This window comes from Corvus hawaiiensis, chromosome Z, assembly GCF_020740725.1.
Source record: "Corvus hawaiiensis isolate bCorHaw1 chromosome Z, bCorHaw1.pri.cur, whole genome shotgun sequence".
NCBI classification, from domain to species: Eukaryota; Metazoa; Chordata; class Aves; order Passeriformes; family Corvidae; genus Corvus; species Corvus hawaiiensis.
Window position 1 is genome coordinate 10,092,930 of NC_063255.1, and position 144,179 is coordinate 10,237,108.

Here is a 144,179-nt window from a genome sequence, read left to right on the forward strand (position 1 = left end):
ATGCATCAAGCTGTAGCTTCTTCTAGGGGAACCAAGCATCTGATACTTAGGGACTGTGATGACGAACATGACAAGTGCTGAAACCCTTTACTATGAACAGATGCTCCAAGTAGCTGCATTGCACAGAAACAGAGCTCCCTCTTGACATGAAGGTGCCTCCAGATACCATGTAATTTTCGGCAGTTCTTGCAGTGTTTCAGCTCAGATTCCAACTTTGTAGTTCATACATTTTCTCATAAAATGAATGTTTTATGTATCTTACACTTACCAGTAAGAAATGACATTCTGACAGTCAAGTTATAATCCACAACTAATCTGAGTCAAACATTGTATGTGTCTAGTTCAGGTCCTTAGTACCTTAATCTGCTGTCACACTTATTACAGCTAATTCCTAGAAAGTTGCAAAAAGCTACTGCTAGGAGGGGTGGGGAGTGAGGGTGTATGTATGCACAAACACTCCTGAAGAGTTTGATTCAGTATAAATTGCAGCTTCCTGAGCTTTTATTATTGAATTATTTGTTTAAATGCTGGATATCTGATTATGCGATCCTTGGTGTAATTCTCTGTTTCTCATATCCATTATCTTCATAGAAAATAGCACAAAATCTGGCTCAATACCATTAGCACGGTCAAATTTTTGACACAGTTCAAACCCGCAGAGGTTCTATGAGCAAAGAGGCTTCAGAACTGGTCTTGGATGATTTACAGGACCTGAATTGGTAATGTGCCTTCAGTAAGAGTGGCAAATAAACAGCATCATGACATGAGAAGCCACTCCGAGTAAGATAGCATGTTGATATCTTGGAGATAGTGACTAACTATCCCCTTTCTATGAAGGCTAATAATATCACCAGCAAAAGATTCCTCCTCTAGCTCAGTACTAGGGGAGTTAAAGGAACTTAGGCTACCTACTATTATCTGCTACCACCACCCCCAGCTAAATACCTTGGTGCATCACACACAGCTCAACTTAGGCTGTCACAGCAGACCCATGCCCAAGACAGCAGAACAAGAGTAGTTGATGAGGTTCTCTTTTTCTCAGCTCTAAGGATGCATTCTTCAGACTAATTGGTTACAAATGTTCACTTAACAAGCAAAGTTATTCATACGATACAGTAATGCAATAGTTAGTCTTGAGGACTTTAAATGTTGTTCACTTGTCTTTCTAAATCAAAATCACACAGAAAGTATTATGGAAAAAAACCAGTACTTAAAGCAAATGTCATTTTTAATCTAGGGGAAATTCATGTCCTAGAATTTAATGGATTGTTAGCATTCTTTCCTTTTTTTTTTTTTTTACCAGAGAGCAAACCCTTACTTAGCTAGAAAAAACCCCAAGGATTAGAAATAAAAAATAGAAGCCTTTTCCTGTTACAGTATTGATCTTTTTCACTAAGATGTGATCAAACACTCATACTGTCTCACAAGTATTCAGCGTACTGTGTAAAACAAAATGCTAAATCAAATTCTTAGTGGATGTGCACACGACACAATTATACGACACTGGAAAAAATGCAATTCCAGTGAAAAAAAGAATCAGCATACATTGAATGAGCAATAGTTACTGTCTTCCTTAGTCAGTACTGGGAATTTCCAGGGAATTTCTAGAATTGCCACACACTGATGTATCTTCTGCAGTTTGGTCAGTGCAGGAAAACCACACAGAATCTGTTGAAGTCATCTGCCCAGCATCAACTGAAATTTGAGTCCTGTTTATTCTCCAAGTTTAGCAGAATTAAGAGTTTTAGAGAGAGGATCCTAATGAGAAGAAATGGAAAATAAATTATTGTGAAAGGATGAGAGAGCTTGTTCGGTTCTTCCTTGGGCTGTAGTTTTGCAGGAGCTGTCACTTAGTAATGCAAGCATTTTGTTAAGCTTTTAACTGAAACCTATTTGTTTTCTTCAAAATCGGAAAAACTATAGATAAAGAATCCAGCAATCATTTAAACAGGTCCTTACACCAGATCAGGTCAACCTAGAACAACCCAACAAATTCCTTTCTAACTTCCTTTTGAAACTTCCTATGAAAATGATCATACAACCTACTAGTTCTTTCCAATGCTCTCCAAAATAATTGAACACTGAGCACGTAATAATGAATTTCTCCTGAGAGGATACATATAATGGCTAATTTGATACCATTCTTTCCAGTTATGAAAATGTTAGTGTCTTTCAGACTTGAAAAAGTGCTTCTCAAAAAAAAATTTTCTGAGTCTTTCATTTTGGGTAATTTTTGCTATCTTAAAAGTCTTTATCATCTCACTCCTGATACCCAGACTTCTGGAAAAAGAATTCAGCATCTGAGAAACTTTTTACAGGCTAGCTGAAAGTATGAGTAGGAAATTATGAATAAATCTGCCCTAAGAGTACTTAACTGCACATGTAGCTTTGAAAATGGGTGCTATCATGTTGAAATTTACTGGAATATGCAGCTGCTTAAGGACAGGCATAAGAACCACAAAGAATCTCAGAATGAGTAAGGTTGCAAGGGACCATGGTGGGTCACCTGGTCCAACCTCCCTGCTATACTTACAACATGTTACTCAGGGTTTTGTCCAGAGGGTTCTTGAGTATCTCCAATGAGGGAGACTCCAGAACCTCTACAGGCAACCTGTTCCAGTGTGTGGTCACCTGCACAGTAAAGAAGTTCTTCCTCATGTTCAGGTGGAACTTCCTGTGCATCAGTTTCTGCCATTGTATCTTGTGCCCTCAGACACTGCTGAGCAGAGCCTGGTCCCTCCTCTGGCCCCTCCCTGCAGACACTGACAGACATTGATGAGGTCCCTTCTCTGTCACCTCTTTTCGAGGCTGAACAGGCCCAGCTCCCGCACCTTTTTCTCATAAGAGAGATGCTCCAGGCCCTTGATCATCTTTGCAGCTCTCTCCCGGACTCACTCCAGGAGTTTCAAGTCTCTCTCATTCTGAGGAGCCTAGAGCTGGACACAGCACTCCAGACATGGCCTCACAAGGGCGGAACAGAGCAGCAGGATCACCTTCTTTGAGCTGCTGTCAATGTTCTTCCTAATGCACCCCAGGATCCCACTGGTCTTCTTGGCCGCAAGGACACACTGCTGGCTCAGGGACAGCTTGTTGTCCACCAGGACCCCCAAGTCCTTCTCTGAAGACCTTTCCAGCAGGTCAGCCCCCAGCCTGTACTGGTGCATGGGGTTATTCCTTGCCCATGTGCAGGACCCTGCATTTGCCTCTGTTCAGATAGTTCTCTGCCCCTGTCTCCAACCTGCTGAGGTCCTTCTGAAGGGCTGCACAGCTCTCCAGGGTACCAGCCACTCCTCCCAGTTTTGTATCATCTAAGAAATTTTCTAGAAGGCTAGCAAAGATCTCAAAGTTTTGCAGGGCCAAGCCCAGTTTTGGCTAAAGATTTCTAACAGATTAGAGGACCTTATTTATATCTTCTATGTCATGATTTCATGAGTTGACTTGTATTTACTTTTCTGACATCAGTCCCAATAGTGACCTCTTCATAGATATGGCTTGTATACAACACTTGCTCCTGTTGTAGAGGACAATACGTTTTACACATTAGCTGATGTTGACTGATTTGCTTTTGTGAGAAGTCTAGTCTGGATGTAGTCATTCTAGGTGGCAGGCCACTCTGTGCTCCTGGCTCTATTCAGTGTTCTGAAATGGCATCTACATGTGTCATTCATCAATCAAAATATTGGGAGACAACATCCCAGCCTCCATTTCTCTGCCAACATTTCATGACAGGAATAGGATAGGCTGTTTTCAGGGTCCACAATACTGTGAGTTTCTAAACATGTCTTCAAAGACAATTTTGGAGGATGCATGGCTACTCCCTAGCTCCCATCTGATGATATTAAACAATTGCAAGACATTTCTTCTGAAGGCCACCAGGGAACACTACAGTTATGCACAAGCTACCTGTCTTAGACTTCTGGAGGAGCACAATTTACTGCAAACCACAGAGAAACAAAGAGCTTTAGTTCCCTCTTGTCCTTTTCCTCAGAAAGATGACTTCTGGTGGTTTATCTGATGACATGATTTCTTGACAAAATCATATGCATGTCCATAGGAGGCCATGATTAGAAAGATTTTTTGGTAATCAAATTTTAGGGTTTGAATCAACACATTATTTGTAAATGCTTTTAATTTTTTTTAATTGCCATTTAATAACCTTGAACCTAGCTAGTTCTCTCTCATGCCTAGAGTTTTTAGTAGGAAATTAATCTGTCACTTTACTAGCTAACTAACTAAGTAACTAATAGAATTGTTAATTAGCTGAAGTGTTTTCTGCCTTTTGATGTATATCTGACACAAGCACCAACAAGCAAAGCCAAGCTGAGGCAGTCTGAAGCAAGGGTCACCACTGTTTTGTTAAACTGTTTGTACAACAGACTCACAGAAGTTCAGAACACATTAAAAGCACTGGTCTTAGATGCCTCAGAAGCTAAGCAAATCTTTTTACCCATATTTAATCTGTGGATGTTGTAAATTAGCCTACCTATTCAGTCCTTCCATATGCTCTCTGCTTAGAAAGGATTTTGAATGTAAGTAGTGCTTTTTGTAATCAACAGTGAACATTTGCCACAACTAAATAACTTGCCCTTTTCTGTTTATATCATTTAGGTAGATAGAAATGGCTCCAAGATTACATTCTTTTCATAGCAATCACATGAGTAGGAGAACTTGATGATTCAGAGCTGGAAGGAATATGAGAGGCAAGGCAGCATCACAAGCAGAGAAGAGAAAGAATGAATGTAAACCCTCCTTCTTTGACGTTCTCGGTTCTCTGGGTGCATTAAGTTCTCGCACACTTTTGAAAGCTACTCAGAATGAGTTTATACTCTATATACAGGTTTCTATTGCTTGTTATGATTATTAATGTCTCTTGGTATTACACATCCCAGTCTGCTTTAGGGGATACATATCTCTGAGATGTACCGAAAATGAAAAAAAAAACCAAAAACCAAACCAAACCACCAAAACCAACCCAACCAACCAAACAACAAAAGACCAAAAAACCAACCAAGCAAACAAAAAAACACCAAAAGAGAAAAACTGCAGCAGTATTGTTTGTATTTAGAAATATCCAGGGAAGGTATTTTACCAATTATTGGCATGCAAAAAAAAAAGTGTGTCATTTTCAAAGTTCCTTGCTTTGAACTACAAGTAGGATACATGATATATTATGTCAATTTTACTGAACCTGGGATTTAGGAGCAAATCATTATCATCAGTAACTGGCAACATGGTAAGATCTGCAATGATTTGGATCTGTGTGGCCAGTTGTTACCCATATGCCATAAAGAAAAATAATCTCCTTAAGCCTTGAAGAATGGATGACTGCTCTTCAGAGAGTTGCTTAAATCTTTAACATGCTGCAAACATTTTAAATAATGCTAGAAAGAAGATACCATATTGTCATCCTCTGTCTCTATGTTTGATCTTAATAAAAAGTTAAACAATCTGCTAATAAATACAGAACTAATTAAGCTGCATTTTCAAAACTATAATCAGCAGTTGGAGAGTACCCCATAACAGACAAAAATCATCTTTTAAAAGATCACAACTCAGCAATAAACTGACTTTGGGGGACTCATTCTTTGATACAGAGCCTAGAAAGCAGCAGAGTCTGGCTATCCTTTTTGAAATCCAGGACTAAATAATAAGAGTGTATCTAGCTGGGCAATTATATCTGAGTCATCATGTTCTTACAAACAGTATTAGGGGTACTGGTATGTCCTAAGCTGCAAAGCTTTCAGGAAAAAATCCCATATGTTCAAGCTGACTCCACTTTTGGTTCTTCCATGTTACCTTTGGTGAGACGCATTTGTCACTTATATGTGAAAAGGTATAGTTTTCAGAGAGGTGGCGTCCAACCCTGCACAGGAATTTTGTGGAAATGCAGGTGGAATGTACCATGTGAGAGACCCTGTGCTACACATCTCCTGGGTGATGCCATGCTCGGGAAAGCCGACACCTGCCCAGCCTGGCTGAGCAGCAGCTCCGCGGGAGCCACAGGGAGCTGTCCCTTCCTTCTCGGCCATGCCCCAGTCTTCTCTGCTAGCCAAGGGCTTGCTTCCATCTCCCTTCCTCACGCTGAGAGGTGCTTACTCACAGAAGTTATCCCAGTGACTGCTACAAATTAACTGACAAAGAAGAGGCAATGTGTGAGCTCCCCCTGCAATGTGTGAGCTATTAACCAGCTCAGAGGGAGCCCAGCTGGCTACCCTGGTCGCCTGTGGTGAGGCAAGCGTGTTCAGCTGTTGGGCTGATGTTCCTAGCTGTCAGCTCTGTTTCAAATAGTTCCACGAGCAAAGCCTGGAAGTGACTTATTCACTCCCTTTCAGGAGCACTCAAGAAGGATGGAGCTGTGGAGTTTTAGTATGGCTTTGCTGCCTTTCTGAAAGGGGTTGTGGTTGGATCCAGGTAGAGTAGTGGACAGTTAGCACCTTTCAGGGTACATCCCCCTGTGTGTGAAAAAGTATGTGTAACTTTTTTGGTTTTATCTGTCACATCCTCCACAAAAAAAATCACCTTTTTTCCAGTAAACAGACACCACTCTAAGATCCAAAGATGATATTTGAGTACCAAATTATCTCTGTTTCTGGAAAGTTTTTTCCAGGGAATGGAAGCTTCAGTGTCACCAATGAGCTGACACCTTATTTCAGCTGAATGAAGTTCCTTGATCCCGGACTAGTGAAAATGTTTACGGTGTATCTTGAGAAAAAGTTGTATAAATAATTAGATAAAACAGTAACAGGGAGGGGAGGGGAATCATTACCACTAACATTTTACATTACATTACATTACATAGAATACTCACAGGTGCATAGATTTATGTGGAATGTATGTCAGAATGCAGGAATTATTTCCTCAAAGCTTTGGTAGGATTCTCCATTGAAAATGTAGGCTTAGATGACACTGAGTGGGAGGAGAAAATAATTTGCCAAGGTCTAATGGACATTTGTCTCTTCTTGGCTGTTTCTGGCTGTTTTGTTATCAACTGCTCACATTTATATGAGAATCTAAGTGGTCCCCATTCATAGTAGTATGAAAACAGAAAAACAAGTCCTCTAAGATTAAAGTACCTCCTTGAAAATACTGCCTTTTTGATTATATTTGTGCCACAGAGAGGCAAAACTGGCTGCCAGCGGACCATTACTAAACACAGACATTGTCCAACCCACACACGTAGCTATTTATGGTGCTGCAGCTCAGTGTCTGGAGGTCTGTAAACTCCTCTTGCTGACCTTCACAGAATGCATTTTTTACTTAGTCTTCTCTTAATAGCTGTATTTACCAAACAAAAATCATACAGTTATTTTCAAATGTCATACATCTCTTTGTAATTTTGGCAGACACTACATAACTATAAATGTATTTTGAGGGAATAACTATAATAAGCATCTTAGAGAGACTAAACCCCTTTCTTAATTTTTTGCTTGAAGCACAGCATTCAGACAGTTTTGCCAATGCATCCATGAGAAAGACACACATACTATTAATCCAAGTAACGTGGCAAAGCCCTCCTGGTCCCACAATTTATATGTCTATTCACAAGATGATGACCTGTGTAGTCCTAAGGGCTGCTACCTTGTGTGTGTGTTTCTCAAAAGAAAAACATGGAACAGGGTATATTCCAGTTAATCATTACCTATCACCTGTGGAAGTGCCAGCCTAGCCAACTCTTTGTTCTTCCACCGGATCTCAGAGAGTGAGTAGTGTCTCGCTCATATGATAGAGGACTCAGCCCTGGGCAGGGCACTCGGCCATTCTCACCACTGACTCTAGGCTGGAACCAGCTCTGGCTGAACTACATTTTATCTCAGACACATTTTCCATATCTCTGTTACATCTGACCCAGAAACGCAAGTGGTTTTGAAATAAAAATGAAATGGTAAAACATTCATTTTATTAACTTTTGCTAAAGTCTGCTTGAGTCTTCTCCAGTTTTGGATATCTGGTTGGAAAGGAGTGTACACAGAGGAGCCAGGGAGTATGCTCTCATTACCAAGTCCCACTACAGGCAGCTAAAATAGTATTCTGGTTTTATATGTCTTACTTCAGCTACAAACACACAGATGAGTTACACCACCTCCAGTCTTTATCTCTGACAACTTAAGAGTTTATCTGATCCCTCATTCTGTACATAATGTTGGAATAATACCAGTATTTTGACACTTTTTTAATGGCACAGAGGTACATAAAATGGTAACACATAGAGATTAAATTGTCATTTTGAAGATTTTTCAGAAGAAAAAATTTGGAATTATAATTTTTTCTCTCAAGCTTTAAGACATATTTTATCAGGTAAAATGCAGTGGCCTTCAGTCCCTGTTGTTAGGGGGCATGAACTGCAGTGTAAATATTTCAGCAAGTAGCACTGTATGTCAAACCAAACAACTTGTCTTATTGATGGCTGGTGCCATCAATTTTCTTCATAATTCAGAGACTGAGTGCTACAGGCACAGGGCAGAGTGGCTGGAAAGTGGCCCAGAAGAAAAAGCCCTGGGGGTGCTGGTTGACAGATGAGCCAGTTGTACCCAGGTGGTCAAGAAGGCCAAGGGCATCCTGGCCTGGATCAGTAATAGTGTGGCCAGCAGGACCAGGGCAGGGATTGTCCCCCTGTACTGGGCACTGGTGAGGCCACACCTCGAGTGCTGTGTCCAGTTCTGGGCCCCTCACTGCAAGAAGGACATTGAGGTGCTGGAGGGAGTCCAGAGAAGGGCAATGGAGCTGGGGAAGGGTCTGGAGCACAAGTCCTGTGAGGAGCAGCTGAGGGAGCTGGGGGTGTTTAGCCTGGAGAAAAGGAGGCTCAGGGGAGACCTTATCACTCTCCACAACTGCCTGGCAGGAGGCTGTAGCCAGGTGGGGGTTATCTCTTCTCCCAAGTAACCAGTGACAAAAAGAGAGGACATGGCCTTAAGCTGTGCCAGGGGAGGTTTAGGTTGGGCTTTAGGAAGAATTTCTTCACAGAAAACATGATTAAACATAGGAATGGGCTGCTCAGGGAGGTGGTGGAGTCACCTGGAGGTGTTTAAGGAAAGGCTGGACGTGGAGCTCAGTGCCATGGTCTGGTTGACAAAGTGGTGTTCAGTCATGGGTTGGACTAGATGATCTCAGGGATCTTTTCCAACTTAACTGAATCTGCAATTCTGTGATTGTGTGTTTTACAGTAACATTGACTTCTGCAGTTTGGAATTGACGTACAGAGGGAGGCATCTGAGCCATCAATGGCATTCGGCATTCTACATCTTGTTTCTGGCACAGCTGCCTCTCTGGCAGTGGCAATCCTGGCCAAAATCCCTCTCAATGAAATCACTGGCATATTTCCCAACACCTTGAATAAGAACAGGATTGGGTCCTATGACCCAATGCATGTGCATCTCTCATCATACTGTAAGCAGCAAATGTTCATGATTGCAATCTAGCAATCTAAACTGAGGGGCTGGTGACATCTGAGAGTGAGTTGATTATATTAACACTCAAAGACATACACAGAACTTATTTACATTGCAAAAAAAGATAAGGCCTTGACTAAAGGAAATAATATTTATTCTAACTACATTAAAATATTCCTTGTCTGATTCAAGTCACCTACTGAGCAGGAAAAAAACCCCCCAAAATCTAACCCAAAAAACCCCAAACATCCCTCCTTGCTGATCAAAAGACAAAATCATGACATAAACTATTGCCGTATTTTTTTTAAATTTTGCCTATTTTTCATTAATATTCACCTGTGCAACTCATTTCCCTGAACATTCTTTAGAAAGAAAACAGCTCAAAAAGAAAATTCTTAAAATATATTTTCTACTTTTCACAAAGTTTTTTAGAAAGTGTTTTCTTTATTTCATTCTAGATGGGTCAATTTAATTCATCTTTTATAAAACTGTAGTGCAGGAAATATTTCACAGAATTTTACAGTGGTAAAAGGCAAAACAGAAGCACTGTTTTTGAAGCAGCAGGTACCATTTCTAGTCCAGGGCTTGTACTGAAGGTAGCTGCTTTTCAAGCTTAGCAATGGAACAATTAATAAAGAAACCCATTAAGGTCTGATTGTTGCTGCTAAAAAGGAAGGTTGAATTTCAGGCCTTTGAAGTAACTGAGAATGATTCAGGCCTCATTACAGAGATATAATCTACATTCATACATTTATGTTAGTGATTCAAATCTATTGGGACAGATTGAATTCCGTTAAATAGTGCATCTTTCCTGTGGAACTTTTCTCAGGCTTTCTCAGGCTAACCTAAGAGGTGACCTGACAATACAAAGTAGTGGGGTATTTAGGGATTCAACTGTGCTATAAAAGAAAGGCTATACAGAAAGTAGAAAAAAGAATGAGATATAATCTAAAAAGCTATGTCAGCTTTTCATTTGGACTCCGTTTTGTAAATGCCCCCCTTGTCATCACACAGGATAAAAAAGGACTCTATGCATTGCAGGAGTTTCAAGTACTGCCCTGAATACTGCAGCTGGCAGAAGCAGATTTTATATGAAATTCTGCACATGTTGAATTTTCTGCTCTCAAGCACAAAATCTTACAACCAATATATACATAATCACGTTTAAGCAGAACGCTTCTTGAGTAAATTCAAGACAGTACCTATTTTTTCAGGGTTAATTATACCTGTTTAACCCCCAAACTATTTTTAACTCCCACCAGAGATCCTAAAATGCCAATTCACTTTATTTTCCAGCATGTGACAGGGAAAAAAGAAAAACAAAAAAAAAAAAAATGTCTTCAAACCTAAAATTTTAAGATATTATAGAAATTGTTTACAATTTAAGCTGTTGGAATCAAAGTAACTTCAATTTTAGAAATAACATGTTGTATCCAGGCAGAACTCAAACATTGACATAAGCTTTTTAGACACACATGTAAGCTGTCAGGCATTCACAGAAAGGAGGGGTTTGCTTTACATTTTGTTTTGTTTCTCTATTTTTAATTAATTACCAAAAGGAAAAGCCTTTGGCAAAAGAAAGCCTAAATCAGATTTGCAAAAAAAAAGATTTCTGAAATGCCTTGCACTCAGTGCAAATACATGCAGAATAAATACTCTGAAGTACCATAAACAACATTGTAAAACATATTGATTCTAACAGTTAATGGTTTCATTTCTAAGGCTGTTTAAATGTCACCCCCAGCAGCTGAACACATAAATTTAGGAACCAACTCTCTCCAGAATAAACACCATAATTGGACAAAATAATTTCAAATTTCTGTTGTGAAGTTAACAATATATTTAACATCCTAATCTAATGAATCTGTCTAATTTTAGAACGGTTTGTTCTTTCCTGCATTTTCTGTTGTTTAAACTAAAATTTACTCCAAATGCCAAATGGAATAGCATAGGAGGTTTTCCATGAAATTCCACTGATCTGAATTATTTAACAGCCTCTATTTCAAAGAAGTTTTGGGTTTTCTTATTGAGCTACTCACTGTGTTTCTGTGCCTATTTCTCTGATTCTCCATTCTCTTAGCAAATGATCCATCCACTTGTGTTCCAAAACAGGTATTTAACAATGCTGAACACTGATTTAAATATAATATATTGCACGCTGGCCATATCCTGTCAGTTCCTGATGCTTTATTCTGGTGTTAAAAGATAATACGTCATATGGAACATGTTTGTTAATTACTGGGAAAGTTGACAGGTCAGTGATGGGCTAGAAATATGAATCTGTCATAACATTCAGTATGTGAAATGATACATCCACTAGAAGAGATGCAATCATAGGAAAAAGCAACAACATATGCCCCTCCAGGAAAATAATAGCTTGAAAAATTGCTTAAAATAGCCTTGAAAATGGAAAAATTGTTCCTTTCTGGCAAGGGAAACTGCATTAGTTTAAAAAAAAATTAAAAAGACAGCAAAATATTCAGGCAGATTTTATGGGGAAATCTTTGCAATGCCAATAAAATCCCTTTTGCTCTGAAGTCAGATGCGTGATTCAGTAAACGACTCATGTTAGCAATTAGAAAATGGTCATTTAGGGCCCTGATTTCTTTTGAGACAAGGAGAGTGAGGGTGGGGAAAGAGACACAATAAATCTTGAGAGGCTTAAAAGGAAGAGCAGGCTAAAGTGTGAACTTTTTATTTCAGCAACGGAAGCGAGAAATCAGTGATTCATTGAAGGAGGGAGAAAGACCTCCATGGAAGCTGGCAGAGAAGAAGGAAAAGGAGCTAATTATGTCTCTTCCCTTTTTACTCTCTCTGACCAGCATATAATCTGCTGTTCCAGGGTCTGCCTGTAGTATATACTCCTTTCCAACCTCTCCACCCAACCCCTCCTCCAGCAGGGGGGGAGGGGGAGATCTAGCAGGCAACAAGCTCCAGGTGGCTTTCTCAATCACTTCTCTGCCAAAAAAAATAAAATAAAACCCTCTGCTAGAAAATAAGTTGGGGTTTTGGGGGATTGGTTTTTGTTAGTTTGCGGGGGGGAGGTTTAGGGGAGAAGGTTAGTTGGTTGGGGGGCTTTTTTGGGGGGAGGGAGGGAGAGTGGGGGAAGAGTGAAGGGGGAGGGAAGCCGCCCTGGAGGGGATTGGTTCAACTTGGAAGACAGGGAAATTAGTAAAGCATGAGTCTCTAAGCCATGCTGGTGGCCGGCGCTCCGAGAAGGACGCCTTAGGAGCAATTAGCAGCGAGCCGAAGGCGGCGGCTGCCACGGCCGCCGCAGCCCGGGAGGAAGCGAGGGCAGCTCCCGGGGCTGCCTCCGCAGCAGGCACCGCTCGCTCCAGCTGCAAAAAGGTTTCAGATGTCCCACCGCTGCCTGACCCCCTGCAAATAAGGGCTGACCACCAGAGGCACATCCCACCTCTGACTTGTAATCGCTGACATTTAGGCTACAGCTTCCAACCTGTTTACAACCAAAGGGGGAGGGAAAGGAACGGAAAGGAAGGGCGGGGGGACAAGTTGGGATTTCTCCCTCTCTCTTTCTCTCGGGATTTTTTTTTTAATACTGTTCTGGAGAATTCAAAGCAAAACAAAGAAACTTCCTCCTCTGGGGTTGTCAGTGAGAAAAGGACGAGTTGTGCAACTGGTTTGGGATTTGCAAAAAGGCAAGAGGGTGGGGATCAGAAGAAGGTGCAAAGCCACAAAGTGTGAGTGCGTGTGTGTGTAAAGGTGTATGTGTGAAAAATTCACTCCAGCACCCCTATCTGCTGGTTATTATTTATCTTAGTTGTTATTTTTGTTGTTGTCATTGACTTTGCTGTCATCTATTTTTCAGACCTTTCTGCATCTAAGATGGTGAAGAAAGGAGTGAGGAAGAGAACAAAATAACTACTGGAAAGTCTCAAACCAGGTTGGGGAGTGTGTATGCATGTGGGGGGGTGGGGAAGGGAAAAAGGAAAGAGGATTAACCACAGCAACCCCCCCACCTAAAAAAAAGCCAAAACAAACCAACAACCAGCAGCTCTTTTTTTCTGAGGGAGGACTCGAAGGATTAAAAGGCAGCAACTTCTGAGGCGATTTGTCCCCTGAGTTATGGATGTTGGTGCACTTACTTCAGGCCAGATCAGAGCTCAGAGGAATCTAACCAGAAGCAGCAACCACCGTCTCTCCACTTGCCTTTTACCAGGTTTTACCCTTCCAGTATGTTTCATTTGATAAGACATTTTCCAGCGCCCAGAGTTTCAGTACAATGTGCAAATGGATACTGACAAATGGTGCCTCAGCCTTTTCCCACCTGCCTTGTTGCTGCTTGCTGCTGGTCTTCTTGGTGTCTTCTGTGCCTGTCACCTGCCATGACCTCGGCCAGGACATGCTGTCCCCGGAGGCCACCAACTCCTCTTCTTCATCATCCTCCTCCTTCCCCTCGTCCTTCTCCTCTCCTTCCAGTGCGGGGAGACACGTGCGGAGCTACAATCACCTCCAAGGAGACGTGCGCAAGAGGAAGCTCTACTCTTACAACAAGTACTTTCTCAAGATCGAGAAGAACGGCAAGGTCAGCGGCACCAAGAAGGAGAACTGCCCCTTCAGTAAGTACGGCTCTGCCGTCGCTCCGCCGAGCAGCGGCCGCTGCGCCCCCGGGCGCGGCTGCCCCGGTCCCGAGCGTCCGAGCCCCCGGCCGGGGAGGGAAGGGAAGGGAGAGGTGGCGCCGCGGAGGGGAGGGGGCGCAGGGCAGGGTCGGGTGGGCTCAGCTCGGCTCCTCGGGGACGCCGCTGCCCGCCAGCCCGCATCTGCGAATCTCTCCGGTTACATTTGTTTTGCAAATGGCCTTGCCGAGCACCGTTTGTTTCTTCGCCTAGCAGAGGAGCAAATTAGAAAGATTTGCAAGGAAGTGGCGCGGAGTGCGTGGGGGGACATTGTCTCCTGAATCTGCAAATCATTATCTCTTGTCATTAGAGTGCCTTGACGAGAGCGCTGCATTGGAACAATTAATCGATTGCCCGTGCGCGCTTCTGTCCCCGAGCCGCCCGCTCCGCGCTCCCTGCTCCCCGCTCCTGGAGCAGGGGTGTTTATTCCTGAGGGCCGAGGTCTTGCCCGGGTGCGCTCTCCGCAGCAGGGGTGCCCGGGGGCGCTGGGAGCCGGTGCGCGGCCGCGCTGCCGCCCGCGGTGTGGCGGAGGCGGTGCCGTGCTGCGCCCCGCCGGTGCCGGGCTGCAGCGACGCTATACCGCTACTCGCTCCATTGTAAACATCTGGGGCTGCCTTCCCACAGACCTCACACGCGTTTCATTGTCCTTGTCCCTCTTTCTTTCTTCTTTTTTTTTTTTTTTTTTTTAATAAATTATTTCAGAGCAAAAGTCATATGGCAGTCTCCACAGCTGAAGTTTCGAACTTTTCTCTAGAACTAATTAGACGCTTAGTAATAGCATGCTTCTGGTAATGTATTTTTGGTTGTTAGTGCTAGAAATGTAACCTTTACTTGGTTTTTCTGCCTGTGCAATCTCAAATTGAACTGTACTAAATCACAATATATTGCTTTCTCTTGAAAATCTTAAGTGACTATGTCTCACTATAGAAACATGCTGAGAAAGTAAGCTCTGTTATGCAACTCGAAGAAATCTCAGACTTTCCTTTGTGGTAAAGAACCACATTTTGGTTCTTGTGTTGTTTTACATAAATTCAGATAAACCTGGAATAAATCTGCTGTTAAATTAAAACAACTGAAAGTGAATTAAGCAGATCCCTTGTTGGATAATGTATAAAATATGGAGTATTTCAGCAGGTTGCCATGATAGATATTGCTGTTAATTCAGCTGTATTTCTAGTAAATACTCATAATATAACCTTACAAACAGTGAGAAAGGGGCTGGAGTATCATATGTTGCTGCTTCACTTGCTCCACCTTGCAACTTCATGGTTTATCATGCACTCTAATGTTTGTAAATGCTTTAGATGTCAAAGCAGCTGAATCTTACCACCTCCCTTTCTGTATTTCATAGAACAGCAAATTCTTTAAAAACAGAGCTGTGAGGGAGGCTTAACTTTGATGAATTTGTGTGGAATGAGGTCCTAGAACTACGTTTCTTAGATTACCTTTGGATTTGGAGGAGAATGGCACCCATAAGATGGGATTCTGAAAGCTTTGTGTGCATCTCTGAGACCACCAAACCATTCTATGTAGAACACTGCTGCCAAAAAGGGTAAGGTGCCCGCTCTGACAGCACTGTACTCAGGGAAGAAACTACGCATCTGGGCAGTCCCACTTAGCCAGCAGAGTTGCTCAGTGGGTAAACTTGTTCACATGCTTGAACTTTTGCAAAATCTTGCCAAGAAGAGGTAGAGTACACTGAAATGCACACAGACATCCTTGTACCTTTTCAGGCTACATGCAAGAACAACCCCCTGCAACTATGGGAGGGGTTGTGCATGTTGTGTCCTGGTTTCCCAGTCAGTGCAACAGAAAAAGAGTTGGCCTTCTCAGTGATGTCATGGTTATTCTCACATCTGCAGAGTGTCTGCTGAAAGAGAGGAGAATGTCATTTGTTTCATATAAAAGCAAAACAATGCCTTTTTTATACATAATTGTATCCTATCACTGAAGATGATGTGCAGTGAAGAAAGGACTGCTGTCATCTTAAAACCTGTAGCTTCCCTACTGCATTTACATCACAAAGGCAGACCTAGTGCACATCCTCCAGTACAAAACAATTACCATCCAGTTGACAGAAGTCAGAGTTCTGTGTTGTTGATTAATAGTCATTGTAATATGCAGTGTGAAATTTTGTTTTCTGTAAAAACAGTCTGAGACCATTTAAAAATATATTTATTGTGCCTTTATTCAAGGCTGTTTGTGCAGCAACATGTTGTAAGTGAATTCACTAAATCTATGTTTTTCATAGCATCACATGCAGCAGTGCTGTCGTAATACTGCTATTCTCCCCAGCTGGACTGATTCCATGCAAAGATACTGTATGTTTCATATGGTCTGAAATAAGCAATTACATGTGAATAGATTTCTGCCATGCATAGAGTTAGCCAGACAGGCCACTAAATCGTAGTCTGTTTAAATTACAGGCTATTTAATCTCTAAAATTAGTTTCTCTTTCCGAAACCATGTTTTCCTAAACAAATATGTGACTATTGGTGCACAAGACTGAAATATTCTAATTTGGAGGCTAATTTTCCCATATGCTAATGTTTAAAATCCATTTATGCTGCAGTAAAGCCTTATCAGTAGGTCTGTAAGATTGTGATATGTTGTGTGATTAGACAACAGCTTTCATGGCTCACTGCCAATTAAGCACTGTCAAGTAAAAAGAACAGTTGAAGAAAGGCAGAATAAACATCAGAAAACAGAATTTAGTCTCCAGCCATTAAATGGCTCAAGCAACATTCATAGATTTGCTCTATAAATATTGTGTAGAGTGCACTAAATTAAAGTTTACTCTGGCTGCTGTATTTCAGCTTGATTGCTTGGAACTATTCCATCATCCTTTTTCTACCTGTAGACTACCAGGTGTCTCCTGACTGTTGTATCAGAACACTGGTGGAACTTGCAGCACTTGGCATAACTGGAGGGTGTCTGTCACTAGATAGATGCAGGACTCTTTATTTTATTGTTCCTTACATCTGGAAGTTGGTCCTCAAAATACAACTACTACCTTGTCCTGCAGCATCACAGCTGTGAAGTCCCTTGCCCATGTTCTTGACAGAGTCATTTGCAAGCACAAATAAAGACAGCTGTAGTGTTTTCTGGAGGCTTATATACTAGCTGGGGGAAAAACAAATCCAAAAATCCTCCAAAGAGCAATTACAAAAGCTTTCACTATTGCTTGAGCTATGGGATCACCAAGAGAAGTTTATGCCATATATTAAAATTGAGAGGGAACTGTGTGTGTGTGTGCAGATTCTGATTTTGCTCTCACACAGACAGTTCTTTTGATTAAGATAGAGAAGCTCTGGGATTAATGGATGGCATGCATTAAAGCTACATGATATATGATAAACTGGTTCAAGAAAACTTGAACGTACGTCTCAGTGCTACACACTTTTCAGCTGACTTCTAAGGCAAATGTTCACAGTACTATAAAGCACACAAACTTCAAATTTGCAGGACAGACCTTATTAGTTGAAGAACAATAACAAAATACACAATACTTCGTTAGTAGCAGTTAACCTGCAGTCTGTGGAGGGAGTTCTACCTGAGCAAAGATTGCAGGATCAGGCCCTTGCTTAGGTACGTGTTTAGGGAGTGCAGTCTGTGTCACTGAGCCTGAGGATGAGTGGAAGAATTGCTGGAGGGATTACTGCGGGCTTTGGACCAAGCAGTGTTGTTCAAAACCTACAGTAGATGGCGGCACAGCCACTGCCTGGTGTCACCTCTGCTCCAACGAGGTGGACAGGAAGGGTCTGCATCCTCAACGGTATAAGCGGATTTAGTTCAAGCAAAGCCAAAAGGGCTTGCACCAGCAGATATTCTATTAATTTGCGTTCTGACCAACCTAAGGGGACTAATTCAAGCAAAGGCACTCCATTGCAGAATAAAAGTGTATGTCAGAGGAGCTAGCAAGAAATAATTAGGTACTTCCCACAAGCTAACCTATTACGGGCTTTTCTTCTGACTATTCAATTATCTTTTTTACAAAGCACTAGGGACTCTCGAAGTCCCTGATAGTCTTTGGTTTTGCTTTAGTTAGCGTGGGATAAGCTTAACAACATAGTGAGTGAGAGCAAGAAAGTTTTGAGCCTCATTCTTTAGCCCAAAAGATTGTAAACAACCACTCTTAACTACTAGAAATGCTGAACATTACTAATGAGGATTTTAATTGTGTGCATATATACATGATATATAAATAGAGATTTGTATTATAGATTGGGCTATATGCAGAAAAATAGCATTAAATGTGTTTTGCTGGAGTAAACTTCGTTTGATACTCATTTTTTTCATCATGCCTCAGGTGCAGGAAAAAAATAAAGTGCCATAGGTACCTTAACATCGGTTATGAAGCTCCAAGCAGATTAGAATAATTGGTAAAATACATTCTTTTGCTACTGTATATTTTTTAAAGTAACTGTTTGGGATTATTGACTCTTTATCGTACGTGTTTGTAAATTAATGTGAGAGCTTTTCACTGCTTTTCTGAAGACTGATTAATGTTTTGTTGATTTACTCTCCAAAGAGTTCTGTTTTATGGCTTTATCAATCAAAATACTTAAAATAGCAAATTATAATGAGTGAAGTAATTTGAAACATAGGTTCCTTACTGTGAAATGTATATGTTGTTAAGGTCATGATTTCTCACTTTCAGTTTTTTCTTTCTTTTTTTTTTTTTAATTGTCTGTAGGACTCAGTTATATAATTTATAACCAGCAGTATAAAACCATAGGCACTTAGGATTTATGAATGTGGAAAGAATTGTACTATTTAATGTCTACATGACACTCTCCTGTTACCGTTACTGCATTCCTGCCTTGTGGACCCTCCATGCTGATACTGTAGCCCTGTCATAAATCTTTTCAAAATACACAGTTGTAAGAAGTCTTTTTGTCTTCATAAATCTAACTTATATCCACTTCGAAAAAAAAAATTGAAAGAGTTAGGAGCAACTGGAAGTTTGTTCTTAAAATCCCAGAAGAAAGAAAACAAGGGGCATACAGGTTTATAGATGCCATGCTTCTGTTTTAATGGGAGGGTTCACAGGTAGTGGCTCGGTCAAAACTTCCCTCTAAGATGGCATTAGCTGAGTGAGCACTATAGAAAGTGCTTACACTTCTGAAACATCTTGGATGCATTCACTCATAGGATAAGATCCTCTGTTTTGAAATAAGGCATTTTAAGATGACTTTCAGATGTCTTTGAACTGTGTGTGAATAGGGGCCTTTTCACTTCAAATGAGAATCAGATCAGATCCTGCAGTAGGGGAGTATTCATTTATTGAAGAGAGCCTTTCATTTTAAAAAAAGAAAAACCTTTCTATGTGCAAATCTTGTTAACCAGTGTCTTAAGTTAAAAATTACAGGTACCTGTATGAACATAGAGCAACAACTCATGTGGTGTGGATTGCTGACTCTTCCTCTGAAAAAGTAATATAATTGCACAAGGGAGATTCTAAATAGGAAAAAAATATATATGTAAATAATGTCGTTTTCTGTTTTTAGGCTTAGTATTTGGGCTGATAGGAATAGTGTCAACAAAGCAGAGAAATTATGTGGTCAGCTTGGGATTTCTTATATGCTCCCTTCTTGACATTGATATGCCATAACAAAACATTGTTTCCTGTTTTGTGGAGAGCTTTCTGAATCAAGCTCTTACAGTCTCTTGTTCCCTGAAGTAGCACAAAGTTGAAATTTCAGTTTGCTCATTTTAAACACTTGCTTCTACTGCTTGCAATTGCATGCATCACTGAACTACCTTATTCTAATATTCTGGGGTTTATCACCTAACCACGTCTTCATCACTTGGAACAACACCAATAGTTTGTGTATCAGCATTGCCAACCAGTGTCAGCTTGATGAGGCTGCATGGAAAAGTAACCCTTGCTTGCTTTGGGCTGTGGATACCAATCTACCAGATCAGAACTGGAGGACAGGTTTAGTTAACCTTAGCACATGTTTGTTTCTCAGTTGGTAGGTGTATTAGTGCCACCAGTCTAACTGTGTGTACCTGTCAAACAAATTTCCTTTCTTTTGCTTTGACAATTTATTCTGATGTGATATTTTGCTGTCTTGCATCCTTCCATTGCTCAGATTCTTTAACATGGAAAAGTAGTCAATGGTGCTTGCAACGTTGGTTCTGTTAACTAGAAGGATCCTTTCCTAGCTCCCCTAATTGCTTCTGTTTCTTGTGCCAATTTGTTGTAAAACATCTCTGTTGGTGACAACATAGTAAAAAGGAGACAGGAAACAGTGTTTCATGAAGTTTTGAAAAGTCACCCTGGGAAAGCTCTCTGTGTTTATGAAGAGAATTAAAATCTTCAAGAGTATGAGTTAGGAGGAAGTGGCTAAATCTTTAATCACTGAATGGATTTTAAAACTGAATTCATTAGTTGTGCAGATTGATAAAATTGATTTTGGTGCTTTGTGAGTACAGTGCAACAAATGGAAGTTGCAGGGGAAAGAAATGGTTACGAGTAAGCCAAGTCTCATACTAAATAGTGGCTTTAAAGGCACTGTTTTTAAATTAGGTCACTTGTGTTCTTTCTTTGAACATTCAGTTCTAATTGCAACAGTAAATCAAAGAATACGCTCAAAGTAGATTCCCATGTAAGGTGGACAACTGGACAGTGCCTTTTTACTGCTACTAACACGTGCATCCAATTACTGGGTTGATATACTCACAATGTCAGCTGTAAAGCATTCCCCTATTTTATAGTTAGCCTAAAGAATTATTAGCCTGTCCCCTTTCACATTTACCTCTAAATAATCTGTCAGTAGTGTATATCTTCTACAGTTAAAGAGGAATTTTCACACACATTGAAGCTGACTTTCAAGAAAAAAGGAAATGTTAAAATTACAACAAAAAGTTTTATTTCTTTTCTCTTTCCCCTCTTCCATAATTTTTGGTGTTGTGCAAGAGAATAAAAGGTTACAGATAGTAGAAAAATGAATTATTATGAATGTTATATAAAAATAAAGATCTTTCATAAATCTAGATTTAGGAAAGCAATATGATGCCTGCTCCTTTCATGGTGGAAAACATATGTGAAGGACAGTAAGTTTAGTTGGTTTTTGCAGTTCCTGACTCGTCTTCCTTCATGGGGAGCAGAAGTGAAAATGAGGGGGTTGCAGAGGGGGAATTGTGAGGAGTCTCATTGCTCTTCTTTCTTCTGCCACTGATACTAGAGGTTCGAACATTGCATAGAAATAAATGAAATGTGAGTTTTCTTTTAGGTTCCTGACACACAGCTGTGCAGCTGTAGTCAGCATGTGTGGGAGTTGGGGAGGGAATGCTGAAGCATTTTGGAATCGTTCAGGATGTTATTTAATTGGAATTAAGGCACAGTGCTAAGTGGAGGCTGGGTATAAATCAATGATATTGTGCCCGCATTAGAGGAAGTGGGTGGGACGTGTGACAAGTACCAGATCAGTACTAGAAAGGATGACAAGAAAGAAATAGGGGCAGCATATGTCATGAGTGGGAGAGAAGTGGGGAGAGGGGGAGCATGGCTGACCCCTTTTGGCAGCTGTGAACTGCCAGTGATGTTGAATTGTGTTGTCTGATCTTGTTGTAACATCTGTTTGCTCACAGACTGAAGCTATGAAGACAATAAGGTACCTTTTGAATTTGTATAAAAGTGTGTTAGGGTACGAACTTTCCACTCCCAATTTCATTGTGTCTTCTCTGATCCTATTCTGTAGATATTAGGTACTATTTGGTACCTGCTCTAGGGTTTTCTTCCACATTTTATCCTCTTCAAGAGGATTAATAACCTGCTTTATTCTTAATATCAAATTCAGTATGGACAACTCGCAAGCAAAAGGGTGAGTGAATTGGCCCTTGAAAGCAATAAACTATTTGAAAAAGCTGCAAGTTCTGTATTAAAGAAAAAAAAAGAGTTGGGGTTTTGTTTGGTTGGTTTTCTTAAATTTTTCACTATTCTAATACTATGCACTATATTTGTTAAGAGAAACAAATACCTGAAGGACACCAAGGTATCCTAGAATTCCAAGTGGTTTGATTTTTGGAGAATAGAATAGGGTGGAATAGGATGTTTTGTTTGGTTGCTGGTATGTTTAGTGTTATCAAATATTTCATATTTTGAAAGGTCATCATTAAGATTTGAAGCAGCTACATAGTTACAAATTTGGTGCTACAATGAGCAAGGGAAAATGTGTGCTTTGTAATGGAATAGGAGATGACTGCATTTAACATGATTAACATTTTACAGGACTGCAGGTTTAGTGTCTTCACAATTTTTTTATTACATTTTAGGGGATGCTAAAGCTTCTGATGTTCTCTGAAGCAATCTTTCAACTTTAACAGACCAAAGTTTTTTTCTCATTTATTTCCCAGAGACTTACTTTTTCTCTATGTTTTTTCCTGAATGTAAACACCAAATTTATAAACCATGTCATAAAGCCATAGAACTGTATAATATCCTGAGTTGGAAGGATCTCACAACAACTATTGTGTCCAGCTTCTGATCCCGCACAGGGCAATCTGGAAGTTGATCTGGAAGTACCTCTCTTATCCACATGAATTATCTTAGTACCTGTGGCACGTTTCCCTTGGAGACAAGCTAATGAAAACCTTCCCCTGAACTGTAACCTGGGCTCATGACTCTGCCCCTCTGCCCTGTCTCAGAGGAAGCAGGATGGTGCATGTGGTTCACATTCTGATGACAGGACACCTTTCCCTTGTCAAAACACTAGTGCTAATAACTGCAACACAGAAATTCTGTGCTCACTGAGGATCTGTAACTGCAAAACTAATGGTAACATGAAAAGAAGAAGAAGAGTCTAGAGCCTACCTCATCATCCAAGCTGGGGTTGCTGTCTGTTAACCTGCTTCGGTGTCTAGGCCTGGTTACTCTGTCTCTTCTGATGCTGAAAAGATAACCTGCCATACAAGATACATGTGTGGTTTTGGTGTTACCCTTACAAGTAGATGGGTGAATAATTCATACTTTGGCTGAAGGGCTGAGTCAAGGCACCACCATGTGTAAACTGGAGCAGAAAATTGTCACAAACCTAGTTTCACTGGCCGTTCTGACATACAGACCATTGCAAGCTCTTTAAATTTTCGCTTCACTAGTTCTGGCAGAAATACCTTAGAAAGCAAGTAGCATGTAAGAAATGGAAGGAAATTATGACTGTTGCAGCTTCTTAGAGGTGAGGATGCTGATGAAAGCACGAGCAAGTACAGTTCTTATGAATGGTCACATTTAATGTCATGTCTGATAGCTTTTATTGATAAAGCAGCATGACCTCTGCTTCCAAACACTCATGAGCACACATAAGGAATGACTCACTTCTTAGTCCAATGAGTTGTTTATACCACTTAAGCAGCTAATAGAAGATTCAGTAAGGTAAGTACTGGGAGGTAAAAGTTATGCCCTTTCTGAGGCTTAAAAGTAGAATCAATGTAAGCAGTTTTGCTGCTTCTCTTGGATTTTCCTTTTTCAGCAGCCCTAGTCTGAGGCCAAGAAAGATGGAGGGAGATGCTGAAATCATGCAGACTGGTGATTTGATCCACCCTGGAAATGATGATGTTTCCTATTGCCAGCACATGATGGGAAATACTGCAGGACAGGGAAAAGGTGACAAGGCTAAAAAAAAAAAAAAAAAGATCTGTGCTCCAGGTGCTAGGAACAGACCGTTTCATTCACAGCTTCCTGTGTCTGAATATCCGGAGGAGTGGCAACTGGAACCCAGCCTGTACATCCCATGGCATTTAAACTACATAGCAACTCTGTATTAGTTATTACTTGGTACTTCCTTTACTCATGACATAAACCAGCCAAAAATAGTGACTGCTGATTACTTCAAAGCTGATGATTATTTTATATTAAGGAGCTACAAGACTGAATGCACTGACATACTGAAAATATTTTAAGAACACTCTATGGAAGGCAGAAAGATTATTGTCAGTAAATGTAGTGTGTAAAATACCTTGCTGTAGGTCTTTGGATGATAAAATGTTTTTTATCTGAATGATATACCTCACAGAGCAGCTACTCAGTTGAGTTTGGTTGGCAAAGAAAAGATCAACCATCTTGCTTTATAGAAGTGGTTGCAGGGTATTTGAACATTAGAGAGATTCTTAATGACCATGGTGGATTTTTGTCTCAAAACTGGACTGAAACAGATAGGGGCTGGAGTAGTGATGTAGGATTGTGGGAATGATTGTCCTTCACCATGTGCTGTGAAGATACTGAGGGAATAAAGGAAGCTGAGGGAATCTTTGGAGTTCCTCACGGTCCTCATGGTGATTGTCAGGTAGCACAGAGGAGGAATCTGCTTCAGGGGAGAGGATACAAGACTGGACAACTTGGCACAAGGATAGTCTACATGAATCAGTCTTTGAGTGTAAGAAATGCTGTAAAGTATTAGGAAATAATAGGTCCTATATGTTTGTCATCCACTGTACATAAAAATTTCTAAGAGTATTTGAGTCTAATTTCTCCTTGGCTCTTTGCTGCCTATAAAATGAGGTTAGCAATACTTCTGTATGAGGAAGGGTGTTATGAAAGCCAATTATTTGTGAAACACACCAGTAACACTGTGATGTGTGCCAGGAAAAAAAAAACCCACCCAGAGGGTAATCATCCTCTTCACTGAAAGGTTTGGATATAAGGAATAGTAAGGGCAGTTTTGTCTTCCTATAGGCTACTTCTTAATTCTGTCAGACTAAGGTATTTTTGTCTGTCAACAGGAAAGAAGTTTAAAAAAAAAATTGCTCTATAACCCTTCTTGCAAGCATTCTGTCAAGATTACCCAACAGATTTTTTTGCATAGCATAGAACAAAAATTAATGTCCGCATAGCTCCTAACCAAATAGCATGAGTGGAGGCACATACTGGATCTGTCCTGTCAAACTGAGCTCTAGATCTTGTTCCACTGCACGAACATTATAATCACAAGCAATGTTAAAATTTCTTTTGCTTTGAAGGTATGAACATTAGGGTGTTTCAGCTCAAGGATCAGGCCTATCAGTAAAAGAAATTTGAGCATGATATCCTCCTAATATTTATTTTATTAATGTATTAAGTATTTCTGGAAGTTCCTTAAGTTCCCCGAAATGCTGTCAATGTACTGGAGTTAATCTACTAGAATTATTTGTTTGCGTTTTATTTTTTTTATACCATCTTTTAAATTATTGATACTTCCCCTTTAGTGTCACAGACATTATTCTTTCAGTTTAATTTATTACAATTACTTTTACATGTCACAATTTTGCTTTGAAATGACAGCCATCCAAGTTAAAGTCTTTTCAACTTTAGTGAAAACACTTATAATGAGGCTGACACTTGGCTCATGTGGAATTAATCTGGTCTCTTGGTCATTTCTTCAGTTTCTCCTGCTGCAGTCAGCTCTCAAAAAGATATATCTGCAGCTGGGGAGTACATAAGATTAACTTCCGCCTCTCTGTGGCTTCTTGCCTCAGACCACACACCAAATAATTCCTCAAAGCATTACCCAGATTTGCTCAAAATTCACCATGCTTGCTTTATTCCTTTAGTTCTGCCACACATGCGTTTGTGGACTCTGCTTACAGCTGATTCTGCTTATGAAACAGGAAACATTTTGCAAAGATGAGTATTTAGAGACAAACACTATTGTAAAACATCTATATTAATTTTTCTACAGAACTCTTCCTTTTTTTGGTTTCATTAGTTTTATACATGTACACAGTAGACCATAAAGTTCAGCAAGACATAGCCTTTTTGTTTCCAATTGTAGTAAGGACATCATAAAGACTGATACAGCTTTTCAGTACAGACTGACTCATAATAACTCTTTCACCCAAAATGAAATTAAAAAAAAACCAAAACACAGTGCTTATATTCCTGAAGAACTTTAGTGCCATCTGAACTATTAAGTTCAATAATGCTATAAAAAATTGTCACTGGAGGAAGTGGAGTCAGGTCTCTAATCCAGGGACCTCCAAACCTTAATCACAGTTTAAAATCTTTAAAATGGGGTCACAGATGTGAGGTGTACATACATGTGCTCACACAGCAGTGCAGACTCAAAAAGTATCTAATGATTAGCAGAAAAAACAGTAGATAAAAACAATAATTCTCTCTATTACTTTGTGCTTCATGCAAGAAGTTCTAGATGAGGTTACCAGACTCTTTTCATTAAACCCATAATGGGGAAGGGAACTTAGTTTCTGTGTTTGAGTCAATTGCAGTCTGGCATTTTCTAGTACTTTTACTGTTGGGTTTTCAACTAAATATTTTTTCATGGAGGTTTCAGAATGTTTCTGCTTTCCAAAGAGCCAGTTATGAATATATATATATATGTATATATAAACTCTTCATTTACAGATGTGTTTTGTGTGCTAAGCTATAGAAGTTCTATGTGCAAAATACCTCCTTTTACAGATCTACTGACAATGCAAAGGTAGATTGCAGGACAATGCAACTAATGTAGCACGTAAGATGAAGTTTCCAAAGAATCTGTAGAGGCCTGACTGAAGAGCACACTTATATTTTGCCCCAGCACAAGAAAGAGATTTAGGTCTTGGAATGAGTCCAGAGGAGAGCCTCTAAGTTGATCCCAGGCCCAAAACACCTCTTGAGAGTAAGTAGAAATATCTGCCATGGTTGCAGTATTTGAACACATGAATACCTTCAGAACGACTGTAACAGATGCTTTACCTAGAAAAGAATGACAAATGTGAGAGACTTCTAGACATCTAATAACAATTTCAGAGTTTATGTCAGTTAAAGAACTTATCTGTTCTTCAGTTCTCTTGTTCTGCTGGTAATGAGTCCTAGCCAGCATGACCTTGTAGCACAGTTTGTTGCTGTTGCTATTTTTTTTCCTTCTTTTTTTTTTTTTTTTTGCATTCCTTATCCAAATGGTAGATTTGTTTTCTGATTCTGAAGGAGAGCTAATACTCACAAGTCATTTGTCACAAGCCACTAAAAGTGTCAAAGTCTTACAGCAGGTCCTTGGTGGCTTGTTAATCTCTCCTTTTTTACCCCCCTCCTTTTTTTAAAGGAAACAGACTAATTCACTTAAGCATAATGAGAGCCATGCTTGCTATAGCCTACTTGGTCCTACTAGCCCAAGTAAAATCTGCCTTGTTTCTTCATGTCCCTTTCTTGGCTCCAACAATTAAACACAAAGCTGAAAAGCACAGGCTTTTGTGGCAGAGCTGTTTCATATGTCAAATGAAAAATTGAGGCTGCCGTTTTCATAACAGAAAAATATACAAATGTGCTTTTCCTTTATGCCCCCCTCCCTTCTAAATTATCATCAGCAACATGCAAAAGATAAACCTCTATATTAAATAGGGAGACCAGATGTATGTTTAACCTCTCACCCTCATTTTTCTAACTGGCTTCCATTAGGAACAAAAAGTTAATATATTCTAAACAAAAATAACTGATATGGTAAGGTGAACTTTTCAACTGGGTAAGAGTTCTTTAGAAAGAGACAGTATTAAAGAGTCCTGTGTTAGGCTAACAGTCTGTTTTACTTTAGTGATATTCAGAACAATAACCCCGTGGTTACTCTTGATAAGTAGTAGTAGCTGAAAGTTTGTTGAGTTGCAGCAAAAACAATTGTAACAAGTACTTAAATTCTAATGTGTTACAGAAAATCTAACAATATGTTATAGGTCCCAGGTCCACTATTCCATATTAGATTTTTTCATCTCTACAGTCATTCCCTAATCCAAACTTGAAATATGGCTGTGTTATTTTCCTCTTCTTTGGAGACAGGGACCGAGGCAGAGAGTTTAAAGATCAGTATTTTTCTCTATTTTATCTTCACTCAAACTTATTCCACCGTAAATCCATAGACTGATGATTCTACTCTGTTTATTATTTTGTGTTCACAATACAAAGGATGATGTTCTCATTCTTAGTAGAAAGGGGAATTAAAAGATAAATACTCTTCATTTTGTATAGCAGAATATTTCTCCAACCTAGATGTACATGTATGACAGACTAGATGACAAATTCAACACTAATTAAAGACATAGAATATAGAAGAAAAGTCTACAAAAGTAATTAGAGAAAATAGACAATTCTGTCTAAATGCAGTGGTTTTGGAAAGTGTTGTCTCTTGGTAAAAATGCCCATCAGACAGTAGAGTAAATAAAGTTGGCAATGTCTGATAATTAGGTGTTCTTAATGAGCAAAGTTAGGATCTGCGTGTAACCCGTATGGTATCCTTTGGAAGACTTTGGGAGCTGAGTTAATTATCAGGGAAGATATATGTTTATAGTGCTGTTGAAATACTCACTACAGATACCACCTGTAGAGGGTCTGTCTTTTTGAAATTAGTCCGAAAACCAGCAGATTTTGCATATGGATTCTAAATTCATAGTTTTAATTGCTTTCTTTTCATACTGTTAACCTTGTATAGGTAGGGTAATGTTTAAGAGAGATTTAATAGAAGAAAAGATATTCACCCAGGAATCAAGGAGAATTGCCTACAGAAAGACAGGAGAAACAGGTCTGAAGAGAGACTGTTGCAATCAGGAAATCATTACCAGAAGTGGGTAGAGGAGAAGCCCTCCAGCAACTCGTTCTGACTCCTCAGCTGGAGGTTACTAAATCTCACCAGCTCATGTTAGCATTTCAAATCTTCCCACAAGCAAAATCACACATCTTAGCTTTACTGGCATAAATACAAGATTTCAGCCAGTCTGAATTATATTACCTAAAGCAAGAATACATTGGAGTGTTTGCAGAACAGCTAAGCTCCATCTGGGGAAATAGCATAGAGAGTGGCTGGTATAGATTTTTTTTCCCTTTAGGCATGATTCATAAAGGGGATGTGAGATGTTCTAAAAGGAAAAAAAAAGTAAAGTGACATTTGAAATAAAATTACCAAAATCATTTACACTCTGAACAGAGAGGATGGTGTTTCGACCCAGTCCAGAAACTCAGGATTTCAGTTACACATTTCTAGTGTTTCTCTGAAGTTGGCAGTGTAAAGTAGTCAATTTATTCCCACAATTTCTATCAAGAGTATCATTTCAACACCTTATGATACCACCTTAGAACCTAGTCCAGGAGTTAATATCCAGTTGATTTCATGAGTTGTGCCAGTCCTGGAAAAAGTTGCAGATGTCAGCTTTGCAGAAAGCTGAAATAGCCAAAGGAAAAGGTCACTTGTGGGATAAAAAGCAAAAGGAAATTAAAAAATAATTCTTTGTGCTGCAAGATACAATGAGGAGGTAGGAATACTCTGAATTCGTACAATAAACTCCTCAATTTTTTGCTCCTTCCAGCTACTGTAGAAACTCTGTCTTCTCATTATCTGCATAAATTTCAAAGGCAAAACCGTATTGGAACCATTCTTATTGGATAGTTCCAGCAGGCAGTTTCTGTGGAACAGTATGCACAGTACCAATTGCCTCTTTACCACATTTCCAGGATGCACTGTCATCCACAAGATGGGCACACCCAGATGGCCTCTCCCACCTACAAACATCTGTCTGTGGCTATTTGGGAGCTGTGGGTAGGTGGGAAGTGGTTTCTGGCTCTTGCTCTAGAAAAGGGAAGTTCTGCAAAGCCATGTAATAGGTTACCAGTGAATTTACCATATGAAAAACAATCTTTGCTTATCTTTCCCTCACTTCTTGTAACATCAGCTTTTAGTGGATCACTTCAAAGTAGCCAGGCAGGCGTTGTGTCCCAGGATCAGGAAGGAAACAGCATTGCTCTGTGATTTATGATGATTGGGGAGCTCTGTTGCAGGAACAGCCTTGACATGGGGATTTGTTATACTTCATAACTGTGTGTCTGTTAACTAAAAATGTGTCAAATCACAGAAAAGGAGGACCAAATAAAACCTCCTGGAAACCTTAAGAAAAGCTCCTGTTATGACCAGTGTTCATTTTATAAATTTGTTGAGAAGTTTAACAAATTCAGTCAACGCTGGGTAGCTTTGCTCATCACGTTCCTTGGATATAGGCTGTTCCACACTCTCAGTCCTCTAAGGGCTACGAATAATTTTAACTTTCAACCAAAATACTGTCAGCACGACAAGAGGAAATGGCCTCAGGTAGAACATCAGGAAGAATTCCTTCTCTGAAATGTTTGTTAAACATTGGAATGGGCTGCCCAAGGAGGTGCTGAATTCACCATCCCTGGAAGAGTTCATGAAAGGACAGAACATCACTCTTAGTGCTACAGTTTAGTTGACAAGATGTTCAGTCAAATGTTGGACTCAATGACCTCGGAGGTCTTTTCCAGCCTTGATTCTACGATTCTTTGATAATCAGAGCTGCCCTTTCAGTTCTTTTGCCCAAGTAGCGTCTTTAATTGACCCAAAGACTTTATTCTTTACAGTTTACTATGAAATGTACATGTAGGAGGCAGTTGCATTCTCTCCTTTTCCTTTGCTAAATTTAATACTCTAAGCTCATTCCTAAACAGAGAAGAGTGTGCTAAGATACAGCCCCCTGTCCTGACCCTGAGCTTAGCTCTGTGGGTCAGAGCGCAGTGCTAATAACACCCAGGTTATGGGTTCAATTCCTGTATGGGCCATTCACTTAACAGTTGGACTTGATGATCCTTGTGGGTCCCTTTGAACTCAGAATATTCTGTTATTCTGTGATCTTCCTGTTGGTTCTGAATGCAAAGCAAGGTAGCATTCACATAGGCTAATAAGCTATGTGTCTTGTTGGAGCATTTTAATTACTATGTGGCACCCTGAAAACATAGACGTCTTGTTTTCCAATCCCAGGTTTAACAGCTTTTCTGGAGCAATTTCATTTGAAGTATTTCTTGTTGATCTTCTGGCTGGCTCTGTCTAGACATACTCTTTTCTTGTGAAGTAATGCTTTCATTTCATGTCTTTCAAGAGATGCTTCTAGGTGCCTGGCCTTAAACTAGAACTGTGCACCATGTCCCAGACCTAAAAGAAGAATACCAAGATTGGCAAAACTAGTAAGCCTCTGAAACAGACCTCATTTCTGCCACTTCATAACGGCTACTTTCTGCCCAATTAGTAAACTAAGTATGGCCCAGACCTGGTTTACAGTATATTTGACAGGGCAAAATGTTGAAAAGGTTGAAGTACTCTGTCAAGATTGATGGTCAGAACACAGTGGTGTAGACAAATGAGTGATGTAGACAAAAGTGAATTTAAGGCATTTATTGTGTAATGTCAAAAATGTAAATATCATTGATTTGCATATAAAACCACTTGAAATTTGAAAGGACTATGTTAGTTAATGGATATTTTGGGGAAATAACTTATTTTCCCCACTTTCTTAAATCTATTGAAATGCCAAAGCATTTTCCAAATAGAGTAAATAATAGATATTGAGAAACATTTTCTTACAAAATCAAAGTCCAAAATAATGTCAGTTTAGATGAAGCATGACATTTTCTGGGAATTAGTTAGAAATATATAATGAAAACTGTCCAAATTAATTTTTTTTTCTCTATCATAAGTTTGACAAGATGTTTGTTTGTTTTAGAAGTATAAAAAATTAATTTTATCATATTGTTTAGAAAGTTGAATCGCAAATTTGTTTGAAGCCCATTACTTCTATGGGGAAATGAAATTAATTTAGTGATATTTTCAAATGAAATAATGTTTGGTTATAAAAGTTCCATGTACAGCTTATTAATTCAAAAAAGGAAAATAATGGAAGAAAAAAATAAATGCTCAGAAGACAGTTGTAGTATTCTTTGCCAAAATAATCAAGCTCTTCACTGACATAATGCTAAAGGCAGAGAATGACTTTGTTGTGTTTTGCACAGGCCTGTGTCCAAGTTCTTGGTCCAGGCAAGAAGTTTCACAGTTTATAAAATGCCTAAGTCAGTACTTGAGGTTCAAGGCACAGATGCCTGTATGACTGAAGGAGTAGACATTTCCAGCCAGTGCTTAGGTAGCTTCTGTCTCTAGAGGTTATTGAATTAGAAATACTAGAGAATTGCAGCACATACCCATAATGGCTTAACACGGTACACAGAATTGTTGATTTTCTTGCAGAAACCTCCTGTGGGTCATTCTCTCTCTGTCCCACATGTAGAAGGGAACAGGCAGAGCTCTACCTTTACTTCCTTTACTTCCTTAGCTTCATTCCTCCTACTAAATCAATGGATTTAGTATAAACATTAAGAAATACGCTTGCTTGCTCCTCCCCAAGCAAAGCATTGTTTTTCCTGACTTTTTTTTTCAGGAGAAGCAAAGACAACTGCCTTTTATTCTGGATATAGTGCAAGCTGAGCAACCAGGATGATTTTTCATGAATTTGTATCTTTTCTATGGTAGAAACAGATCTGTATTTATTAAAGAACTTTAGGAAACAGTGTTCTTGGTGTAGTTGTGTGTTTGCATGTGACATAATGCAGGTCTCTTGCTTGTGTGTTGATGAGGGGAGAGAAGAATACATCGACTGTTGTGGGTTTTTCCATATTGTGACAAAAAATTTTATTTCCTGAAGTCTTTAGGTATAATTTCACCTGTTCCTGTCATTCTAAGATGGATATATCAGCCAAAGCTATTCTTAGTCCTCCCCTGATGCATCAGGATGTCGCAGAAGAAGTGTGGACTGTTGCAGCTGATACATAGAGATAATGGGCACCACATGACTATTTTTTTTTTTTTTTCTGTTTTTTTTTTACTTTTACTTTTCTTTTACTGTCTGTATGTCTGGCTTTAATCAGTCAGTTCTTTGTGAAATGTTTCAACTGGGCCTGAACAAACTCTTCGCTCTTCTCTGATATGGACCTGTGGATTATAGGTGAAACTACATTAAGAGGCTGCAGAGGTTAATTACGCCTGAAAGTTTCCAGTGCTCTCCACATCAGTTGACACTCTCAGCACACTACATAAACAATCTGGGATAAGCTATCATTAGCAAAGCCATGAGAGCTGCACTTGCCCAGCCCCTGCACTTGCATTTGGAAGTTTTCATACATGCTTGTACATTTTGCATGACTCATTTATGCATAGAAATAAATTTGTAGGTCAGCTGCATAGCCTCTGTGTGATATTTCCTTCATCTATATAAGCAAAAAGATTCCTACCTGTCCTACAAACATTTAACAGCTAAGCAGTCCTTTTTAAAAAGTTCATTTTTATTTAAAGTACTTAATCTTTCTTTCTTAAATAAAAGCTTGTAGTAAATTTGGTAGAACACCTGCATATACTGTTCTTGTCAAGAACTTTTGAGGTTCTGTAGGCCCATTTTTTTCAAGTTTAAGAAATTTTTTTTCTCTGTTTAGCTGAAGGCTAAATTTCATTGGGAAAATATTAAAACTGTTTAAACAGAAGTGTTGTCAAGAGTGTGGTGCAAAGATCGTGATAAACCATCGCTTTCTTTCTAATAGAATCCATGTAGATGTTATGTTAAAAACAGCATAAGGTTTTCAAACAAACACAGTCCTCAGGAGAATCGTGTATCATTTAAGATTACTTTAGTTCAGACCAAACTCCAGTTAAATCAGTTATCTCTTATGCAAAACAAAGAAATGAAAGGGCAAGTAGCCGCTTCCCTTTATCTCTTGTTATAATGTTTTCTTACATTCCAACACCATTTTCTTTACTGTTTTTGAAGAGAGGAGGCAGTTTTATGCTTTGGAGTGTGCAGGAACAAGTTGAGGAAGGGTTGGAAGGTCAGCCAGTGAGCTCAAAGTGTGGCAATTCACTTCTGTCTCACCTCATTCTTGCTTCTTCAGAGCAGCAGCACAATAATCTTTTAAATCTGTTTGATATGGCTTGTATGCTTGAAGCAACTTGGACACTGCTGGCATAGGAGCTGTCTTGAATTTGCCTATATGAGGTCACAGAAAAAAAAATCATAGAACACTCAAGGAATTCTCCAGGTTGTTAGATTTAATTACCAGAATTTCTAAGGAATTCTTTTGTACCAAAAAATGATTGGATCATCATTTTTTTAAGTGGATTAGATACAAAAATATAATGTAAAACAGCCATTACCGTGAGGTATGATGTGGGACATTTTTAGCTGTCAAAATGTGCTTAGAAATGTATAACAAATGCCAACATGATACTGTGAATTGTGAAAAGAAAAAGACATGAGTTCTGCTGTTTGCTGTTGCCAGTAAATGTCTACTTTTGTTTGGACACTATTACTACAAAAGCCAAGATAAGATTTTGATTTGCCAATTGTTGCATTGTGCTGTCCAACTCTGGTTTTGAAGTAAAATACACATACGCCAAAAATTATGTTTATAAAATTTAGTATGTTGTGTAATAAAAGAGTGTTAGGTAGTCCAGTTAATGAAATTATTAAATTTTGGCAGAGTGTTGTTAAATTAAGTTTATATTTAATGTTCTTTTAGGAGAGTGGGTGGAAGGACAGTTGAATTCTATTTCATATTAATTGAAACTGACTAAGCTGTTGATATAATATTGCCTGTAAATAGCAATTAACTAGATTGTGACACTAGTTTTTTCTCAGAGGGCAACATGGAAAGTGCATGCTTTGAAATAGAACAGTCTTAAGTGGAGCTTTTATTCCCTGTAAGCAAGAGCCTGTGTAGCCAACATCCCTTTTGGACATGTTAGATGTTGCTGGTCCCAGGGGAACCACATACTGGGGAAAAGGTCTTATAACTCATAATGCAAGCCAAAAAGGAGAGTTAAATATTCAGTGCTAGAAGCTGGCCTGTGGGATGTAGCACACCTTATTATCATATATCAAATGAAGTCTTGATTCTCAAAATGAGTGTGGTCTTTTCTGGTTTTTTAAGTAGAGGACGTGTACAATTTTAAGGATCACATTCTTTATATCAAGACCCTATTGTAGTTGCTTGGATAATTTTCTTGAGTTTGAATATTAATTGGATGAAGGAGTTTGCAGGATCAGCTTGCATTTCTTTGTGAGTTGCCCAAGCATTTTCAGTTGAACAAAATCTGTACCCCCCAACTTTTATGAGTTGTTTGTTGTTTATTTTTCCATTATCAAGATGACCAGTTATATATTTCATAAGTAGGTTTAAGAGTGTGGCAAACTAGCTCTGGTTGTCCCTTGTTTGGTTTGACACACTTCATGGACACTAACACTTAATTAGTCATTGTCTGATCCAAAGAATTTGAGTAGCTTGTTGGTTTTGTTTGTTTACTCCATTCCATCCCTTCAGTAAGTAGAGAAGTGTAAAACATATCTGGAAACAAAATTATGTGAAATGTCCATGCTGAATAATTTCTCATCATAGGTAACAAAAGCTTGACCATTGGACCATTCTTAAATTCATGTTCATTGTGCAATGAGAGATGACGTTTGCAAAATACGTATCAGAAAAAGCTAGGGAAAGACTGCAGTTGTAGTTACGAATATAACAGAAAACTGAAAGTGAAATTAGATACTTACCTAGGCAAAAAGAAAGTCAGTCAAAATTTGAAAATGTAATCTACTTAAGATAGATTGAAATAAAGTTCTCTAGAAATCAGCATTAGGACTTCCAAACGGTTTGTGCTGTCAGTTGAGACATATACTAGTCTTTCTTCTAAACAGTTTTTTTTTTTTCTAGTTTGGGTTTTACTGAATAAAAATGTTAAAAATATTTCCATACAGACAAAAATGCCAGCTCCATTCCTTTTTGAAAGACTTGTATAAACACTTGCAACAACTCAGTCCCAGGATGTTCATTAAAGTCAACGTCTGCTAAGCCTCAAAATTTCTGGCTTTACTGTGAATATTTCCAGTTGTTGCAAACTAGGTAATTATGGGGTTTTTTCCCTTTTAACATAGCATATTTTGCTTTAGCAATAAGCAAAGAGGCAGGTAAAGAAGTTTTAAAGTATCATTTTTTGATCAATCCAAGCCAAACCTTTACAGTTTGTATTTGTATGAAACCTTTCCCTTCATATTTATTTTAAATTAAAAGAAATTTGAAACCTTTGATGCTAGACACTAAGTCTTTGGGTATATGCTGATAATGCCATGTCCAAATGTGCATATCTTAATACCTTAAACAAAAATATCACCACTGACATACAGATCATGAACATTTGCTTAGCAGAAATATTTATATAAGATGACCAGGTCTTACTGCCCAGCTGTAGGAGGGCATTAGGTGCCTTGTAGTGTTACGGGTGTAGAGAAACCAAGAGAACTGAAAAGAGTAGAGGGGGGGTGCAAGATATCTTACACAAGGTGGTTTACTTCAAAATAAGAGGGTTTTTGGCTTTTTCTGCGTTGTGTCAGGGATTTTTTGGTTGGTTTGTTTTTCATTTCAGTTTGGTTTTGTTTTGATTTGGTTTTCTTTTTCATTTAGGTGTTGTTATCTAGCTGCCTGGTTTTGTTCTCCTGGCTGCAGTTGTTTTTCCCAGATACACACATGCATGAACATATATTACAGGGAATTTGGAGGAAGGATTTACAGTAATTTACAGAGTTAGCCACATGAAATAAAAGCAGGGTCATTTCTGTTAGAAACCTGGCTTCAACTAGTGTCTGCCTAACCACCGTTGAGTCTAATGAATAGCAATGGAGCCTGGTATTACGAAGTGCAGGGAATCATCAAAGGTAAAAAAACTGAGATCAGACCAAAGCAGCATCTGGGAGTGAAGTTTTAAGTAGCAGACAGGAATGTGTACTAATTATTGCATTGTTAATATGTTGCATGTGTTGGTTGAATAGAGATGGTGTGACTAAGGGCAGGCAGTAGCACAGCCGGTAGCCCTGGATTTTATCCATCACAGATTCCATATTAAATCTCCAGCTGCTTTATAACTTTCCTAATGCGACATATTCCCATGCAAAACCTGTCTGTCCAACTGAGCACACCACTTCTTTCAGATGTCACCAAATTTATGTAGCAGCCTCGGACCACTTGGCTTCCTGCTAAACTGGATTGAAAACTTAGAAGAGACAGCTGGACAATGTTTCACTGCTACTAAAATATTTGCATTGTATACATCAGACACTCAAGTTCACCAAAGAGCTCTGATGGCTCCTTTCCTATATATACAGGAGGAACATTTAGTTGTGATGATGCTGCAGCACTGGATTCAAACACAGCATTCCAAAATGTCTTTTATCCTTAGAGAAGATTGTTCTTTCTCTATATAAATCATGAGGCTTTGGAAAAAGTATTGTTTTCTTCCTGGCATAAGGTGTGCCAAAAAAATACAAAACAGGCACACTACACCAATCAAAAAAAATCCTCTTTATCCTGAATTTTACATGTCTATTATTTGAAATATCAAAACTGTGAAATTAAATTTAATACCCATCAACCTGTCAAAGACAGTAATATATAGTAATTGTACTTCAAATTTTCAAAGTCATAGCAGCATAAGCTAATTAATGTTCTGGAAGCACAGGAAGCAATAAAAATCCTGTAGTGCTTTGAATATAATGTAGCAGGATAACATAATCAGGTTTCTCATGTCTGCACGAGAAATAGTCTTGAGTATTAGCTGAAGTAATAGTGTGGCAAGTGTAGTCATCATTTACCTCTATGCAGTCTTCCAAATTTCAGGCTTTTGCCATCTCTGCTGTTTAAAATGCTTAAAACTCACCTGTTTATAAGTATTCTGAAATGGAGTTTGTTTATCAAGGGCCTTTGTAAAATGAGGTATTGAATACTCCACTGTCAGTCTACTAATGTAGTTGGAAATCTATGATGAAAACTTTTGTTTAGAGTTATGGAAAAGTAGAAAGGCACTGAAGGAGCTCCCATCACCATTCTTTTGACCCAGGAATGGAATTGCATCTATGATTTGATCAAGAGCACACATCAGAACAGTTAGATTTTTTGTGGGTCCAGTCACAGAGCCATCAGGAAAGAAGGCAGCAGGGCATAGGCCACCAGCTTGATTATGGTGCTCTGGATCTGTTCAGTGATATTCAGTCCCAAACGATCCAATGACCAGATCCTATCACACTAAAGAACTTACATTTGAAAAGAGAAAGGGGAAGTGTGGTGTGGTTCTTCTGGGCTTTGTTCAATCCCCTGTATGCTGTTTTTGCCAGTCTGTCAGGACTGCAATAAGATGTTCCCTATCCAAGTTTTCTTCTTTGATTCTAGGGGCAGAGAAAGTCTTACATTCAATTAATTTTTTTCCCGAACTCTCTAGATTTTGAAACCTATCTTGTTACTATGTATTTTGCTCTGTACCATATGTTACTTTGGACACAAATGCACACCTATCTGTTATCAGTGGTAGCAGTAGCTTGGTCAGCCTCCATGGTGCAGAATGGGAACATTTTGGAAATCTGGAAGTGTTTCCTGGGCTAGAGAGATGGTTTCCCACCCAGCTCTCACTAGCAGTCACATATTTATCCATGGAATCCCCATATGGCTTTGTGGGTGGTAATGTGTGTAGAGGGCAGATTTCCCACCACAGCAGTTTCCCTCAATACAGTTTTATTTCTCTTTTGCTCTGCAGAGTTTTCAGTCTTAATCACTGCTAAACTTAGGCCTGGTGTTTGTATTAGCTGTATGATGAAATAGTCTATATTGAAACTTACAGCTCTTCGGATACCCATTTGTTACTTTTGTCTTTAAAACTGGATAATTATTTTGAAAGTTTCCTCATCCTGACTAGAGGGAGAATAGAATGTACAAAATCCTGGCACCAAGACTTTATTTAGAAGCTCCAGCCTGGAGGCAAATTGGTGACTCTGAGGGTTGAAAACCTTAGCCATGCAGAAAGAAAAGAACCAACAAAAACAGAGTCCTCTGGCTGACTCCTGCAGATGAGAGCGCTGCACTGCTCTGTGTATATAGCGGGGGGCAGAGAGCAGTCAGCTTTTGGCTTCTCTGTCAGCTCTGAAGTCAGCACTCCTCAGAAATTCATGGCACAGAAATATTAGAGCAATGGGGTCATCCTGAAACTGATAAATACCAGTTTGAAAATGTCTTACATTTTATTATGATTGGCCAGAGCCAGCCTGAGTGTGACATATTTTGCAGTGTTAACTTGTGAGCTGAATCCAGGAATTTTAGATGTGTACCTGACTTTTGCTATTAATATACTTCAAGGGGCTGAGAAGTTTTTTGCTTCCAGTCCAGTACAAACAGATCTTAGCTCAGTTAGAAGATAACTTTCTGGCAAATATTGTTTATTCTCTTATTTTGAGGAAATACTGCTATTAAATTGTTGTGGAAAAGCAAAAGAATAAGGAAGGCATGGTTCATTTGAGACCTAGGATGCAAGAGGCCTTTAATACACACTGTGACTTTGCTTGTGGCCTGGTCCAAAGGTAGACGCCCTGGCTGGAGATAGCAGGTGACCTCCTCTTCCCTTGCAGGGTGCATGGACTACTGTTATCCCACTCTTATCATATTCATGGGGCCCAAGTAAATCATAGGCATTGCTGTGCTAGGAGTTTTTCTTCATTTCATGGAGCTCACGGGAGGTTTCTTACCCACAGGCCAAAATGTTTTTTAAACCAGTAGCTTTTGACAACATTGTATGATTTAATATAAAATATAAAAGCTGTTACAGCTATTGGTGTCCATGCAGAAACCTCACAGTGGTACACCAATGTGCATCATCTGGCCCAATTCTGAGTTTTTGCTTTTAAGACTGCTTTCAAAGCATTCTCTTCCCTAAGTGCTTAAAATTACAAGAACATTGTCATCATCTCACTGTGCTGTATTATTCCACAAGTGCTACTGCAAGGCAAAACACTTGTTGACTACCTCAGCCTTCTCCTCATCTGTTCTTACCAGTTTTCCAGCATTGTTTATCAGAGGGGGTTACACCTTCTTTCACCTTCCTTTTCTGGGTCACATAGCTGCAGAAGCCCTGTTATTCCTTGCATCTCTTTCCAGCTTCAGTTCCAGCTTGTCCTCGGCTTTCCTCACCCCATCCCTATGTAATCGAACTCCGTCTCTGTATCCTCCCTGCACTGTCGGTCCTGGCTTCAGCTATTTATGCATTTGCTTCTTCCTCTAGTCTGACCAGCAGTTCCCACTCAGCCATATCAGTCCCTTGCCTTCTTTGCCTGGTTTCTTGCCCCTGGGGTTGTTAGTTCTTGCACTCTACAGAAGGTCCTTTCACTTGAGACATGGCAGAAGAGGCCAACTCTCCCCTGGCCACAACCTCTTTTCAGGCAGTTGTAGAGAGAGATGAGGTCCCCTCAGAGCCTCCTTTTCTCCAAACTAAACAATCTCAATTCCCTCATCTGCTCCTCATAGGACATGTTTTCTAGACTCTTCTATTGCCCCCTGGACATGCTGCAGCATTTCAATGCCCTTCACTGGAGTGAAGGCCCCAAAACTGGACACAACACTCAAGGTGTGGCCTTACCTGTGCCCAGCAAAAGGAGACAACCCCTGCCCTGGTCTGCTGGCCACACTATTGCTGATCCAGGCCAGGATGCCATTGTCCTTCTTGGCCACCTTGACCACAAATGTCACTGGGTGATTTCCGGCCACTCTTCCGCATGACTGTAGCACGGTTTGGAGTTGTTGTGACAGGAGTGCAGGACTCAGCACTTCACCTTGTTGAACCCTGGCCTCAGAGCATGGATCCAGCCTGTCCAGATCCCTCTGCAGAGCCTTCCTGCCCCCCAGCAGGTCAACACTCACACCTAATATATAATCAAGCACCTAAGGCATGCAACTTCCTTCTTCCTAAGAGAACAACTTGTAAAAGAATCTGATTTTCAGCTTGTGCAATTAAAAGAAAGATTTCCCTGAATTATGTATGTTTTGTAATTTAAAGACATGAGATAGTTCTCCTCTATAGTGGCGTTATACTGATTCAGTCTTCTCATTAAAAGAAATAGTGAATATTTTTGAAAGGACACTGAAAAGAGGTCAGGCTGTCTTTTCATGTTTTCTAGTTGTTTACAGTGATTTGGGGCAATTTTCTTTTTATGAAGAAGCTGGATTCTGGGACCACAAGGGCTGGTTTTTGAAGTGCTGTACAAGCACTAACAAAAAACCACATTTTCAGTACAAGTCTTTCACCTGCGTCTTTAGATACAGCAAGGACAAGAGCAGGAAGAGGACATGTCATGAACTCTTTTCAGACTGGTGATTTCAAGATTTGTTGTAATAATTGTAGGACCGTAACCTTACAAAATGAGGCATTTGCTCCTGTTTTAGGAGTAAAACATTTCCTTCTCCAGTTTTAAGTTTAGTGTAAGAGAAGATTGAGTAGAACAACTGCAACATGCTCTGAAGTAAGCTGAGCCCAAAGCACATTTGCCAAGTTTGTTGAAAGGGATAAGAGGAGGCTAGTTCTTGATGAGAACTCAGAAAATTAGATCAAATGAAGGGAGCTGAGCACTGAAAAGCAATAGAAAGAGCCCTTGACCCTCTGTTTGCTTGAGTAACTTAGTGGCGGTATATTAAATATTACAACTGACTGCAAGGGAAGCAGAAAGTTCAGCAGTTCAGGCATGTTAGTGCCTTTCATTTAGAAAAAAAAATTCAGAATAAACCTTAAAAGAGAAAGCAATAAGCATAATTCTGATTGTTTCTTTGGTGAAAAGCACTAGAACACTTCTAGAACATCTTCTTAAATCCAAGACAAACATTTTCTTTGTAATGTAAATTAAAGTTGTCTTTCCATGACACTGTGATGCAATATCTTATCAGTGATAGAGTAACAAAATAAACTCTTTTCATTTTCTTTCCTAAGTTGGCAAAAGTTAGTTTTTTGACAGAGACAAAGTCATTATCATGTCATCAGCAAATTCTATGCATCTGTTTGCTGTATTACACCACAGTAAGAAAGTAGCAGCTGGAATTGCAGGAGCTGATAATGTTCTCTTTCAAGCCGGTTGTAGTTTTGCTATTGACTTCATTGGGATTAAGGCCAGTTTACATTTCTCTAGAGTGTAAACCACTGACTTCTGGAGAAGAATGGCACTTCTAAAGCAACATTTGAACTACCTTTCACAATCTTCAAGTGTTAAGAGTGTCACACAGATTTTATCTCATACAAAATAACCAGTTGAAGAAATGGTGCTCTCGATGGTCACTGACAGAGGCATTCCCAAGGGTGGTCTTTGAGCATAGCAGATCTCAATAGAGATTACATCATCAGCAGCAAGGAAAACATTAACTTTTTTGTCTTACAGTGATATTTTATTTTAAGCAGCTACTGCAATAGTGTAGCAATGTGCAAACTGACAAATATGAGACTGATTCTTACATGCCTTGGTTTCAGGCTCACTTATCTCTTTTGAAGTTGCTGAGACCATTTGTATGTGTATGTGTGTTTTAAGTAGCCTCTAAATTTGGTGTCGTAGAAATAAAGAAGAAAAACATTTTCAGGACGTTAGTTCTCTGTGGACTGCTAGCAATGTTCAACAAGTGACAGAAGCCCTGAGCATACATAATTGAAAGTCACTAAATCACAGAAATTCCAGAAATCAAATACTTCATTATTCTGTTATGATCCAACAATGCCTTTACACATCATCATGCTCACAAAGTCCAAACAACCTCATATTCAAGAAACTTTTTATACTACCCACATAACATTAAAAAATGGTGTAAAGCCTATAGTGACATAAAAGAGGATCCTCCACTGATTCCAAGGGAGCAGCTTTGATATCAAGTAGATGAGGTTTTGATGCCTTTATTTTACCAAGTTACTTAAGTTTTTGCTTGTCTTTGTGAGTGAGAAGTATTTTGCTATTTTGTTTTTGGTATTCAAATATTTCCTTTTTAGAGGTCAAATAGGAAGTATCCTCTTGTATATGTTTGCTGAGAGCTGTTGATAGAGTGATTATAATTTTTTTCTTTGAAGAAAATATGTCCTTCACTGTAGATTGATTAAAAACAACTGTTGACTGCATTTGGCACAGACATAGTTGATCATCAACGTACATTAATACATAATTTTGCTATGTTTTATCTTACAGACATTTTCTGTGTTGTGTGTATATTTTCAGATTGTGATAAAGTAATATATATCTAATTAAGGGTTGAGTTTGAGTTGCAAGGAAATGGACTTCACTGAGATATGTGCCACTAAAGGATCCAGACTGAAGTTCATGGAAACTTTTCCACTGGCTCCAATGAACTTTAAATCTGATACCTAATGAATTTCTAATTAAAGTTGCCTTATTTTCTTAGATTACTCAGAAATACTGTCCTATAGTTTTTGGTTCACAATTGGAGAATACCAACATTTAGCTTAAGCACTTGAATTTCGATTCTCCTGTGTAAAACATTATTTTATATGAGAGAGGTTTATTCCTACATTGATAATGTGATATTAAAAAGCAGGTACTTCTTTCTGACGTGGGGAGATGGGAAAATATTTTGTAGAGCTGACTTCTATTTTGTTTGACCTTTGAGCCTTTTGTCTTCAAGAGCTTCTTTAACTTTTAAATGGGACTTTTAAAATCACATTTAAATGCAGCTCCAGATAAATCAACTTCTAGCATGGCTGTCTTGGCAGAATACCTGTTTTAAGTACAGTTTTCATAGAGTACCCCAGATGTATAAGTGTGTATCCTCTTTAAATGATCAAATTATATCCCACCTCTCCACTCACCAGTCTCATAAAATGCTTCCTGTATTCTACAACTGCTTTTTTCTCATTAGAGTTGTCATTGCACTTCTCTTTCAAATATTTCCCCACCTCAGCTGGGTTCTGAATTTGTTCAGGGGGGAAATTCCAGGCTATTGGGTCAGAGAATTCCTTCAGGGTTTGGCCCATATCCTCCCATTCCCCACACCACTCAGGATTTTCCACGCCTGGGTCAGGTGTCTCATCAGCCACCCTGGAAATCTCAGCCCTGATTCTAGGCAAGCTGCAAGCCACATAGAGGAAGCCTACCAGATAAAATACCGGGAAGGTGGTCTCTTTAACATCCAGGGGAACATTCTCAAAAGGTGACGTACCATATTTAAAGGGGAAGAAGACGAAAGGCTGGGAAACCCCATCCCCTCCTCCTTCTGTAACAAACTGGGTGCAATTACTGATAAACCCCCAAAACAGGCTACTGAAACTAGGACAGAGACTAGGATGGGAAAACAATAGATCATACAGATTTTGAGCAACCCCCAGTACCTCTTTCTATAAATCATTACTACAGAGCACAGCAATATAGAAATCTGGATTCTGCCCCTGCTCAGTAAAAGTTACGTACCAGGGACAAAATTGAAGCTATCTGTGGATAGGCAAACAAGCCTAGGGACTAGAAGGACAGTAGTACCTCAAAGAGGCCTAGGGACCCAAAAGTCATTAGTATATCAAACCAGAGAGACATTATGAACTCAACCAACATGGTGACTACTTTACCCTAGTACAAAGTAATTAAAACCAAAATGTAATTATCACAGTTTTTCACTTTCCTCTGCCCCCACATTGGGTACCAAATTTATTTGTCCTGGTTTGAGACAAATTTGGAGGAAAAACGTCCAAAATGAACATCCTTCTGTTAGAAGGCAGATTTCAGCAACCCCTCCCCCACAAGGTTCGTAAAGAAATTCCTCAGAGGAAGGTGAAAAAAACCCTATTTATTTAACAAGCAAAGTGCACGCAGGCACGGAAATAAGAATGATGTTAAATAATAAAGCCTCTCGCTGTGGAGAAAACCTGGTAAATTCAGAGTCCTTTGTAGGCATTGCTCTGCTCTCTCTCCGGAGTTGAGGTTCAACATGGGCCGCTCTGGGCCACGGTGTGGGGCCTCCCGGTGATGTTCTGGTGTTGCTGAACAGCCCAGAAGAGAGGAAGAAGCCAAAGTCACAAGGAAAAAACTTTCTTGCCTCAGCTAGCAGGCTAACTAAAAAAAAACGAAGTTTAACTCTCCTTCTCTCTCCTGAGAAACAGAGACGAAAGCTGGCTAAAAGCAGGGAGGTGCTTCCTCCACTCTGCCTCAGGAATGCAGGGGAGTGTGTGTCCTTGAGCTCTGAAAAATTCACCTGGCTTCTCTCCCCCTCTCCTGAGAAACAGCTTAAAAACACAGAAAGGCACAGAATTTATGTCTGACATAGAGCAGATGATAGGGGATACACCACCATAAAGTCACCCCGAGACATTATGTATGCCATTTTTCAATGTCTCACAACCAAATTTAGTTTGTTGTTGTTCAGGTTACTACTGAAAGCATGGAAAATGTATCAACTCTCCTGAACTCCAGCTAGATAGATTGTATCCCATTTATTTTCCTTCTCCAAAAAAAAAACCAACCATCATCAAAGTCATCAAAGGAAGTTGTCAGATTACTTTGACATTATACCCTTTTGGAAAAAGCATGTTAAATTTTTATGCCATTTTCCATTTATTTCCATGCATTTTAAGTGAATGTAGAAGAGGAGAATAACTTTATACCATGATTTTTGTGTTATGTCAGCATTTCTAACAGTAGTCTTCTTACAGAAGTAAATTCCAACACTGCTGGGTGGCTTTTTTTCTTGCTAATATCCAGTGGTAAAGCATTCCATTTATATTTTTATTCCACTCAGTACAGAATATGTAAATGACAGGTGTGGCCAGCTACCTACAAAAATTGTCCTACACAAGCACACAGGCACTGTAAAGAGTCACAGTCTGTCCTCGTTTATCAACAGATGGAAGTCAAATTACAACCTTGCTGTCTTCATGCAACCCAAATGTGCATGTAAATGCATAAGTAGGGGATGAATATACTAACTGAAAAAATAAAGAGACAAAATTATTCCTCTTACCTTGTAATTATGCATCATCTGAACTTAATATATACAAGGATTTCTGCAATTCCTCCAGATGTCAGAGACCAAAATCTTTGAGGACAGCCATTTGTCCAGAAGGACCCTTTGAGATAAAACTCAAAGTTCAGATTAAAATGCTGGCAAGGATGAGTTCAAAGTCATGTTGAAATTGCTATCTAAGATCATTTTTCAGGAGGATGTATGCTTGTCTCTAAGGCAAAGCAAGAAATTTGATGCTTTGTCATCTATCCCAAGCATACAATAATTTTTATGGTTCATTAAATCTTGGAAACACAGAATGGGAATCTTCTGGGGTATTCTAAGAAACAGGGATATGACCATCTCGTCTTTTCAGCTTTTTTTTGCAAGCTAAACCACATTTTAATTCTTAGCTGTCCTCTTTAAATGTACTCTGCATACCATTATGGGCTAGGAACAAGAATATTTGTTATAGACAACTACTGGTTAATCTGAAAGCAGGATTTCAGCATACATCTACATCAGAGAATGAATAAGAATGCAGCCATGAAAAATATAAACACAGACTTGTAGTGTTCTACATTACAGAGTTCCTGCAGAGGTAGAGCAGTTGTGGTTCCATTCTGCCACTCCTAAGAGCTCATCTGAAATTAAATGCATTATTTTAGCCAAAAAAAAAAAAAAAAAAGTTAACTGAGGCAGACATGAAGCTGTGAATAGCTCTGTAATGGAGAGGCACAGTTTTAGCAGGAAGTCTGAAAAGAATTTACCTGTTTAACCAAGCAAAAGAAAGGTGAAAGAAGATTTAAGACTTCTCTGTTAATGTGTCCAAGCAAGAAGATAAAAAGGAGTAACCCCACAGATATTGAATGGGACAAGATGACTGTTTACACTAAGAGAAAGCAATGATACAGAAGAAAATGGATAAAAACTGACCCTTTAAAATTTTTGCTGGAATTTTTATTTTTTAACTGTACCTACAGGGGATTGAAATACACTTTCAACAAAAACGTAAGCAGGAATTACTTTTTATCAGTTTATAAAATTACTGTATGATGTGGCTGCTTCACACAAGTAACTTAACTCAGGTTTACTACCACTAGTTCCTTCTACAACTATGATTTAAAGCATCCAACAGGAACGTGTAATCTAAAAAAAAATCATTTTTCTTTTGTTGGTTTTAGTAATTTTGTTGGTTCTTAGTGTTTGGTACTATTTAACACTCTTTTTGCTAACCACAAAGTATCTGCAGATTTGTATATGCATAGTTATATGACTTCATGAACAGCTACTCAGATTCATAATTTTTCATTTCTGGTTTTGTTAGAAAATGGTGGATGATAAGTTAGTTATTTGCAAGACAATCATTTACATATGGCTTTTGTCAAGCCACATTTGGAAAGAAATCAGCATGTGACTAAAAAATTCAAACCCAACAATTTAACATTGTTTTGTTAGTAAAATTGCTTTAAATGACATTATGTTGGATGCATAAGAAGTACGTTCTATTGGAAGCATAAAAATTTGTCAAAAATTGCTTTGCATTTAACTTCAACTAATTTATTAAGCAAAAGAAGAGCAAGCAGATAGTTACTAAACTAGCTGATTCTAGTTACAATTCCTTTTTTTTTTCTTAAGTAGTAGAACTCATCTTCTGACACCTTATTTCTTATTTTTAGTCATTGATTTCTTTTCTGTTACAAATTCCACTATTTTTCAAAATCTCAATCACTTCTTAAATTTGAATGGATGACTTACTGTCATGAATAAGTTGAATAAACCATAATGAAGTTATTTTCTCTGCTAAAATTCTGGTCTAAGGTATTTCATGCACGTCCTTTACTACTTAAGTGTTTGACACCTAACTTTATTAGCAGGTGCATTGCTCCATTTAATATCATTATTTTAGTTTCAGTCTTAGTATGTTGTCATACAACTAAACTTTCTTACTAAATAATAGAATCATAGGGCTACTTAAACAACTTCCATTAATTACTTCATAGAATTAGTTAAGCAACTTTGATGATTCAAAAGCTCCACACAGCTACTTGATCACTCCATCCCCCAGTGGGATGGGGGAGAGAATCAGAGGGGTAAAATCAACTAACTGATGCCCAGCCAGTCCCTGAACAATGGCAGCCCTGGCCAAACACCCTCCCCAACCCAGTTTTATTGTTGTGCATGACACCATGTGGTGGAATATCCCTGTCATCAGTTGGAGTCTGCTGTCCCAGCTGTGTCACCTTCAAATTTCCTGTGCTCTCCCATTTCCTCACTGGAGGGATGGTGTGAGGGGCAGAAAAGGCCTTGGCTCTGTAAGCCCTGCTCAGCAGTAGCTAAAACATCCCTGTGTCATCAGCACTGTTCTCACCTCTTACTCAAAACACAGCACCATACAAGCTACTATGAAGAAATTTAACTCCGTGTCAGCCAAAAAACAGTACAAAAAAGGCCAACATTGCATTTATTACACCCTACTACAATCAAAGTAGTATCTCTTGATGGACCTAGAAGCCAAATGCTCAATCAGTAGATACCCAGGAGGCATAGTATTCTAAAGGGATAGAGCAATCCAGGGTTGAAAGGAGTACCACATTGATTTTAGTGGAAGCAGATTTAGCAAAGAATGAACTTTCTAGATTTAGACCAACCTTAAAAGTCATTGTGCGTTTATATGTCCACTCTAGTGGCAAAAATAAAATACTACTGCAAAAAATAAGGCAAAATAATGTTCCCTTGGAAACTGTAGGATGAACTGTAAGGGTTTTTGTGTACTATTTTATGTAATAATTCTGCAATATTCACTAAACTTTTATTTTAATTATTCATGGTATTTTCAGGGCCCTCAGGCTTTTTTCAAGTAGATGTTTTCCAGGGTTTACAAGACATCCAGGCAAGTGAAAATATCTTATGTGGGGAAGTCAGAGGACAAAGACATTTAACTATAGCTGACACACCTCTACTAAAACTGCTGTCACCACTATATTTGTCAGCTGTGTTTATGGTTCACAGGAAGAAAATCAATAAATAGAGCCATTTTGTGCACCTGTTGTCAGATACTGCCCTTAATTATTACATTTCACCGTTCCCTTTAAGCAAAGCAAGCCCAAGGTTTCATTGTCATCTCTTTATTAATGAGGTGTCCCTTCTACAGACGTGTTTTTTGATGGTGCATTGGTGGTGTATTTGCAATTTGTCTGTGAGTATCCTGTGTCAATACACTTCAGCCCTGTGCCGCAGTGCACTCTGGAATATAGTCCAACAATTTCAGTTTTCATTATGTGTTCTCTGTTATGTCACTTAATGATGTTTCTGCTTATTTACAATATACAGAAAAATCATGCACTGGGACATCTGACAGACAATTTCTGTGGTGTGGAGAAAGATACAAACACCTACATTAATGCGCTTAATATTCATAAAATAGATTATTAATAGTAGATATCAATCTCAGGGATATGTCAATGTAATCATATGTGTTATCTGATGTCACCAAAACCAAATCATGGTCCTCATAGATGCTTGCTAAAAGTTAGCTAAATACAACTAAGCTGAAAAGATGCCCATAATTAGTGAAAAGCATGGAATACTTTCTGAAAGATATCATTCTCTCATTCTAGCTGTTACTGCTTTTGTTTGGCCTACTTCCAGATGGGAAATAGCTTAGACAAGATCTATCCATTAAACAACATTGACATCTGTCTTGTGGGTAGAAATATGAGAAGGGAAGATAAATGGTGTCTCATGCCTGTGCTGAAATATATCAAATTTTAAGGGAAACAAATTCACCCTGCGCCCTTGGATTACATGAAATATTTACAGTATGCCACTTATCATTTTGCTTGCATGTAGAATCCCTTAATGGTTCTTTTTCTACATCATTTTTTGTATCAAAAATATTAATTACTGGCTAGTTCATTTTATACAAGTTCAAACCAACCTGAGAGTATGAACAATTTGACAGCTATGTAGCAGTTTAGTTTCTGATGGGAAATATACCAGGGATTTTGCATCCAGGTAAATGTACTTCAGAGCTAAGGAGTATATTTAAATTAAATGTGAAATGCTCAATATGTGTGTGTATATATATGTGCATATGTATATATGTCTTCATAAACAGTACATCAGTAGCCAACATTCATATCAGCAACACAATAAAGTACATTCATATACAATATTTAGTATGTTTATGCTTAGTACATATGCAAAAATACACATGTGAAAAAAACCCTTTTCCTTGATGCGATTTAATTCTGGGAACAATAAATGTAGACACTTGCAGGTGCATAGGTGAAGATATTACCTCTATCAGTTCAGTTTTATTGCTGAACTTAATTTGCTTTTTGGTGTCTTTCAAGTAAAGAGTAACGTAAAACTATTTGTGTCAACTTAGCCTTTACAGCCAGATGCCAGTCTACAAATGCTATCATTTATGACATGATAAGATAGGAACAGAAGTAGAAACATCATTGTTCAGCTGGACCAATGGCCCACACACACAGAGAATAGAATTACTCAGACAGAAAGGGCAAGCCTTAGACTAGAGAAGAGACAAAGTATTTCTTCACTACAGTATTAAAAAGATTTTTAAGTTAGCATTAAACAAGCTAGCCTGAGAACTAGCAGCAATCAAGGCACAGGGCTGAATCCCTCTGCAGAGCTAACACTGTGGCATAATGAGCATTTAGAAATAATTGAATGGTCAGGGTTGGAAGGGACCTTAAAGATCATCCAGTTCCAATGCCCTATGGTGCTAATCCCTTTATGCTAAATGCAGTACAAAATACAAAATACAAAACAGTTCCTCTGAAAAAAATGTGTTCTGTTACACAAAATAGACATAAATATATGTAATAAATACATTTAACCTATGCAAATAAGCATGTACGTATTTATAAAGCGTATAAGATCAAACATATTATTTGCTTTTTTGGTGGAAGAGGTGTTTTTCAGATACAGTGTAATCCCTAAAGGCATTAAATTCAAGTTGAACTATTTAAATTAAGCAGTGTAGGCTCCTAGCCTGCATGGGGGTTTGTCACACAGGTAGGTTTGCTTTCTCAGATACTGAGATGACAAAGCCTGTTTTCTTTTAAAATATTCTCTTTACTGCCCCAGCTGTTGCATAATCTTTGTAGTTCTGTTTTAATTGTTCTGGTAAGTGATGTTGCCCAAGTTTCTCTAGTCCCAAACACTAATGAATTCCAAGGGTTACAGAAGATCTGTATTCTGTTTACGCTGTGATATTTTAATTTCTCTCTAGCAGGCAAACTCCTGCCTCAAATTTTTGTATATATTTCTACCCTTTCCAGAGTGCTGCCTGTATTTAGTAGTTCCCTCATGTATGTGCTATGGTATCACTTTCATGAGAAGCAATGATATTCAAATTTGGTTATAGATAAAACAGGTATTTTTATCTTGAACAAAATTTTTGTATGCTAGGTGTTTTCTGCTTTCTTCTGACTGGACTTTTTATTATGTTTAATTTATAGAACTGGATTTTTCACAGTGAATCCTACAGCCAGTGTACAGCCCGTATATTCCTGATGTCCCCGACCATCTCTAGTTTCTTTCTACCATAGTGTGGAAAATAAATGAAGACCAATTAACAAAAAAAAGTTTAATAAACTTACCTCAGATATTATACTATTTCTTATAATTGCTAAACTGTATGTGGCAGCTGAAAGATGCTAGAAAGCTTCTGTTACAATTCAGCTTTTTTATTCTATGTTTTCTTTGAACTTGCACTGCAATGGGGAAGATGAGGAGAAGGCTCTACTGATGTTTGAAACACATCAGTGGTTTAAGAAACTAAACATGCAAGACAGATGCTTTTGTTAATGTCTGCTGTATCTCATTTCACAATCTTTAGCAGCATATACAGCTTCATGATTTCACACAATTACTGTTTTCCTGCTTATTAATGTGAAAATTTGATAGAGTAAGAAACACTTGTTTCAGTATGAAATTCTGAATTTTTTACAAGACTTATAGCTTAAACATGCAACGTTGGAAGAAAAGAAAAAACGCAATAAATAGATAAAAAATTGCTAATATAAGGCAAATCTTAAAGTTCTTTATTGTATGAAAAAATCAACAGGATCTTGTCTGACAGTTCATATATTGCAGCCTATTGCCTTTAACACCATAAAAGAGAATAGAAACATACACATTTAGCATCGTTAATATATGGCTAATCATATAGCCAGATAAGCATTAATCTTGGGTTATATGTCAGTATTTAGAAAAACTTCATTTTTTGTTTGTTAGGTGGTACCAAATCCCAATCCAAATTTTTCACTTAAGTGGTTTCTTTCTTAATGAGCTTCCCTGACTTCAGCCTCTACAATTCAGTCTCTGCTGAGTGTCTAGTATTTTATATTAGGCAGTCAACTTTTTTTTTTTTTTTTAATTAGCAGAAACCTCAGCACAGAAATAATTCTAGAAGTGAGCAGAGTTAGCCACTATGATTGTAAGAGCAAATCCTGTCTAACATAGGCCCAACTTTAGACATCAGTTCTGTAGTTTGAATTGGAAACTATAGAGGAAAGGGAGTTTGAGACTCCCCACTCCTTCATGCGGAAGGATGCCCCAGGCATGCTTCCCCTTGAACTCCTATATTATTAGCTTCTGATTTTTGATATCTCTTCTTGAAATAAAGTGATAATTATGGTCAAGATACTCTAATAAATTGACTAATTAATATGAAACAAATTGCCTAATGAATGCAGCCCTCTACTGCAACAATCCTAAGGATGTGCATAGGTCCTGTTTACAATTATAAGTTCAAGTGGTAGAGAGGTCTCTTTCAGCAGAAAGAGCTGGGTACTATCTTCGCTTCTGCTTTGTAACCACAAATTTGTTACAGTACTTCACACATACTGCTTTCCATTTGTAGACCTCATTGAAAATACTCATCTGTAAATATTCCCAGCTTTCCTCCTCATTCAGAATATGATATACCCCTGGGATTTCCTTATCTTGTTTAAATTGAAAATGGGCATGGAGTAAGACTGTCAGGTTTGGTTTATTCCATTATAGTTAAAGTAGCAGCTTTTAATCATTACCAGCAATATTAGTGCCACAACAGTGTTTACATCTCAAATATGCTTCTAATTTTCCCAGTCAAAGGCAAATTGCTGGTGATATCTTAATGTTTTTTTAGGTAGCTAATGCCAAAATGCAAGGTTATGATCTTGATCTGAATATTTCCCAGATGTGTGGTAAGGTGAAAGGTGGAACAGCTAACAGAACTTGACTTCCTATCTGTGTTAGTCTAAGTTAAGTGAATTCTAAGTCAGGCATAATTAGAGAATGAGACCCCTAGAAGCCTTCACCTTCACAACTGTTTGAGATGAAAGCTTAGCTCTTGGGTGAGTGTAACATAATCCACATGTTGGAAGAGAAATCAGAATCAGCTGTCACTGTCCTCTGCATATGTTTTACAGTGCCCCATTAGCCACCTTCTTGTCAAATGTCAGTGATCTTCTCTGAGCTTAATGTTTCTAATTCATTTACCATGGAATCAGGACCAGATTCTAAATCTGATGCCAGTTTCAACACATTGCCTTCAACTGAGGTTTCAGTTCACATATGAGATCCAGTTTGGAAAGATACAGTTGATAGAGATAGATTCTAATGATCGTCAGTCACAGGAGTCACTTTTTTTCAAGACAGCCGCATCAGATATAACATAGATAATAAAAACAAGAAATAGAACAACATATGAAAATTTTGAATTTGGCCCCTGGGGTTTTGACCAGAAGACCTTCAAAGGCTTTTTCAACCTGGAGTGTTGTCTGAATTGAAAAGGCATCTAGAAATCTCTGCTATGTCCAAGAACACTGGAATTGTTAAGCTGGGATTCAGAGATTGATATTCAAATCATTTGAAATAAATAGGAAAATTTGGTTTTATTAATTATTGTAGGGTCACCACATGAAACGCTGACATAGATCTCAGGTAGCAGAGTGCCTTTTTCAGGCTTTGCTATTATTCTGCTAGGTCACTGAAGCAAAGCAATCAATCAGCCCTCTGAATCAACTGTTGTGAAAGGAGACCCACAAACTTATCTTACTGGCTTTGATTGCTAACGATCCTGCAATGAGGGTTGTGCGCTTTCCGGGTGTGGTAATATGTATGCTAATATGTGAAAAATAAGTGGAAATGGCATTCAGGGACATGTCTGTTAACACTTACAGAGGTAATGGCTTGTTTTTAATGTACATGATAAAAACCTTTTTATGAGGGTAAAGTGGGAAGACATCATAGAGTGGTCCCATAACAAATCCATCAGTGATTTTCCTTTGCTGCTTGTTACTGAGAGATAAGCCATGTTTCTTGAAGAAGTGAAGTTTAAGTATTAGTTGGCTTCTCCTAATAACTGTCACTTATGCTGGAAATTTTTATTCAGTTTTGTTAATGAATAGCTCCGTTTGTGTATAAATGAAGATGTAGCTCCTGTGAGAAACTAGCTTATGCTGGAAATTTTTATTCAGTTTTGTTAATGAATAGCTCAGTTTGTGTATAAATGAAGAGGTGGCTCCTGTGAGAAACTAGGCAAGAAATCCAAGAAGTTACAAATTTTTAGTTCTGTGCTAAGAAAAATGGTAGATTTTAATCCACCACAGGCTACAGATGTGCAAGAAGGTATTTTGTATAGTTTTCAAAACTATGTATGTTTTGTTAGAATTAGCACAGAAATCAGGAATTGCTGAAGTATCAGCTGCAAATTATATTGCAGTATAATCTGTGATAGTACTGATTGCTGGCTTTACGTGTTACACGTCTAAGAAGAGATAAAGCTGTATAAAACAGAGCATACTGCCCATTAAAATCTTCCTATTTCTGAGCATGGGATTTAAAATATTTTTGAGCAAACAATGGCAAAACAGCTGAGAATGGTGACTGACTGGTCACTTACAATTCATCTGATATGTCCTGTTGAAATGGGATTTGAACAGGAAGGGTAAATCTGGCAAAAGTTTTTATCACCCTTTGGAAATTCACCATCTTCTTGACTGTGGGTAGCTTGTGTCTCTTTGGGAACGTGGCCACACATCTCCCTTTTAGGTGCACCATTAGCACTGGAATTGTTGCTTTTGACATCAGAGATTGATATTTAAAGATGTAAGATCAGTTAGAATGGATTTCTGAGGTCAGTGGATGCTGGATCTTGTCAGCTGATATTTTAGCACTGGCGCTGGAAGCTTTGAGATACTTCAGGCAACATGATAGATCCCCTTGCACCAGAACTGTTCCACTTTAATACCAGAGAGCTGCAAAGGTGGTTTGTCAACTGGAATTTCATCATTAAATATTTTACAGAGCATTTGCTGTTGCTCACTATGTTAGCGAAACACATGGGACCTGGAAATTAAAAGTTACCACAAATAGTGTCAAATGATGTTACGCTATTGTTGTAACAAAGAAGATACTTGGAATACAGCTTTTTACTCTGATACGACAATTTATTTCATCTTTCCCACCAGATTTTTATCTTCTTCTCTCTCTGAAGGCTTTTGTGTTTTCATAGGCAGCTGAGAATGTAACTGGTGGGACTGAGTGGGGTCAGGCAGTTCAATTGCTTTGCAGTTGCATGGAAGTGAATTACGATTGAGCAGATGCATGACAATAGATTCAGCAGTGTTGTAACTGTTGTTTATTGTGTTAGTTTAAAACCAGCAAGGAGCTCCCAAAGCATGGTCTTGGCACAAAATTTTTCAAACAGCAAAATATGTAAAGTAAATAAATAGACTGAGAGATTAAAGCCACTGTGATCCTTAGTCATATGTTTCAACTTACTTTTTTTCCATCAAGTTCTTTTGTTAGTGTCTACAAGGAAAGGGAAGGAGATTACAGTGTGGGCTTGAGGATAAAAAGAGGCACTGGAAAGTAAAGAATAAAAAAAAAAATCAGTAGAGGCAGGCAGAAAAACGTGGATATTAAGAATCAAATTCTCATACATGGTATCTTTGTGCTTTGCCTTGTAGGATACTTGCTGTCTGTGAGCCTGATTTAAGAAAGGAGACCCACAAATTTGTAGTTTTTGTAGGAACTACAGCTGGGAGTGATGCCTTAGGATTTTAGCTTTTATATTTTTCATATCCTGTAATTCTTTAGTGTATAATTCTAAACTCCATATAGACTGTTAGTTACTGTTCTCCCATTTTGGTCAGACAAAATGATTCCTCTCTAGGCCTGAAATTCAAGGACACCTTAGTCCTTGACTGTCGCAGGCCCTGAGAAGTGTAAACAGAAGTGGGTTAGGGGGAGCAGGCTTGGGGTAAGTGACTTTACTACCTAAAGCTGTAGTTGGAGGATTAACCCCCAATACGCAAATGGACCAAACTTATAAAAGTATGAAAACCCGTGACGCCATTGTCCATTTTGGGCGTAGCCCCTGGGACTTTGACTGCCCTAATCTACCTTGAAGGCCCTTCAAGAAATATAACCGCTTTTATTCTGTTAATTTTGTGTAGCCTCTCTTTTTAGGTAGCCCATCAAGGCGTCAGGAGTCTAGTTTTCATGTACTGAATCACAAGTTCTGTAGGATTTACCAATATTCAAACACATGTTTTTTATTTTGTTTTTAAGTACAAGTCCCTTCACATTTCAGTCTAACAGTGCTAGTACAGTTCTCAATCATTACTCATTTACAGAAATCAATGTCTCATGTATAAACAGCTCTGACTGCAGTGTTTGAATGGTTTCTAATAAAGCAAAAAGGAAATATGGTTAGTGTTGCATTTGATCAGATCAATAAGCACAAAATAAGCAAATGAAGAACATGGGGATGAGGGACATAAAGTTCACAATTTAGAGGGAAGTATCCAAAGTATATGTAATCTCTAAAGGCAATGCAATCTGAAACCATTATGGTGTTGAATTTTTTTGCAAGCATAATACAAATGATCACACTCCTATTATTGCCTGGGACTGCCACATATCTGAATTGTCTTCTGCTGCTGCCTGGTCCTTTTAATGTTTCTTTGCACTTCTGGAATTCCACTGCACTAGTCACAAATACCATACAGGAGTTCTGATTGGTTTCTTTGTAGCCAAAAATCAGCAGCACACCATGCACACTGTAAGTACATTGAAGTGCAAATCCTGCACAAAATACTGCTCTGCAGTGTAGTAAGTCCAACATTTTCAGAAATAATTGATTGACTTCCTGTGTGTGAAAACACAGTTTTATGGGCTTGGAAGCATTCTCAAGAGATCATGTGGTATATCCCCTTGTCCCACAACATATCGATCATCAACTCAGCTGGACACTTTTATCACCTGCTCTTAAAGTCTACACACACTCCAAAACATCTTTAATAAATAAGGAGAGTTTTTATCACCCTTATTAAAATCTTACTATTCTTAACATCCTCTCTTACTCTTCTGTGTACTTGAGCCCATTATTTCTGGTATCTCTTGCATGGAATATTCCATCCTCTTCCCAGAAATTTTTAAGTATTTGAAAGTTACTGTTACACTTTTTCTTTCCAATTCTCCTCTGCCTAAGATAAATAGGATAACTTTATTTAACTTTCAGTTACAAATCATTTTTTTATATGCCTATCACTATGCTGGTTGCCCTCCTTAAACATATCTTGAAATGAGCATAGAGCTCAGATGAATTCTTGCAAATTCTGGATTATATGGAAAGATTTTCTTTTGCATTTTCAACACATTTAGATCTTCTAGGAAGCTGTTCACTTTTCATGTTGCTCCCTCAAGGCCACAGTGTACACCAGTTTCTGCAAAATAGTTACCTTGTTCTTCTTCATCTTGTATTTGCAGTTCCTCTACACTTCATTCCATTTTTGCAGTGAATCATTGGCAACAATTCTCTAAATACAGTTTTCTAGCCTGTTTTTCATCCTACTTAAAATAAATTTATATTAAACTAGTGTATTTATGATAATGTAATGCGATTGTGTCAAAAGCCAGCTACATAACCCTTTTCATGACGTGACCTGTTACGCTGTTATAAAATCAGATTAGATTTAATGGAATTTGCTCTTGACAGGTCTTTGCTGGCTGCTTCTCTGCTTTCTTTCATTTCTCTGTATGGGGTGATGTATATGTAAGAATTAAAGGGTGACTCCACTGCTTCAGACGAAAGGTCAGTCTGGTTTCCTGTCTCTGACAGGAGCAGTAGGAGAAGCCCAAAGAGGAGAAGAGCAAGCAAGCAGTGCTAACTGCCTTCTATACTTCGCTAGTGTGCATCAGAATGCAACTCAGAGACTAATGATGGTATTGATTTATTTTTCTTAGAAGCATATTTTTGGAATTAATTGCTCGGATTGATTCTCGGTTCAGGTAAACTGACATCCTACCAGTGACTGCTGTAACCTAACAAGTGTGAAAAAATCACTTCTTTTGTTTTAAACATTGAATTGTTGCTTTCTGGCCAATAATGTCATTTAAGGTTCAGTGCATAGTAGCTCCTTCTCCAATTTCTCAGTTACCTCCAGCTTTGTTGATTTTCCCTACCAAAACCATTTCTGTTCCGCCCTGGTAAAGCCCAGTGGTTTAGTTATTCTTCAAATAATAGTTAATCCTTATTTCTGATCATGCATGTTACTCTTTCCTGTAGCTTTTCCAGTTCTGTTCTATCTTTCATGAGACAAGAGACAAGGGTAGCATTTGTGCTCAAAATGCAATCATGGATGGATTTAAACTTTGTGGCTGTATTTTTCATTACCTAAACATTCCCTACTCCTCTCCAGTAAATTCCTTATTTTTTTTAGTATCTATTATAAGACCAAGAACTAGCAGCTGGGCCATAGGCCATTCTGTAACACATTCAATCTTTATAAACCTAATGTTATTTTTCCTCTGTGCATCACTTTTTACAACATTCACCTACACTGAATTTTTTGTGGCATTTTATTACCTTATCAGCTTGGGTTCTGAGAGTCTTTTGCAATTATTCCAAATTCCTTCAGATTTAGTACCCTGAATAATTTATTATAATCAGCAGGGTTTGTCATGGCAATACTGTGAATAATTAATGAATATGCTGAGCACAGAAAATACCAGGACTTTGTTGATTACTTTCCCGAGAAAAATTATTACTTTTTTTCCCCTATTTTTAACCCATAGCTTATTTATTTATTGTCTTCTATACACCAGCTACACAACATGTGTATAGAAAATTGGTGCTACCTGGAATACAATAGTGGAGCTGGTCATGCACAAGCAATGAGACATTGTAGATAGTTTTACATTTAATGCCTGTGCAGAGGCTGTACAAGAAGTGTGCTCACCATTGACCTGACATTCTCAGGTGTTTCTGTACCCACATGCAAAATCCCTCTGTATGGCAGCTCTGTTCTTCAGCTGCTTATCTCCATCGCTGTCTGCAGGTCTACACTATCAAATAACATATTTCCCTAGATGACTATTGGATCTAGCACTCCTGTTTTACACTGCACATGTTAGTTCACACTTAGCTTTATTTGACATGAACTATTTTCTTCTGGGATCAACTTCCATAAAATTTTCAAGATAATTCACTGCAGGGACCATACAGACAAGCCAGTCTTAGTTCCATTGGTTTTTAACAGTTTGATGCCAGGCATCAGATGCAGCATCTACATGACCTTGCCATCAGACTACACAGACAGCAAACTGATGGGCTACCACACAATCTTCACAATATGTCAGACACTCAGAACAGGAAATCCACAGATGTGTCTGACCTCTGGGTAAAGTCTCTAGAGGAAGGAAGGAGGAAGATTGAACCAAGCCCTCTCAGGAGCACACCAGACCAACCCTAGAAGGTGTGAATATGCTTGTCAGGCAGTTTCCACCAAGTGGCCTCAGGACAGGTTCTCTTTGTAGTGTTAGACAGTGGTATAAGCAAAGGTATCTCTGAACCTGACACAGAAGTATGTAGAGAAGACAGAACATTCTTTGCCTGCCTTCTACACATTTCCTGACATGGATTCTGCATGACAGCAGAAATCACACTCACTGTCATCTGAGTGGTTGACTGGCGTTGGTTGGCTGAGCATGATTTGTGCTGTTATATTACAGAACGTTGAGCAGAAAAGCTGGAAATAATGTATCAAACCTTCTGGATTGTGTTTTAAGTGTCTCAAGCATAGTTTTGTGAGTACTTGTGCAAGACACACAGTTCAAGGAAAAGGAACCCCAAAAAAGTTTTAGCAGTCCAGGCTAGGGAACCATAGTTCTTATAAAACGACAAGACTTGAGTTGCAAGCACGTGCAAATAGATCACATAATCCTGTGTGCAAAACGTGCTTGTTAGCTGCTATCTGAGGATGTCAGCAGGGAAGATGGAAACAATATAGAAGGAGACTTGAAGATAATGAAAGCAGAAGGGTGTGAAGTGATTGTGCTCTTCAGATCAGCCTTTTAAGTTTCTGTGCAAGATTGACGATTTTGTCATCCTGCTTTTTTATGAGGTGTTGAATGAATGCTTAAGAAGACAGCACTTATCAGTGCTCATCAAAGTTTAAAAAGAACTGTTTGTACTAGCAGTCTGAAGATACCAGGTCTAACAAGGTTAGAGACGATCAAGTATTAAAGATGAAAACACTGTGAAAGACATATATCAGGTGCTTGCAGTGTAGCAGGCCATAGTTTACATGTGTGCTAGAGTACAGACCTTGTTACATGCTTTTACTGCATACCTTTGATGAAGAAAAAAATGCACAGAATAGGTAAGACAAAGTATAAATCTAGCATTAAAAAATAGAGAAGCGGGTCACATAGCATTGTAAGAAGAATAATAAAGTTATTGAATGGTGTCTTTTTGATTGGTCGTCTTTTAGGATTAATTAAGTACACAAAATTACTTATGTCAGAGAAAGCAAAACAATTAATGGATAAAGCAGTGAACTGGTGATCACAGGTCACTGAGTTCTTTTCAGCTGCTAAACTGCTGGCCTTAGTATCTTCTCACATAATAACAACTTGCAATTAATTTCTCTTTCTTTTCTCCAAGGCTGTCGAATAACAAGTGTTATAACAATTGTCTCTTTCAATAAATATTTTGTCTGAAAAAGTTTAGACAGTACTTTGTTTGCAAAGTATCCACCAGGTTATAAGCTACTCAAAACCACCCATCAAATCATATACAACATTGTCCTAAGCTATATAAGTATTAAGGTCAGAGGCCTGCCTTTTATTTGATCATATCCAGGCTGGTTAAGAAAAAAATTTCTCGAGAAAAAAAGCTACAATGGACAAAAAAAGATAGGAATTTTAAGGAATTTTTAGATATAATGAAATACTGTTTGCATTCATTTTCTTAATATTGATTACCTGTACCATACAGCTGCCCTAATCTACACTTCTCAGATGTTCATTCTGTTCCCAGAGTCCTTATAAAGTTTTCTTGCAAAAGTGATTATTATAACCAAGTAACATTAGGAATATTTGTGGCATTGCAGAAGAAAACTGCTGAAAGTGTTGATGAGTAACTACCACCAAATACAATTATGTGAAAAAGAATGATCATTATAGCTGTCCAGGGGTAATCTTTCATTATAAACATGTGGATCCCATATTTTAAAATACCATGGATTCCTTTTTCCTGTGTGAGGCAAAGACAGACATAAACCATTAGAACCAACAACTAATTGATGTTGTGGATTAGTGTGTTTGGCAACATTCTGATTTGCAGGGAAAACACTAAAACATGCTTTTTTTCCCAGAGAAACATAGCAGTAGAAGAATACTACTAGAAACTGTTCTTAGTCGTGGTATTTTAAAGAGGAGCCTGTAGAATTTTGTGATTTTTTCTATTTCACCCCATCACTAGGTCATGATGTCCATAGAGATTCAGGAGAGGATCCTACCTGCCACAGGTAGTGCAATGCACACTACCAAGCTTTGTGACCGTTATGCAAGTAGTTATGCTTCTGTCTCCTACTTTCCACAAGATAAGTGTTTGAGATGAGGAGATCACAGACTATATTTTTCCAGTCCTATTTTCTTTCACAAAGGGAAGTCAGGATCCATCATAAGGACAAATGAGGTCCAAAATGAAGCAAAACTGATGAAAGAGAACTGTTGTCCACTTAGCTGTTTTTCTAGCAGCCTTAGCTAGAACAACAGCCACAGTATGTGTCAGACAGTCTCAGTAGCAGACAACAAATTTGTCATTTGGATAAAGATTGTTGGTAGACACATTGCAGAGGACATCTGCAGCACAACGAGTTTCCTGTCCCATGACATCTATATAATGCCTCATAGGAGTTTTTTTCATCTGTTTGTGCATACTCTGACCACTTTAGCACCAAGGCTCACTCCCATCTGCTTATACTTGTCAGTGTCTAAATAGTGATTGGCTCCATTTAATTGTCATTTGCGCCCCATTTGCAAATATGTGTATTGGATCTGCTACCTAATTTCTGCCCATTAGTTCCTTTGCCATTACATTCCACCCAGCTAGAAGCTCCTCCCTTCCCCAGGAGTATACAGATACTTCTGTCAGTTGCCATGCATTTGGACTGTTTCTTCTGCAGTGCAGCTATGTGTTATCCCTCCCTAATCTGTTAGGATGGATGTTGAATGGAATAGCCTTACCTCTATTCAGTTTCTTCCAGTTAAAGTTATTCACTTCGAATCTTATACAAGTGGTGAAATGCAAGAGGTGAATATAATAATCATTAATGTGAAAGATAACTTGGGATTTCACGCAGGTTGAAATAGGCAGGTCCACACAGCCCTTGGAAAATTTACTGTGCTGTACTACTCACTTATGAGCTTTCCATTCTCCTGCATGTTTCTGTAGAGACATGGAAATTTAAGATTTGGCAGAAATCCTGAGTGCCTGGTCCTGTCTACAAAATGGAAACATACATGGACTGCCAAGTTTCGATTAGGATTTGGATTAGGATCCAAGTTTCCTTATAAACACATGAAGTAATCATTCCGCTCAAGTCAGTACCCATCAGGCCTTAGTTAGAACATTGGTCCAGTCTTGGGCACCTCACTTCAAAAAAATTAGCCAAATGGAAAGAGACCAAAAGGAGAGCGATAGGAGGTCTAGAAAATATATACTACTAAAACTGACTGAAAAAACTTGGGTTGTTTAGTCCTTAGGGGTTTAGGTTGATTTGTTTTCTATTGAGTTATTTCCAAGCCAGATCGTTCCAATGATTTTGTTTATAGTGCTGTTCCACAAGCAGTTACATTTGAAGGGTTGGTGAACTTCAGCACAGAGGCAGGAAAAAGTATCAGGGGGAAGGGAGGGCTGAAACTCCTTAAGCCATCTTTGTCAAGAGATCTAATCAGATAACTACAACCCTGCATCTAATCATATGTACTATACTGTGGTGGTGGTTTGTTTTCTATTTTTTCTCTTGGCATCACTACTCTTCCTTGGTTAGTAGGACCTGTCACTTACAGCTCCTCTGTCCCAAAACCAGATTAGATAATGTATTCCTACGCTCTCCGTGTCTAATCTAAAAGTTACCAAATGTTGCATTGTTGGGGTCAAGCAGGCTGAGATGCTCAGACACCAGCATTTTCCATCAAAATTCACGCAGCTGTTTTTATGTCTTCCCATCTTGGCTCGAAACACACAGTTCAAGAAATCTGAGCTCTGATTAACAGAACTAGGTACAGTTGGCTCTACGTGTAGCCATCCCATCTCAACAAGAACGAAATTCATCTGAAGGAAGCAAACATGTTTATATTCCCTAGCACTTCGGCTAAATCTGATTACATGCTTGTGTGTTAGTGATGAAAGTGTCCTTGAGGGAACATCTGAACTCGTCATAACTGACAACATAGATGTGTCCTCAAAGTCACTTCCAGCATTTCCTTTGCTTCAGTTTAACCCATCTAGCTTTGGAAACTTAATAGAGGGAGTGGCGGTGTTTAGAACTGTCCTTTGAAGTTGCCTGTCTTCACTGACAAGAGGGAAAAATGTAGGCTGACTGTGATCTTGAACTAATTGTTTCTGTTACATGTCGGGATGTATACTAGCTAAATTGATTCCTGCCAGTTTTGTAGCTAAACCTAAACTCCCCCTTTGCTAACCAGCGGCTCTCACTATTGATCACTAAGAGGTCCTCTCTCATCCCAGGTGCCCGACTGCTGTCACCCTTCCATTTGCTTGGTCTACATAGAAGCATCAGTGGAGTTTTCTGTGCTCTGCTCTGAAATTAAAGCCATAAAAGCAGTAGAAGATGAAAAGGGAATTGGTACAGACTCTGCAGATCTGAGAATGGGCTCTAACCATTAGTGTTTTATGTGATTTTTATGTACTGTGGAGATTTTTACATCTTATGCTGATACTATGCTGATGTAAGAAGGCTCAGAGGTTTTGTTACCATAATCTTTCAGAAGTTTGGAGACATATCTCAGGCTTATCCAAATGCATTCTATGTGGGAACTGGACAAGAAAGTTCATGGGACATGAATATTTTGGCTATAGTTGATCTAAATATGACATATTAGCAGATAGCTTTGTAGTCTTTCAGTGCATTAACTTCTGACTTAGAGTAGGAACTATGGCAGTCTCGAAAATATTAAGCATTAGTAAAAACCACAGAACTAGTTTTAATTCCAATAAAGTTTTATTTTTAAGTCAAAGCTTAGGTTATGGTTCACATTGGTTATTATTTGAGATTTCTGCCCATAATTGTGGCATTGTGGGTTGTGAGGTTTGGATCTTAGGCTTCCTTTCAAAGTCAAGCACAGAGTCTGTAAGACTGCCTTTTAGTGGAACTACTTTGGTTCACTGAAAAAGCTTTCAAAGGCAAGACTTGCTTGCCATCTTCAGTTTCCTAGGTTTGTTTTATCTATTAATCCATCATCTTCCTTTTTCTGTTATCACTAAATACAGATAAAATATAGGAATATCAGTATAACTTGTCATTTCGGTATATTTTCAACTTGCTTTGCACAGGTGTAATTGTTGAAACAGAGTGGAAACAGAGGCAGTGGCCTCAACACCTTAGAACTTCACTCTTCCATGACTACATCCAACAAATCTATTTGCTTCAAAACACCATTTTTCAAGCCACCTTCTAAGAACAGGTCTTTGAACTACCATGTCTTCAATGTTACGCCTGAACACCAATTTGTTTTGACTCAAGCCAGTGGCAGTCAAAGGTACTCCTTCAGAGAAACTCCCAGTAGGGCACAAAAACCAAAGTTTTGAAAAGTCATTTTAGTCTCACCTGCAGTGGCACCAAGCCCTGTCTTGTCCAGTTACCTACCAAGAGCTGCAGCTTCCTCCATGAGCCCAGCAGCTTCTTGTCGCCATTTGGGAAACCAAAAACTTTCAGAAGCTGTCAGTCATTATCACTTTCTATCCAGCTGAACTCACTCTTCATCTGCAATATTTTTGCAAACAGAAGAAAACACAAAGGCAGGAGGGACTATTTGTGGATTGTTGCATATACAAGATAATCTCTGAAATGTGTAGGAAGATGCAAGGTGGTCCCGTCCTTCTATGTTGAGAGGACTGCAACTAGTGTTGGAGATGTTTTAAATGTGTTTATAAGAACTCCTTAAACAAATGACACAACTACAGAAAAATGATCACTGCCTCACACTGCAAAGAAGTTGAACTTGGTCCCAGAATCAAGTGTTTCTTGTTGCAGAGTATGTTTGCATCCATTGCACTACTGCCTTGACAATAGATCTGATATTCTGTCAAATTGTCTTTCCTAAGAATTGCTTGACATAATTTCACCCAGTTTCTAGGATATTTTTTAATTTTTTGGCTTCATATTATCAGCCTTTTTATAAAATATAGGATATTTTTGATTAATATGCCTAATCATGTAAGTGCAATTTTCACTTGTATTTTTTACAGGCCCTCTGTGCAAAGCAAGAAGACAAACAGGTTTCTGTTGCCTCGTAATATGTATAATGATCACTTTTATAAACTATTAAAATACAGTTTATTTAAGTTAAATACGTTTGGGTTCTATTGGGAATATGTTTAAAGCCTTCAGGACCTGTAAAGAGAGCACATGCATAGCTACAGGGCACATCCTAAGTTGATATTTGAAATCTTTCTAATTATAAAGATTTGGAAATGGTTTGGATATTGAAAGCTATACTTTTACAGTGGATGTGGTCAATGGGGATTAGTTGTAATTGCTGGAGTTTACAGAGTTATGGCTGTAAAATAATAATGTGCTATCTGGTTTAAAACCATAATAGAGGCTAGAGAGTTTGGTTTTTTGTAATTAATTTGTTTTCATTTCCAAGTTCCTAAGAAGCATGAAACCAGGATGAATAACTCCTACGACTTTTACCCCAATAACAATAATCTTTTTGTGCTGCTTTTTATCAAGAATACTTACAAGTTACATTATATCATAGAAATTATTTACACATCTTCTTAGAGTGAAGTCTTAAGGCATGGAGATACCTAAGCTCAAGCAACGGTATAAAATCAGACACAAGAAGCATGCAAGGAAGCATGTTGAAATGCCTTTTTTGTTTCAGTCTTAGAGAAAAAAAAAGAGCTCCAAAGAAAAGTTAACAATGATGGGAATAGAATTAGAAATTCAAAAAAAAAAAAAAGGGAAGGGAAAAGGGGAAAACACTGTAGTTTTAAGCTTCATATTGTATGTTTCAATTTCCTTTTTTAATATATTCCTGCTGAATTTAATAGTGCTTCAATAATAATCAAATGTGTATTTTTGCCCTTACATCAAAAGCATTTTGCTTATTTTTATTCAAATTCAATTGTTTCAAAGTTCTAGAAAGTTCCTAGGTCTTATTGCAGATTCATATCAGATGAGTAGATGTTCTCCTGCTGACCTTTGAAATTTGTCTACATCACTGAAACCAATGAAAGATTCCTATTGCCTTCAAAAGACTTCTATCAAATTAGAGCTTCTCCTGGGAAAATCTATAAATAATGCTGAATAATTTTCAATCTAGACAGAAATCTAGATTATAACTGTGCTTGTAACTAGCAGGTAACTCCAGTGAAGTCTTGGGGGAGTACAGAAAGTCACAAAATATCAAATTAGGTCCCTATTACCCACGGGTTAACAAATCATGATTAAACTCATTTGAAAGAAAAACATCCATTAAAATTTCCACTTGCCCCAAAAGAAGTACTGTGGAGGATAGCATATGAAAAATTCTCAATGAAAATTACGCATTTTTCAACTTTCAAGTACACAGAACACACTCAGTGAGAATAACTCCAGGATCATTGGTGATGATAATATCAACCTGATTTGGAAGCATTCTGCTATATTTGGCTACAACGAAATAGCTTAACTAGGTATAATCAAGCTAGTTGTGGAAGATACAATGTAAATGTAGTAACATTTCTCTTCATGACCTCCTTACAGTTGCTCCAACAGGAATATAATGGATTGTGAGATTGCAAACAAACTTTACTAGAAAAACCAGACTATATTTTCATTAATTTTAGGAATACTTGCGTTACTTTTATTTAAATATTTTACTGAAAAGCAGTGATGTCCATCATTCAAGTGAAAGACACTTAAAATTGGTTAATTATGTAAAAGTTTCTTATTTAAGCAGTGTTTTCCTTCAGCTGTTAGTGAAATAGTTAATTGAAATAGTCTAATATGTTATTGTTTCAAGGATTGTATGGCAAGATCTATATCAGTTTAGTGCCTTTCAACATAAAAATTATAATAGCATGTGTTATGCCAGTATTATTTTTGTTTCTTTGTTTGTGGTGTGGTTTGGTTTGGTTTGGTTTTTCGTCTTGTTACTGCTATTAGAAATGGACCCAGACAGTTCAGGCTACTGCAATGCAATTCTGTAGAAAGAATTAACTGAATTCTTCTCATCACTTTTTGGCACGGAAAATACAAAAAAAATGTGTCACTCATGGCGTTGTAGCACTTGCCCTCTAATAGTTTGCCATCTACAAGTTAGTCCACTTAACTCTGATTTTGAGCACAATTATTTTAGCAGATGTCACTTGGGAGAGCTGCTCAGTTCTCTATAACAATGCTCTCTCAGAAGATCAAGAAGGCAACTTTGGCTTTTCTTTGCTGTGAAAATGAGCAACATTTTAAGAATAATATAAAGATAACAGACCTTGGCAGGTATGGACTCACTGATATTCCTCTATCAATGGCATGACCCTGGTATATGTAAGCTATCACAACCTAAATAAGGAGGGCAGTTTTGGTACACCCTTCATGTACCACACTGAGTTAGCTGGGCTATTGATCCAACTGTTATTACATAAATGTCAGGAGAATAGGAGAAATGTTGGAGCCAGGTATGCGGTCTCCTGCTCCCAAATCAGTATGCTCCTGGGCAGAAAACAGAGATGAAAAGATGTATTTCCCTTTACTGGTCCCTTGAACCATCCAGTGTCCCAGGAAGAATCTGTTTTAAAGGTGGAAAAAAAATCATATTTATTACAAACAGAGGAAAATGTTTCTGATATCTGGAAGACAAAGATAGTGTGGCCATTACTGTTGGTCTTATTATTTCCCACATTGTCAACACACTTGACAAAAGTGAATTTATCAGCTGAGTGCAACCAAGATATTTAGTTTCTCTAAATGTCCTAGAAGGAATAAATTGTGTACCAAAGGTTTTGAAGATTGGGGGAAATCTAATATTCTATTGACATATGCTATGTATTTAATTTGATGCTGTGGTTTCAATGTCTTTTCTGATAAATTTTAGTAAAATCTGTGCCAAGAGGAATGGAGTTGTTTCAGTATCTATGGGGTTTAAAATGCAGGGTTAGCAAAAGAAACATGTTAATTGAAAAAATATTTGTGTATATTCTTGCAGTGCTTTAAAGAATACTTTTGCTGAAATTTTTGGTCAGTTGGTGCTAAATATTACAAGTTTAATTAATTTAATTTTTACAGGTTTATTATCTTTTCCACAGTGAGAAAATCCTGTAACAAAGTGATTAAATAGCTCAATTTTTATTTTTTAGGCATATTGGAGATAACATCTGTAGAAATTGGTGTTGTGGCAGTTAAGTCTGTTAAGAGCAACTACTATTTAGCCATGAACAAAAAAGGAAAAGTCTACGGCTCTGTAAGTACCTTTTTACATTCCAAGTGGATTTCAGTAGTCAGCACAGTTCCCTGTCTTGCCTATTGAAAACACTGCTTGTCTGTATATTGCTACTAATTAGAGATGAAATGAGCTGTTCATCAAAATTTCATCCTCTGATAAACCAGGATCACCCCACTGCACAAGCTTCCTGTTGCTTGCTAAGCTCATGTCAAACCAACACAGCTGCTGGGATTTAGCATGTTTACTGCCTCAGTCACATCGCTTATTAAGGAGTGTTCAGTAGAGAGGGTCCTACAAAATGTAATGTTTAAGGCTTGTTTTCCCTGTTTTTTCTACAGTGCAGTCACACTGAGCAGTAATTCAAGGGGGGGGGGGGGAAGGGGGATAAAGTGTACCTGAAATCACAGAAACTTGAGCTGATGGAGTAAACACTCCAAGTCATCAGATTAAAACCTTGAAGAAGATTCCTAGAGTAGAAGGTTTTAAATTGACTATATTGATAAACGAGTAAGATTATGGACAGTACAGAGAGACATGACCTTAAATATCAGTGGATAAGCTTTGTCTGAGCAGAATTCAGGTAACATTTGAAAGTTGTCCATATATACTTTATTAGTATTTGTGTAAGTTTGAGATTATTGATACTTTCAGGGAGAAAAACAATCCAAACACCAAAACACAAAGGTAATCAACCAAACAAAAACAAAGCAACCTGAGAAAACTCAGTAACTATCCAAATATTTTTAATGGAAAGCAATATGATGTATAAATCCTTAAACTAAACTCAAATATATCCTCACACATTCCCATGATTACACAACCACCAGATTGTTCTGGTATTACATCTGGTTGGGTTTGCAATTTTGCAATATTGTGCCTGTTCCTGGAAAGGTTATGAACCAATCTGCAGGTTGCTTAATGTTCATATCATCCATATGTTTTATACAAAAAGGTTGCAGGTAGGAACTGGGTTTATTGTTAAGCAATGTAGCTAGGCCTCCTATTTCTGCTGAAAACAATGAAGTTATGATAATCTCAAGTGAGACTCAAGGGCTTCCAGTCATTTGGCCCTCTTTTTTAAGGAAACACTTCTACAGGGTATGTTTAGTTCATACAAACTATGTAAATGGTCCTCCCCCATCTGCACTATGGCTAGTCACTCCTGGTTCAACAACATAATTCTGATTTTCTAAACTCTGTGACAGTGTCAAAGAATCACATTAAGGAAACACCAGAACAAAGAAATTTTTCTTAAACTCCTGTAAATGTAGATTTTAATTTTTAGATTTACACTGGTCAAAAATACAGGATGATCAGTGCTTACTGAGAGATAAAACTGTGTACGGTTACTCAGTACAGTCATTGGTCATGGGTGTGCTTCTGTTCATAGGTGAAGGTTTTAACATAAATCACCATCTTCAATTCACACATCTCAGTTTACAGTGTGCATCATTTGTGATTGTCCATCCCAAAGCCCAAGACGGGCTTTCCTATCCAAGTTGTTGCCTTGGCTGGTGTGGTGAGAGTCTATCCCAAAACTATACATGTACAAAAGATGTCAAAGCAGCTTTCATGTACCATACATGGAAACTGCTGCCATAGGATTCAGTAATTCATACTGTATTAGAAATAGTGTTGACAGGAAGATATGAATGTGGGAAACCTTTTTTTTAATTCCAGCTGAGATAATTTTTCAATATTCACATCATAAAATCACAACATAATGATTTATCAAAACCTATTCCATAATATTTTAGCGATTTCAAGAATGCTTCTGTTATTATTTTTCCCATAATCCCAGGATTTGCAGTTAGCCTCATATTACTACAGTGTGGCAGCTTGCAGATGGATATGAATACCAGAACCAATATAAATTGTAAAAACACCCTTGAGCACGTGCACAATAGACACTGGTGAAGGCTTATGCTGAAATTTGTTTGAAATGAGCAAAGCAGTCCTGTGTAGCATTCAGACCCCTGCCAGTAAGACTTCTTAAGCACATCACAACATCATCTTTTCTCTATTATCTAAGAATAGATGTAAAAGTTGGATTTGAGAACAATTCCGCATCTGGGAAAACAAGTAAAGCCACTTCTATGTTAATCAAATACCTTTCCATTTGACTGGTTTCAGTTAAAATGAGGGAAAGAAGACTCACTATTAGGTTTCTTTAACAAAATAAACTTCTTTAATCCACTTTAACAAATTGGCAGATAGGAGAAGTTACTGTGGTGTGTAGAACTGTGATTGATAAGCACCTGCCTTTTTAATATCCTGACGCCGGAGGTGACATATTACAGAAAATAACTGGTAAATTATCTATATATAGCTTTTTGAGGCAATGTCAATAGTGGTTTTGTAAAGAGTCTTGCCTTAATAATGTTTTCCTTACTGACCATTGTTCAAATAACTACCAATTGTAAAATCAAAGAGCATTTTAATTTAGTTACATTTTAAACACTGCACTTTTAAAAGCCTTCTAAATTGAATATGAGTAGTTTGTTAAAATTGGATGGGTTTATATGTAGGAATGACTTGTTTATGAAAAGAAGTATTCTTCGCTTCAGTATAGAAAAGTGTATCTGTGTAAAAGTACATTTAACAGTAGAGAAAAAAGTAGTCTCCCCTACATGCTTCCACAGGCTTGTATTTTTTATTCCTTCTAACAGCCTGATGACTGGTTCTCCTTTAAAAATAGAAAACCTTAATCCCTGGTACCGTACACAAAATTACTTCCAACGTTGTTTAGTCAATAAGATACAAGGTCATATATGATTCCTTTTTAGGCTAAGCCTCTCTTCAGGTCAGCTGAATGAATAGGCCTCACATCAATTGTGATAGCAGCATAACAGTGATTTGCACCTATGCAAAAAAAGCCCATTTTCATGTCCCATGTGGTCTAAAGATTCTTACTTTAAATAAGAAATAGACCTATTCCACACATATTTGTTTAACATATGGTATCAATAATCTCATTCAAGATATTTAAGAGTTATATTTGTTAGAACTGAAATGTGATTAATGATTCCAAGATTGCTTCCTCATACTTTTGGGTTTATGACCAAGAATTTGATTTAGTATTGTTGCCATATTCCACACTGCTATATCTATGCATTGAATAATTAATTATATCTTTTGTTATTGCAGTTTAACTGATGTTGCTTTATATGCTCTGGACACAGTGAAACTTTCATTTAAATATACTGTAGAATCCTAAGAGTGTCACATAGAGAACACTACAACTTTTGAAACATTTTTAAAAAGTATTTGCCTTCAGTATGCTGAAATATTATGTTTGTTCTCAATTTGTGGGGTTTTTTTCTTCTTTTAACAGAAGGAGTTTAATAGCGATTGCAAATTGAAGGAAAGAATAGAAGAAAATGGATATAACACATACGCATCCTTAAATTGGAAGCACAATGGAAGGCAAATGTTTGTGGCCCTGAATGGGAGGGGAACCACAAAGAGAGGACAGAAAACAAGAAGGAAAAACACTTCAGCTCACTTTCTTCCTATGGTAGTCATGTCATAGATGAACGAACTATTTTTTTGATGCAGTTGAACCAAAGGCTGTTATGTCAAGAATATTTGGTAATTCTCTTAAAAGGTAGACTCAGAGAAGTAGCACAGACATCTGCATGTTTGAGATGAGAGCAGGGGAAGCCTTTGAAGGTTTTGTACTTATTGCTGGCACATGAAATACCTTTATTTAGTTCATTGTTGTATCTTATAATCAAAATGCAAGCTGGATCAAAGGGGATGGAATTTATTGCCAGTGTGAATTTTTTTTTTTTTTTAAGTCACTGCAGCAGACCTTGATGGACATAAGACAATCTGTTGCGTGATCTTCATGGGGAATGCTATTTATGGAATACTAACTCATATCAAAGTCCTTAATTGCTCATTCAAGCCTGATGATTCAATGAACAGTTAGACACACAAGCATTTACTGGAAGCACTTGGGTCATATGCACAAATAATGACATTTCTGGAGAAGCCTTGTGGACAAATGGATAGGATATGCAAAGTAGTGTGTAACTGTTCTAACAAAATGAATAGTATGGTTTGCTTGTATGTCCTAAATTCATTTCTTTTTATTTCTCTCTAAGTTATTTATTTAATAGGATGTTAAATATCTTTTTTATTTGAAATGTTTCCTCATTTGCTTCTTTCTTATTTTCCCTTTTTCTTAGTACTTCACACAGAGGTTGATAGATTAAAATGTCAAAACTTCAGAAGTACTCAGAGAATAGGTATTAGACAAGGCTTTAAAGGCAGAATTTAGAGTGTATAATCCATTTTTTTCCTGAACTGTCTTGCACTTAAGCAAAAGACCAAACAAGCAGTGCTTGGATTTATGGTATTGGGTATCTTTATATCGGAGAAATATTTGTACTTATCAGCACTCAAGAACAAACTTCAAGAAATACTTTGTTCAAAGGGTCTTTCTGCTATTTTGAAATTGAGAGAAGGGGCCACATCTGTACTTGGGTGCCAATGCATCTGTATATATTCATCTGACTTTGATTTCAGTTTGGAGCTAGGATCTAACACACTGCTATCAGTGTGATATTCTGCAGCACATGTTGGGCTGGAACCCTGATGTGGACAGCCCTGTTAAAATCACTGAGATTGCAAGTGGTAAAATAAAACTCTAGTGTGTAATTCCTAAGTGTAACATTTGGCCTCTGAAAGGTAAGCAAGAAGGCAACACAGTCCTGCACTCCTTATTCAATTAATAGTCTCATTCAACCCATTTGCCATTGGTACCCAGCTTGTAGAATCACAGGCATATAATGGGAGCAATATCTAAGGGCTGCAAGACAGGAGATCCAAAATCAGGCTCGTGCGTTTTTCAGAGATTATTACTCACGTGTATATTATATATGAGAGCCAACTGAAAAGCTGTGCTGGTTTTCAGCTTTAGCATGCCTTTCATAACCATCACAGTAACTGAAGGCTCAAAATACATAATATCCAGCACATTTTTATGAAGTGTTACTCGTCCCATGGCTTAACTTGAGCAACTGCAGTATAATAAAGTTAAGCATAATATGAAGTCTGTTCAATTAAAGGTACATAAGGTTTGTTTTATATTTTGCTTTACTCAGTAATTTTAGAGAGCTCTGGATAGCTCACCAGTGTAACCATATTGAGATTCATTTTGTTAGAGCAGATAAATAGGAAACAATACATCAAACAATTTGTACCACTGTCTTCACATTGTATTCCACTAAATAAATAAGCCTTTGCAGTGTCTTTAGTAAGAAACAAAAGTAGTGTAATATTATTTTGTTCTAAATACTTTAACTGATAACTATAAGATTATATTGATGCTGCAGTTTATCTTCAATATTTCTTGTTGTGAAAAAGTTGGTTTTATTTTTATTGTTTGGAGACTGTATTTTGGTACAAAGGAGAGCCTTGCTTAATGTGTCTTTTTGAGAATGTTTAACCTCTATAAAGGCTGGTGGTGTTGGAATCTTCTATAACTTATTTAAGTCAATGTTTAACCAGCACTTCAATCTTAATCTGTTATTTAAATATTAGCTGTTTTTTAAAAAAAAGCAAAAAAAAAAAAGCTTTCCCATAAAATACAGAATGGTCAGATTATATTTCCTGTCCTTACATAAACTCAGTTGTTTTAAAACTAGGAATTCATTGAGAGACAAGATATTTTTAGTTGATAGCTGATGTATTTCATGGTACTTTATCTCCAGTTTTCTTCTTCACAAATGACATTTTTCTAGAAAGAGAAATAAGAATTTCAGATTCTAAATGTAATTGCAGCTCACAGCAAAACTTAACTACCATGATAAAAGCGAGTTTCTGTTTAAATTTGTAATCAGTAATTAAAACTGACAAGACATAATGGACCACCCATACTGAACCTTCAGTATGAGTTTGGATGAATGCAGTCTTGAATGACCACTTAAAGAACATTTAGGGTACAAATGAAATTCTCTTCTTACAGAATTACCTAGATGACTTGGTCAGGGGAGAATTATGCATAAATATTATCATAGTACTCAAAACACCATGCTGCTCAAATGACAAGATCAGGAAATATCACTTTCCCAAAGTGAGCCAGGAGCCATTTGTGACATGAGTAGTGGTTTCTGAAAACTCACCAAAATAAAAAACCCTTGAAGGAATCAATGATTCCTGTGTGTTTGGTATACTGTAACACCCACTGTAGTGGGAGCAAACTGCAGATATTAGAGTATCCCAGATCCTCAACCATAAGCTCTGTTTTCTGTCACCCTGAGCATAAGAGTCTCCTGAGTAAAAGGAAAACAGGGGGAGGGGTTTAGAAAATAAAAGGGATACCAAAATCACTGAGCAACAATGTATAGTATGTTATATTTAAATAAAAATAATAAAATGTGGGGATTAGAGAATAAAAGTATTGTCTTTGTTTTATTAACCTGAAATTGTACTGCACAATAAAAATAAAAAAGAAAAAGATCTGTTGTACTACGGGCTGTGATTTCATGCTGTATACCCCCTAAACAAATATCATTTGAACATTTCTAAGTATTTTTAATATTTTGTATGTGTGAGGCCACTGTCTCCACACTAATAACAACCAAATGCTTCAGATTCTTCCTGTATTTGAATCCATCTAGTTTTATACAGTGGAATAAAGCAATGAATTCAGAGGAAGCATGTTTGATGAAAGACTGAAGAGGTTTAGGAAGAAGAGCATGTTTTTTTAAAGTAAACTTCAGATATGGAAAAATAGTTACATTTTGTGTAAGAGTTCATTCAAGACATTTCAGGTTATGACATCGCTTAGCAAGCTTTAGAAGTAGGAGCACAACTTTGTAGTTCATGCCCCTCCTGAAACTGGTTGTCTTTATTCACGCAAACAGTAACAAAGAGTCGTCTTGAAACTAATGTGTGAAAACAACCCTTCTTTTGAAGTACCAAGTATCATTATTTACTCCATTAAGTTAGACTGTGGGACTGAATTAATCTCCCTGATTTCCCATTAAATTGGAGAAAGAAAAGTATAACACGTAACAAACACTTTCTGCTCCATCTTGTCAATGTGTCAATACTAATGGTATTTTTCAGAAAAAGATCCTGGACTCAAACAATTTCAGTGCAACCTCAAGTAACGAAGCAAAGAAAAGTTGTTTCCATGGCATTGTTAGCAAAATATAGAATAGGAGAAATTAATTAGTTTTCAACCTGTAAATTATGATTTATAGTTATACCTCCCAAACTTTTTGAATCTCATGTTTAGCTATATGGAGCTTTCTTGGAATAAGTTTAGGATTTTCTAGTGAAGCACAGTGCATCTCATACCTGATTGATGTATTTTCACTTATTAATCCCAGAAAAAAAGTTATATCTCCTTTGTCCTCTACAGCAGTTTATAAAAATATGCTCCTGCAAAAGACAAAATAAACAAATCATGACTAAACCTCAAGTAACTGATAAGAGAGTAGTGATTTCTGAGTTACTGCAGTACAAATGAAGAGAATTTCCACTCCTGAAATTCCTCAGCAGGACTTTTAGTGATGCCACTGTATGCTATTTTGTTAAAACAGAATAGAATCATAGAATGTTAAGAGTTGGAATGGACTGTAAAGATCATCTAGTCCCAACCACCCCTGCTATGGGTGGGGACACTAGACCAGGCTACCCAAAGCTTTATCCAGCCTGGCCTTGAACACTTCCACTACTGGGGCAATCCACAATTGTTGCAGTGGGGATCCTGCAACACGCATATATCAAACCAGGAGTCCCGTGGAAAGGAAATATATATATGGACAGACAGATTCTTGCTAGCTGTTTCAGAGATGTTTATTTCTCCAGCCGCATGGCCGGAGCTCTGCCCAGGAACTGTCCCAGTCACGGGACCAAGGGTCCTTCTGCCCGCGCAGGGAACACAAACCAACCAATGGGAACGAGGCTGAGCAGGGGCAGGAAACCCCGTGTCTGTGCCCTCAGGGCCCCTCTCCCAGGGCTACACGGCAGGGGAGGGACCCCAACACCTCACCCGTTTTATTTTAATAAAAGGAGAATGAAAACAACTGGATAAACATAACAAGAACAGTTTCAAAACAAAACAAGCCACCCTCCTGAGTCTTTAAATGTCCAAACAGATTCTCTGGAACATCTTAGGGCTGACAGAAGGGAGACAGAATTCTCTGAGCATGCTTTGTGGGGAAACTGAGGCAGGAGAGGGTTTAACTTCTTCCCTCCCCCTTTTCATCCCCCACTCGGCATTGGATTTTTGGGGAAACAATTGGCAAAAGCATGGTTTTGTGAGGGAAACCATGGATGAAAAAACGGATTGGGAATACACTGGGGGTAATAGGACATAGGGTAAAAGGGAAAGGTGGGATTAGGAAAGGGAAACTGTAGGGGGGGCTTACAATGGAGATACTGTCTAACATGACTACGATTTTTTGCATATATACTGCCTTTTACAGGAACACCATCAGGCCCAGTGACCTGCGATGCTTGTAACCCTTTTCTCCCTAGTACAATATTAAATTCCACCACTTCTCCATCTCCCAAGCTTGGGATGCATTTTTCAGGGTTATTCTTTTTAATAGCAGTTCTATGCACGAATATGTCTTGCTGGTTGTCACACCTTGTTATAAAACCATAATTTTGCTTAACATTATACCATTTTACTATCCCTAAGGTCTTAGCTGCTATGATCTTTTCCTTTTTCCGAGTGTCTGCTGTTTTCTGTCTCGCTGCGTCTTTGTTCTCTCTTTCGGTCGCTCCCGTGTTGGAATTGTCGGGGCTGCTCGTGCCTGCGCGCTCTTCCCGGGGTCGCGTTCGGGGCTGCGCGGGCCGGGCCGGGCCCCGCCGCTCAGTTCTCCGTGCGTCGCCTCCTCTGGTCGCAGCTTCGCTGCCGCTGCCGGGCGCTGCACCCACGTCTCGGCCGGGCCCCCGAGCGAGGACTCCCCCGCGCCCCGCTCCAGCGCGCGTCTCGGCCGGGCGCGGCTCCGTTCCACCGCCACCGCCGCCAGCCGCTGCCCGCGTGCCGCCCCTCTCGGTCGGGCGTTCACGGGGCTCGCTCCACCACGCACTGCACAGGACCGGGCGGGCACCGCCGGGTCCCGCCGCGCCTCGCTCCGCCGCCGACACTGCGGCTCGCGTGGCTCCGCCCGCGCGCGGGAACTGCCTCGCTGCTGCTCGGAGAGCGCTCGGTGCACGTGGCCTGGGCCGCACGGTCCCTGCGCCACGCTTCCCTTCACCAGGACACAGCTGACACTGCTCAACAGTCTCGGTAACTAAATAATATTCACGAAAATATTCTTCCATCGGCATATATTTTGACTCCAGTATTAACTGTGTCCAAACGGTTTTCCAAAAGCCCTTGGTAAGAATTAAATCCCAAGAAACATAGAAAAAGTTCTTAAACAACCATGCCAGGAAGTGTTTCAGTTCTTTTTGAGCTTGAATCAAGCTAAAATTCACAAATCGTTGTTCAAGAATCATTTTAAGTTTAAGATAAATGTCCATATGCGGCTCTGAGAGCCAAGAGTCTTCCCACGGTTCCTCCATAGTTTAGATATGGAATAGCAAAGCAAAACCAAGAAGAGGAATCCAAAGTTTCCAGGGTTTACTCACACAAATCAGTCGCTTAGGGATCGGGGATCGTTCTGCTCACAAATCTCCACCATTTGTTGCAGTGGGGATCCTGCAACACGCATATATCAAACCAGGAGTCCCGTGGAAAGGAAATATATATATGGACAGACAGATTCTTGCTAGCTGTTTCAGAGATGTTTATTTCTCCAGCCGCATGGCCGGAGCTCTGCCCAGGAACTGTTCCAGTCACGGGACCAAGGGTCCTTCTGCCCGCGCAGGGAACACAAACCAACCAATGGGAACGAGGCTGAGCAGGGGCAGGAAACCCCGTGTCTGTGCCCTCAGGGCCCCTCTCCCAGGGCTACACGGCAGGGGAGGGACCCCAACACACAATCTCTCTGGGCAACGTGTTCCACCACATTCATAGTAAAGAATTTTTTCCATACGTCTAACCTAAATTTCCCCTCTTTCAGTTTGTACCCATTGTTCCTTGCCCTATCACTGTAGTTCATGTCAAAGAGTCCCTCTCCAGCTTCCTTCCCTGTAGTCCCCCTTCAGATACTGGCAGGTTGCTATGAGGTCTCCACACAACCTTCTCATCTCCAGGATGAACGGCCCCAACTTGCTCAGCCCATCTTTTTACGGGAGCTGCTCCAGTCCTGTTGTCAGCTTTGTGACTTCCTCTGGATTTGCTGCAGCAGTTCATGTCACTCTTATGCTGGGGACACCAGGGCTGGACACAGTGCTCCAGGTGGGGTCTCACCAGACCAGAGCAGAGGACCAGAATCCCCTCCCTTGGCCTGCTGGCCTCATTCCTTTGGATGCAGCCCAGCATTCCATTGGCTTTATGGGCTGTGAGTGCACATTGCTGGGTCATTCAGTGAACAGAAAGAAAAGTTAGTATCTCTGCTCCATTGTTTACATGATGCCCAGAAAATTTTTATACTTTCCTTCATTAGAAATACTCGAAGTTTCACTTGCCCGTGTTTTCAAAAATGTGCATCACTCTTTCACTGCTATGTGCAGTTTATTTCCTGTCCAGTTATGGTCATTTCCTATGATTTCTTCCTTTTTTTGCACGTAACAGCAAGACTCCTAAATAGTTCACTGAGGGAACTTACACTGCTGATGTCTGCAGTACATTGTCATTAATATCACAAACAGAAGACTCTAATTTTTGGTTCTATGTAGAACATGACATAGAGAGCCTGTGACACCGTAGTGTTTTGATAACCCTTTTCTCCCCTGAAACTTCACATACACTTACTAGTAAACATACAAATTAGGCTCAAAAGTATGCACTGAGGATAACTTGGTAATTTTAACAACCACTACACACAAGATACATTGCAAATGAAAATATATTTTCCACCTTCCTTCCTTTTCCATGGCTCTCTTGAGGAAAAGATATGACATCATTACTATTATTATAGTTGTTGTCGTTATTATTATTACTACTACTTCTACTACAGTCTTCGTTGTTCTTACTAATTGGTAGCCAATGCATGACCTGTTGTGGTCTTTGACTGAATCTTGCTTCAGTGATGAAATAGGATAGAAATATCAGCAGTCTTGTAAAAGAAGGATCAATCTCTTTCTCTTCCTTATGGTCAGCAAATTCAACTTACTGAGTGCTACTGATATAGCACGCAGTTTGTGCTCACTTAAATATAACTTGAGCTGTATGATTCCAGCATTGGAAGAAGAGATATGGCTCTGTTTATCATGTTAAATGAGTACTGTATCCCTTGCCTGACGGAGATGGATAAGATTTAATCCATTTATTTATTTAACTGATTGCTTCTTAAATGCTATGAAGTGAACGATACAGTGTGAGAGAAAAGTCTTGCTGATACCCATAATTATTACATTTCTGTGGTAATTGGGAGACGCAGTGGGAAGGTACAGTGTCAGAATTGTTAAAGTGCTTTAATACAAACTCCTGCAGCAAGGTTCAGCCTATATTCACACTGAAAGCCACCATCAAGTTGCAGATGAATGCCTGGGTGTTGAGATTGAGGAATACAGAAGCTCAGATTGGCCCTGTACTCTAGTGTCTTAACCATTCTCCACATCAAAGTCACAACAAACTTGAATCTGATCACATGTACAGATGTAGAATGTGAAGGCAATTCTACTGACAGTCAGAAAGTGGCAGTGGCCAAGTTTAAGTGACCTGCAGCAATCTTTTGTTTCTTTCCCCCTCATTCTGTAACATTTAACATTTTCCTTGGACTTTTTTCAGAGGCCTGACACACAGTTTTCCTCATTGCAGATGAAATGCAATACAGCATGAGGTTTCTAACAATACATCCTATGTGTACCAACTAAGGATGAAAACTGACATGAAAAACAGCAAATTAAAACCCTCAGGTAGAATCTTGCAAACAAGCTGTTGCTGAAAACTGCCTGTGACACACAGGACTGAATGTAAAAGCAGACCAGTCCTCAGCACTTACGTGACAGGCATTATGCTTGGTGTTAAGACTTGCTTGTATTAGATTTTCCTCAAACTTTTCATCTGTTTTGTTATGAAGGACGTCAGTAAGATTCAGACAGTCATATGAGCTTGTCCACTGAGGATGTTTAATACTAGACACAAGGTTTTGGCACAAGAAGTACTTGAGCTTCTTAGTGCTGGACTTTGGAAGTGTACATTAAGGAAATACAATAAAATTTCTCCATTCTTCTGCTAATCCCTCCAGCTATAATTCTGTGCTCACTGTTGGAGACAAAACATTTTAGAAGCAAATTTTTTTGTCTCTGAACTAACAAGACATGGATTTGACAGATGGTCTGCTCAGCAGAAAAAAAAATTGTGGGATGGTTGCACTCAAAGGGCTGTGGAGAGCAGTTGTCCATATTGGGACTGCCACGTTTTGGCTCCTCTGTCAGTGACATGGACAGAGGGATTGAGGACACCCTCAGCAAGTTTGCTGATGACACTGAGCTGTGTGGGGTGGTTGACACAGGGGAGGGAAGGTGTGCCATCCACAGAGACCTGGACAGGCCTGAGAGATGGGACCATGCAAACCTCATGGAGTTCAGCAAGGCCAAGTGCAAGGTCCTTCACCTGGGTCAGGGCAATTCCAAGCACAAGTACAGACTGGGCAGAGAATGGATCAAGACCAGCCCAGGAGGAAAAGTTTTGGGCATGTTTGTGATCAAAAAGCTTAACATGACAGGACAATGCCTGCTTGCAACCCAGAAAGCCAACCACACCCTGAGTTTTATCAAGAATCCTGACCACAGGTCAAGGGAGGTGATTCTCCCCATTTACACCGCTCTCATGAGACACCACCTGGAGTACTCTGTCCAGCTCTGGGGTCCAAAACACAAGAAATATGTGGTTCTGCTGAACAAATCCAGAGGATAGCCACTAAGCTGATCACAAAAATGAAACACCTCTACTGTTAAGACAGGATGAGAGATCTGGGGTTGTTCTGCCTGGAGAAGAGGACACTCCAGGGAGACCTCATTGCTGCCTTCCAGTACCTGAAGTGGGCTTACTAGAAGGCTGGAGAGGGACATTTCACAAGGGGGAATTGTGAAAAGTTGAATTAAGTTGAAGGAGAATAGGTTTAAATAAGATATTAGAAAGAAATTTATAATCCTACAGAATGAGATCTTCTCAAAAACCACAATGTTTATGATCATCATATGAGATCATTTCCATATCATCATCTACCTGTAGCATCATCTGATTTTGAGGTAGGACCTCAAAACTACTGAGGAAACATTAGATTAAATTACTTCTTCAAATATGTTGAGACCAGTCAAAACTGGCATTGATTTTTGATGCACATTGAGCTGGCCATTTTAGTAGGTTGATAAGTAAAATTTTAACCATGGTTAATCTAAGAATAAAATTATCAAACTGAAGTAAGGGAAATTTAAGTCAAAGTATTTGGGAAAACCTTGTTAACACTAAGAGCTCTGAAGTAAACTGATTAGGGTAATTGTACAACTTACAGAGTTTTAGGCATGTAAGAGCTGTCAGGAATGGTTTACCTTGCTGATTCTGCCTCAGAGAGGAGCATGGAGTAGATCACTTGCAAAGTTCCTTACAGTGATATTTTGTATGATCCAATTAACCATCTACTGAACCTATATAAAACACAAGACAATTAGCAGCAGGCATAAATTCCAGTCACTACCAACATTTTCAAACTCAAGCCAGTAATATGTAGAGATCCTCTAAAAATTATCCAGAGCTATACAGTTGCCCAATTACTTCACACAAGTGTGTTGCAACAGGAAAGAAACATTAGTAGTTAAAGTCTTTCTAAGTAAAAGAAATCAGAGTGACTAAAAGCAGACAAAGAACAAGTTTTTTCAACAGGGCACACACTTCCGGGAAGTGTTGGCAAGCTGGTGTTTGGTCCCATCTTACTAACCTTTGTAGAGAGATGCAATCTGCATCTGACTCAAGCTTCCATTGCAGGAGACAACACTGGCACAAGCAGTTACAGCACGAAAAGGTCAGTGCCCACCTCCTTTCAACACTCAGTAACTTGCACAGAAAGCAAAAGATAATTTTCATAGATAATTGCTGTATTTTTCAGTGGTTCTTGCAAGAATAATGCCACAATGAATAAAACCCTTCATTAACCTACTCCCCCTCAAAATGCATGTCCTAATAGGAGTTGACTTATGGATATTGTTCAAGAAAATTGACTTATTTCAGCTTTAACTAACAGTACTATAAATAAACCTGTAAATAGAATCACAGAGCAACAAAATGGTTCAAGTTGGAAGGGAACTTAAAGATCATCTAATTCCCACCCTCCCTGTCATGAGAAATGGGAAGAGACACCTCCAACTAGACCAGATTGCTTAATGCCCTGTCCAGCTTGGCCTTCAACACTTCCAGACATGGGTCATCCACACCTTCTCTGGAAAACCTGTTCCAGTGCCTCACCACACTCACAATGAAGATTTCTTCCACAAATTTTTCATATTTAATGTAAGTTTTGATTTGATGGCAGCTTAATAATTTGTAAAGTTCATTTCATGTTGTTTTCTTCTGTTAATTTTAAACAGGATGTGGTAGTTGATCAAATAACAGACTGACCCTACATTCTATAGAGCCCTCTATTTTTACTGGGAAGAGCTCAGGTCCTTACAGTTTCTTCTGCTGACACACTGTATCACCATCTTATATGCAGGGTGAAAAGGTCTGTTCTAGGAAAGAGGGAAAATACACAGTGGTCATGACTATTCTGTTACTGCAAGCATGGCAAGGATTCTGCATAACTAAAATACAGTGAGAAGAGGGCAAAATTATTCTTCCAGTTAATTGTAGCACTAACAGATATGGATATATCATGAAATATATATTATGCTGCACGTTCTATTGCCATATTCTTGAATTAATTCTATGTTTATATATATAACATGTAATAATAGCATGTAATAATATTTATATCCAACAGTTATAAATAACACACACAAGCACAGAGGCTTGTACCATTGGTAGTTTCCTGCCAAACTCATTCTATTGTTTTCATTTCTTTAGCTCTGGAGGAACACTGATGTTATTCACTGCTGTTGCTTTTACAACTTAGGTAGGAAGTTTGCTTAATCAGCAACCTTCAGAGATAATGCCCATCTCTAAAGTTCACAGCCCTTACAACTCCATCTGACAGTCTTGTACCTCAAAATCATTAAGGCAGGTGTTCTCATTTCACTATTTGACAGCTATCAGTTTGCTGCTCATCGTAGAAATACAATTGTTAGCTACAGCTGCTCCTGTTATCAAAACTCCATTGGTTTAGATGCCAAAAAATAAAAGATAATACACATTAATGAATCAGTATGATTACTTATCTCTTGTTTGATATGGTGGCGTATGACAGAGAACAATAAATAAATGAGAGTGTCATCATCAAAGTATTATTATGCATACTTCTAAGATACATTTTAAGGAGGTTAGGCTGATGCTCTTTACTGAAGAGATAGAATTCAAGGAGTAATTTATTAGAAAATAAAGTAAAAATTATACAGGTTTTCATTTGGAGATTTTGTTTTCTTAGTCCAAAGGAAAGAACACGAACAAAACCCCTGCAGACATACCAAAATTCAGAAGCATAAATCACAGCTAATATCTCAAGACCATGTAAGTCACGTAAGACCTATCAGGGAAAATCCTCTTCTTTATGGGTGGGCAAAGACAGAAAGACAATTATTGAGTGCCAAGCCCTGTGACAGAAGAAAGATTTGAGCAGCTGCGTCCTTAATACTCATAATAAGGGGACTCAGTGCAGCTGGCATCTGAGCCAAATAGCAATAGAGTATAGTCCTTGAAGTATGTCACCATGTTGGTATTTCACCACACAGCACATCTTTCTTACTCAAAAGTTCAAGGAAGGAATTAGAAGTAAATTAATATTTACCCATTTGGAATATAGTATCTAGACAAGACTCCATTATTTTAATTCAGTAAACAAAGTTAGGGAGAAAAACATAGTAATTGTCTATTGTGCTTTGGAAGAAAATACTGCATGTATTCCAGAGAAGTGTAACATGAACATTGCCAGTGCACTGTAATGACCAACATAAATGCTCAGTGTTGTTGAGAAGTGGCAGGATCATCTATGTCAACAAAGAGCTGCAGAAAGGGGAGAGTGGATGAATCTAGAGACAGACAAAACTTTCACTGAAAATATTTTACCACAAGTTACTTCTTATTTAAGAAAATTGCTAGCTCAGAGCTATAATGCATGAGAATAATAGGGATTGTAACAACACTGTAGAGCCAAATTAGAGCCTTAATCTTTTACTTAGAAGGTATGCCCTAAGCATAGTAAGATGATATATGGAGTTTTATGAATAGGAGATCACTGCAAAAAACAGCTAGGCCAGGACAGGCATCGTACCACGAAAGCAACAGAAAAATTTAAATGTGACTACACGAGGAACACAGCAGTGATAATAAGTAGTATTTGGAAGTATGAGTTAAATTAAGTTTGCAGAACCTCACAGCAAAGTTTCAATGTAAGTTTTGGGCAGTGTCTGGGCCCTAGGAAGAAGTTGAAACTGTCTTCAAAATCAATCCTAGAAGCAAGCTGCTGTTGGCTTCTAAATATTAAATTAAATGTGATTTTGTTTGTTTCAAGCCCTCACACACTGTCCACGTTGTAAACATTTTCCTGGTAACATTATTGTGTTTTGTGTAAATATGGAGAATTTTCTTAACTTGAGCCAGATTACATTTTAAACAAGCACCATGTAATGAGGATGGCCCTAATTAAACGGAGGACTGCTGGCAGTACTATTGCAATACATAGAAATCTTGTGCCATTTCCTGTCTTTTTTCTATTGAGCATGAAATCCACAACAGATTTCCTGCCACCTAGGTAGAACTGAACAAGGCACACTCTCACTCTTAGTCTTCCCTGCAAATGCATAAGCCAGTACTGTACGAAGTCACAGCATTGGCTGTGGGTCTGTGCAGCAATCTGTGCTTACCTGGGTACGTGACAGAGCCTGTGCCAATCCAGGTGCTTCTACAGGGAACATTCAGACAGTTTAGCATGCATTATAAACCATATCTCTAATATTGAACAGACTTAGAAAATCCAGGGACTTTCTGAGGGAAGAGGTTCTTCACTTTGGCAGCTGTTGTCACACAACATCAGACTTCACTTTTTGGAAGAATGGCAACTTTAACCGATAGTTAACAAGGTGCAAACAGGGAAAATAGATCTGATATAGTCAGTGTTTTGTATGACATGTTCAGGTAAGCCCCTCACTCTGCTCTAAACAGTGCTTCCTAGAAAGACCAATAAGAGCAAGAGAAGTGTAAAAATCAGAAACAAATAATGAAGTCAAGACAAAAGAGAAGAGTTGAAATAGAAAATGCAAGAAGCTGGCTGCACAGTGGGCTACCAGACTTGGTTTTGTGCAATTATCTGTACTTTAACTTACTGTCTGCAGTGATCATGAGAACTCCATCTGTACAATCATTCCGTGGAAACACTTCACACTGAATGAACCACTGCTTCCAGACTCCCATAACTGTTGTGCCTTTGATCATGAGTATCTGAACAACAGCTTTTTATACGTATTCAGTTAAAGAACTTTTCAGTAATTGCACTTTCAAACAAGACAATTATCTTCTTATCTTTCTTCACATATCCAAAAAGCATGAAACTAGAGTGGAATATCATTTCATCTTCACAAATTTCTCTGTCATGGCTGTATTTTCTCAACCAGTTTGTAAGTGACTATTGCCTAACTTGTGCTCGACTAAAGTATATCCACTTGAAAATGATCTTATCTCTACAGGAGTATTTGAAGAGAGAGCAAGTCCAGTTTTGTCAGTTTTATTATTTGAAATTGTGTTTTTCTGGTTTAATGCAAATCTTAGTTTCAGCTTTCCTTTTTTTTTCACTATAGCTAAAAGGAAGAGATAGCTAGTGTTTTACTCTCTTTGAAGGATCAAAATCAAGTCACTCCCTATGTTTCTGAATAGTAAAAATTCTTCCAGTTGCTCAGCATAAGGCACATTCCTCCTCCTCTGATAGAGTTTATTTCTCTTTTTTTTTTGGTGACAGCATCTGCAGTATTCTACCACGAAGATGCAAATCAAAAATCCTAGTTTTTTACCCCTACTTATAAGTTGGAGCATTACATTAGTTCACCTTTTGCCAAAGAATGCTTTTCATGAAGTTAGTTTGTACAGATATGTAAGAAATTGGTGTTTATGTCCAGGGCAATGATTAAAATATTAATATTAATATTATTAAAATAGGGAACTCCTGTCTTTTCAGTTGTTTTTTTCTGATTACTACCTTTTGCTAATGGGTATATTATTTAACATGTGTTTTACTGCTACTTCATAATTTAGATCTTTTTTAACTGCAATAAGATATCATGCCTAATGGAAAATTTATAAAATATAGTATATCTACACATTACTTTTATCTGTCAAACTTGTTCTCTTATTAAAGAAAATCTCATTTACTTCATAAGGTCTAAATTTCCACTATTAGCTACTACAATACTTTCATTCTCTGGTTCACAAATCTTGTTGCAGAAATTATATAACGCTGGATGGTTTATATACCATGGAGTTGTCCTACATGCCTTTCAGAAGATAATTGCAATTTTGTAATTTGCTTTGTACCAGGGACATGATTTAATTCAATAATTTCGAATATAGCCTGTGTAGGTAGTTCCCAAAGAATCCAAAGGATTAAGAAAAACAAACCTAGCATCAATATGTGTAATTTGCTGAATATAAGTTCACATCTTCATTTATATTGAATCTGCAAATGGCTAAGAACGATTCATCTAATCATTGACAAAAGTTTGCTGCAGGAACATAGCAAGTAAGAAAATTCATGCTGGTTTTGTTGCTTATGAATCACTTACTAATGAGTCACACGCAAAATTTGGCAGTACCCAGTAAAAGAACCAAGCAATTAATTACTGAATCTCTCTGGAAATTGACAGTTAATTTTCTATTTGCCTAGTACTTATTACTACTAATATTGTTTCATCAGTGAGCTGGAGATATAACCCTGACTCTATTCCAGACCTTTTTTTCCAAGGTATAATCCATACCTAGACCATCTCTGACAGAAGTTCATCCAACAGTTTAACATACCTACTTATGGAAATTCTGCTGCTTTTTCAAGTAGCTTGCTTGTGTGTTAATCTGGCCCTTTGAGTGAAAGTTTTTCTTAGTATCTAATATAAATGGTCCCTGCTACCAATTAATCTAACTAATTCACATTCTGTCTATTACAGAGATGAAAACACTTGATCACCATCCTCTTTGCAATAACCTTTTATGCATTTGAAGCTTGTTATCATAGCCCTTCTTCATTTTTCTCTTTACGACTAAACAAATGAAATTCTTTCATACCTGCCTTGGAAGTCATGTTTTCTAAATTGCTTATCATTTGTATTATTTATGACAAGTTATCTCCAATTTCTGTGTCTTTCAGCAAAAGTGTCCCCTCTTCTAAAAGTGCTCATCAGTATAAGGTAGCATGAAATAAACACATCTTAAATCTAATGAGATACATGCTTTTAATAACTATCTGAAATGTCATTTGCCTCTTTTATAAATGACATTCAGTTGCATATGTAGCTCCAGCTTCTTTCCTGCATTTTCCAAGCCAGTCCTTGCACATTTCCTATTCATGTAGTCAGTGAACAATAGGTAAGACAACTTTCAACCATCAGTGACCTCACTTTATATCAGTTTCATTGACAACCATAAGTCCTCGACTTGATTGATCATGGAACAGAGGGTTGCATGGAAAGCATCTATACAGTACAGATAAATATTAATCCAGACTCAGAGCCAAAATTTTTATGAACTAAGAATTTCCTCTCTCTGCCCTCCAACATTACTCACTACAGACTTGTAGCTATGTCCTATCCTATTCCTTCTCTAACAGTTTAGTTAACACATCTGCTTCCTGAGATCCAGAAAGTACGTCAAGCTAAATTGCCTCAATTTTCATATAAACCTCATATAGACAAGTGTTTAATTTAGTTAGCTTACTCTAACATATAACACATGTAACATGTTTATGTTACTCTAACACTTGCCAAGCCAAGCCAAGCTAACAGAGAGCTAACTGCATCTATAATAATCTAGAGCTATCTTACAAATCCCAGATATTGTTTTAAATATCCCTAAATAAGTAGTTAGCCTGTCTGTTGAAACAGGCCATTTTCTGAACGTTACTCCTAATATTATATAATAAAAAACCCCCAGGAATATTTTTTATCATTATGAGCAGATAGTTAGTTGAGGTCAGCTTTAGAAAGCCTTTAAGGTTTTTGTTTCTCTGCCTTAGGACAGGACTGATGGAATATGTCCCTGAAATGCTCACTATTCAATTGGATACTAGGGACAATTTCTTCACTGAAAGGGTTTCCAATCTTGAGATTGGAATGGGATGTGCAGGGGACTGGTTGAGTCACCACCCTGCACAAGTTTGAAGGATGTGTAGCTGTGGCACTTAGGGACATGGTTAAGTGGTAGATATGGCAGTGTTGGGTTTATGGTTGGACTAGATGATCTAAAAGGTGTTCTCCAAGCTAAATGATGGTATGAGTCTGGAATATTTTAAGGAAAATTAATGTCACATTTTAGGATACTTATCTTGAACTCCACAGAGGAGAAAAATAAAAAGAATTTTCATAATTGTGTGCCACCCAAAAGTTTTCTGCTAATTATTTTTCAAATGGCAAATTAACTTTCACTGGACTTAGTGAACAAAAAGCCAGATTTCAAAAGTGATAAATAATACTGTTCAAACAATATTCATCATTAAAACTCACTATTGTTAAATGATATGACAGCGGCTTACTCTGAACAATTCTAGAACCAATATGCTTTGAAAAGAGATGTGAAGGTTGACAAGAAGTTTGAATTTCATTCTGTTATTTTCCTTGTGATGATATGTCCAACTTGAGAGATATTGAGTGATTCTAATGCCTACATCCAGCTGCTTTTTAATGTAGAGAGTGTCCTGAGTCTAAGGAACAGAGCCTAGGACTCTGTCCTTTACTACATCCTCATCACATTGATGTGCAGACCATCAAGAATACCACTTCAATTCTTCCCCTTAATTTTGAGGGAACTAATATTCTTCATTCAGGATTTTAACTGTACTTGCTAGACTACATACCAAGAAATTGCCTTAATTACCTATCATTTATTTAACTGTCACTATGCATTTAGCAGGTAGGTTTTATAAGTAATGTTTTACTTGGCTTTCTCTTCTTTAAGATCACATACCATGCACTTCTACACCTACACCCTGCAGTGTTAATTCCACGTATGAAAAATCAGACCATCAGTATCCAAAAAAATTTCTTCATTTTCTTCTTTCACCTATTCCAATTATGGAATGGTTGATTCCATTAACCTATTGAAAAAAAGCAGCAAGTCTTCAGCTGCAAGGTCTGTAACACTGCAAAATTTATAGCTAAAAAGAAGACATCCTTCAGTTTTGCAACACATCTTTTAGAAAACATTGTAAATATGCCTGCTATCACTTCTGCTACCTGCAGTCTGGGATGTTCTCCATACCATTGTTCCAGTGAAACAAAAGGTTAAAATACTCATGACACAGGTCGGAAGAGAATGGAAGAGAGAAAGATCTCTAAAACACATTGGGTTGTGTTTAGGTGATAAATGAGCAGTATGAAGATTAGCTTATCTTTAGATAAGCTCTGATATTATGGTGCATGCTGAGAACAGGCTGCTGAATGTAAACAGTGTCTTACTGAAACCTGCTTGATGCTGAAACTAAGATGTAAAGACTGGTGCCCTGATATGATTTAAATATGTTTCTTTAATTACAGAATTACTTGTTGGGTTTTCAATTATTTAATTCTGAACTTAGAGTCTCAGAAAAGCTTGTTTTTAAACCATATTTCAGCACTGGTTTTGAGTGGTATGAGCACTGAAATATTAAGGAACCTCAAATGATGAAAGCAGGTTAAAAAATATAAAAGTGCTATCTTATTTGGCTTTGACAGAGTGAAACTGAAGCTACGGAGAATGGGGAAAGCCCATATTAAACACATTATTGCAGCCTTACCCTCCACTTCTGAAGGGCAACTGTTGAGTGCTAAATCCTCATGTCACCTCAAACCAAAAGCTATCCCTCTTTGAAGTGTTTACTGTAGAAGAAAGGAAATATGTTTGCAATCTTAAACATAAACCAAACTTTTCAAAAGATGTCTCTAGTGTGTAAGCATAAAGATAATCTTGTGAGTAAGGCACTGGACTGGAATTCTGACCTCAAATCTCAGCTGCCAGTGGCTATAAAGGACCTTGGAAAGACAGGTAGAGACAAATATAAATAAAAATGCCTATGGAAAAGATTCAAAACTGTATATGTGGCAGATATGATGACTGCACCAAAGTTTGTAATCTTATTTACCTGCTTTTCAGAAACACCTTGTAGTTAGAAGGTGGGTTTTATAAGAAATGTATTACTCAGCTTTCTTTCCTTTGTCACACACCATGCACTTCTACACTTTCAATCTGACAACTTTTATTTGTTTATTGCTTAAATCTCATAGGCACTTTACTCTTTTTGGTCAGGATTCCCAACTCTCTATGTGTTGTACCTCTTACAGTGATCCACTATCTAAGCTTCAAGCTGCCTCCTAAGCATGTTTTCCTTCTGTGTGATGTACTCACAGGAGCTGAGGATTTGGACAGCTAATCTTACATCAGCAAAAACAAATCAACAAAATATATATGGCAATTGTGATGTGACAGAGAGTGGAAGTTTCTCCCACAAGGGTGGATGAATCCCTGAAAAGGTCATCCTTACCAGAGTTCTGAGAACACATTTCTGAGTGATAGATAAGGAAAACAACTCTGCCAGTCACTGTGTTGTGGAAGACAGCAGATGTATTTGAGGCAACAAATAAGAATAAGGTGTTGTCATTAAAAGTTATGAGTTCTCTAAGTTTAGGCATTATTTTAAGCAATCAATTTTAACATCAAAAAGCAATAATTGACATTTTCTACTCTTTGCCCTCTACAGAAAGAAAGTAGTTGCTTGTTTGTTATTTCTTCAGTCAAACTGGACTCAATGGCATGAATTAAGTCCTCAGATCAAGATGAGATTGGTCTGTTTAAAGGCAGTTAAGCATATTTCATTAATCTCATACTGAAGCCCTGAAGTGCAGCTCCTTCATTCTGACCCCAAGGAAGTCTGTATGGGGTTTATAAGTTCTTGTGTTTTACAAGCCTGTCTTTAAATGCTCTGTTTGATGCTGTTGTTCAATGCTTAGGATCAGAACATTGTTCCTGGATGTTCATCCCAAATCAAAACACCACAGCATTAAACATTTTCAGTCGAATATAACATCTAGAGAATGTTCCACATGTTTGGCGGACAGAGAACAGCTTATAACACTATTGCAATTACATCCTCTACAGATGGCACATGCTGTATGGATTACAATGTTGCTTGTTCTGTTGCTGTGGACTCAGTTTGAATTGTCTGTGAAACATTTGAACCATAAATCAATTCTTCTCTCTCTCAAATTAAAATAAAAACGTATTTCAAAGGGAATTTTGCGCAAAATGGCAAGAGTCAGGGGTCTAGGGTAACCTTTCAGTTTGTATCAAGGACAACGGGCCTGCTGAATAAAAAAAAGAGGAAGCGGCCTCTTTTATTTAACAATTTTTTTCTCCTGACCTCATACACCAGAAAGAAAATCTTCATTGGAACAAACTATAATGGAAGACAGACTATGTTCAACCATGTCTTGCATAGATCTCCAGGGCTGGCAATTGTTCCCAAGAACTTTTCCATCAGTGGAAAACTGAGCCAAACTCCTGCTCTTAAAGCCAAACTGTTCATGGCTAGAAGAACTGTAAAATGTTATAACAAAATGGTTTTCAAACTGAGCATTGAGCCAGATGACAAGGTGATGTCATGGCTTGATCAAGCCTTATATAACTGTTTAGGTATGTGGCAACATTAACTGTCAGTTGCTCTCACTCATATTTACCGTTACCCATGAACTGATCATCAGAATTACTGTATTTAGAGAAACCCTTTAGATAAAAATGTCAAATGATTTTTGAAAAAAATCTATCTTTTAATGTTGATCTTGTGTTGCAATTACTCCCAGACCTTATTGTGGTTTCCTGCACAGAATTATATCCTTAAGCACACCAGTCCAGCATTTAATACAGACACAGGACAATAAAAAGTCAGCAGCAGGAGACAATATGTTTTATATGTGCAGTTAACTTTACACAGTGCTGGAAAATATTGGCAAGTGGCACTTAATTATGTTACCCCTGGATTCTTAAAACGTATCACAAAGAACAAAAGGCACAAAGCACTTATTTACTGTAATTGGGTTTATGAATGTTTTTCAGAGGTACAGACTTTACACATTAGAATACAACATCAATATGTTCTAATTTTGCTAATACAATTATACTTTCTTGCTTGTGTTCTTTGCTTACTCTTAAATAATTTTCAATTAATAATTCTATAAAAAGTGTTTTCATTTGAGACATTGGAGAAATTATTCCAGTCATATTTATTCCCAATGTTTTTACTGTGTTGGCTCCGGATGTGAAGTAGAGGAAGGCAGAGGATTTTCTGCTCCATTGCACAATGCCTAGATCTGGAGATAGTATCAGTAATGGAAAGAACCCTATAAAACAAAAGGCAGTCTACAGGTATATCACCAGCAGGACATTTTGCTTTGCAGCCTACTAAGACTACATGCTAACATGAAATTGCTGGAAATGCTGAGTTGAAGGTTTACAGTAAAAAAAAAAAAAAAAAAAGAAATTATCTGATGGTCAAACCTTTGCATTTTCTACTTAATGGTACACTCAGTTCCCAATGATTTATTCCCATCTAGGTAATATTGACCAAGTATGTACGCAGAAACCATATCTCATTTATTTTATGTCTTGATAAAATGTTTTAACAAGAAATTAAACTGGCTTAGCACAGTCATATCCCTAACTTAATGCAACAAGAGCAGAACATACCACCTGACAGTAATTGTCTGATTTAGTAGCTTGTGCAAGAGTAATTTTATATATTAACATAAAGAAAAATACTTTGAACAATAAGCACCATCTGAAAATTGTAACTACTATGTGCACTGTGCAATCCCTCCTGTCTGAAAAAGACTAGTTCAGGATCTGATTCAAAGGTGTCTGCAAGCATTAAAAGAAATTCTGAAAATATTTGATCAGAAAATTTCAGTTTAAGGTGAAAATGGTAAAAAGAGATAACTGTGAAATACCTTATTTTAATTTATTTAAAATGCCTGCCCCCTACAAAAATTCTCCACAGGTATTTACTTACTTTTTCATCAGTGGTAGACCAGCATTTACTTAGTTTTGTGATTGCATTTTACTAGGAAAATAAATCTGTAATATGTTAATTCCACATGAATTCCACAGAACATGAAAATGCTGTACTTTCAATATTGTGAATATATCTTAAGAAATGCTGCCTTTACTTTCACTGAGTGCAACAGACAGCATAACTCTGTTCCATAAAAAAACACTTTTGTTGCTACTCTGGCAGAAGTGTTATTGAGTTATTGTTGGATTCAATATTGTTAACTTTTGAGTCACACATTTTTTCTTACCAGACCCATATTTTGACTTTATTGAGAACATTCTAGTTTTGCCAGCTTGATTTTAAAATACTGACAATTTTCTCATTGCAAAATCTTCAGAAAAACAGCCATTCCTGCCATTCTTTTTTTAATTTTCTTATTACTACCAGGACTGCACATAGCCACAAAATTGCTGTTGGCAATTTGTAAGCACATGTGGAGATATGGAGTGTGCATGACACAAGGTCATGTTCAAGGGTCTACAGTTCTCTTAACCACTCCTTCTGAATCCATTCTGACTAGCAGAATAAAAAATTCTGGGCTTATTTTTGTGTTCAGATTTGTTTAGAACATTTACATTTGGTTTCAGTTCTAAAGGAAACCACAGAGAAACCTTTGATTAGATCCCTCTCTGACATGAGATAGTGTTCCACTCACTTCTGTGGCATCTCTGCTGCCTTAAAGCTGTTTAGGATCTGTGTCAGCATGTCTGTGTTAACTCCAAGGTACTACCTGAATCTCTGTTGAGTTCTCCTGCACAGTGAAAGCTGCAAAATGAGCTAAACGAAAAAGACACTGCATTGTGAGAAACTGGTATGTTTTCCCTCTGAGCTTTACTCAAGGAAAAATGGCTGTTGTCTCTGAAAACCTGAAGGTGCTTTTAAATTTCAAAATGTAATTCACAGAAAATGAAGACAGCACAGACTTAGTCACATAAACCAAACAACTTTTATAATGTTTAGATTTGTCATTCAGAAAAAGCACTGAGAATTCCTGTATGACAAGCTTGCACTAAAAAATTGGGAGAAAAGAAAGGAATTCTGCCTTGTACCAGCCTGCTTGAAACCTCTCTGTGTGTAGCTGTACTCAGAGGTCTGGCTTGAATAAAATTCACGTTTTTTTATCTTCAGTCTCCTTCATATAAAAAGAAAAAGAAAAAAAAGGATATAATTATGCCAATGGGCATTCCCTGTCCTCATAAAGTAAATAGTACATGTTGATCCAGGTATTTTACAAAGAATTTGCAGTTAGGCTAGCAGCCCAGAAGATGAATCCTTGTTTTCTATATATTAGTTTAGTAGATGATGACACATTAAAATGAATTATTTATTTTGTTTATATTCTTGTAAAAATGAATTACAATTTGAGAACACATACATACATTTCTTAAGACACTTAGGAGTATCATTGCAATGCAACAATTTAGTGTAATTTCACACCACTGGAAAAGCAGGATGCAAATGTTGATCCTTACCATATCAATTATCTTAGACTGACTAGGATTTGCTCATGACATCTGGAAGAATGCTATCATTCTTTGTAGGAATGGTACTGTAATGCTGTGGGTTTACCTTAATTTCATTACAATGGACAGTCTGTCAAACCACAAAGATGTAAATAATTATACTTGACTTTGATCCTTTAACATCATTCTATCTCATTCAGCAGATACATTTGCAGTTTTCACTGCCTTTTCAGAGATAGTATATCTTTGTTTTCCATATATTTTATTTATACAAAAAGTGTGCTAAGTAGGAAACTCCTTCCTGAAGTACATTTTTAAACTTGCTGGTTCAGAGGATATAGATAGCTTTGTAAAATATATGTTTATCTGGTTTTTCTCCAGCCATCCAAATGGCAACAGGGATCCTTCTTTATTCAGAGTACAAAGTAACATTTTAGGATGATATAAGCCGATCGCCAAAGGTAACAACTTCCTACCATTGACCATCGGGGTACTCACTCAGACTACAAGAACAGGTGAGGAAAATATCACCCTTAGTTTTGCAACAGAATGAAATACATACTTTCAGATATACCAACAGGCATTCTTTGGACACATGATACTTTGTAGCCACAAAAAAAAAACCAAACCAGAAACCAAACACAAAACAAAAGACACTAAAATCAAGTGATATGTGGTACTACTCTGCAGTTTCTCTGGGAAGTATTTTGCAGAAATAATATACGAAATTTATGGGTTTTTGACTGAGGGAGATTACAAAATACCTTTGGTATGATTACACATGGATATCCCGGTGGAAGTCACTTCTAAGCAAATATCTATTCTGAAAACTAAAATCTTGTTACTACTCTTCTTGCATAGTGTTATCAAGAACTGGAGACCTGAGAGGAGTTCTATTCTGCCCATGGAAAGGTACACAGCATTTGAACAAACCACATACTTTCAATGAGTTAAATCTACTGGAACATTTGAAACCCCGTACAAGATTTTTGAGTTAAGCCATTTTAAATCTCTATCATTTACTGACATGCAACATCGAGCCCATAAGAGGAGTGAGCGTTAACAGATAGTTAAATTTACACAAGCAAAAGCTAAAGCAGGTCTCTTCAAAAATCCGTATTAGTTGCTGCTTTTTAAAATTTTCTTTTTATAATAGCAGTTGCATCTTAAACTACTTAAACCACTCTATATTCTATATACACTTACATACTATATATATTTTCAGTTATTCTTTTATTGATCTTTATTGTTCAAAGTGAAAAGACACAATACATGAAACTCTACAGTGAAATATGTTAACTTGCAAGCTGCATGTAAGACAAATTAATCATGATGTACAGGAATGTTCTAATGTTCTGATTTTGTCTAGAATAATTTTCCTCAAAGTAGCCAGTACAGGGCTGTGTTTTGTATTTGTGCTGAGAGCAGTGCTGACTATAAAGGGATCTTTTAGTCACACAGGGTCAAGGCCGTTTTTGCTCCTCACCCCACCCCACCAGTGAGGAGGCTGGGGGTGCACAAGATGATGGGAGTGACACATCCAAGGCAGCTGATCGCAGCTGACCATGGGGATATTCCATCCCGTAAGATGTCATGCTCAATATGTGAAGCTGGTGGAAGAAGGACAAAGGAGTGGATAATTGAAGTGATGACATTTGTCTTCCCAAGTTGCTGTTATGTATGAGGGATGCTGCTTTCCAGGGGATGGCTGAATACCTGCCTGCCTGTGGGAAGTGGTGCATTAATTGTTTGTTTTGTTTTGCTTGTGCATGCAGATTTTTCTTTCCCTGTTAAACTGTCTCTGTCCCAGCCCACAATTTTTCTCACTTTCACTCTTACAGTGCTCTCCCCTATTCCCCTGTGGGGGAGAGTGAGTGGCCGTGTGGGGCTTAGTTGCCAGCTGGAGTTAAATCATGAAGGCTATTAACCCACTTCTGAAGACACTGAAGTCTCTCAGACTTTGGTCTCCAGACTAACATCACATCCAAGAAGTATACCGGCAATCTGCTAATCTGCACCCCTGTTGTGGCTTATTATTATATGTCTCAGTGCAGCTTCCACATGTTCCAGTTTTAAAACTGCCTGACATTCCTGGTTGAGTATGTTGTGGCTAAACATGTGCAGGAGCAGTTTTTCCAAAATTATGCATTTAGTTATTTTAAAATGTTTATTTCTCTGAGTAGCCAAAAGTACCAGTCCACAACAACTACAGGGTGGATTGGAAGGTCTTCCAAAATTACATTTAAAAAAACAATGCAATGTTTGAGTTAAGAGAAGTGTGGAAGAACATCTGAAAGCTGTAACTTCCTTTTTCTTTCTTTTTAGTTTTATTTCTGTTTATTCATTTGCACTACTGTAATTTGAAAAAGAACCAAATGGGTTTTTCAAATATTATGAAAACAAATGTGCTGCTGGATTGAATACCTAAGTGTCAGGCTGGGAAAACATTTTTACAACCACATTATAATTCCCTGAAAGATATCAAATGTCTTATTACTGAGTAGGCAATAACTCAGGTTTTAAAGCAGTTCTATTCTCCTTTGCACGGTTGCATTCATGCCTACAGCTTCTGCACTTTGACTGTGCAAGAGGGCAAACATATTAAAATGTCATCATTGCTTGTAGAACTCTTGTGATCTGAATGGAAAAGAGTCTTTGGCTTTTGGGCAATTTTCTTTAATACCCCTCTCATATTTTAAGGCAGATTTGCTCAGCACTTTGAGAATGGAATGTTCAGTTTGTTTGTTTCTTATATTCTTCTTTTCTTTTCCATTTTTCATTTAGGCCACTCCTATTGAAAGGCTCTCTTTCCATTAGGGATCAAGCAGACTAATTGATAGACAATAATAACCCCTACAAAATGTCTCACTTCTATCCTTATTCTCCTTCTACCGTAAGTGCTGCTTCACTTCAGGAAGTTTAATTACATACAGCCAACTGTTATTCTTATTATTCAACGTTTCTTTACTTACATGCAAAAAAACCCCATTTCCTCCCTTTTTACCTTACTTTCAGTCTTTATTGAAACCAAATTAAATCTGGACTGCCTGCCTCCTCACCTACTCCCCTTTATGGGGTCATTTGCACAGAAGTGTTTACACTATCAGACACAAGTGCCTCACAGCCACCCCAGTGAAGCTCCAATCGTATCAGTTGAGAAGGACTTTTCTGAACTGCTGTGGATCAAGACTGCACCAGACCACTGTGGCAATTGTTTGCCACAAAAAAAAAGAAAGCATGCACCACGAGACAACCCATTACCAGCCTATTCTTTGCTTTAAAAATGAAGTATCCTTTTCCTCCTACTACCTAGACATGGTCTGCATATCATCTACCAATAGAGGTGACAGCTGATCCACAAGAGACATACATGAATCAAGACTAGAATCCATATATTTCTGGCTATCCCTCAGTCCATAAAACCTAAAAAGAGCACCACTCAATTCAGTATATGTTGAACGGATGTTCTGCAGGATTTGACCTGTCCACACAGGAATGGAAAAAAGAAATCAAACATAGTTGATTTTTGTGCAATAAACAAGCATTGTAATATTAAATTTCTAAGGAAATTATTTAAAGTTGCACTTAATGTGCCTAAAAATAGAAACAAAAAAATTTAGGAATAGAAAAGTCTCTTACTTGTAGAATTAATAACTATTGGTCATGGCTCATTGTTTTAAATAAAGCATGATAATACTTTAATTTCATTCTGATCTATTAGAATTACAAAATCTGTCTGTGGTCTTAAAAATTAGGTCAATACTAAAAGGCAGACATGATTCTGACATTTAACATTGTTCAAATAATACAAAATGTAACCCAAAACCAGATTACAATATGCACTACAGAACATTCCAATTAATTTCCTGAAACCGAGCAGCTTAAAAGAGAAAAATATTTGGAGAATGGTAAAACATAAGCAGTGTTTGCATCTGTGTATGAAATTATATTTACATGAAGTATTTATGATTTGAGATACAAACCCTGGGGCACAACTCTCAACTTTGTTTAGAAGCCTTCAGGTACAGTCTGAAAGTCCTGATGGAGACTTCAAGTCTATGCCACTGCCAAAGCCAGTTTTTCCCTTTATCATTCTTGAATGATGCCTTTTGGACCCAATTTTTAAGGTGTTCAGTAATGGAGATCCCAGAATGAGCTCTAGAATTTATCCATCTTTATAAACTGCAGGATTTCTTTTTCTAGTTCACCTTAAATTTCCCATACTGTTGCACAAACACATCAATTTAAGAAATGAGTTTATTTTCTTAACTTCAATAATCCTTCACATTTTTAGAAAACAAAATCTTTTATTTCTGCATTCTCTTCTAAGACTAATTAACAATGACTACTCAGTTCTTTCTAATGTAGCATTCCCAGGCTTGGGAATAGATACACATATACTGTGATCCATTACCTAAAGCTAACCAGTCATAGCACTGAATAATAGGGAACAACTCAGTGATATTAAATACTATTCTATTTTATACTGAGTTTAGCAGCTTTTACCAAAGCTTCCATCAAGTCCTATGGCAGTTTACAGTATTCTTGAGGTACTCTACATAGGATCATTTAAATTTAAAGCATATTATTTTGAATAAAAATATGAAGTCAGCATATCTTTTAGTTTTCAAAATACAGTGAACTGTGAAAACATATTTAACAGAATGCATGTAGATACAGACTGTAACTCATCACATTAAAATTTTTACATATTTTTGTCGTATTTCCTTATCTTGTAAAATTTCTTTGCCAAATTCAGTTACCCTGTATCTCCAGAGACTATATACTAAAGTGCAAGGAGAAAAACTTTACAGGCTGGTATGCAGTTGGTCCACCAAAAACTGCACAGCAGATGGTCTACAAAATGTCTACCTGAGACTAAAGCTACAGAAGCAAAGGATGGTAATATTGCTTATGGAATGGCATGGCAGATTTTTGCCTAAGTTAAATTGTTGGATGACTCACTGTTGGTTTTACATCACATGGAATAATTTAATCCCTCAGGTCTGGCTAAATTAAAAGCCAAATGTCATGAAGTGACTTTAATGGGTCTCTACTTGCATAGAAGTTTTAAATTAAAGGAATAGATTTATTTCAGTTTTCTAAGAATCAATACACAATATTTATTGTAATAGCTAATCAGAAATTACCAACTTTATAGTATGTGAAAGAATAAGTTCATGATTTCCATTAATATTTTTCTTGTACTGAAAGCAACTTTAGCTTTAATGTCTAATTAAGTAATTTTTTCTATCACTCTATGTCTACCTCCCACTGTGGAAGTAATAATAAAAAAACAGACCAAGAATGAAAAAAAAAATTATTTGCAGAAGATTTAAACACCAAAACAGTGGAGCCTGGGATGGGAACGGAAAAGGCTGTGATGCAAAAATATTAGGTTGGTAACCATTACTGTATCTGAAGACAGGCAGTGTTCAGTACTTCTGGCAAGTCTGAATGTTTCAAACAGCATAACCAAGATCAGTTAGTCCAGTACTTTGTGTTTTGTGAAAGGGTGGAAGGACTCCTTATTTAAATGTGAGGCCACCCAAACATTGTGGTTGTCATGTTTGTTTTCTTCCTAGGGGAATGAGAGAGGGAGACAATCCTGCTATGAAAGTGAATTTAAAATGACGCACAGAAAATGACACACAGAAAAACAAAACAAATATAATAAGACACAGAGCAAAGAAGGAACAAATGAAATTCAGATGGAAAACCAACAGGTGGAAGAAAAACAACTGGTAACAACAATCTGCTTATGCTGTCATAGGGATGTCACTGACACCTTATAATAAGCCCAGAATTATTTTTAGTTTAGCCAAAAACATCACACAGTTTTAACAGTAAGTTTTTTATGCACCTTCTAAAATGCCTAAATTTCCAGCATTTACTACCTCGAATAATCTAAGATACAAACAATAAAAGTGTTGCTCTTGCTTCCATTTGCCAGCTTTATACATTTGAACAGTGGGTCCATACAACTGAAGTAATTTTGCAGCTTGATTTGAAAACCATTTTTTTGTTTTGGCACATGATCAAGAAGCTGAATTTACATGCTGCTGTAAGGCTGTGCCTAAGCCACCTGCTTCCCTCTGTCATAATCTAAACTGACAAATACCAGAAAACAGTCTGTTCAAAACTAGGAGTGCTGAATGTGAGCATCTTTTAGACATGCCTAAGTCTGAGATGTTCTGACTCCCAATCCAGTGCCATAATCATGACTGTAACTTACTCTCAGAGAGTAGGTACATGTATATATATGCACCATATATATATGTGATGTCTCTTTGTATATAACATCTCAAAATCCATTAATATTCAACTTGTAGCTTACTTCTCTGATACTTTAAAAATTAGCAGTTCAGAAAAAAAATTACGGGATATACATGTTAATAACCTTAGACTTCAGCTGGGATAAGTCAACCTTTAATTGATAAATCAGTTTTGTTGACTTATATTGGCCAAATTTGACTCTAAATATTTGTAAAATATAATATATAAAACCATAGAATAATAGAATTGTCAAGATTGGAATAGGCCTCTAAGAACAAATCCAATATTCAACCTAGCAGCACCACCGTGACACCAAAAAACCATGTCCAAAAGTGCCATAACCTTTTTTTTAAAATGCTTCCAGGGATGGTAACTCTACCACTTCTCTGGGAAGTCTATTCCAAAGTTTGACCACGATTTCCATGAAAAAATTTCCTAGTATCTATTATAACCCTCTCCCAGAGCAACTTGAGGCCATTTTCTCTTGTCTTGTCACTCGTTGCCTGGCAGAAGAGACCAACCCCCATCTCACTACAGCCTCCGTTCAGGCAGTTGGAGACAGCGATGTATTCTCCCCTGAGTCTTCTTTCCTACAGGCTAAAGAATACTAAGTGCCTCCTCTTAAGACTTCTTCCTCCAGACCCTTCCCCAGCTCCACCGCCCTTCTCTGGACTCACTCCAGCACCTCAATGTCTTTCTTGCAGTGAGGGGCCCAGAGCTGGACACAGCACTCGAGGTGTGGCCTCACCAGTGCCCAGTACAGGAGGACAATCCCTGCCCTGGTCCTGCTGGCCACACTATTGCTGATCCAGGCCAGGATGCCCTTGGCCTTCTTGGCCACCTGGGCACTGCTGGCTCATGTTGAGCTGCTGTCACTGGCACCCCCAGGTCCTTCCCAGCCTGTGACACTGCCTGGGGTTGTTGTGACCCAAGCACAGGACTCAGCATTTTGTTTTGATGAACCTCATATCATTGGCCCATTGGTCCAGCCTATCCAGATCCCTCTGCAGAGCTTTCCTATCCTCCAGCAGGTCAACATATTTCATCAATGAACTCTACAGTAATTTCTACGGCAAGAAATATTTCTACTGTAAGAAAAAAGCAATAAAGAGACATTATGATTATGTGTATATGGTCTAGATTTTAGATCTAAAAAGTTTATACTGTCAGTAGCCCACAAGTCAATTAACGCCAATTAAGTCTGCAAACAGGGGCAGCTCTGACAGCCCCAAGTGTCACACAATGTGTCTTAGAGCATTGTTCAAATGCTTCTTGGACTCTGGCAGGCTTAGTGCACTGGCCTGTTCCAGTGCCCAACCACCTTCTGCGTGAAAAACCTTTTCCTGACATCTGACCTAAACCGCCCCTGACACAGCTTCACACTATTTCCTCGAATTCTGTCACTGGCCAGAAAGAAGAGAGCAGTGTCTGCCCCTCCTATTCCCCTCACAAGGAAGTTGTAACTGCAATGAGGTGTCCCCTCAGTCTCCTCCAGGCTGAACAGGTTAAGTGACCTCAGCTCCTCCTCATATGGCATCCCTTCCAGACCCTTCATTTTTGTTGCCCTCTTTTGAATGTTCTATAATAGTTTAGTATCTTTTTTATATTGTGGCACCCAAAGCTGCCCCAGCACTGGAGGTGAGGCCACCCCAGTGCAGAGCAGAGCAGAGGGGACAATCCCCTCCCTTGCCTGGCTGGCGATGCTGTGCCTGATGCCCCCCAGTACACGCTTGGCCCTCCTGGCTGCCAGGGCACTGCTGGCTCATGTTCAACTTGCCACTGACCAAGACCTGTTGTGGTGAACCATGACCAACCCCAGGGTCAGCCAGATCAAGTGGACCAAAAGGTCCATTGGTTTGACGCCTCCACAGCCCAAAAGCCTTGAAGTCACAGGCAGCACCCAAAAGGCTGTGAAAAATATCTAGATCTGTGCCTTACCATTAGCCACTTCTCCTCTCCCCTTATTTCTCGTATTTGGTTGTCTTTCCAGAGAACTCTATGTTCCTCGGAAGTTAATTGGCCCTTGTTACTCCCCACCCACCTACTCCTTCTCCCATTAGCTGTAATTCCTTCTCCCCGCCTTTGTAGCGCCCCCTAGCTGGTGTATTATTGGTTACAGCGTGTTTTCTGCACCCACTCTGTCAGGGTATAAAACCCCATGTCAGCCCCATTTTTTCGGCTTCTCTGTGGTTTTCCTGTGTTCTTCAGTAAACCCTCTCCCCCACGAGAAGTTCCTCCACTTCTTTCCTACCTCTGTCGTGCATGTTTGCCATCGGTGGGCAAGGCGAACCCAGGAAGGAGTTTTGCCTGCCCTCCTGCACTGTGATCGGCCCCTGTCCTCCCCTTCGGGGCAGGCAGAAGATTGCCCAGTGCCTGGGACGGCATGCTAGCCGGCAACGGCACCACAGCAAAGACCCCCAGGGTCCTTTCTCCAGCACCGCTCTCCAGCCTCTCATTCCCCAGTCTGTCTGTACATCCACCATTGGTGCATCCCATGTGCAGAATCCAGCATTAGCCCTTGTTGAACCTCATATCATTGGTGGTTAGCAAGCCCTCTATTATTCGTTGGGGTGTCCCTCTCCTTGTCATAAAAATAAATCAGATTTGATAAGCAGGATGTGCTGGTTGTGACCAATGACTCTGTTGTCTTTCTGGTGTTTTTCAATACCTCCCAGAATTATCTTCTCCATAACTTTACAAGGTACTAAAGTAAGACTGACAGGCCTGTAGTTTCAAGGTCATTCTTCCTGCCTTTCTTGAAAACTGGGACAATGTTCACCAGATTCCAGTCAGTTGGGACCTCTCCAGATTCCCAAGACCATTCAAAATCATTGAGAGAGCTTGGACACAAAATCAGCCAGCTCTAGGAATTCTTGAATTAATCCCATCAGGCCCTATAGACTTACAGGGATCCAGCTCAAGCAGCTTTCAGTAAACGACAAAACTGAAAAGAATAAAAACAATAGGAAAATAGATTTCCTTGCAATCTGGCACTTCCTACTTGTGATCTGAACAGAATTTCTAATTCAGACTTTTTAGGTAACCAGAGGTTATACACAACACTCTCTGCCTCAGTTTTCACAAAAAGTTGTGAGGCAACACCTCCAAATTTAATAGAAACTTTTGAGGAGAAAATTTGTTCACATGGAACATTCTGTTCTTATGAAATGGACAGCTGTGTACCTTACTTGCCATTACAGTGGAAAGATGCAAAGTTAATTTTTTTGCAGCAGATTGAAACAGTGATTATATCAATAGTACACTTGTATGTCACAATGACAGATCATTTTTTCTTTATAGCTCTTCTAAAACAGAAGTGACTAAAATAAGTGTCTCTAAGTCATTTCTATGACTTCTGACCTAAAAAAAAATTTTAAAAAATCTATAACCAGTATGTTCTTTTGAGCACAGCAGAGGCTCTTAATATCTTGAATCCTCTCTGAACCTGCAAATTAGGTTATCTTACTTAGGTACTCTAGTAAGAAAGATCTGGTCTTATTGAAAAGCTCAGAGAAGGATCATAATACTTTTTTTTAATGTTTGCATCATTTTGTCTGGAATATCTTGACTGCATTACTAAGTATGAATAAAGTTTTGTCTTTCTAACTTGCTAGACAATTATCAAAATGTACAACCTATTCTAAATCAAAATGAAATTGTAAAATCTGCATGAGTTTAGAGCTATTCACTATTTGGTTGTTTAGGTCACTTCCTCTCCCTTGCTCTTATTCTATATTAAAAGCTAAAATGAGCAATGCAAACGTCGAGACTGCTCCATATGTCAGAGAGTCTACAAAACCAGCAGAAATCTACCCTGCGTCTGTGTCAGCAGGCATGGGATTGGAAAGACAAATGTTGTCATGACCTCCACCCACTGGAATCTGGTTGTTGGTTTGGTTAACACATCCTCTGGCTATTTGAACTGGTCACCCAAGAAGTCAACAGTAAGTCAAGTTGTCATGCATTCCTTATTAGTCATTTCCTCCCACAGCTGGATCTTCTGCATTCATGTTTACAAATCAGCTGAAATCTTGTTTGTGCTTCGAGGATGAACTGAAGACATTAGAAGAGTATCTACAACTCCGCAAACTAAGAAGATTTAAGTTCTCCCATACAAGCAATCTCTACCAACTTTCTGTCCACCAGCTGTCTTGCTGCTCCTGAATTGCATTGGTTTTACAGTATCTGGGATTTTAACAGTTAGTTAGTTAGTTAGTTGTTTGCTTGTCTGGGGTTTTTTGAAGGGGGAAGGGGCATGGGGGGGAGGGCACAGACAACACATCATCTGGGCCCTTCTACCTAAGTACCCAAGGGGGAATTTCAGCTATTTTCAGTGAAGAAAATACTTGAATAGTTTTCGCTTAATGTGGTAGCACTGAGAAGTTATGTTTGTTCACATAAAGATGTGCATATAATTACTTTTAAAAAATTTTATTAAACAGCTATTTCTGGACAATATTTCCAGCTAATTGGACAACATTGAGACTGTGAGTCAACATAACTGCTTACTCTTGCTTGTTTTAGAATAAAAATTCTACATTTAGGAACTTCTTCACTTTATTGAATGCAGAACAGGCAAGGTATGAGAGAAAGAAAAAATGGGCATGATACAAAGGAGGAATCTGGAAAAGTTCTAGCCAAATCCAGCTCATTGTGAATGATATTTCTCTTGACTTAGTGCATTTCTTGGCAAAATAACTCTTTCGTTTCCCTCTAAAGAGTTACCTACCCTCACCCTGCCACATCTGACTTGTGTGTGAATCTTTTCTATGAAGATTAAACACAGAAGACTTCATCTTTCTTTTTTTTCCCCCTCAAGTATTCTTTGTAACTGAACCTATCTGGAATTTGACATTTGAAAAAAAAAAATAGCTGTATTAAGAATTGCCTGGAAAGAGCACAGAACTGGCTGGAGAAAAGCAGGATAGGTTTGCATTAAAACAAAAGCAGAAAGAAATAAATATGTCCAACAGGTGAATTTTGTTAGTCTATTCTGAAAGGCACGCTGCTTATACACTACTCAGAACAATTTTATAAATATGTACTTTACATATTTAAAATCATTCTTTTAAATTAACTAATATCTAATCATCATCTTTTTGGAGATGTGCTTGTATCCTACATTTATTTTTTATTACATCCCATTTGCGAGAAATTAATAAAAAGAATACATGAGCTGTGAAGGCCAAACGTTGTCTACTGAGATGGAACAACTGAATCTAAGACTCACAGCCTTCTCTCTACAGTCCCCCACCCCAATCCTATCATTCACTGATAACAGATTTACCATTAACAGGTTCTATAAGCAAAGTGATACTGTAAGCAAAGAGATGCACACAGGCTCCTATCACTGCCCCGTCACTATCTCCATGGCCAGGACCCAACCACCAACAAATTGAAGGTAAGGTTTCTTTAACTATCATTGGGAAATTTTATGGATTGCCTGTCATTTAGCGGAAAAGTGACAATTCAAGCTATTATTTTATGCTAAAGCTCCAGAAAATAGTCTTCCACAAGACTCTAATGCAATTTTAATTTTACGAGAGAGCCAGTTGACTGTTATGCACCACAGAGATGAAAAGTCATTCTTGCAAGTTTTCAAAAATGGTGAAAATTCTTATATAATGTTTAATGTATTTACTATCAGGCCTCTTAAATATTTTTTCATTAATAAGAAGTTCAATGCAAAATAATCCCATTGCTTGTATTAACGCAGTTGCAGCAAAATAGATGCCAGTTTCAATTATGAATATCATGAGAAAAGTACATTTTGCAAAAACATCTATTTGCTTTGTCAGGATGAGAACTATGTTCTCAGAGGTCATGTCACAGAAGCCATTTTCTTAATCCAGATAAAACTTGTCTTGAACCAATCATATATATATTATACAGCTATTAATCCACTTATATGAAGAAAAATTAACTGCTTGACACCAAATGATTTCTTGTGTGCTTGTTTTCAGCAATTAAATATCATAGCAGAAAAATGTGTCTTGGCACTAAAAAAATTTTTACCTTGACAGTAGAGGGTTGCACTCACACACAGGACTTTGTAAAAATTCACATTTGTGCTAATATTTTACAACCCCTGCTGCTGCTTCTGCTGCTGTCCTTAAGCAGTTACCTTTCTTGTGGTCCACTGTACTATTGGGCTTATTTCCAAGAACTGATACAAACTGAGTTGTGGGATCATCTACTTAGCCAGCAGATGAAAACAAGCAGAAGGAGGAGGGATATATGGATTCCAATCTCTGTTTATGAGAACATCCTTCCTGTCATCAATATCCACATTCCATTAACGTATGGTTTCAATTCTGCCTTTGCAATGTGGTTCAAACACAATAGTCAAAGCATATATGTTCCAGTCAAGCACATTTCACTTTATATTAAATCAAGTAAGAAGGGATACCATAGCAATTTCTGTGAAAACTCTAGCTGTTTAGTAACCTGCTGCTCCTAATTACTTTCAGTGGTACTGAAAAGCTTTTCCATTACATAAGAGCAAATGCAACCTCTGATAAAATATTATGGATAATATCCATGAAAAATAAGATGTACTCCAAAATGCTTATGGTTTTCATTATTTATCTAGTTGTTTAAAATTTATATTAGTTAAAATATTACTCCGTCAAAAACCTGTTTGAAAGAGCGCAAAATGAGAAAAGAAGCCTGAAAGAGGACAACTGATCATTAATAAATCAAAATCTATATATGTTCCTTCATTTCCATAGTATGTACACTATATTCAGGTTTATGGCCTGCAAATAGCCTTAGGAAAATGTCTGGAATGTGAACTGATGCTGCAAAGGGACTGAAAAATCTCTTAAAAAGGTATTTGAAGGTATGTAAAGCTATACTGTGGCTTGAATTGTTAGGGTCAACTCTAGGGTATGTACTAGAACCCCAGTGTCTGTGATACAAGTGTTAAGTAGTGTACATGCAGACACCTATATAAACCGATAAACCAGCTAAATCTAGGTGTCTCAATCTGAAAGATGAATTCCTCATCAAAGGTCTTAAAACCCAGTTTAATTCACCTGGAGATGCATCAAATAGATGGTTTTTATTTATGTCAACAAACTGCTGCCTGTATAATCCTAGAAACATTTACATAGCAGGGCAGGAATACTGGCAGGTACGTTTATTGCTTATATTAATTTGCCAGTATCAACTAGTTATATATTTTTGCAGAGCATTGCATCACCACATGCATATATAACTGTCTCCAAATATGAGCTGAATCAGATTCAGGGACTGGATCTGCTAGATTTTTTTCCATGCCTTAAGTTTATGACATTGGCACAACCTGTGGACAAGGAAATAAAATCACCTTGATCTGCAGCTCTGGTATCTTTTCTGAGAATTAAACCTTCTTGAGTAATGTGTAAAATTTCAGTAGAAATTTTGTCAGAATCAGTATTATAACTGAATGAGTGGTTCCTGAACTTTGCACCAAATTTGTGACTGAATCCATTAGGCTACAACACACCAGCCTCTACTTTCAGGCAGCATAGATTCCACTGTAAGAAAAGGCTTGATATGGTTTGAATAACAGACAATTTCTCTTATGATGATAAGAATTACTGAAAATAAGACAATTTTAAGGTTGGGAAAGAATAATAGCATGCCACCTGTACCCGGGATCCATCTCCAATCTCTGTTATCTTTTCTGTGACTTCCCATGACTTCTGGAAATTTTGTTTCTTGCTAGAGGGATATAAAACAGGATCAGACTATTGGTATTGCAGAAACAGTATTTATAAGACTGCACCTGGATTCTGAAATGGTATTTTTCTTGCTTACACCAGGTGCTGTATCTAACTTAAATCTGCTTGTACGAATCATATAGTCATAGAATATCTTACATGTTTATTAAAATGCTTTCTCTAGTCATTATGTATGTTAGATCTATTTTTCCTTCTTTAGAAATGAATAGAACCAAGATAAAGTCATTGGTTTCAGTAGAATTACTCCTGATTCACAAAGCTGAACTGCTCCTTAGCACAGACGTTTAACTATGTTATTGTGGGCATTGTCCAAATGCCTCTTAAACACTGACAGGGTGAGGGCACTGATCACCTCACTAGGAAGCCTGTTCCAAAGTTTGACTACCCTCTCAGTAAAGAAATGTTTTGTAATGTCCAGTCTAAACATCCTCCAGCACAGCTTTGAATCAATCATTCCCTCACATCCTGTAACTGCATACCAGGGAGAGGTGCTCAGCACCTCCCTGTGCCCTTCCCCTCCTCAGGAAGCTGCAGAGAGCAGCAAGGTCACCCCTCACTATTTTTCTCCAAACTAGACAAGCCCAGATCCCACCACCACTCTCGAGGACATGTTTTCCGGCCTTCCCACCAGCTTTGTTTCCCTCCTCAGGATGTGCTGAAGGACCTTCCCATCCTTCTCCACCTGCAGAGCCCAGCAGGGCCCACGCTGAGGCTGCCCCAGGGCTGAGCCCAGCAGGACCATCCCCTCTCTGTGCCGGCTGTGCCGTGCTCGGTGCTCTGAGAGGGGGTTTGCCCTCAGGGCTGCCAGGGCACTGCTGACCCACACCGAGCCCAGCACCAGCCAGCCCCACATCCCCCTCTGCAGCTGTCCAGCCACTCCTCTGCCACTTCATGCCTGTGCCTGCTGTTACTCCATCCCAGGTGCAGAATCCAGCATTTGGACTTGTCAAATTTCATCCCATTAATGATTGTTCAATCCAATCTGCAAGGCCTCTTGTCCCTCCAGAGATTCAACAACACCTCCGAGTTTGGCAGCAGCACGCTTGGTAACTGTGTATTCACCTGCTGCATCCAGATGGTGGATAAATCCACAGAACAGAACTGGGCCTGGAATGAAGCCCTGAGGAGCACCACTGGTGTGACCAACCAGATGTAGCCCCATTCACTACAACCCTTGGGCTCAGTCCCTCAGCCAGTTCTTCACCCACCACACCACGAACCTGCTCGTCCCACAGCTGGACAACTTACACAGAAGAATGTTGTGAGGGATGGTATTGTTGAGGAATAGATTCAGTGCAGGTGGCTCTGGGTGCAGCTGCAGTGGAGCTGCAGGTTGAGCTCTGGGTGACAGAAACTCCAGGCAAGAGGCCCCGCATTGCTGACCTTTGCTTAACAAAGGGCATAGGGACCTGCAGCCACGGGACCAACACTCAGAGACATGGCAAGGGCTAAGGACCCCAGACACTTGAGAGCTTATACTCATGATAGTATAAAAGTCCAGGGTTTCCTGTGGTTGGGATCTCTTTGGAGGCACCCAGCATGAGCTGTGATTTTGTTATTTAGTTATTGCACCAAGATTAAATTATTTTAAAGACCAAGGTGTCTGAGATTCTACTTTGGAAAACATGGTGTCGAGTCAGTGAGGAAATCTTGTCTGATGGTATGAATATGGTGTGTGTACAGAGTTATCAGGGCACTTAGCAGCTCTGGAGCTGCTCACTGAAAGGGGCTTGGGTCCCAGCTCAGGTGGTGCACGTGTGACTGCCAGAGTGGCTCCTGGGTGGCAGGGCAGGAAAGTTTCCTTAACAGTATCTAAAGCCCAACTAAAATCTGGGAAAACTACATCCCCTGCCTTCCCTTTGTCCACTAGATGGACCTTGTCATAGAAGGATAGCAAACTAATTAAGCAGGACTTTCCCTTTGTGAAACCGTGCTGACTGCATCAGATGATTGCATTGCTTATTACATGCTTTTTATAAGTACCTAGAATAATCTTCTACATAATTTTTCCAGGAACTCAAATTAGACTAGCAAGCAGGTCTGTAGTTCTGTCTTGGTTCTGGCCAGGACAGAGTTAATTTTTTCAGTAGTTGGGAGGGGGCATGCCTAGGACCCAGAGGTTATTCTATAACACCTCATTGCCAGGTGCAGGAGGAAAGGAGTCACTTTCCAGAAGAAATGGCTCTTTTCTTCTCGGGGCAACATGGCTGCAGTTGGGTTGTGGGCTCCACAATGTACATTTTGGCACATGACTCATTCTCTCTTTTGTACAGTTTTGTTATTAATTTTGTTGCTGTTTCTGATTCTTTTATCTCATTGCTGTTTTCAGTAAATTGTTCTCACCTTAACCCATGAGCTTTACCTTTTGTGCCTTCAAATTCTCCACTCTACCCAGCTGGAACGGAGAGGGAAAGTGGAGGAGTGAGAGAGCAGACCATGATTTAGAGAGCCTCAATGGGGGCACTGAAGTTGAGAGTACCATGAGAGAACCACCCTGGCTCTTCCCTCACACCTTTTTTGTAAATTGGAATAACACTGGCTTGCTTACAGTCAGGAGGAACCTCCAAGACTTTAATAGACAATAAAGAGGAGTCCTGCCACAATATTCACTAGTTCCCTCAGTATTCTGTAACAAATCCCACAAAGCCCCATGGACCTGAGAATATTCAGCTGATACAGTCCCTTCAGTGGGGGGACAGCTTCAGTGTCCACAAATGGAAATTCAGTTCCTGCACTTGTGGTCCACTCACTCAGGGGTATTGGTAAGCCCCAGATCCATCCATATTATTAAAGACTGAGGCAAAAGCCGCATTGAACGCCTTCACTTTTTCTTCATCCCTAGCAGTCAGCTAACGATCTTCAACACGTATTGGTCCTATGTTTCTTTAGACATAGTCTTTTTATTAACATACTTAAAAAAGCCTTTCTTGCTGTCTAACAGATCACTAGCCGGTCTCAACTCTGATTGAACTTCAGTCTTTTGTGTCTTCTCCCTGCAGATATGAACCACAGCTCTGTAACTTTCCTGAAAAGCTTGACCATATTTCCACAGGTCATATAGTTTTCTTTTTCTCTTGAGCTCCATGAGGATTTCCCTGTTGAGCCAAGGGGGTCTTTTGCCCCTCTTGCTTCACTTACACTGCAACGCGATTGCCTGCTCCTGTGCTTCTAAAAGGTGGTTCTTAAAGACAAACCTGCACTCACAAACTTGTAAGCCCTCAAAAGCAAATTCTCAGGATAGTCTGCTAAATGGTTTCTTGAATATCTTAAAGTTAGGTCTCCTGAAGCCCAGGGTGGCAACCCTACTCTTCTTTTTATTCTTTACACTAAACACATTAAACCAAATCATTTCATGATCACTGTGGCCAAGCCACCTGCCATCACAGCCCCCACGAGTTCCTCTCTATTCACAAATAGCAAGCCTAAGAGGGCAACCTTCCTAGTTTGCTCACTTAGTATCTATGACAAGAAGCTATCTGCTGCAACCTTCAAGAATTTGAATAAACAGACATAAAAAGAGGAGGAGAAAATTATGTTTCCATTTATTAAGTTCATTTGTTGAAGAGAATCAAGCATTCCGGAATATAAACAAAACTGTTTTAAATAAGCACGTCATCTGAAAGTTTCTTGTGGGCAAAATAGCTATCATTTCCTGGAGTGGAGCCTAACTTTATTCTAATAAAAGTGTCTCCAATACTATGAGAAAGAACTGGAGACTGAAAATTTAAAAAAAAAAAAAAAATTTTTAATCACATTTCAATCTTGCGGTACAGAAGTGATGGGGAGACATAAAATTACCTGAAATCTTGCCAAAGCTTGCAGAGGAGCTGTCAGCTCCTAAAGAACAGGGTGTGTCTCAAAACCATTGCATGGTTCTTGTAGTAACCAAACAATGAAATTCATTTGTATGAACAAGGTATTCAGGGGCAGGGGGTGCTATTTCCACAGTTCAGATTCTTGGGATTGTAGCAATTGACCCCTAAAGAAAATGTTCCTGCAACATGTGTCACAACTAAGAGTTTTATATTGGTACTATATTTGAGGATGTGTCATTTTCTATTAATTCTTAGGGTTCCCTCTGCATGCAGCTAAAAACACGTCTCTGTTTTCTTGCAGGAATTCAGGTGTTGTGATTCAAACACCAACGACAACACAAAGAAACCACATTCCCAAGTTGTTTTGATTAATTTGAATATTGATTATGTTCCTAGTGGTAGCAGCAGTTAGAGTGCCTCAAAACAGGTCTGTGTTTATATTCATAAGTAAAAGAAAAAGTGAGTTTCAACAAACTCAAATTACTTTTACTGGATAAAATCTTGCTTCTGACACTGTGAAATCTCTCTGACAGTGCTTGAGTTGACGTAAGTTCATTTCATGGGAGCAGAGTGTTATGGGCACCAGGATATAGATGTCAGGACAGAGAAATTAGGAGTACATGGACCAGAGTTTGTGGACAACTGGGCAGTGGGTCACAGGGTTATGAATAATACCGATCATTAAAACTAGGGCAGGCAAAGCAGCTGTTGGAACTTTTACAGCTTCAGGGTTTCTTTTCACAGAGCCTCTTAGTTGGAAAGAATTAATTTGAGCTAATAGAGTGCAACTGGCCTCTGAGGGATTTTGTAGGTTTGTAAATGATTGCAGTTTCATATCCGTAACTAAAGCCCTTACTGCTTGTAGTACAGCAGGCTAGCTGAGAAAATCATACAGTAAGCAAGGCAAATTAAAGTGGACATGACCTTTGCTCCATTTCTTGCACTACAAGAGAAATGTGGAATGAAAGGTTGAACCCGAACAAATGCTCAATCCCACAGAAGTCCTTCCTATTTTTCTGGAATTGTAAGTCACAAAGAAAAGATAAATGCTGGAAGGCACTGGTATAAGAAATTTGGCAAAAATACTACTAAGAGAAAAATGCAACCATTCTCAAGAAACTCTCAGACAGCAGAATGAAACCCTAGCAGTAAAATGGAGTATGTCACTCTAGCACCCATAGGAGCTAGCCCAAAGAATCCACAGCTGGATGTTGTGTGGATAGGGATACAACTAAAGGTCCTATTAATATTTCTAGGAGTGATAGCGAACCTTTCAAAGGGGGAGACTAATAAATTACTCCTCAATAATTCTTTCAGTCCTCCTACTGAAAAAAAGAAGCCTAATACTGTTCAAAAAATACAGTTGACACAATAGCTCTAGCCAGAGATTTATAAATGAGTAAAGTGAGTAATAAAGAACATTACATGTTCAAGGAGAGATCCAACCCAAAATCTAGGAAAAATATAAAATATTTGTTCTCTAGAATAAAGTTATTAACATCTCATTACCAATATTGAGCAACGAACTGAACAGAATCGCTGTCTGTCTTCACTCCAAATTTCTTTCATTTGCTGAGATACAGATATTGCCCATAGTCAGAGAGGCCTGTTGACACTGGTCAGTGAACTGCTGATTTTCATAGACAGCTTTGCTGGCAGTAATGTTCTTCTCTGCCATATGCTGCTTTGGTGATGGTTCTTACTCCTCTCACTGTCTTCTGTCCTTCCTTGGGCAATATACTGATGGACAGAGTATCCTTGAGACAGACTCAGTGGTATACGCTGGAGGCTGGTCACACGCTAAGCCGTCCTCCATCACTTATGAAAAAACACAGCAACGTTAGCAGCTGGAAAAATGGCTTGATCCAGAAGATACTGAACTAAGAATATGAAATTTTTAATAGAATTCACAAATCAGTATGGGAATTATGAGGAGATTGATTAATCAATTGTATACTGTGTATACAATTAATTATTAATCAAGTGTATACTGTGGTTTATATCCTAAATAGAAATAAATAGAAAATAGGTGTTTATTTCTCCAAGAGAAACTGTAAAGTCACAATTTGGAACTTCTATTATGCCAACATTTTGTGAAGCCCTCACCAGGTACCTTATTTCAATTTTGCTTGTTTTTCCAAAAATATTACTTAACTGGTCTATATTTAGAAGAGCAACATAAAAATCAAATAACTGTGTGACAGTCAAGACTGTTTATATCCTCAAAGGCTTTGAAGAACTTCCATTCAATCAATTTCCATGGAATTTTATGTATGTACAGAAAAAACTCTTAGCCAAGCAGAAACTGTTATTCAAAAAAGTAACTAAACTATTCAGATGAAGTAATATGCTCATTGTTTTTGCCTTGTCAGATATAGCAAAGAGGCCAATGTGCAGTGATGTTATGATTATGGTTATTCCATTATACAGGTCATATAAAAAAAGTCTCTGTAAAGCATATACTGTTTCTAATTTCTTGGGAAAGGAACCCAAGGGGATGGCTTCTTCTGAAACCCACAGCTGCAACTAAAATCCAGATGTAATCAATAAGGGTTTAGAAAAGGAAAAATCAGGTCTGTAAAAAAAATTTTTGTAATCTTACAAGGAACAATACTCACTGAAAATAACTCATGTTTTTTTCTAGGATCTGTAGATGTATATTTAGAGAAGTACATTGCCAGGCTCTTACCACATCTATTAAGTATATTAGGCATCTACCTATCCCAATTATTGACTTCTAAGTCATAGAGAAACAACATTTAAATTCTTCTTCCAGTCAATGAAAAATAATAAAGTATTCATAGGGATGAGCATTAACAGATTCACGAGCTTGAGTTGTGCTCAATTACTTGAGCACAATTCTTATCCTTCTGAAGATGTTCAAAAATCATCTTTTCTGGGAAAAGCCACAGTACTTCACCAACTCTGAAAAAAGCCTTGATATGTTTATCAGCTAGATACCAATAAACTAGACTCATTAATCCATTCCTAAATTCCACTGGTACTTCAAAGCCTATTAGATATTTATAAGTTTTTATGCTAAATTTCATTTAAACGTTGACTTTTAAAGCCTGGGTTTCATGCTAGTTGCTTACTTCATTCAAATATAAGATTCTCCCTACTGTGCAGTGTTCAGCAATCTCAAATCTGATCCTTAATGTTCTGAGGGAAAACTGGGCTCCTCTGAGAAAAGGTGATTAACCTCATTTATTTAATTTTGGACTTGTTTTTTCTTTTAACAGATGGTGACCTTCTCTAACTGCCAGGAATCCTCATGCACGTGCTGACCTGTAACTAGTCATTTATTCCAGGGAAAGTGTGCAATGGTTTGACTCTCCACTTTATCCTGGCTGACCTACAAGATTTTCCTAATGTTCCTACTCACAGCAAACTGGACTTTTCACCATATGACAGTGACCTCAGAAGCCAACCACATACTCTGTTAGATAAACAATATGTTTTCAAGATAAACATAATAGTGGATCAAAGCAAGAGTTTTTCCAAAAAGGGGCATGTTAGCTTTATTATTTGTTATGCAATCATCCTCAGTTTGTTGCTTTGCTGATTTTCTTTCCCTTGCGTATTAATTTTCATCTGTATTTTACATATCCATTAAAAACCACCATATACTCACTCCAGCAGAGATTAAATGTCTAAAAGATGGATTTAAGTTCACTATCTCTCCTATTTCTATGTAATTACATTGCCTTCCATGTTGCAGTACAGGTCTCAAAATAACTCCTCAGTTCCCCGCAATCAAAAGTCTCAAGCTGGTTTGAGTTCCAGGAATTCAGTCTACAGAGAGCTCAAACTAAACAGACTCTGGCCCAATGAAAATCAGGCACTTTTCCAAAAGGTGATAATGGATAGACACCAGATGGCCGATGGAGGGGAAAACAAATCTCCTGGTATGTGCCAAAAAAAAAAAAAAAAAGAGGAGAAAACAACAATAAAAAAGCAAAAAGAAAAGTGGATTAAAAGATTGGCATCAAAGGAAAATAGCAAAATGTAGCAAAATGCAAGGTGAGGGTGCTGCCTGGCAGATAGAACAAGCCAGAAACAGGATGCAGGAGTTCTGGAGGACAAGGTCAGATTTCAGTGGCAGTCTGCAGCCCAACACACAGCTGAGAAGAGAAGCAGAAAATGTCCTCATGGCCCTGCCCTGACAGCAGAGACCCCAGCCTCTGGAATTTTCCAGAGGGAGTAGCCATGTTAGAGCTGGGCAGCCTGGCCAAGCTCCCGTGGGCACACTGTGGGTTGTCTGGGGAGGAGCAGGAGCAGGAGCAGGTGTAAAGCCAGCCCTGAGCAGAGAAGGGCCTTTCCCAGGGAAGAGGGCAGGCTGCATGGCAGCACTGCTGGCAGCACTGCAGGTGTCTGGACAGGGAACCAGATTGTAGCAAGCCATCCTTCCCCCTTGCCCCACAGGCAGACACAGCACCTGTGGGAAAGCACTGTCCCACCTGCACTACACTCTCCCTGCACAGCTGTGATTTTAAAAGCTTGCTGTTCCACGTTTTTTTTTAATTTCATGTTTTCAGTTTAAAACACAGCTTTGGAGTTTAAAGGATTCTATTTGATTTCGCTGGCTTTCAGGAAAATGTGACATGAGATACCTCGGAGTTTTACTTGACAGGGAATTCATTGGGGAAGAGAGGAGGCATCCTGTGAGGACAACACAAAAGCTCTACTGCAATAAACAAGATTGCTGGAAATATCACCCTTAGATCCACGCTAAAATACTCTGTCAATATCATTCAGAAAAAAAGCATAAGATACATGGGTTGAACTCACTCGCAGTGCAACTACAGATAAATTTCTTGGATTCAGTGGCATATCTGCAAAGGCAAATCATGTCCATTCCCACTTTAAATGTTCAAGAAAGTAAACAGAGTATCTGCAGAGTTGGGGTAAATCATTATCCCAGAAAATAATTGACTCTACCATTCTTAGAAACTCTGAAGTAGATACACTGTTGCAGGTATCTGTGCTGATTGGACAATCAAATTCTTTAAATAAATAGAAGACCAAGAAAGGACATAGATAGCACAAGCCATTGCATATTTCAGAGGATCTTCCTACTTTCATTAAGATTAAAGAATTTTAATAGAGTTAATGGATTTTTAAAAGAAAAGGCAAATTTGTCCCACATTTCTTCTGCTATTAGCGGTTCTAAAATTTTGAGCTTAGAAGCTGTACATTCATGTACCTTGGCTACCACCTTAAACAAAGAAGATTGTAAGTTTTCATACTTCAAGCTACCCTAGAAATGCATATGTATAAAGACCTGTTCATTTAAATCAGTCAGTTTAAAATCTAAATATGATTACACTTCAGAATATAAAGGTGCCAAAGTAAAAAATTTCCACAGCTGTAAACAGTAAATACCTGAAGTGGGGAGAGTAAGAATGCATGAAACTTCTATCTGAGTGTGTTTTGCATTAATGTACACAAATCAAATGTTTTGTGAACAATTTAAGTAAGTGGATGAAACATCAGGAATGAAGCAATATAATCCACTAAAGTAAAGCATACATACCCTGAGGCGGAAGTGGTTTTAGTTTTCTTGTCATAGCACAGCATTTTGTTGTGTGTTTGTAATGAGGTAGGGGACACTTGAAATGAGGAGCTGAGCAAAAGTCTAGAAAGTCTTTGTAGATATTGCTGTTGCTAAAAGAACAGGTCTCTTTTTAGAGTCAACGCCCATGCACTTTGAAAAAGTTCTACTTTTTCTCACATAGGTTTTTACTTTTCTCTCTGTTCTAACCAGAAAAGTATTTCCCTGCCTTTTCCTGTATGCAAATATAATGCAGATTGCAGACAATGTATACTTGTAACATTGCTTGTTTATTGTTTACTGCCACACTCAAGAATCCATTTTCATTTGAAACCACATTTTTCTTCATTCTTTTGTCCTTAGGTCTGAGCTAAAGAATTTGGAAATGAGGCTGTAGTGTTCCCAGGGCTGGGAGTTATCCACAGATCCCAAACAAGGAGTCCAGGGAGAATCCAAACACCCTGAAGAATTTTTTTAACCCCTTTGCAAGATCATGCTTCATACTTAAACAGAGACAAAAATGCCTCTGTACACTACCTGCCACCCACTGACTGACCTTTGCACAGTTTAGAGATGTGCTGTTAAGTGTTATCTTCAGAAGAACTGCTTTTAATTAAATGTTTGGTTCCTATTTTGTCCTTTGGGTTAGGTATCCATGTATTCATTCTTCTCACAAATCATTTCTGTGTTTCATTTCAGGTTCATACGTTGTTGATTACATAATTACCAGTAGTAAAATAAGCAGCTTGAACTATGTCTTTTTGAGGGACTTTTTTGAGGGAATTTAAAGTCTTTTAGAAGTACGGTAAGGCTGGCCCTTTCCAATACCTGGCTTGGGATGATCACCTCTGCACTAAAACTGGAACTTCAGGTGTTGTGCCTTACTGCACCATTTAATTAGAGAAGCAAAAACCAGTGGGTTCCATCAGATTTCTTGTAATTTCTTTTTCAGTTGTTCTGAGAATATGTATCAGGAACTAGAAATTGTATAAATATCAAGCCCTCCAATATACTTCTGCATACTTTAATTTCATTTAATTAAATATGAAGTGTTCTTCATTAGCAGCCTGTTGGGAGAAGTAAATCACAAGAAACTCTGTTTATGCAGTGATTTTTTTACAAGGAAAAGGCATGTTCCTCCTTTGTTTTACCTTTCCCAAATCACACAATTTAAAAATGACATTTTGAGATCTGTCACCTTGTGTCCTGTGTCCTCCTGTCTTACAGGCTGATAAGAGATTGAGGGCCTAGAAACAATTTTTCCACATTTTGCAGGAAGCTGGGAGGAACCTCGTGTGAATCTTCTTGCAGGATCACTTTGAGATGCACTACCCAGCACTGGGCTCCCCAGAAGGCAACCCCGGTGTTACGGCACTTGCTTTTCTGGTCAGTATACAGTACTTTCCATGCCATCTTGGTGCTTTTCATACTTCAGGGTGACTCTGCTGAAAGCCTATTGTCTTTGATCTCTCACAGCTCCATCTTTCAATGATGTGTATTTTTAGACGCAGTGGAAGTAAGCCATTGACTTTTTTTCTCCTTTTTTGAAGAGGGCTTCTCACATGTTGTTTATACTCTCTGTGAGCTTTACCGGAGTGTTTCTTCTCCACTGAGAGGAACATACTGTTCACGTGCACTCTTTCGCCTTCTCATGTTTGTATTGCCTGGAAAAGACCAATTTTCCCTAACTGCATCATGCCATGCACTATAAATCACATTTGTGTCCCATTTAAAATATAAACCACAACAGACACAGAAGAACAAAAGGAACCACACGCCCAGCTTTTTTTGACAAAACTCCCACACATTGATAATTAGAAGCACATAAAACCATACACAAGCTAGGAGAGCTTGAGCGGCTGTCATGCCTCATGCTGTCTGTCTCAGCCTCCTCCACTTTCAATTCTGCCACAAAATTGCCTGGAACAGTAAAAAGGGCAGGAGAAGATTAACATAAACAATCTGTAAAACAATGAAGATTAAAATAATAGTAAAGATTGCCTGACAAGTGTGCTTTCATGAGACTCTGGGAAATCTTTGCTTTAATTAATTATCTGCACTTGTCCAAGGGATATCTGAAGCACTTAAACACTAAAAGGAGAACAATGTGTTTTAAAAGACATCTTTAACACAAATAATTGTTGAAAACATTTTAAGTAACTTAGTGCATAGGCAATGTGGATAGAGGATTCTGACTGCATGTTTGTTTTATATTTTGCAATCGGATTTATTGTTCCTACAGACTTGAACCATAATCCTGTGAGCTCACGTGTATATATTTCCACAAGACTGAACAGAGCTCTTTGAGGGACTGGATTGACCAGTTTGTTATATATATTACTAAATGTACTTAATAGCACTCACTACATATTGTTGCTGCTGTTGCAAGGCTTCGTACGTTGTGCTTAGGCTGTGTAAGGCATGGTGAATCCACATGCCTCATACATCCCACTGCCCTTTTAACTGCTTAAACCCCTAAGAAGGAACCGAACAGGTTAGACAAGTGTCGGAAGAGAAACAATAGTTTGAAGGGCTAAAGGATTTTACTCAGGGATGTTTAAAAGATAAAAGACAAAGTTCAGTAGAAAACTAGATATCTTCATTCCCCACACAGTATCTCATACAGGAGGGCAGTCCCGACTTCACACTAGGATTTTACACAGTGTGTATGTTACAGCAAGTGTGGCACATGGTAAAGAAATGAAGAAGAACATCACTGTTCTCAGTAATGTAATTATGAATATTTTATTAGTCTAAAAATTATCAGCATTGAGCAGTCTCATTTATCAATTTAGATTATTTTAGCACCAATTTTCTCACAGTGAAATATATTTATCTTCCATTAGTTTCACCCACTAAATCAGGTGGATAATGATTGATAGGACATAATCATCCTTAAAATAAAAGGTGACATTCTGTAAAGTCCAATTTTTTATTGTTTTTTCACTTATTTTTAGATTTGCTCTTAAACATCTTCCATACAGGTACTTGCTACTACTCCTCTGTGCCAGTATGTTATAGGTGTTTCACACAAAGAAATGGGGACGCACTTGAGGAACTTACACAAAGTCACATGAACTTCACACCTGCACATCATCCTGCCACATATTCCATCACATTTGCTGACTTTGAGCAGTGCCACCTTTCAGGAGACCATAATTTCCCCAGAACTACCAAGAATACCTACCGAATATAAATGAATGACTCTGTTAATGAATCTTATTTAAGAGTAAGAATACTTAGAGTATTATAAGAGTAATTACTCCCATGACAAATTTACTTCTCTTACATGTGTAGTCAGAAGAAAGTCAGAAGTAATCAACAAGAACGATTTAGTTTAAGAGCCTAAATTAGTGCCTAGGTTCAAGTGGATTGACAGTAAGACAGACTGACAGCAAGACGAAAGTTAATTAGCTGCATTTGCTAATTTTTCAAATGCTAGTAAGAAAGGCCTTCTCATCTTGAGGTAACTAATTACCTTTTGGCCCTCAAAGCTGTTCATGATTGCTGTGTCCCATCATTTTCTTGGGACACAGCAAACCTAAAATAGTTTGCTGTGTCCCAAGAAAATAACAACCATATAAACCCCTGAAACATCCTACCACTAAGCCAAAATAAAATTCAAACAGCTCTTTGTTCATAACTCAAAAAAACAGATAACAACACCAGAGGAAAAAAGCAAAACTGAACCCTTTTAAACATGGAATTGTAGGAAAGAAGTTCCTGAAATATCTGGTATCAAGTAAATAGGAAGAATAAATTATTTTTCTCTTCAGTTGTCTAAAAGCCAAACAATGACTTATACTTTATTTCCAGTACAATTGAAGTTATCATGAGTTCTGCCACTTCTTTCAATAAAACATTTTCTTCTCCAACTATTACTTTCTATTTCTCTTGTCTTTACTTCCAAATCTTAACATAGTTAAAGTTAATGAAGATATTTATATAAACTGTTGCTCAATATTTAAAACATTTTGAAGTATAAATAAAATCCTTGTTCTATCTGAATTTTTTCATGTGCCTTCCAACAAGAGATTCTGTGTTTTACACTTTCCAATTAACAGTTACCTTATAATATTCATCTAGAAACTGATCACAAAAAAATTATGCTCTATTAAAATCAGTCCGTAACTTTTCAATTAAATTTATAAAAAACTGAGAGAGGGTATGTCCTTTTTTTTTTCCCTAAGAAATCTTTCTGAAATAGAAAGAGTTATCTAAAAAGAAAAGATAATTGTTTTGCTTTTTGTCTGAAATAAGGACAAGATCTGTAACCCATCATTTTCATCTTTTCATAGTGGTCATTGGAATTGCAACATTTGAGCACAATACCAAAAGCTGTTTTCAACCAATTTTAATTTTTTTTTTAAAAAAGAAACAACAAACAAACACTGACACATGTATGTGTGTACCCCAATTTTGCATAGCTTTTAATAATGAGTTTTCATGTTGTTTTTGCTCACTGCTTTATTTCAACCTTCTTATAAGCAGCATTTTTTAAACGGATTTAACTGTATCTTATTCTTCCTCCAATTTATTGTTACAATATTAAAGAATTATGACTATACTGAATTAGTCTAGTAAGTAAACATTATATGTGTTACCTATGTTGACTTCTCACAGTACTTCACACTTTCTAGAACATTTCAAGGTGGTACCTAAGAGAGAATCTTCACAAATCAAAGCTGCTTCATTTAAGCCATTTTCAAAGCTCAGCATTGTTCGAATATTTTAGTCTACATTTTTCTTTAAAAATTCCCTGTAGTTAAGTAGATCCTGATGAAGGTAGCTGACTTCAAAATTGCTGCAAATGACATAAATATTCTCAGTTTCTTGGAAAAATAATTTCTCTTGCAACTGATAAAAAACATCAGATTCAGACCATTCCAATCCCTGCATAGTCTCAGTTGAGAAAATTGTAAATGGTTTTTCTTAGGGGGCTTAATTAGAGCTCTCAGAGTTCATATTTGGAGTCTTCCCATATGCCAAAAAGGTAACTTAAAGCAGCTTTCAGTAATTCTTCCTCCCTCAGTAATTCCTACTCATGAAACTTTATGTGAATGAATTAATTAATGGAATTTTTTGCTAAATGGTAAACTTAGCTGGCCATTTCCATGTTTTGCTTAACACAGAATGAGACACAGAGTCCTGACCAGAGACATGGTGACTTAGAGGTTCCTCGTTATGTGATCAGTCATTCGTTTATGGAAATAAAATTGAAAGAACATCTTAATTACACAGACAGTAGACACTTCCACCGACTAAAACTGTTCACTGAGGACACACATGTGTACTTGGTATTCTACTATTTGCTGTATTCAACCTACAATCTTACATGAAAATAACGATGGTATGTTGATTGTTTGTAACTTTCCTTTAAAATTTAATATGAATATGTGCTATCATATTTGGGACTGTATTTTTAAAATCTTTACTGTGAAAGAAGGGAGAGGAAGATTTTTGCTCTTTCTATTTAAAAATGTTGGGAAAGGGGAGAATTAGAAAGCTTAAGGAAGTGGAAGTTTTATACACTTAAAAGCAGAATCACTCATGAAGTTCAGTTGACATCCAGGAAGAAAAATCTAGTGAGACATCTTGAAGACTTTAAAAAAATAATTTTAACTCTGAGAAATTCTTATGTTACCCATGCTAAAAAAAAAAAATAATACTAAAAAGGAGTAAAATCCTTTTCCTCCTTGCTGTTTTTCAGGTCACAGTTAACATGTTGTACATATAGTACATGTAGTACTATATTACATATTGTACATATGTACATGTAGTACATATTATACGTACTGTAGGTGTTATTTTTAGGTCAGTTGCCTGATACTGTATTCTAGGCACTTTTTTATGGGTCACAGAGAATTCAGGAATAGACATACACTCCTACTCTGCTGCATGGGTAGAAAGTGTCTTTCCCAAGACACTTCTTTTTATTCACAGAAACTTTCTTTATTCACAGAAACAACACCTGAACTTTATAAGACATTTTAAAGGTTTGTTGGTTTGTTTTCGGTTGGTGTTTTTTTAATTTGTATTTTTTTTTTGCTGTCCCTGCTTTGTCTGCTCTGTAAGCCAAGAAGCCATGTTGGCTAGGAATTAATTAGCATAACTTCCCAACTCAAAAGTAATTGACCCTTGGAAACTAAGTTAAAAATGCTGGTCCAGGAGAGAACCCATACATCAGGACTGTTTCAGTTTAAGTGTTTCTCACCCTTTACAAGCACACAGACCACATGAGACAATGGAAACCCTCTGCACATGTTCCATAAGGTTGTCAAATTATCCAACTGAAAACTTGGTAATTACATGTAGCTATTTCTGGCCTTTTAAGCAGAGGTCTCACGCAAACACATTTCATAGGTCTTCAGCCTAGATGATTGCCAATGGCACATACTCTTTGTCAGAATTTTCCTTCTTCTCTGCACTGTCAGTTATACTCCTGGCAAGATGAAGTATCCTTCTCAAAATCTCTCTTGATCAGAGCTTCTGTAAGCACTCTAGAAAAATCAGCATGACTACCTGGCATGGCTGCTTCTCCTTTGGCCCAAATACTCATCTTGGAGCTGCATTCTGTTGCCTGCCTATGCTTTCCGTAAGTTTTGCTCACCAGAGTTAGAACCAGATTGATTAGAGCCCCTCAGATGATGGATGGATTAGGAAAAACATTAACAACTACTCATTTCAAGTGCCATGTTTTTTGAAAGCTGCTCATTTGTTCCATCTAGTCAGGATTAAAAGCCAATCACAAGTAAGCCAAGCAAATGGTAGCCAAAGTATAAATCATCATTACATGCTGGCAGCTGGCTGCAACTACATGACAACTATTCACAAACAGGATGCTTGGTGCCCTTTTATGTGGATCTTGTGTTCTTTGCACATGTTTGTTCCACATGAATGGTTCCCTTGGAAATACAGGGAGAGAACTAAGGTGATGAGAGAATAATAAAATACCTCATTGTCTCCTGCTGCCTTTTATTCTTGGACAAAGGATCCTTTTATTCGTGGATAAATTAAGATTTGCCAAATTGATATAGAGATAAGCAAAACATGCAACATGTCCTTCAGACATGATGCACAAACCATGTCTTTGCCACTAACATAAACAAACTTACAAAAGTGCAGTAACTGCAGTCCATTCACCAAGGTTTCCACCCACCCACAGCATAAGTACCTCTCCACAACTACCTAGTGTTCTCTCGCTATGTGGTATTTCTGCCCTACATTATGTTTTTTTTAGTCAGAGAAAACTAAAAATAATATCAAAGGGTTACCTTCTTGGAGCCCCAGCAGTACTATTACATGAGTGAAGATCATCTCTCCTTCAGGAGAGATGTTTAAATTAGCGTGCTTATATTGCTTCATTTTTAAAAGTCACAGTTTGGAAATAAATATGATTTATTAGCTTGAGTGACTGGGTGATTTTTCTGTATTTTTTTACTGTCTTTTCACTGCTAATTACCTTTCATAAAGAAGTCAAGGACATATATATTTCAGTGACATGCTACATAAATTTGTACAGTTACACCAAGAAGAAAAGGCATAAGGAAAAGTTACTAACTTGCAGAATATTTTTTTTCCTCTCATAATTAAAACGAAGCTTTGTGGTATGATTCCATGTTAACTGTTATTCTTTATGGTATTCTGTCATTAGTGGAATACAAAAACCTAATACACATAATGAATACCCCTTATAAAACATGTTAGAACCATTTCAAAAATTAACAGATTAGCCATGTAACACACTCTTTTTTTCTGTGTTCTGTTCTGTACACTCTTAGCTGTACATTCAAATATATTCATACCTCCTAGCATAGAAAATATTTTAGGAAAACATTATAAACTCTCTCAAAGTATTGCAAACTTCTGCCATTCTGTTGTTCTGCCATTAGAGTTCAGTATCTGATCTGTGATGGTTGTAAATACCAGATGTAAATACCAAAGAAAGGTGTAAGAATTTCAGCATAGGCACATGTTGGATAATCATCTGTCAAGTTAGCTTTCATCTTGAATCCTAATCTTTGACAGTGGTTTATGCATTAAAATGCTTCACTGAGTCCTTTGAAAAGGACTTTTAGCAGGTGTAAGTCTGAAGTGCTAAAATGCAAATGTAAATGTCTTGGAACATTTTCAGACCCTGCTGAGTGCTCCATCTCATTGTGTTTCTCTAGAAGAGTGCTGTATGGATATTTCATGGAATCATGGAATCATTAAGGTAGGAAAAGACTTCCAAGATCATCAGGTCCAACTGTCAACAACCGGCGTGTTCACCACAAATTCATGTTTTCAAGTGCCATATCCACACATTTTTTAAACACTTTCAGTAATGATGACTCCACCGCTGCCCTGGACACTCTGTTCCAACACATGACAACTCTTTCCATGAAGGAATTTTTCCTAATATCAAATCCAAACCTCCCCTGGTGAGACTTGAGGCCACTTCATCTTTTCTTGTTGCTTATTACCCGGGAGAAGAAACTGACATGCCCGTGGTTACAACCTTCTTTCAGGTAATTGTAGAGAGCAACAAGGTCTCCCATGACCCTGCTTCTCCCCAAGCTAAACAACCCCAGTTCCCTCTGCCATTCCTTAAAAGACTTATGTTGCAGGCTCTTCACCCGCTTTGTTGCCATTCTTTGGATATGCTCCAGCACCATTTGCAGCTCTCTTCCAGTTCAGTAGACCTCTTTGTTGCTCCTGAAGTCTGGGAGGGCTTACTAAAATGTATTACTGTGCTTCTGTTTTGTATATAATCCTCGTTTAGTTAGACAAAAAAATATTTACAGATATCCCAGACTTTCAATTTCACAAAGCTTGCAGTCAGAAGAGACACATTTATCTCACTGAAGAAATTTATATCCACAAGGAAAATCAGAACCCCAGTAAAGTCCATTCATAAACAGTGCTATGAAAAGAGCTTGACATATTATGAAACCTCTTCCAAAAGTTAATGCAACTTTTCTAACTTAGATATATCCTAGGTGACTTTGTGAAACAGGGATTCCTTTTATGCACAGGAATTAGCATAACTCTTATCTTCTCCAGATTACTTCATGGAAACAACAAGTTCTTTCCAAATAACCTTAATTATTAAATGTGGCACTGGCATATTTACTTCACATTGGTGCATTAAAGACACATTAATCCCCTGCTGCCTTCCTTCCCAATATTTTGTTTTCTCCTAATAGCTAACTCTACAAATTTAGGTACCTCAATGCTCGATTACTCATATACATTGTAAGAATTGTCAGTACTTTCATACCCTGATAACATATTAAGTACTATGAAAGCTGTTAATTTTTCCAGAGCTGGAACCTATTAAAAGTACCCAAAAGCTGAACCAGAGAAGGGTGCTTTCTATTAAATTCCCAGCAGGAGTGACAAGTCTATGAATCTGATTAAATGACCTCATAATTTCTGGTTGAAACCAAGGCCTTGTTGGTCTGCATGCACATTTTGTCCTGAGACATCTTTTTGGATTAATGGGATTATTTCAAGCAAAAGCTGTATTGATATCCAACTAATAGTAATCCTTTTATTTCAGTAAGTTTATGTGTTGTCCTACAGTGGGTAAATCAAGAGTAACGCTTTTATATTTACATCCTTGAACACACAGTAGTAACTTTCATGTCACTGCAGAAGTGTCAGTAAGACAAAGAAATTTAAGCATCTATGAAATGCTGGCAGAGGGTCACATAAGCTTCATAAAATTTTTCAGGGAAAGATGGTTGCTGTCTTAGACTTTAACCCACAAGACCTTATGAATGTGTCTAAAAGCCCGACTGAAGTCAAAAGGGTTTAAAACACATGCTAACTGTTAGAATACACGTTAGCACCATTTCTGAATAAAAAATTCTGAATAAGGGCTACAGACAGGCTCAGAGCTTCTCTTTGTGACCTGGTATTTCATGTGGGCTGCTTCTAAGTGTTGCCCTGAGGAACTGGAACTGTATATACCACACGATGATTCAACAATCAACATTTTTCCAATTTGTGCTGGTCCTTTATATTTCCAAGAATGGGTGGTCCCAGTTGGCACTGTCCCAGTGTTAAATAAGGTAAAGGTGTGTCAAACAGCAAGTCTCAGGAAGGTATTACCATTATACTTAGTTGTATGGCTTGTAAAAGTAGTATTCTTGCCAGCAGCAACAACAGTAGTAAGTAACTGGAATTATTTTATTTCAGAGACTTATGGCAAATAAAAATAAAGACTTCTATGCTCGGAAAACAACAACTCTGTGAGTTAACAGAAAACAGAATAACTGGTAGCTTACCCTCTAAGTAAGAAATCCAGTTTAAAAACAACCCACATGTATGTCTCAGAGGAATCTTTCTGCTAAATATTTCTCCCTATCTCAGTTACTGTCAACAGGGATACTACCTTAGGTCTGCTATTTAGAACTGTTCCAGCAGTTAGAGTAAAAAACATATTTTTGCTAACTAAGTTAGCAAGTCTACTGAAACGGATCTTAATTGTTTGCTCCAGTTGTAAGTGCACAGTTTTATAACATAAGCAGCTTTAATCACAGCCCTTCCTGCACAATAGAATAAGCAATAAGGCTTGGCTGTTGATGAACTTTTTCTGTGGCTGATGAACAGGCCAAGAAACTATTGCAAAATAGGATTTAAAGTAAGATTTGAAGCCTCCTTCAAGCTAAAGTCCTCCTTTTGGTGCACCACTTTTTGATGTCTACTCTCCTTCCTACTGGCAAAAGCTTTTGTGATGTTTTCACTCTAAAGTAAAATTAATTTATTTTCTTCAAGATTCCTGTCATAAGACTGTAGTAAGCAAATATTTCCATCTGTTTTGGAAGACAAATGATTAAAGATTTGCCAGCAATGGAAGTATGGATACAACACAACCGGGCCCAGTCCCCAGACTTAATACCCATAATCAGAGAGGCAATGGACAGAAAAGAAAAGAGGACAGAACACAAAGCAAAATCTTGGATATAAATGATCCAGAACTGAGGAACAGATGAGCTAAAACATCATTCCAAACTTAGTGACTTGATCTCATCCCAGTGTGGACTGAGACTGGATCCATGACTGCATTGCCTTGCTAAGTGGGAACAGAGTTGTGCCATAGCCCTGTGTCTGTTTTGAGAATAAGAGAATTCATTGTTGCAGTCTTGATAACTTAAATATTAAATGCAGATTGAGCTATTAAATTCAGACTCTCCATTTTGAGCAATATGGGAGGTATATGAATCCAACACTGAGTCAAGCCTCAGGCTCTCTTGCTGTTAAGCCAAAGCTGTACGTCTGCCTAGTATGCATTTCCAAATTCTGTACATAGTGGTTCTCTCTCTCCACATATTGCTAGTTCTGAAAAACCTACTTCCCACTAGCTTCTTATTCTTTCCATCTTCTTCTTATTCCTTGGATTGTTTCTTTATTTTTCTCCTGTTGTTTTGGATTGGGTTTTTTTTGTTGTTCTACACTTTTATTTACACTTTTTCTTTATAGTCCCTCTATTGCTCATCCTTTTATTTTTCTCTTTATTATTTATTCATCCTTTACACTGATTGGCTGCCATAACTGTATGGGAAATGACTGGAAATATTCAGCAATCTAGTAAATGCCGTAAAATGACTGAGTCCTTTTTATCTGAAACATGAAGAATCCCTGCAATTCCTTTTAGATCCAATGCAAAAGAGATGCTCACCATCTTTAGGAATCAGCCAGAGGTTTCTCCTTTCTATATCCTGAACTCCACTGACCTCACAATGTGCACTAGTAATGATAGCAAGAATGCAAAACGTAAACGAAAAACAGTTCTGGGTGAAAATGAAAGCAAAAAAAGCAGGCTTCACATCTTATACAGTGAACTTAAGGATGCAGGAATTTATGGAGTGAAGGGTCATCTGTCAAAGTCATTAGAAATAAGGAATGTGATGCTCTGAATATCTCTTGCACAGATGCAGATCTAAAAATAGCAAAACTATTATATTAGATTTTTAGGAGTATGTTCCAGGAAAAATAACACTGACAAGAACGTTTTTCTCTTAATCCAGAAGTTGTTTTCCACAAATTTCTATGCTATGTTACAGGGAAAAAAATTCCAAACATTTCATCTGAAGTCTTTAATCCTTAATGGAATACTGGGGTGTGGTTCTATTTAGAAAAGGAAACCCATATGATATTCTATTTTCTAATGCTGATTTTTTGCATAAATTATCATTTTATAAGTAAAATGAATCAGGTATTTTAAGCATTCTGATCCATCTATGAGATTTTTTTCATCCCAAATTGCCTCTTGGAGACAATGAGGCTAACAGCATATCATTATCTTTTTTCTCATTATCTGTGAAAATGTTCTCTGATGTTTTGTTTTCTACAGCGTCCACTTACACATTTTCTTGCTTATGTAGACTTTCAATAGACTTTACATATTAGCTTTAAGATTGTTAGCTTATTTTCTGAGTCAGGTAACTGAGATGCATTCTCAACAGATGCAGATGGATATGTGTAGTAGGCATACATTGTATTACAGATAGACTATAGCAAAGTTTGAAGGATGTAATTGATGACTGTAGGTCACTGAGATACTACTTTTTTCCTTGGACCTCAAGAAAATTCTGAGTGAATTTCCTTGTCAGCCTTGGGATCTCCCAGACTCTCCAGTGCTGCAAAGTACAGTCACACCACAGTAGGTTCCTGGGTCTCAACTCTATCCTAGCATGCCTCTCACAAGAGAACTTTCAAGAAGATCCTCAAAGTCATGTTTATAGAAAACTACCATGGTGTTTGCTTGATGGGAAATGAGTCTCTCAAGGGCACCTTTAAAGGACCTGGTTCGCCAGTGAGATCCTGAGGTTTCCTCAGCTTTCTGCTTTCTGCAGAATACCTAAAACATTAAACCATACATGTTATTTTTCCACTGACCGGTTTTAATTAGCCTATTTCCCCTGCTTATCTGAAAAATTCCAAGGTCGCATCTTCCCACTGACTTGATACTGTGTACACTAGCCTTTTTTCCTTTCCTTTTTCTCAGGAAAACATAAGCAATACTGTGCTTTTCATACAGTGATTGTTAAAGTCACTGAAAGTGATATGTCATCATCCACTTCTACCAACTGAAGCTCTAGTGAGCTTAAAATATTTAAGTGGGAGAAGGCTTGGCTGCTAACCTAGACAGTATGAAAGGGCTCTGAGAATGCCCATTCTGGATGTTTCACTGGAAAACTGAAAAAAGCGCATTCCATACGGCTTCCAAAAAATCCCACAGTCACTACCAATGGGAAAATTGGGAGGCTTTTAGAAATCAACCTCAAAATTCTTCCATCGTCTGTCTCTCTGGACATTGTGTTCCAAGATTAGCTCTAGAAATTGAAAAAAACAAACTTTAAATAGCTTGACACAAATAAAATTAACATATAAATTGCTACCATTCAACAAGATTTTTTTAAATCTTTTAAAAACAGATTTATGAAAAACACAGTGTGTTAGTGCATGTGCTTTCATATCAGAGAAAAGGTTTTGTAACTAGGAATGGTGAAATTGCGCACTTGCAAATTTGACCTTCAGAAAGGCCAGGGCGCCATAGCTGTAGGAAGGTCTTAAGGACAGTGAAGCATGAGAGAGACAGTGAAGCAGGGAAGCATGCTTCTTTTTACAGAGAAGCATGTTTCCCAAACTGGTCCTTTCTTGCTACAAGGTAGTCAGTAGCCTAACCTAAGAATAGGCTATAGTGGAAAGGGATTTTCAGCAAAAGAAGAGTGAGGCTGTGTCTAGACTACATGAACATGCTGTGATTCCTTCTGTCACTGATTCCTTCTGTGATTCCTGTGTGTCTGGGTTGCTACCCTGTCCAGTACAATACAGGAGAGAAAAAAGCCTGCTAGGGCCTCAGGCTGAGTACAACCTACCTAGAAGAAACAGTATGGATGCAAGATGTCAGTCTCTGAGACATTCTGAAATCCAGTATAACTTTCTGAGGATTTTATTCTTCTTGGTTGTCATTGTCTAAATTTCCACTACTAACTTTGACTTTTGCATGTCATGTATGTATGTATGTATGCATATATCTTCTATGTTATTTAGAATATAAGGAGAGAGAAAGAGAATTAAGATTATTTACCCTACATCATGATGAACAACATGCTTAATTCTAGTTAGTGTTCATGATAATTATGTGTACAGGGTACTGCACCACAAAGGAAATCTAATTCTTCACTGATGAAAAAATGGTGTTGGTATGCCACAGAATATGATATGCTAATTCTGGAAATCATACAGCTATGTTATCTCCAATAGGCACAAAGAAAACTTATATTCATTGAACAGCCAGCTCCATTTAAGTGCAAATTTAAAAAGTTCTGCCATGCTGCTCACAATATAGAGCAGTATAAAATTTAACCAAATAGCTAAAACATGACAACCTGACATGTACTGCACTGTATCTATGTACCTATGCTTAGGAAAACATAAAAAGATCAAAAGCAAACCACATTCATCCTGAAGAGAACACATTCCAGACACGAAAGCTAACAGAGAGCCATGAAATCTTCTAATTCAAATAAACTAGCACCTTTTGTAATGTATAAATCACTGGTATGGACACGTGTTAAAACTAAATACAGATGAACACACTACAATAATTTTTTCCAAGTGTAACTCTTGGAATTATATGTCACTGTGGTTTCCAAGAAGACAAATGGTCTGGAAAATGAAAAATAAATTAGTTCTGTGACTAATTGGAGTCAGAGATTGAAGGTCAGGCTTGGTTCTGCAGTTGACCCTGGTGACCAGTGAAGTCCAGCTTGGCTCACAGTACAACCTTCTGTATTACAGAGTTGTTTACAGTAGAGAAATACTGAAAGTGTACATTAGAAAACTTCCTCTAACAAATCTAAAACACATGCCAGTTCATAGGCAAGTAATAAACTTATAAAGGGCCATGCTGACAATTTCAAAATCTTTGGTAGGACCCTGAGACTTAAGACTGGAAACATTCTAATAAACATCTCTGCTTTTAAATTTTGCTGCTTGTCCTAAGATACCTGAAAAAAATGTATCAGCTTCTTAAAGAGTTTCATGTCCCCCAGTCTTTCCCATCACACAACTAAAAGTATCATTCAACTTTGAGCATATTTTGCTCATTTATGAACCTTGTCCAATTCTCTTAGGGTCAAGAGAGTTAAAGTAGTGAAATATTGAAATAAGTTACTTCAGAATCATGCCTTTCCTTTTTCACACAATATGATATTAATTTAGTGCATTGGCTTTTACTCATAATGGTTGATATTTTTATTGAAGTGCTTAAAGTATTTTGCTCCCTTCAAAATGTTAGTACTGTATGTTTATAAAATGCATCTGCTTCCTTGCAACATGTAATCAATGAACATAAATTCTGTTTATGAAGTATCACACATATAACATGTTATACAATTTCTCAAAACTCTGATGAGCATAATACTCTTTAATTCAGGAAAAGTCTAGCTCTTCATGCGCAAGCATTACTACTATTATTATTATTATTATTTCTGCTGTTGTTGTTGTTGTTACTACTACTACTGACACTTCTATTACTTGAATACACTTGTAGCCATAAAAGAAGAAAGCATTTGAAAGCATTTCTCAGTGGAAAAAATTCATCAAGATCAAATCTTCAACTACCCAAAGTCCCAAGTAAACAGGTGATATGATAGATGGAGAAACTGACTTGAAGAGAGCAATATGACTTAAGAGATGGGGTAGGAACAGGTGCATCTCTGACTATATGGCAGGGAGAGAGGAAGATCCATGGTCATCAAGTTTGCATCACCTAGTAAGTGTTAGGACAGAGCTGTGCTTGTCTTGACCAGCTGTACTTACAATTTTAGATTTCTTCCCACTTTTCTGGCCTCACCTGAGCTATTCCATTTACTTGCTCTACACCTTATCCAGACTTCCTGCACATTCCTGGTACTCCCATGCTACATGCAAAGAAGCAGAGCACTGCCTGTTTTCTTAGCCTGCAGAAAGGAAGACAACCACAGTAGCTTCCAAGTAGCAGGGTATTTCATAAAATGTTGGAAGATTTATTCCTTTTTTCCAAATTATTCCTTTTCCCAATACTGATCTATGAGAGTTTGAATGCATTTGCTGGTCTTGCATCCAGATAATTCCCGAAGTACTGTGGATTCCATTTTAGAGTCAATCATATCACCAAAATAGCCTTCCAGAAACTGTCTCCTCAAGAGCTGGAAGCTGTGATTTTTCCATGACTAATAAATTCCATGTCTGTTTAATCTATTTTAATTACAGTGATGCATCCATTTTTCCCCTTCCATTGTTAAGCATGCCACTAGAGCACTTAAATGAGTTACTTCTGTCCTTGTTTGCCTCTGTTTTGGGAATGTCAAAGGTATGGACCCTTTACTTTCACTGTTTGCTCACAGGGTAAAGTATTCTCTGACCTCCAGTATCTTATCCAGTGAGCAATCCAAAAGTCATTAAACAAAGAAATATTTTCAGCATAAAATATAATTATTTCTTGGACACTACTATTATGAGATGACTCCTCTTTAAATTAGTGTCAGTAGATGACCTGATAAAGGGTAAATAAAAATTCCTTATGCTGCGTAAGTTAGGAAACTAATTTATCTAAACAAATATTCAGGGAAATAGATGTACCCCAAGCTTTATTTTTTTTTTTTTTTTAAAGGCAGTGACATGGAAGATGCAGAGGGGCTTGCAAAATAGATACAAACTAAGTACCTATGGATCAGAGATAGCCCAGTTCATTGAAGTCAAAAATGATTCTTGTAAGTCATCCAAGTTTCCAACCAAAACCCAGGCTCTCTTTATTTGAGAGGCCTGTGGAGGACCCACCAAAGCCTAGTACTTGAGTAGCCCAATAAATACGAAATTCAAAGGTATATTTGCCCAGCAGCACCATCGGAAGAAATAACACAAATTTACTCTCAATACAAATTTGGTCTCATGTCTGGGCCATGCACAAAGAATTTTCCACTTTCACAGAAGTGAGACAAAAGGACCTGCCAAATGCTAGATTGTGTGTCAGAGACGAGACAGGCAGGAACTGAGAAGGTACTGAAGTGGTGTCTGCCAGTATTTTGAACCATCTTTATAATTCTTATTGCATGCCAGCTGATGGAGAGAACATAGAATGAAACTGACGCTGATCTCCAGTGTGTTGGATGAGACTCATGTGCCATGGTACCTGTGTGAATGTCCAGCCTGACTGATCACAGACTGATCACATGACCTGATGTCTTCAAAATACCACCAAAATCCCAAAGCCCCTGCCAGTTCTCAGGCCTTTGCCCTGTCCTGCTCTTGTCTCCGTATCTCCCTCCTCCATGCAGAGTAGAGGAGATGCACATCCCTGTCGAGAACTGAAAGAGCGATTCCTCCACCAACCACATCTGCTGTTCACTCACCCCGGGAAACACAGCAACTATCCAGCTGTTCTCTTGCTCTTAGGACAGAAAACTAAAATGCTTACAGGATATTCAATAAATGGTTCAACATTTAGTAGGTCCCTCAAGAAAAGTATCTAATAAAAAAAAATTTTTTTTTCATTTTCCTAGATCCTTCTTGAATCTCTATTATAAGACTTAATCCTCCCCAGAGATGTTACCACCTCACGGTTGAAAAATGCTGACTTAGAGTAGGTCCCTCAGCTAACTTAGATAAACTCTACTCCTGCAGATTAAGAGCTCTCTCAGGAAATTTATAAAACATACTACTTTGGATTAAATTAAACCAGAATCTTACTTTAATAAGAAGAAGGAACAGGAAAAATAGAGTTTGGCATATAAATGAAAAAGTTGTGAGGTATCTTTTGTACCCACCTTTGGTGATAATATTAAAACACTAAGTTTAGCTAACGGTTTAAGAAAATAATGTTCCTGTCATCAGATATTCTCCACTTACATTTTATTAATGTTATAAAGTACTATTTGACTGGCAGTTGATGAGATGTGAAAGGAAAATCCCCTACAAAATATGCCACATAAAAAGAGTTCAACTTACATGCTGTTATTTTTTCCTGGTTTTTAAAACTAAAATTTCCATGTATAAATATCCCCAGAGCATGGGTTTCCAATATCAATTAATTGTTAATAAAAGCAAGTAATTAAACTACTTTGCCAATAAATTGTGCAATGTTAATACAAGCATGGAAAGTTACAGCAACTATGAGAAATAATATAATAGAAGGGAAATGGGTAAGATTACGTGCATGAGATTTGTGGGTTTTCTGCTTTGCCCTGTGAACTCATCAGAGGTCATAAACGAAATCCTGGACTTTGGCCAAATGAAAATTTAGATAAGAGAGCCTGGGAGTTACAGGAAGGTGTATTTTCCCTTCTTGGTTAATACCAACCTATTGGCAGAACTAGAAATACCAGACTGCTGGAAGCACCCACCATATTTCAACTGTCATATAGTGCATACATAACGCTTATTTGTGTCATGAAAAATGTTATGCCACCATTTGACCTTAGAATATACATTAGTCCTGTTGTGTTGGTCAGACTCTCTGCAGAGATAAACATATTTTGCCTTGATAAAAGAGCTTCCTATACTTCACCAGCTAGAAGCTTCTTATTTGTTTTGGTGCCATGAAGATTTTTGCCTTTTTTTATATATCCCTGTTGTACCTTTTTGCAACTTCTGTATTCTTAGTGCTTTTTGCCTACATTCTTGGACTTGTCAAGCTAAGAGACTAAACATTTTAGAAGCTTCATAGCTAGGGATCAGTGTGCCCCAGGCCCCAAGGTCCTCTCCAGAATACGTTCTGTAAACCAAGATAGAACCATCCAGGGGAAGGTTCTTTGGGGAGGTGGGCTCACTTGAACCTCTCATTGGGGAATCTTTGATAGATATGCTAATTAGTAAAACCTATAATGTTATACCCAATGTTGTGGGGGGAGAGACTCGGTGGGGTGCATCTCGATGCGTATGACCTGGATGTGTGCACCTAAGGATCCTTAAAATAAATACCAAGGTAAAATCCCTTTTCCCCTTCTAACCGTGTATGACTCTTGATTTTAAGACCAGGAAAAGGCATCAGTTTGAATTTAACTTTCTTATCTTTGATTACAATTATCTGTACAACAATTTAAGGAAGTATATGTGCCTCCATGAAATTAGAAGCAAGTCCTTCTTAAAACATCCCTTAATACATGATTCTTTAACATAAACTAGAAGCAAGTATTCTTAGAAATGCTACATAATCAAAAATGTGTTTGGTGGTCAGTAAACCCCTGCTCTCATTCCCACAGGGGCGGATATCACCATGAGAAAAGCAGAGTCAAGAGTCAATATTATTAAAAGTCAGGAACTCCATTCTAGTTATGGCTTCCTGTGTTATCTGAGCCACTCTCATAAATTCTCCAGACTTTGCTTTCCAGCTCTGTAATGTGCTGGTCATGTGGGAAGCTGAAATTTTTAATATGTGTTTGTGAGTCACTTGGTACCACAGAAGAGTCTTTAGAACAACAGGTACAAAGTAACGGCTTGCAGTCAGCAAACAATTTAAGCTTGCAGTTAACTTTAAGCCTTCCAGCTTGAATTATCCTATGGTCATGTGCTGATACCCCACTGAAGCTGAAGGAAAGACTTGTCAGCTGTCAGTTAAAACCATTGATATTTCACTGTGTTCATTGCCTGAGAAAATTTTCAGTCACAAGTGGCATGAAGGAAAGAACTGGATGAATGGGCAGGTGCTGCTGAGAGCTCTGCTCTGCTTATCACTGGAGCTTCTCAAAAATTTAATTTCTATAAAAGGCATTTCAAGACCTGTCAGTGAGATTTGGCTGTCACACGGGCTTTAGAATTTTCATCATAGCATCAGCCAGCTAAAACAGGAATGGTGAAAGTCAGCCACAACATTGAAATTCCTGGACTGAACTAGGAGGTAAGAAATGCAAAAAAAGGCATTTCTAGGCTTCATTTCCCTCACAACGTTACACATTTAACCTCATAACCTGACCACATGTTCTTGGGAATGAACTATTTCCTGGTGTTAGGCAGTTTAAATCAGATACAGCTTTACTGTAAAAAGATAATTCTCCACTTAGACAAAATGCCATCAGAGATGCTGAAACATCTAGTCCAAACCATTCTGCTGCTCCATTTTAGAAGGTATTTCAGTGTTGAGTCTCTGCCTACCACTTTACATGGAGTCACCACCACATTTCTTCTGGCCCCAATAATTCTTATGTAACACCAGGGAAGTAAAACATCTGCACCATGAGAGTTTAACATATTTTTTCAACCCTCGGACACAGAATATGTCTTAAATAGGGCAGTCCAGGTTCAAAATCTGTCTTCCAAGACAAAGAAAGGATTTGAAGTAATATTAAATAAATCAAGGATGAGTGGGACAGATGAGTTACATCTCATGAACTGTTGTGGCAGTCACAGCAAGAACAGAATCTTCAATTTGTGTAGCAACATATATTCAAACATACAGTATATGCTGTTCACTAACTGAAATTTTCTTTTTGCTGAAAGGAAAATACTTTGGGGATTTCCAGCAACTGTCAAACTGAAAAACAGGCTTAAAATTAATTAAAAATGAAAGACTTTTATTCTTAAATTATGTACACTCTTGTAATAGTTTGGTTGCTTTTTTTGGGTGGTGTTTGTTTGGGAGTGTTTGGTTGGTCGGTTGGTTTTTAATTAAAATTGATACTACATCTCAAGAAAGCCTAGGAAATTACTGAATTATACAGGTACATTTTTAAACTCTTTACATTTTCTTACACATAATATGACTGGTTACAACTGAAACCATGAATGAATAATTCTCTAAGAGCACATTAAAGCCTACTGTCTCCCAAATGTATTTCCAGGAGCCAGTTATTTCAAAACATAGACTTTTTCTACAGATTCATACAGCATCTAAAATACAGTGAAGAATTTTTTTAATGGAACAGAGAAGACACACTATCCACCCACATATCACCCAGACAATTTAGACTGCTAGACAGTTCTAGGTTAATATTTACTGGCTCCATGAGTCTTGTTGCTGAGCACCAATCAGTTTGGCACTTACTGTCCCATGAAGTTGCATGAGCTCTACATTTGGAGAAAGATTGCATCTTGCCGTTCCCCTCATGCCTGATGGATGTTGTTCAAATTTTTAGTGTTCTTTTCATGGGAAAATGCCTATTTTGTTTATACTGTGAAAATACCTTCAATATGGAAACTATTAGTCCATTCAAATTTGGAATTTAAAAATTGAATGAAATAAGTAATAAATTGAATAGACTATTGGACAGCGAGATTAATATTTATACTGTGAGTATACTTACTTGTGAAAACAGTTTTTGAAAGCTGTTATGGCTGTTCACTTGTATAGTCTAATTCTCCTGATATTGACAAATAGATTTTTTCAAATAACAGCTAACAACCAAAGAGAAAAAATCTGAATTTCTATTAAAATATTGATACTATCCGGGTGTTCAGCTATCTTGCAAAAAGGCATTTGAGATATACCCTCTCTGCTGTAAATATCATTAGGAGACAGATTAGACAGTGTTACAAAACTTCAGTAAAACACAGGGATAATGAAAAAAACATTGTTCAAGTTCAGTGAAATAAATTGTCAAACACATGATGTGCAGAGTGTCAGTGTCCGTATTGGCGGCAGAAGGCTTGTAACATCTCATGCAGAGACAAAGGCAATTTTGTATTCTTCTGTCACAGGCACACTTAAAACAGATTAACTGCTATTCTGATGCTATAAAATATTTTGTGTTAGTCACATAAAAACTGTATTTCACCTCCTTCAGGAGAGTACAAAGTCCTTACCTGTAGTTTGGTAATTTTATTCAAGTTACAGGATCAATGTTAACCCTGACTTGTTACAGGAGATAATTTTGATGCAGATTATAATAGTGATCAGAGGTCTCTGGTGGAAAATTCTAAAGTTTTGAACCTTGGGATCAAGCTCCCTACCATCCAGTTTGGTTAATATAATACAACTACTAAGCTGCTTAAAAAAAAACCAGAACGAAATGCCTCTTTGAGTGAACAATTAGGAGAAAATATAACCTAAGGGTTAAAGGCTGCAATCATTCACAGGTGGGATTGTTTGGGGAAGTGTGCATTTTAACAGGGCAATTTACATACAGCCAAAAGAAGCCACCGCAAGACAATTTGGGTGGGAGAAGGGAAGTTTTTAGCAAAGCAGTAAAATAGCTGTGTCTGTTTGTAGTTACTGGGCTGTTGTGTTTTTGCTTAGTAGGTCAACACAGTGTTGTCTTATTAATTTGTATCTGGGCCTATCATGCAAAGGCTTTTTCTTCACAGACCGTTTTAATCAGAGCAGTCAAACCAGCAAAATAGGATGTCCTGGTCAGAATTACTTTCTCAACCCCATTTTGAACTGTTGCTTTTTCAAGCAGTTTTGGCAGATTTCATTATAAGGTGTTTTTATAGCATGCACACTTCACATGACATAACAGTTTTATGTAAGAAAAGTATGTCTTCAATCACAGTGTAAACCAGGATACAAAATACTCCTAGTTGAAGAAATAGCCTTAATCGAGTTACACATCATGAGACAAAAATAGCTGTTGTACTACTACAGTCTTTTCTTACTGTATTTCTTTTAATGATATTCTATAATAGGTACACTGACTTCTCAGAAACGGAACTGTGTGAAAAACTGACTTTTTGCTTCCCTGGTCAAACCAGATGAAATAACTCAAAGTAAATCTAAAGAAATTCAAAATAGAAAAGAAGTTTTCATTTCCTCAAAGTAAACTGCGAAAGAAAGAGAAGAACTTTTATTCTGTGTTTTTACCATTAAAATTTTACGAGCTTATTTCAAAACAAAATATCTCACTAAAGAAAGACAGTAAAACAATTCATTTGGAAGAGTTTGAAATTAAACATATCACTTTTACAGAAAAATAATAATAAAAAAGTAACAAACTTTCAACCGAAATGTGGCATGAATTCTCAAGTACTTCTGACTGAAACAACATCTGCAGTTTTCAGTCAAGAAATAGCCATCAAATTTTTTTCCCCAGGTCCTTCTTTCAGTTTTCTATGCTTTTCCTCTGGCTACTCCAGGCAGACTCTTCTCATCCCACAACCTTTAACAGAGATTAATCTTCCCTAGATTTCATAATTTTATGTAACTAATTTTTTAGACACAGTCAAAATCATTCCTTCAAAGAAGATAATATTTCTTTCAAGCAGATAATGATTATTACTTAATGATTAATATAATTAACAACCATCTTCTAAATCTTTAAGAAGACAAATCTGTGCATGTCTATGCCAGCCTGGAAAAGAAACAATACCACCAAGATGGTTGGAGATAACTAAACTTTTTTCTAATTCTGTGTACTAGTTTGAAAACAAACCAGTAGAAGGCACCAAGTCAGAATAACAATTTAACCGGGATACTGAAAAAAAAAAAAAAGGCAGGAAATACTGGGTTAAACTGACAAAGTCAGGATACAACCTGACACCCTGCTAGTCAGGGTGGCAGTAGAAGTCCAATAAAATGAGGGCTGCAGTCCTCCTGAAGTGATGGTTGTGGTTCTGTCGAAGCAGTGATCCCATAGAAAGGGCCTGCTCCTCCTTGCAAGGTCGGGTGGTGGCTGTGTAGCTCCTGTCCTCTGGGAATCCAGTGGAAAGGCTGTCTGCAGTGTTTGGAATCCCAGATTATATCCAGGATGGAATGCTTGGTTCCTCTCTCTGGGTGGAGCATCTCACAATGGAATGATGAGTCATGAGAGGGCAGGCGTTTATTAGGCTCATTAACAGAAGATGGTCCTGAGGGAGTTATCTCTGAGCCATGCAGCCAGGCATTGACAGGCCATTAACAGAGAGTCTGGGGGGAGGAGGCAAGGAAACACTGCCCCACCTGGTTTCAACAGCTCATGAGGATGGTAACAGAATACACTGCAACCCAGGACATTATCCACCCTTTATTCTATTACCATCTACATCATCCCAAACCAATACCTTCCTTAAACTCTACACACGCACACATATATATATATACAATGAAACTCTACACACAGTTCTCACCTAAGATTAGGTCTCCTTGTGGTACACAATGGGTTTCCCCATCTTTCTGCATTACCCACCAAGTGTAACCAGGTCCTTGAGAAAGACAATCCCACGGATGGGTTTGCCTTTGCCTGAGGTGGGATTAATCCAAACAGTCTTTCCTAAAATACCGCTCATGTGTATCACAGGGACTCTATCTCTATCCACTGTGTGCAAGGGTTCAGACTCAGCGGGACCAGCTCGATTGATGGACCCTCGGGTATTGACTATCCAGGTGGCCTTTGCTAAGTTCACTTCCCAATTTTTGAAGGTCCCCCCACCAAGTGCCTTCAGGGTGGTTTTACGTAGTCCATTGCAGCGTTCAACTTTCCTGGCAGCTGGTGCATGATAAAGGATATGATATATCCATTTGATACCGTGTTCTCTGGCCCAGGTGTTTTATGAGTCTGCTCTTAAAATGAGTCCTGTTGTCTGACTCGATCCTGTCAGGGGTGCCATGTGTCCACAGGACTTGCTTTTCCAGGCCCAAGATGGTGTTCCGGGCTGTAGCATGAGGTACAGGGTAGGTCTCCAGCCACCCAGTGGTTGCTTCCACCGTGGTCAATACGGGTTTGGGGAAGGGTGATATAGCCAACTTGCCAGGCTTCCCCGTACCTATACTTTGACCATTGTCCACCGTACCACAGAGGCTTCACCCGCTTGGCCTGTTTGATTGCAGCACAGGTTTCACAGCTGTGGATGACCTTGTGAGATGCTGTGCATAGTAAGGTCCACCCCTCGGTCACAGGCCCATCAGTATGTTGCATCTCTCCCCTGATGACCAGAGGCATCACCAGCCCAAGAAGCTAGGAACAATTTTCCCTTATGCTGCCAGTCCAGATCCACCTGTGATACTTTCACCTTGGCAGCTCGGTCCACCTGCTCGTTGTTGCGATGCTCTTCGTTACCCCAACTCTTGGGTACGTGTACATCCACGTGTCAAACCTTCACAGTCAGCCTCTCTACTCAGGCGGCGATGTCCTACCAAATCTCAGCGGCCCAGATGGGTTTCCCTCTGTGCTGCCAGTTGGCATTTCTCCAGCGATCCAGCCATCCCCACAGAGCATTAGCTACCATCCACGAGTCGGTGTAGAGATGGAGCCTCGGCCACTTCTCTTGCTCAGCAATATCCAAAGCCAGCTGGACGGCTTTAAGCTCTGCAACCTGACTCGATCCACCTTGTCCCTCAGTAGCTTGCGCAACTCATCCTGTGAGGCTTCATACTGCAGCTTTCCATTTCCAGTTAGCACCTACAATTCGGCAGGATCATCAGTGAAGAGGGCATATCGTCTTTCAGTC

At 38.2% G+C, this 144,179-nt stretch overlaps 1 protein-coding gene across 2 annotated transcripts; it reads left to right on the plus strand.

Annotated features, from left to right (window-relative positions):
- The first annotated feature begins 12,588 nt into the window (after positions 1-12,588).
- On the plus strand, positions 12,589-74,691 carry FGF10 (fibroblast growth factor 10). 2 transcript variants are annotated; one of them, XM_048292602.1, is made up of 4 exons: positions 12,589-12,734; positions 13,216-13,966; positions 68,482-68,585; positions 71,902-74,691. In XM_048292602.1, exons 2-4 carry the CDS (start codon positions 13,630-13,632, stop codon positions 72,097-72,099), a joined length of 639 nt encoding a protein of 212 aa, XP_048148559.1. In that variant the 5' UTR covers positions 12,589-12,734; positions 13,216-13,629; the 3' UTR covers positions 72,100-74,691. The 2 variants fall into 2 exon arrangements, with proteins under 2 accessions (XP_048148559.1, XP_048148558.1); XM_048292601.1 differs by lacking the exon at positions 12,589-12,734 and adding an exon at positions 12,852-13,087.
- Positions 74,692-144,179: the final 69,488 nt, after the last annotated feature.

What these genes read in the sequence shown, in the direction of transcription:
- FGF10 (XM_048292602.1), top strand. Translation starts at nt 13,630, where the DNA reads ATGTGCAAATGGATACTGACAAATGGTGCCTCAGCCTTTTCCCACCTG. An exon ending in GAAGGAGAACTGCCCCTTCA is followed by an intron (nt 13,967 to 68,481) that starts GTAAGTACGGCT and finishes TTTATTTTTTAG; the next exon opens with GCATATTGGAGATAACATCT. An exon ending in AAGGAAAAGTCTACGGCTCT is followed by an intron (nt 68,586 to 71,901) that starts GTAAGTACCTTT and finishes TTCTTTTAACAG; the next exon opens with AAGGAGTTTAATAGCGATTG.